We start from the raw sequence: 135,624 nt of genomic DNA, 5'->3' as shown, positions 1-135,624 counted from the left end.
CCTCGACACCAAGCCAGCAACGACAACGCTCGCGGGAGCCAGACCCCTGGCGGGAGGCACCAGCCACCGCAAGGGGGTCAGCCACGACAAGCCAATCATCGACTTCCCCCGGAGGATCTGCGCCAGCACATCAATGAAGGCCGTGATGCGCGGACCGTGATTTCTTCCAGGCGCAAGACCCGCGAAGAAGTCGAAAACGAAGGTACTGACTGTAGCGATCGATTTCCTGCTTTCTCTGCACGTTTCAGCAGCTACAAGTACCCAGAGGGTTTCAAATCCATTGGCATCACCAAGTACGACGGCAAGCAGGCTCCTCAGCAGTGGCTCCGTTGTTACTCCACGGCTATCGAGGTAGCAGGGGGCTCAAACGTTACCAAAGTCGTCTACTTCCCGATGGCTTTGGATCCTGCGCCGCTCACTTGGCTAGAGAGCCTCGGCAGCAACTCCATTGACTCCTGGGAACGACTTAAGAAGGTCTTCATCGCCAATTTCCAGGGAGCGATTGCTCGTGCAGGTACTCGACATGATCTTGCCCAGTGCAAGCAAGAACGCAACGAGCTCCTGCGGTCCTACACGCGTTGCTTCTTCGACGTCCGCGCCACCATCACGAACATCTCGGAGGAGGACATCATCGACTGTTTCTATAACGGCATCACCGACTCGAGCATATACAGAGACTTCAGGCGGAACAGGCCGAAAACTGTTGCGGGCCTTCGTGATATGATGCACGATTGGTCCGAGCAGGAGGAGAAGATGCAGGAGCGGTTCCCACGGCGCCACGATAACAATCTGCGGCGCCCAAACGACAACCGCAGCGATAAAGACCAGCGGGATTTTTCCGGGCCACCCCGGAAATAAAAGCCAGATGATGTCATCGCGGCTATCGATCGTCCTTCACGGGGCAAGAAGTCGACGACGCAGGAGGAGTTCGAGAAACTCCTGCAGAAGAAGTGCCCATGGCATCCGGGCGCTAGCCATGCCGCCATTGACTGCTACCACCTTCCAAGGACGTTCAGTAACACCGGTGGTGGAAAGAAGAATAAGAAGCCCACTGACAAAGAACCCGAGGATGAAGACCACGACGACCAGGGGCGCAATCCGAAGTTCCAGGATGCCTCGAAGGTCGTCAACGTTATCTTCGGAGGAGATGAGGATTTCGGTTCCAGGCGGGACCAGAAGCTGCTTCTTCGGGAGATCTTGTCCATTGAGCTGGCGGTACCACGACCACTCCGTTGGTCGGAGGTCCCCATCTCGTTCTCTCGTGATGACCAGTGGACGAGCTTTTCCGAGCCCGGTAAGTTTCCCTTGGTCCTGGATCCTGTGGTGGCGGAGGTCAAGCTTACCAAGGTCCTGATCGATGGCGGGAGTGGGCTCAATCTCATCTTCGTCAGCACTTTGAAGAAGATGGGTCTGGATTTCAAGGATATGCTGGTTCCCAGCAAGTCCCCCTTCTACGGCATCGTCCCAGGTAACGCGGCGCACCCGCTTGGTACGATGGTCCTCCCAGTCACCTTCGGCACGCGGGAGAATTATCGTACTGAATTCATCAAGTTCGAAGTGGCTACTTTTGACTCTTCTTACCATGCAATACTGGGTCGATCGGCACTTGCCAAGTTCATGGCAGTGCCGCATTATGTCTATCTGCTTCTTAAGATGCCAGGACTCGGTGGAGTGCTCACCCTCCGCGGCGACTTGAAGAAGTCGTACGACTGCAATCAGGAGGCGATCCAGAATGCTTCGACTACTCGCGTGCCAGATGCTTCGGGAGAAGTATTCGCGGCCGCGCAGCAGCTCTCCCAGACCGGGCTGGAGATTCCTTCCAAGAAGGCCAACAAGTCGAGCATCCAGTCGACTGATGATGTGGCCCTCAAGACGATCCAGCTCCAGGAGGGAGATTCATCCAAGACCGCCATCATCGGTGCGGGCTTGGGTGACAAATAGGAACTCACGCTCGTCAGCTTTCTTCGGGCTAACCGAGACATATTCGCATGGAAACCAGCGGATATGCTAGGGGTGCCCAGGGAGTTGATCGAGCATGCTTTGAATGTACACCCGAAGGCTACGCCTAAGAAGCAACGCCTGCGGAGGTTTGCCCACGACAAGCGTGAGGCCATTAAACAGGAGATCGCTAAACTTCTCGCGGCTGGATTCATTAAAGAAGTAATCCATCCAGAGTGGGTAGCGAATTCCGTCCTTATAAAGAAAAAGAACAATGAATGGAGAATGTGTGTCGACTACACCGATCTCAACAAGCATTGCCCAAAAGATCATTTTGGGCTGCCGCGCATTGACCAAGTCGTCGATTCGACGGCTGGATGTGTCCTTCTTTGTTTTCTTGATTGTTACTCAGGGTATCATCAGATTGCGCTCAAGGAGGAGGACCAAATCAAGACTGCATTCATCACCCCGTACGGGACTTACGCCTACAAAACAATGTCCTTCGGGTTGAAGAATGCAGGAGCACCATATCAGCGTGCGATCCAGATGTGTTTCGCGGATCAGCTGCACCGGAATGTTGAGGCCTATGTGGATGACGTGGTCGTCAAGACCAGGGATTCCGATAACTTGATCGTAGATTTGGAGGAAACATTTAGCAGTCTACGCAGATATCGGTGGAAACTCAATCCCACCAAGTGCGTTTTTGGAGTACCTTCAGGGAAATTGCTCGGGTTCATCGTCAGCAACCGGGGCATCGAAGCTAACCCTGTAAAGATCACTGCCATTACTAATATGGAGGCTCCGGCCACAATCAAGGATGTGCAGAAGCTGACAGGTTGTATTGCGGCCCTGAACAGGTTCATCTCCCGACTCGGGGAGAGAGGACTACCTTTCTTCAAGCTCCTAAAATGCCAAGACAAGTTTCAATGGATGGAGAAGGCCGAGCGGGCTCTACAAGACTTGAAAATTCACCTCCAGTCGCCTCCGATCCTTACAGCTCCGCTACCGGAAGAGGATCTACTACTCTACATCGCGGCGACAACCCACGTTGTCAGCAGTGCTGTTGTAGTCGAGCGAGGCGAAGAAGGCCATGCGTTTGGAGTGCAGAGGCCTGTCTACTTCGTCAGCGAGGTCCTCTCCGAATCAAAGGTACGGTATCCAGCTGTTCAAAAGCTCTTATATGCAATTCTAATTACATCAAGAAAGTTGTGCCATTACTTCGACGAGTACAAGATCACGGTGATTACGGATTTTCCGCTGGCGGATATTCTCCATAATCAAGATGCCACGGGACGCATATCTAAGTGGGCAGTGGAACTGGGGGCTTTGTCAATCGACTTCAAGCGAGGCACTGCAATCAAGTCACAGGCTCTAGTCGACTTCATGGCTGAATGGAGGGAGAATCAAGTCCCAACCCCAGTGGACAAGCCAGAGCACTGGACCATGTATTTTGATGGGTCCCTCAAGCTCAACGGCGGGGGCGCTGGTGTTTTGCTTATCTCCCCACATGGCGAACAACTGAAGTACGTCCTTCAGATCCTATGGAAGGTGTCCAATAATGAAGCCGAGTATGAAGCCTTGCTTCACGGGCTTCGTTTGGCTATATCACTAGGGATCAAGCGACAACTCGTATATGGCAATTCTCTTCTTGTTATTCAGCAGGTCAATAAGGAATGGGACTGCAACAAGGAGACAATGGATGCATACGTACAGGAAGTGCGCAAGCTGGAAAGCAAGTTTTCCAGCTTGGAGGTTCACCATGTGCTACGGGAGCACAATGTTGGTGCGGATATCTTGTCCAAGTTGGGGTCAACGCGCGCTCAAGTCCCACCGGGAGTTTTCGTCTAGGAGCTCGATCAGCCATCCATCAAGCCTTCTCCGCAGGTAACCATCGACTCGGGTTCCCAACAACCCGATCGAGAGGTTATGGTGCTGGGGAAGGACTGGCGAGCGGCCTTTATCGACTTCATTCAAGACCAACGGCTACCAGCGGGAATTGACACCAAGAGTGCAGAAGCGGTACGCGTCTTGCGAAGAAGCAAGGCTTCGCCCTGGTCAACGGCAAGCTCTACCGGCGTGGCGCTCGGTCAGGAGTTCTCATGAAGTGCGTCACGAAGGAAGATGGTTACGACATACTGCGGGAGATCCACGAAGGCGTCTGCGGCAACCATGCGGCTTCAAGAACGCTGGTTGGGAAAGCATACAGGGCCGGCTTCTGGTGGCCCACTGCAGTCACCGACGTGGAGGATCTCGTGCGCAGATGCCAAAATTGTCAATTCTTCGGCAAACAGACGCATGTCCCAGCTCATAGCCTCATCACCGTACCGCCATCCTGGCCTTTTGCCTGTTGGAGCCTTGACATGATCGGGCCCTTCACGACGGCACCAGGCGGCTTCACCCATATTCTGGTGGCTATCGACAAGTTTACTAAGTGGATCGAGTACAAGCCGATAGCCAAGCTCACGCCAGACCGGGTCGTCGACTTCATCTCAGATATTATGCATCGCTTCGGCTTCCCCAACTCCATCATCACGGACTTGGGGTCAAACTTCACGGCGAATCAGTTCTGGGAGTTCTGCGAGAATGCTTGCATTGAAGTTAAATATGTCTCGGTTGCACACCCCAGGGCTAACGGACAAGTCGAAAGGGCGAACGGCTTGATCATTGACGGCCTCATGAAGAGACTTTATGATGAAAACAGCAAGAAGGGAGGCAAATGGGTGCATGAGTTGCCACATGTCGTCTGGGGGCTTCGGACTCAGCCGTCCAAAGCCACAGGACAAACACCCTTTTTCCTCGTGTATGGATCCGAAGCTATTCTACCAGCCGATATCATGTGGAAGTCTCCAAAGGTCGAAATGTACAGTGAAGGCGAGGCGGACGAGGCGCGGCAGCTAGAGCTCGATTCTGTGGAAGAAGCTCGTTGTACCGCCCTTGTTCTGTCAGCCCGGTACCTGCAGGGGATCCGGCGATACCATGATCGCAACATCAGGGAGCGGTCATTCAGCGTCGGTGATTTGGTCTTGCGCCGTATTCAGGACGAGTCCGGCCTCCACAAGCTCAATTCAAGGTGGGAGGGCCCATTCGTCGTCAAGCAGGTCACAAGGCCAGGGTCTTATCGACTACAATTCCCCGAGGGTCGTGAAGTCCCGAACTCCTGGAACGTTCAGAACCTGCGCAAGTTCTACCCTTAAGTCGAGGCGCGGTGATCGCTAATTCCCCGGGGGCTCAGAAGATCTCCTTTTCCCGAATCACTTTGGAGGCCATGAGCCACACGACTCGGGTTGTACATTCCTTCTTACTTCCACGATGGCCAGTGTCACGTGCAAGCATATATATATATATATATCGACTTCTTGTCGCGCATGACGCGGGGGCTACGGCCACGGTCATCCCCCTTCGACTTTCGTTTCTGACAGAGCCCTCGGCTCCGGCTAACTCCTCGGCATATCGAGTTCCGCCGCGACCTTCGATGGTCGCACGCGACAGCAGTCGCACTTTTTCCAACACAGTCGATCCGCTCGACTGGCTTACACATAGTACGTTGGAAAGGCTCGCATAAAAAGCCACATCGACTACATCCTGAGTGGCTGCACTCAGAACAGTCTTGTTTTTGCCAAAAGGAATGGCAAGCTCGCGGCGCTGCCCGCACTCGCTCCTTGCAAGCTTGATCCGTCCGTCCGGGTCTTCTCCAGCTTACGGAGCACACTCACAGCAGGAGCGACCTTCAACTACACCCCGGCCGCCGCACTCGGGACAGTCTTATTTTTAAGCCCTACGCACGGCAACCCCGCGACGATGCTCGCATTCTTTCCTAACAAGTTTAGACCCGCTCGATCGAGTTGTGGCTATTCTATTAGACGAATACTAGCTGCCCTTCGGGTCGTTGCACCCAGGGAGGCGTCTACTACTTGAGTCTCGTAAGCCTGGATCCCAATTCAGTTAAGACACGCAAACAAGTAGAGATGTCGAGTAAAGCATTTACATAAGAGAATGATTAATTGTTTCATACACCCTAATCCTGCAGTACATTGTGTACAATTTGCTCCGCTACAGGTTGGGCCTCTTGCAAGTACTCTTCGAATCGCTCGTCTGTGCAGTCCGCCGCCATCCCTTGCGCAAAGATGCTCAGCTGCGCATTTGGCACGAAGGACTTTACATAGGCGAGGGCATTACTCACGCACGCAACTGGAGCTTCGGATAGGAACTTCAGCATTTTCTTCGGGGCCTCGCGGAGTCGCTCTAGTAGGGGCCGCGGGCCTGCTTCGCCTTCTTTCGGCGGATCCACCATGTCCACCAGCTCCTGGGCGGCTCCCCGGAGGTCCTCCAGCTCCTGGTGCTGCTGCTCGTTCTTGGTGCACGCACTCGGTGGACTCGCTGCTGCCTTAAACCGCAGCAAGGCGAGCCGTCTTGGTGGCAACGACGGCAGCAGGGCGTGTTCCTCCTTCGGTTTCTTCCCCCGCCTGCGAGTCCACGCATTCGGCGGACTCGTTGCAGCTTTGAGCCGCAGCAAGGCGAGCCTTCTTGGCTGCCGTGGCTGCAGAAGGGAGGAGGTGATACGCTCGGGGGAGGTCCGGCTGCGGGGGGTAGCTGCAGTACAGCTCCGAGTGTCCCTGCAGACAGTTCTTCAGTTCAGTACCGGTGCAGTAGCAGATTTCTTCAGTGAAAGAAGTCGAATACTTACCGGCGGGGGCGGATTTTGCGCGGAGAACAAGGTGGGCACGTACGGCACGGCGTTCACGTCCAGCAGCACCCGCTGAACTCGCTGGAGCGCAACTTCGTCTGGCACCTCCTCTGTGCACATGCGAGAAGGGTCAGCGGGGCCGGTGTACTCGAAGCCCAGGCAACAGCGTTGTTGGATGGGTTGGACGCGGCGCTTGTAAAATGAGAACATGACGGAGGCGCCGGTCACTCCCTCCTTCTTCTATGCCTCGATGGCCTCCAGCAGTTCTCTGACCTGTATCATCTCCATGCCGGAGGGTTCAAGGTTCCATTCCCCCCTCACCACTGGCGGTCTGCTCGACTTCGTCGGCAGGTGGGGAGCATGGTTTTCGATGTAAAACCATAGGTTTTTCCATCCAAGAAGGTTTGAGGGGAATTTATATGAAAGGTATTTTTCGCCGGCCTGCTGTCGCAGTTGGATGCCTGCGCCGCCCACCACGGCAAGTTTCTTTGTGGTCGGCTGGGGTTTGACGCGGAAGAGGAAGCGGAACAGATCCCAGTGGGGTTCGATTCCGAGAAATGCTTCGCAGAAGTGAATGAAAATGGAAATATGGCAAATGGAATTCGGGTTGAGGTGATGGAGCTCAAGCCCGTAGTAGTAAAGAAGGCCACGAAAGAAGGAACAAGTGGGGATAGCCAATCCCCGTTCGGCAAAATGGAAGAATGTGACGATTTCGTCAACATTCTCCATAGGGAAGGGCTCACGGAACGAGGGGCACCAGTTGACAAGGTTTTTCTCTTGCAGCAACCCGTCGGAAACCAGTTTTTTCAAATTGTTGAGGGAGCACTTACTGTGTGTCCACTCCGCGATCGACGGCCCCGCATCCTTCTTCATTTCCTCGATCTCTAATTTCTTGGACGCCATCTCCGACGCGCCGGCCACGAGATGCTCGGGGGCTGCGGGGAGAGGGGCGGGGAGGTCAGAATGGGAGGTTTTCTTGGGGGGAAGGAGGCGGTGCTTGGCTCGGATTGGGGAATTCGTGGGCTTTTGATGGAATGCAGATTGAAAGCGTGGTTTTTTCCTACAGTTATCGCGGGGTTAAATAACCAGCGGGGTGGGGAAAAATTACTGTTCTGAAGTTCAAGAGTCACTTCCGAGAATATTCCGAATCTGAGGGGTCGTTTGATGGGTTATTTGGATTGGATATTCGATTAATCATTTTTTCAGGGTTCGTTTGCCTGAAAAAAGCGTTTTTTTCGAATTATTCATCTAACATCCATCATCTGTACCATTGGTTTGGTAATTTGGCGAGTTGTCATTTTTAGCCTGCATGCCACGGTTGTTGGATCTTTATCTCCAAATTTTGTGGATTTGGATTCAAGGCTCGGGGCTGCGGGGTACGTGGCATCGACTACTTATTTTTCAAATTTCTTTGAAAGATAAGGAGGATTATAGACTAATGGGACCCTCAGCCTGATTCTCCGATTCAACCTAAGGCTCGGGGGCTACTCCATATGAAGTGCGATTTTTAAATCGCACACCATAACAAAAATTCGGGGCATGAGCACCTCATAGCTTCGATGCAGCCAGGCAAGTACTCGAAGAAGGACTTCAAGACGAAGCTTCAGAAGAAGTCGAAGACTGCTTCGAAAGTACTCGAAAAGCCTGCAGTACTCAGCTACGAAAAGCTTGGGGGCTTGTCAGACCCGGGGCCACCGGGCTGGGCGCGTTAGGAAGTTTAGGAGATTAAGCCCGTCTTATCTCTTATTCATTTTGTTTATCTCTTATTTATCCCGTTTAAATAGGAGATAGAGCTAACCAACACGGAGAGGATCTACTCGAGATGTGCTCTGGTGTGATCCCTCGACGGGAGTTGGTTGGCATCTTTGTAACTCTGACCTCTCGGATATATAAGGGAGGTCAGGGACCCCTCTAAAAACAGAAGATCATTAGGTCATTCTACATCAAAGGCAATACAAACCATACAGGACGTAGGGTGTTACGCTCCATGCGGCCCGAACCTGTCTAAGTCTTGTGTTCCTTGCACCTTCGAGCTCCTGATCTTGGCGTCTCCTCACCCAAAACTTACCACCTTGGGCATATCCCTCGGTGGGCAGCCGGGTAAACACCGACAGGGCGGCCGGAGGAGGCCGCAGAGGAGGTCACGGAGGGGCGGCCAGAGGAGGGCGCCGGCGGCCGCACGGCTGGCGCGGAAGAGCGAGAGAATGAGGGTGCGGGGGGGGAGAGAGAGAGAGGAAGAGATCGCGACGTGTAGATAAGGGCTCGGCGCCGTGATCTGTAGCGCCGAGCTCGGCGCCATGGCTCGTGGCGTCGAGATCTCGTCAGCGCCAACTCAGCGGCTACATTAGGGATCTCGGCGCCATGGCTCATGGCGCCGAGACGTGTTACCTCGGTGCTGTGAGTCACGGTGCCGAGATGTGTTACCTTGGCGCCGTGAGTCATGACGCCAACCCCAGGATCAAAATTCGGAAATATGGAAGTTCAAATGTGATTTAAAAAAAAGCTAAAATGCAAAAAGTACGGGTCATCCGAACCCGTTTGGATCGAATTGACTGAACCATTGCCAGCCGGCCTCTCCTCTCTCGCTCGCTTCTTCTTCTCAATCGCCGGCCTCCTCCGCGCGCTAGCCCCTTTCTCCTGCTGACCTCCTCGCATGGCGCGGCGCGGCGGGAGCGTGGGGAATGGGAGCGTTGAACGGAACTCTGGCTCCATTACTGTCCTTCTCTGACAGGATTGTTAGATTAATCTTGTTGGTTTTGCATTAGCAGCATGTTTAGTCTTGTGCATGTGAATTTAGAATGTAATAGGCTAGTCCATGTGAGAGGAGTGCGTGCTGCATGGCAAGGCAAATTAGAAGTGATTAGTGAGCTAATTGCGGCCAGGAGATGAGTGCATGCAGGTATTCATGGGTAGCCATGTAGGGAGTTGCGGCCAGGAGTTTGATCAAGTCATGGAGCATATCGAGGAGGAAGAAGTGGTCCGACCATGCAGATGTGCGTGGCGTGCGTTCCTGAAGAGATGGCGATGTGGCTGGTCGCGTTAGTTATGAGTCATGCATGTAGTTAATTAGTGGACGAGTTTAAGCAGTTGTGATCCGACTCTTGCGGCTAGTTGAGCACGCGCAAGAGACGGCATGCCACCGGTGTGAGTCTTTAAATATGAGTACGTGTAATCAGATCGATATAAGAGAAATAAGAGGAAAGGCATAGTTGTGTGTGCTGCCGGAAGAGCTCTTGTGTGTCTCTCTTCCTTTGTAAATATCAGCTAGCTTTCTTCCCTGCATCTCCATCTCGCGTAAGTATTTACAACAAGGATCGGTAGAGGCCCGGTGAGATTGATGCTGGAGAGGTCGAGAACGCGGAGACCAGGAATTGATAGCAGCGGCGCCGGAATCGGGCCGGAGAGGCTGGGTGCGTTTGGATTTTTGACGGAGCTTGCCTTGCCCAGCTAGGCAAGGAGAGCGAACCGTGCTCTACATTTGGATGGTACGCTGGCTACCTCGATGTCCACGAAAGCAAGTTTTTTTTCTTGCTTCTTGAGGCAAGCCAGATTGGCTCTCGTCCCCGGGCAAAGCTTGCCTTGCCGCACGAGGCTAGGACGCAAAGTCAGCAAGACGCGGGCGAAGCGGAGGACGACGACTGGCGAAGCTTCGCGACGCAGCCGGCTACGGCAGGTGACGCCGGACCAGAAGACGCAGAGGTCGGCCTTGACGGGCAAATCGTGGGAACGCACGGTGCAGGCCGCAGAGCGCGGCGACGTCTCGCGGTGCTGCTGCCCCTGCGCGGCCGCGCGCAGCAGGAGCACGGCGAGGCAGAAGAAGGCACCGGCGGCGAGGCGAAGCCAAGAGGAAGAGGAGTTAGCACCGGGGAGACGAGTGAACGGGAGAGAGCAAAAGGATAAGGTAAGGGGTAAAGTCGTCCGTTCGCAGGTGCTGTAAAATGAAAAGAAAGAAGAAAATAAGAGAAATAGAGGAAATAAGATGGAATCCTCTGAATCAAAAGAATTGGCACGTGGAGTGTTATATATATATAAAGAAAACTTGCGAATTAAGAGTTAAAAGACGTAAGGCGTGCGAATTGGATGTTAAATATCAAAATTTCTGATGTGTGCAGGGGTAGGAAGGAGGCAGAGGCACAACACGTCTCCCCTGTCCTTCCCTGACTTCTCTTCTCTTGGATGCCATACTTGGCTCCAGTTTAGCTATAAGTTTTGCTGCAGCCTGAAACTTCACGTCTCTAGTATATTGTTATATTTGTTAACTTTTGGGACAGTCCTGTAAATTTTTGATAAGTGCCCATGACGGCGAACAACAATCCCAATATCAGGTTCACCGGCAGTTAAATGGGCTCGGGCAACCCAAAAGTCACCATCGATCGAGAGTTAACTATGCATTTAACTGTCCAAGACGGAGCCACGGCTTGATGAAGGGCACCCACGTCTTTTCTCCTCCATACAAACCTACTTGAGGTTTCCTAAAGATGAACACTTTGTCGGATGGAGGGGGAGGGAGTACTAATTTTAGTTGTTGCTACTGCTAACGATTTGTCAAGGGGAAGAGAGGGATGCTTGCTTGACCTTTACAGTGCCTTATGTTCATGCCAGATTTAGCCATTTTTTACCGACTCATAACCAGGCTCGCTGTGTTTTTCTAGGAAAAAAATTCATAATGCAAAGCTCTTTGATTTTAGGCTTGCTAAGCATGGACAAATTGGAAGCAGCTAGCACACCAAGACCAAATAGGACTGCTAGCAGGCATAAACATGCAGCTCAGTGCCAAGGCTGTTGTTCGCCACCCAGCTCTTCTTGTGTTGCTCCCTCACTTTTCTCTCAAGGCTGTCGATTACCTGGTCATGCGGCGGCTAGCGGTGCTCCCCGGGGCAGGCCTGCCTTGGGGTGAAGGCCTCAAGACTTAAGAGTTGGAGCTCTGAGCTGTAGCGGCTGTACCCTGAACTTTGTACTCTGATCAGTGTATCAGCTAGGGAAGTCAGTCGAGCTCTCTATGCAGCTATTGCTCGGAGCGCAAGTTGCCCATCACGTGCTTGATGGACCTGACCCAGTATGTTAGATGTAGATCTCCATTAAAACGTTTTCATTCAATTTCATTCATCGTTGTGACTGTGTTAACTGCTCTCGCTGGAGATGGTGGTGAGGATGCAGTGATGTTTAAGATTTAACATGATTTTTGCAAAAAAAAACTTTATTAATCTAAAAAATAATTTGTGCATGAATGAAATTTTTTATACTTTTATATATTAATGTTATGATATATATAATTTGGGGTATGTCTAGAGCACTTATGGCGTTGTCTTGCGTATCTGCTTTCTTTGGCTTATGTCTTGTTACTGCATTTTTTATCTTATTATGTTTCTTCCTCCGCCGGGTTTAATTACAAGTCGGTGGTAATATTGCTGGAGATGTTCTCTAGCAATGAATGCGTAAGTGTAGCTCCATGCTTATATCATTAAAGCCAGGAATATCGATGAACATATCAAAAGATACACATGCCTCTAGAGCAAAAGGAAAAGGAAATTAGATGCATTAATTTTAAAAATAAAGCTCATGATGTGGCTAAATTGATAGAAAAAAGTAAGAAGCCCAAAAAAGCTTAAAATTATTTAAAAGGGAATATAATCTATTATAAAACTGTCTAGTCACCAAAAACATGTGTTTCCTGACATAAAAATGTCAAAACAAACATACATGAGAAATTAGCAAGCTAAAATGAGAAGTCTAGAAAAATGACTAGTTAACCAATACATCTATGGATAGAAGAAAGCTAACTTGTTTACTATTCTACCGTATAATTATTTGGACAATACTTATGACAATGGATTGGAACACAAGAGGCCATCTTAAGTTCTGTTTGAGATGACTAATTTTTGCACAAATAGCAAATACACACAGAGTGGAATGCATTTGATTGACATTCATATCCTTTTACATATGAACCATCAGAGAATTTGCCTTCCAAGTAACAAGTTGCCTTGCACATAGCATTAAAACAGAATGGATATGGTTTAACAAACAGCCTACAAGTTTCTGCAAGAAATATATTCGTACATTAGTAGATTATAACCACACTTGATTTTGATAGCAATAAAATAGTCATCAAATATGCATCAGTATCCAATACTCGGTTTGTAAGGAAAAAACAAGTGCTGAAAAAAATAAAATTCAGTTGATGTCTTATGTATCAATAGGTTACCAGATATACGTGAATATGGTGAAAAAGACAAAAATTCATGGACACAAACCTGCTAATGTAGGATCTCCATGTAAAAATAAACACAGAGCAACATATCTCACACCCATAGCATACTTCGTTGGATGTGAGCAGCCTATGATGATTTACATTTGTAAGTTATAAGCATAAATAGAAGCACAATATATCATAACCGCACAATTGCATATTGAACTGTTTCAACTTGACTAACAATTAGTTACTAGTAGACTTAAACTCTGCAGAGGCTGATATTAGATAAGCCACATGCAACTATATCCATCTAGATCCAAATAGATCGGCATTCCTAACACCACCAGATCTGACATGCACAACCCGTTTGTGAGTGGAGATCTTGGAATCATGCATGTCCTTTTCCATCTTTTATATTTTGAATGAGCCATTGGTTGCATGCAGCCACACATACACCAAACAAGTGACTACATTTTTTTTGCTTTGATATTCTTTTTGTCTCGGTTTACAAATGTGTGGCAATAGCGAGAATGCTTTTTGCTGACATTTTTTATTAGAAGCAAACCCATATTAATCACATGCATTATCATCTGGTTTTATTATGTTTAATTTTTTTTTCTTTCCTTGTGCTCTGCCTAGCTACACATGGATATATGTACTTATTTCTGTGATATATCCATAAACTAGCTACTCTAGAAGATATTAAGATCTCACTATTGTAGGTAAATTCATAAAGAAAATTAATATAAGAATAAATATTCATATAGCAAGAACTAAGGTTTAAATTTATGGACATAGTGTTGATCTCATGAGCTGAAACTTGCAACTTCACTAAAATAATTCTGAATATTGGTAATATAGGTATCACAAATGTCCACGGTAACACCACTTGAACTCAATACTCATTTTTCATCTAATAAGTAGCAGAATACCGGGCACGGTGAAAATGGCATCAAAAAGAGTTTGGGTAACTTCTAAATCATTTTTCACTTAGCCATTTAGCATTTTTTGTCTTCTTTTGACACATTTTCACCAGACAACACATTCATAACAGAAACAAGAGAACACGTCGGGCGAGGGCAGCGCCGGAGATGGAGAGGTTGGGCAGCGGGGCGTCGCCGAGGGCCATCGGAACGATCGATCTGTCGTGGTCTGCTTTTGCTCCTCCGCGTGCAGTCCTGTCTGCACTCTGCAGTGGGAACACCACGCAGGTAGAGGCAGACACCAGCGTCTCCCCTGAACCCTGCACTGCCAAAAACAGAAGAAAAAAAAAAGGAATGCATTTCTAGTACCATTTGATGATGAGCGAAACATTGGATTTAGGAAGAACCAAAAGAAACAACATTTGAGATCATGAATTGTTCTTGTTCCTCAAAGCAAAGAACCCAACCCGCACAAATCATCAGGCTGTTGCTGCTTTAGTAAACATACATACATACATCTCTATATTTATTGGTCTGCTTGATTGGTGCAGAACCAGCATATCACGTAATCAGGGAGTACACACATGGATTCTTCTTGTTCCTCGAAGCAAAGGCAGCCATATTTAGATCAAAAGGATGCAGAACTTGTTCCTCTCCATGGACTTGAGCAGTTAGTTCAGCTGTTGCTTATTCATGTAAAGAGTTTAAATCACCACTTTGTTGTATGGAGGGATCGGAGTACTAATTTTGGCTGCTGCTGCTAACGACTTGTACTAGTTGATCTTGCAGAAATAAAATAAAGAATATTGGGATCATGTAAAAATTGGGATCTTGCAAAATAAAATAAACATTGATCCATTCATACAGAAGTACGTATGTGCATGTGTAGCTAGGATGATAAGAAGCAAAGGAAAAATATATCAAATGCCATAGCAACATGCTTATTATGCATGCTATTGATAAGGGCATTCTTTTTTTGACCCAGATCAAAGTCTGGCAAAATAATCTTATGTTTAGCACCGCACATGCATGCGAAGAAAATAAGAGAAAAAAAATATAGTCCTTTTCTGTGTACCACGCATGCATGCAAACATGACTTTTTCAGAAGATTCGATGGTCTTCCCCTATATATGGGAGTTTGCATGTTAGTTCTGGTGGTGTTAGGGATGCCAATCTTTTTAGATCTAGATCGAGATCTATCTTCAGATCTTGGAAGACTTAGATCCTTCACCGAATACATATATAGGTGCATGTGGTTAATTCAAGATCATTTTTTGCTAGTTTCAATCTACAAGTAACTAATTATTAGTTCAAGTTGAAATAGTCCGAGCACTTGTGCGGCTGTGTCATGCTATATTTCTATTATTAGTACTTCCACCCTCTATAAATGCAAATAGTCATTTGTCACTTACTTGCAACAAAGTATATCCTACGCAATCTAAGTTCAATTATGGATGCAAGATATGTTGCTCTGTGCTTCTTCTTAGTCCTTGTCTTACATGGAAATCCAACATTGGCTGCAGGTTTGTGTTCCTTGGATCTTTATCTTTACTTTTTCATCATATTCATGTATATTTGATAATACATTGATGCATGATAGACTTCCATCGATTGGGTTCTTTCATATAGCTTGTGTTCAGTCATTTATTCTTTGTTTAAAACTTGGTGTTGAATACTGCTGCGTATTTAATTGCTACTTTTTTTTATCAAAATCAAGTATGATTATCAACTAACGTGTAGATATATTTCTTCCAGAAACTTGCAGGCAATTTGTTAAAGTGCATCCATTCTGCTTTAAGGCTTATTGCAAGGCAAATTGTTTTATCCAGGGCAAATACACTGATGGTTCCTATGTAAAGGGATACAGATGTGAAGGAAACATATTTCAGTCTGTTTGTGTTTGCCTTTTGTGCAAACATTAGTTATCTCAAAATAGAATTGAAGACATCATCTCGTATTCTAGTCTTGATCTTCAAGTAGTGTTGTCAAAATAATTATATGGTAGCATATAGGTAACTAGTTAGCTTTCTTCTAGCAATAGATAGTACAAGTTAACTAGTTGTTATTTTTCTAAATTTGTCATCCCTGTTTGGTTTGATGGTTCTGTGTTAAGAAACACATATGTTTTAGTGGCCAGACATTGTAATAATAGATTGTGTTCTCTCTCTTTTTTATTTTTTTTGATAACTTTTTGGTGGTTAGTTCTCACTTCTTTTATTCTTGTCACCTCAGCCAAATGATGAGTCACATTGACCTTAATTTATGTGAAATTCATCCATGTAGTTTCCTTCATATAACCTAGAGCCATATGTATAAAATACCATTAATTGGCTTCGCTGATATATATAAGCCTACAACTACGCCCATGGGCTCATCACTACCCAAATTCTCTTTACTTTGACCCCTTCCTTTAATTTATTGCTGATTAAAGCACGCCTTGATCCTATTAAAGGCTATATTTATATTTTCCCCAATTTGTAATGAAACCGGTAGTCAGGTAGAGCAAGAAACCGGATAAGATGAAAGATAAAAAAAAAGTAAGACAGTTCTCAATGGGAATTTCGCTCCCATTAAATTGAGGGTCATACCAGCGTTTTCAAGATAGTTTGGTGTCTTGCATGTAGTTTAGGAAACAACAAAGAATGAAACAATACATTGTATGAAACTATTTGAACAACTATGAATTAATGGTCCCTTATTTATGTGGCATTTTGGAAACATTGAGAATGGCCTAACAAAGACATAAGCTAAACATTGGCGGCTATGCTGTACAGCGTAGGGCTATCAACTTATTAACTCTGTTATGAAGAAATAATTAGCTAAATGATGAAGAATAATCAACTAGTAGTTAAAATATGCGGGGCAACAACGCAAAGACAAGGGCAAGAAAGCGAAAGCGCTATGTATTTTAGAACAAGAGTGCTTTTATGAGAAGGTTTGGTTTGTACATATGCCTAGCTATAGCTGTAGCTGTATTCCATCTTAATTTTATTTTAAAATTTAACCGTATTTCGATATAACCAACTTACTGAACCTAATCATATTAAGAAATATGGATTGATCTCATATGTAACATGTACATCTGTACTCACTGTTTAGACCTCTGAAAATGCAATAATACTGTCCACCGAAACTAACCTTCATCAGGAAATCACTAAATGTGGCTCTGGGCGCTAGCTGCTGCACCTTCCAGAGAGTAAAAAGAAGGGGTGGGTACGTTCAAGGTATCTGCACAACCTATCGATCATACTACGCACGCTAGCATCGGGAGATGGCACTGTGAAGTAAAAGTAGCGAAATAAATATAATTTGTATAAGCTCATGGAGTGGCGCAATATATACATACTAGTAATATAATAGCATAGACATGACACGACCTCACACATACCTACACGCCGGCTTTTACCCTACAAGAGTTTAATCTTTTCTGACAGTTATATGAGCGGCCAACAAATGGTTGGCACTTTTAATTCTTCTTTTGTCTTTCCCTAGCTATATGTAGTTTTGTCAACTTTTAAACATCATAACCAATAATAGAGTTGCATGCATGCACCAACTAACGAGCTAGAATTTTAAACTGATAGAAAAATGTATGTGCACGCGCAAGTTCGGAGGCTTTATTACGTACGAAGGTGCTTGCTTGCCCTCCTCGGTCGTCGTCGGGTTGGACTGGTCATGGTGCCGGAGAAGGAAGAGCGATCGAAAGCGGCAGACAGCAGATCGAGTCTGCTAGCTAGGATAGGTCGGATCGGAATACGAACGCAGCATCTCCATGCATGAGCTACCCTCAGGCACGCAGTCAGGCCGTGAACACAGCTAGCGTGGCCGGCCGGCCTTGTCAAGTCGATCGCGCGCGTCATCACAAAACAGAAAGCAAGGTATGCATGCGATCGATGCGACGACGTCCAGTATGTACGTACGTGGGGATTGATTCGATTCGATTCCATTCCATTCATGCGCTCCACGTTAGATGCATGCATGTCTTCCACCAGTCAGGCCTCGCATTGCTTCTTCTATATATAAGCTTGCTCAGTGCAGTCGTGCACCGGCGTCAGTCACAAGCTAGGCACTTGCATATATAGTGTTGCCTTGTCACTTCCCAGCAGCTAGCTTCGTTCACTGCTTCACAACAAACCAACCAACCAACCAACCATTGATACACCCAAAATCATCAACCAAACTAGTGATCTGATCGAGGTAGGAGTCAAAATCAAGCACCACTGTTGATCCATCGATCCAGCATGTCTACCTCTTCTCAAGTAAGTATATCATCAACCATTTTATTTGTTCTTCGTCATCCTCACATGCATGCGTTTTGTTATTAGATTGTAGCAGAGACAGGCGTGATGATGAGGACCGAGAGCAGGGACGACGACAACCCTCGCATCCTCCATCGTTTTTGTTGGCAACCAAACCCTATGGTTGTGCGATACATTTACGCAGTGCTCTTCCTTCTCGCTAACATCTTTGCATGGGTGGTACGTCAAAGCCACGTAGCATTTTTTGAGGGACAGCGCCATACTGGCTGTCACGGCGACCGTGATTGCCTTGCCGCTGAGGGTGTCTTGATGATAAGTCTCACCAGCTTCGTATCCTCAGAAAATAAATTAAAACTACTTTCACCTAATAATAGAAACTTTAATTTCCATTTCCACTCCTTTTATTTGTGTTAGCCTTAACAAAATTTCCATCAGCTCTTTTTCTTGGTCATGTTCCTCTCCACCGTGTGCACGAGGAAGGTACATGACCGAAGAAACTCATGGCACTGCCAGTGGTGGCTCGCCAAGATTGTCCTCTTGGCGGGCTCTATCATGATCTCCACATTCGCGCCTTCCGAACTGATTCAACTATACGGTCAGTTCTTGTGCCGACATATCTTACAACTTTTTATAACAATAATTTTGAAATTTCACCACTTGCTGCCGCCACTGATCGACGACGTTTCTATCTAAATTATTTTTAGGAAAAGTCGTTGCACCTTTTGGAGCAGGGTACCTCAAATAACTCTTTCAAGCATTTACTAGCTCTTATCCTTCCCTTTCACTCACTAACACAAGATTATCTTGTATCCCGAAATTGAACAGGGTATTTCTTTCTACTCAGCTCCTAAGTGTGATCAGATACATCACACGGTGGAACAACAAATGGTGCATTAGAGATTCTGAAAATCAGTAGGTTTGCTTTGCCTTGGTTTTTGGACTATTTGTCTAGCATTATCTGTAAGTGTAAACAGTTGTTTCCATCTGGTGATCATTTGCAGCTACCTTGAGGTGATCGCGGTCTCTATCATAATGTATAGCGGCTCTACGGTAGGGATCATACTGATGTCCCTGTGGTACACGAGCTGCTGGCTGAACATCGCGTTCATTGGCACCACAGCATTGTTGGTGTGCCTCATGCCTCTAATCGCACTAAAGACTAAGGTAGTTAAGCACACACTTATAAAACGCCAAAATTTAGGAAATGGTCGAAATATTGGATCTGAACCATGAATGAATTTATGACCCGCTGTCTAAATTAGGCCAATGGATTTTATATGGAGCCAGGGCTAGTGGGGGCGTACGGTGTATTCCTATGCTATTCCGCAATTAAAAGGTAAAAAGTAAAATATTTAAATTAAACTATGGTTGATGTGACTATCTAGCTAATAATACATAATATAATCCTTCTGTGTCACTTTGTCTATGATATTTTGCCTCAACAGTGAGCCAGAGACGAGCTGCTACAAGAAAGAAAAAGCCGGTGCGGGTGCAGATTGGAAAACCATAATAGTAAGTTTGCTCTTTGTTCTGTCAAGATTTCTATCTATATATAATCAAATATTTCATTGATGTTTCAACATTGGCAGAGTTTTCTGGGTGAACTGATGAGCACCGCCGCATCCGCTTTTTCAACGGGCAAGGACTACAAAACTATACAGGTAGGTTGTATGTTGTTCATTCAAATTCAACGAACCATCAAATCAATAAAAGTTAGAAATGAGTTGTAGCAGTTAAATAAAAGAATTTCTCAAATATTTGCAGCTCAGGAACGGCATAGTAATAAGATTGGAAGATGACGTACCATATGGTTACGGGTTTTTCCATTTTATCTTCACTATGGGCTCCATGTATTTTGGCATGTTGTTTCTCGGCTGGGACACACATCATATAATGGAAAAGTAAGTTCACACTGAACCCTGGTTGCAATGAAAAAGATTCAAAATAAAGTGTTGGTTTATTCTTGGGTGGATGTTTGATATAATATATATATTTTGCACGCATTTCACCTCAGGTTTAGTGTGGATGTGGGTTGGATGAGTGCGTGGGTGCATATTGTTAACGAGGGTCTTGCAGTAATATCCTTTGGTAAGTCTTACTTTGATTTCTATTTTTTACTTTATCTTTTTTCCCTGCAAAGGAACACATTATATTGCATTGAGAGATGCATATGTATAATGTTTGCATTTGCAGTTGCCATACTAGTTGCTCGAATATATGGAATAGGCTGGCTCCGGCAGCTACTTGCACGGATCTTTGGAATAGGTGGCCAGCAGCAGCAGCCGCCGCCGTCGTCGGAGATGAACATCCTGAGAAGTAGTAATAACGACGACGGCACCGGGGCGGCGCCACGTTCGCCGCCGCCATTGCCGCAGGCCACAGAGGAGTTCCAGGAAGTCGTGAGCAGTAACGACGACATAGCTGGGCCGCCACCTTTGCCGGTGAACATCGGCAGCAGGAACGATGATGTGCATGCAGCAGGATCATCATCATCAAGGCCTGCGGCCTGCGTTACTGCCGGACGACGACGCGTACCAGGCGGCAACTGGTGGACTACGATAATGAGGCGGCTTACAACAAGGAAGCTCATGTTATTTTTTCTGTGCGTGCATGTAACCTTCATCCTTTCTTTGGCTTTCTTGTATATGATGTACACTCACCGATCGACCCAGTGAATGAAATCAGCATATATTCTGGGTGCACTATACATACATACATACATACATATATATATATATATGCAAGTATGTAGAGACCAACTCTTAATTTATGACATAGAAAGAAGGTAAGCAGAGAAGGACAAGATGCAGATGCAGATGCAGTGAAGCCGCCGCTGCTTCTCAGCAGAAAGAGTCAATAAGATCACCATTACAGAATACCAAATATCCATCCATTGATTTTAGTACCAATTCAGATTCGCATCCCGTGTCATGTTGCTGCATCATCCATCCAGATAACACAAACAACTCAAAAGTTTTACAACACATCTCCGATTCAGGAACAAGAGCAGGAAGAGTTTCACATTGTCTACAGCTGTCAGTTCAGCCTAAGGAAGAGACTTCTAAGTCTTAACTAATATCTGTTTCCTGGTCACTTGATTGTCATAAGCTACGTCAGTTCATCATGTCAATATACTTCTAGACGGTCAGAGAACAATGGCGGAGCAGTAGCATCTCCTGCCAATGGACTTCAGATCAGTAGTCAACCAGCCACAACCTTCCTTGTAGCGCTCCACCTGACCACAAATCGCCCAACAACAAACGCTCTACTGTTAGTCACAACACAATTGAACAGGGGAAAAAAATTGTGTTTAAGGATCCCCAGAATCCATGTTCCAATGAAATGCAGTAGACATTTTCACGTTAGACTGAGATGGTAACAAATGATTTACGCAGTAGAGACAGGAAAGCAAAGATAATGAAACTAAGTGCTTAAGGAACCTAAGAATCTATGTTCATCTGAAGTGCAACACATGCTTTCATGCAAGACCGATATGATAACAAACGATATATGCAGCCGATGCAGGTAAACCCTTGACAAGTACTAATTCAGTGACTGTTCACTATCAAACACTTGAAATCAAATGTAAGCAATTATATTTTTGAGTCTTGGTGCCAGATTAGTTGAGTAATTAATGCATCGTCAACAGCCTAATGGACATGATAAGAAATTGGTCTCTAAGTGTAGGTACCTACCACATCCAAGATTGTATCTCCTTCACCTTTCACCCCGCCAAATGTGAATATCGAGCCACCAAGCACAGCTGAAGAATGGTATCCTCTGGTGTAGCTCATGGGTTCAACCATCACCCATAAAGGCATCCTTGGCTCGTACACCTCAACGGTAGCTACCATTGCTTTAGCCCCAGTATCATAACCACCAATCGAGAATCTGCAAGAAAATACAAGACCAAATTACATCAAGAAAAGACATTATACACCCTGATGCACACCTACCTTTGATTTGCTGGGTACAAGTTCTACAATAATTTTTTTTGAAAGGGAACATTCTACGTATCTTCAGTTCATTGTTTTAACATACTATAAAGAAAGAGCTACAAACTTACATCTTCTCATTAAGCACTGCAAGCGTATGACAGCCCCTTCCTGCACTCATCATTGGGAGCATTTTCCAGTTAGGTTCTCGAGGATCAAGCCTCTCAGCAGAGCTGGAAACACACATCACAATGTTAGTAGAAAAGTTTTCTTGCGTTCCTCTCACTTCAAAGAAATAATAATTTCGATGCCATGATAGCAATAGAGAATAAGCTAATGCATATTTGTGAAATGATTCACTTTATTCGGATTTACACTAAGCCATATAAGCCACCGCAAGGGGTTTAAAATTGCTGGAAGGTTTTATGAGTTGTATGTCTACCAGATCAAAACTGAACCAATCAAGTACTAAGTACAGGCAGGAAAAGGACAGTACCTCAGATATTGAGCACCGTTGAAGCCACCAACTGCATAAATGACACCATTAAGTGCTACACCAGCTAGAGCAAAGCGCTGAAAAACAAGGTGACAAAAGTCAAGAAAATTAAAGAATTCATCATATTATGCAGAGCTTTATGTGTCGTAAGCAAATATTTTTTCCAAAAAAAGAAAGAGAGTACAGGAAACTGAAATGGAATCAGGAATAGTTTTGCATCATCATAGAATTACACACTTTTCCATGAGTAGATGCTTATTATATCCCCTAGTTATTTATGTCTTAGGCTAATATCTGCACATTCCACTAAATGCTTCAGCAGTGCACTAATGTATCAGGAAAAAGCATTACGAGTTTAGACCAAATGAACACCAGGAAAGTGATGCCGATACCTTTTCCAGCATAGGCTGATTCTTTATCCACTTTCCATGAGTAGGATCAAATATCTCAACGTCAGAGAAACATTGACTTCCATCTCCACCACCAAAAGCATAGATTCTCCCATTAACACTAACCCCAGCAAGGCTCCCCTTGTCATGAGTCAATGATGGGCATGTGGTCCAATCATCACGGCTTCGGTCATAACAGTCAACTTCATGCAAAAGATAAATGCAGAATCAGGACAGAAATTGCAAAATGAGAGCTCAAGATGGAATTAAACTTAAAAACCAATTACTAACCTGTATCAAACCAGCAAGCACCATCACCACCACCAAGAACAAATATCTTGCCGTCTAATGCAACAGTTGAAGCATATGACTTCCCAATAGGCATTGGTTTGAGAGGTGTTAGTATATCCAAAGAAGGGGAAAAGGAGTCTAGTGACGGCAGAAATGAGAGGCCATCAAAACCACCAACTAGATAAATGACATCTTCTGAGCCCAAACATTGTTCAACAAACTGGTTAAGTGAATCATCTAGGGTTAAAGGGTCTATTTTTGAATTCAATGTCTTCACTGTGCCCTTTAGTTCAACAATTCTTTTCAGTAACCTCTCATTCATCCCTTGTAAGTATTTGACTTCTTTGTTGGACCAAGCCTGCATTTTGAACACAAATTAGATCCAACCCCTTGTAAGAATTTTCTAGGACTTCCACGCTTTAGTCAAGAACATATGATATTCCTCACCAGAATTAACAAACTTCAGTTTAAAGTATAATCATCAGGTAATAATTAGCTAGATGTAAGACCAATTTATGACTGCCGTGCCTCTGTTTATACAGAACCAGCTTCTAACAACATAATAATTGTCCTAACAAACCAACTAACTGATCTAATATCTTTCCTAATCCTTATTTCTTGACTTAAAGTATAGATGGGCTGGTCCTCCGGCCACCCATAACAGAAGAACAATTAAAAAAAAATCATTTAATTCGGTCCTGCCTTACTTCTTTGATTTCTAGTAAGCAAGTAGGTGTGATGCTACTTTCTTTATTCACTTGGTCCCTACTTTTAGTGCCTATTCATGCTAAGGTATATCAAATAACAATTCATAATTTAAGCTTGCATGGCTCGGTATAACAAATGTAAGGCACTTCAATAGGTTATAGCCTATCAGAAGAGACCTGCTTCTTCTCCATCAGCTCTATGCGCCCAGATAACTCCTTAACTACATCTATCATCTGCACAAACAAAATTAGTGTGAGAAATTTGGAAAATATAGACAAGTAAGCATTTTAGCAAGACTAAATGAATTTACGCAAAAAACAAGGACAAGGACGGTGACATGGGATGCAGCTATCAGCTAAGTACAGAGTTCTAACCTTGGCTTCTGTACATGATTCAGACTCTAATAGTTGCACCAGCAAATTAGAATGCCCCATGGAGAGCTGATTAGCTTCAACATCTAAGGTTTCTGGCAAATTAGAGTGTCCATCCAGAATTGCGCATTTGACCTCCTGGGCATACTTGCAGCTATATGCATCATTGCCTTCAGTCTCAGTAGCATTGGCATACAAATAAGGACTCCACTGCTGCACAGGCAAAGCTGCATGCCCTTCTAACACATGGTTGAAGCTAAGCACTTTTGTCTTCTTATCAGAGTGTTGTTGCTTTTTAATTTCACCCGCCTGATCTGACAGTGCAAACTCTTCTCTCTCCGTTGGTGTCTCTCCACAATCCAGATCGTCAAAACCATTAGAAGATTCATTATCTGAGCTCGCATGTTCCTCGTCCACATCTCCTTTCACAACTTCCTCAAATTTGTTCTTCTTTACCATGTCTGCATATGACTTTACAACCTTTTCTGGTTTGACCTTCCCTTCATGCTTTGGTGTCCGTACAGGTGCCTTTTCTGGTTTGACCTTCCCTTCATGCTTTGGTGTCCGTACAGGTGACGATACTAACTCTCTCACATGCTCATCAGCTGGTGCTGCAACAAGGGGCATCCAGAAATTGTTGGGAGGAGGTGATGGAGTAAACATATCTATCAAAACACGTGTCTGAGCATGATCCAATTCAAACTGAAAAAAATGAAGCTTCTGGCCAGGGACACTGGGCGTGTTCTGATAGTAGTTGGCTACAATAGCATTTCTGAACTGATTCTCTGCTAGCGGAAAACACCACACGCTTACCCGCATCGCAACCTAAATAAACAAAAGGGCATTGACATGCACAGAGGTTTTCAGTGAGAGTCAGTAAGAAGATGGCATTCATAGATACAAAAAACAAGGGATTGTACCTGGGCAGGAAAGCTTGTCTTTCCCTGGCCATCATTTGACCATGCATTTGATTCAGGACAGAACTTACCACTGCCTGCAGCTTCATATATACCATACAATTTGCGATCATCATAATTGAATAGGAAGAGAGGTAGTCCTTCCTTAATGTTTCGTACATAGGAGATATGTGCTCTTGGCAAGCCTGAAACACCACACGAATGGTTACTAGGTCAGTGGATTACCTAACAAATTGCTATTCTTTGGGAGGCATCGCATATATTCCCCTCGGAGGAAAAGAAAACAAATGCATTAAAGGAGTAGCTCAGTTTTGTAAATACATAACTTAAGAGAATAGTCGTGGTTAAGATAAATACCGAAAAGTTGCCGTGAGTGACACTCTGCAATGGTATTGTTTGTGCAACCAAATATGACAGCTCCAAGATCTTTTGGTTGGAGGTTTCTTGCAGAAATGGACAGGTTTGTGGGCCTGGTACTTTTCACAACCTGGCTCCACAAGGATTTGCTCTTCACCATTGTACCGATACTAGCGAGATGAGAAACAGAAGGAAACAAATAATGTTAATAATGTCTGGCTGAAGCTTAACCATGTGAAACATGCCGGCTGCATTACATAGTCAGGGCAGTAATGAAGTGCAAGAAATGCAATTGTCCCTCTTTCCTGACTGTTGATATGTACTAGCACATGGAGATGCAGCAAGAAACAAAGGTGGGGTCAAGAAATGGGTACAGTTGCATTTGTTGAAGATGGAATGGAGTACCAAAATCAGTTGAATGAATGCCTCAGTTGAGTAGATGGAATCGTTACAATTTCCCAGTCCAACCACAAGATAATATTTTTCACGTGGGGCTGCGGGGCAAAATCAATGAAGGAAGCAAACAAGTTGTACATGAAGTCACTAATAATTGGGCTAGGACTAGACATGCTGAATTCATGAACAATCAGAATTAGGGGGGGGGGGGGGGGATCCTAGACGGCCAGTTGATGAACAAGTAACCGCAATTAGGGGGAGGGAAAAAACCTACATACATACACTAGGTATGGCTGACGGGTACATTGCATTATCGGAGAGGAGAAGCAGCGAAATCGCACCCAGAATCATGAGCGCAAGCAAACGAAGCAACAATCGTCAGGAAGGAAGGAGCTCGGCCATGATCGATGAATCGAAACCACTACAGTAAGAGAAGAGTAGGCCACCCAGATAAGATTAAACCCGAGCAGCCGCAGCAGCGTATGCATAACCACAACAGAGAAGGATTTGGTAGCCAGTTGCCTATGGGGTTTTGGGTGGTGAGCGGAGCAAAAAGCAAGACGTGGGGGAAATGCGGTTGGAGGTAGCGGTGGTACCTTGATTGAAATCGTCGTCGTCGGAAGAGGAGGAACAGGGGGGCGATCACACTGCAGTGCACTGAAATCTGAGCCAGGCGCGTGATTCCTCCCTGCCTCCTCCTCCGCTTGGTGTAGCGAGCAGTACAGTACAGGGGAGGAGGCTTGCCTTGCCGTGGTGAAGAGGAAGGGGAAGGAAGGATGGCAGGCAGTGGTGGGTGCCCGTTTTTACTGCTCCGTCCTGTCCTGTCCTCTTCGTATGCCTGGTAGATGGAGAAGGGCTGGCCCATCCGGCAGTGGCACGTGGTGGGCTGGGCCGATTACACCACCACTGCTGGCGCTCCGATCACAGCAACTTTGCTTAGCTCCATCATCAGATTAATCACCTGTTGGGGTTTCTTTTGCATTGCATTGTTCAGGTCTCCTCTGATCACTCATTCAGGTGCATTGTGTTCAAGAACGACGAGTACAAACAAAAGTTAGACAGATCAGACAGCTGTAATATACATAATAGTATGTACTAGTTCTTTGTTTCGATATTTCTGAATTAAATTGACAATGTTTCTTGATGAATCCGATGTAGACAGACAGCAGCTAGGCTTTTTTGAGGATAAAAAATCATGTGAGTTGGTACATAATAATCAGCAACTAATTCAGCATCAGGTAATAATAAGCAGATGAGATGAATGGCCAAAACTAGCTTGGAGTCTGCATGCAACTGTTATTCAGCAGAGTGGGAGGTCCGGTGGAGGTGCCTCGAGAGACTGCAGCTCCCCAACGCCGTCCTCCACCAGGAACGCCATGGCGAGTCCCCAGCTGATGTGCACGTCCAGGTGGCAGTGCATCAGCCACACCCCAGGGTTGTCGGCCACGAACCGGATCACCGCCCACCCGTTCACCGGCACGCCCACCGTGTTCCTCATCGGCGGGTCGTCCAGGTTCAACTTGCCCGTGTCCCTGCCGGCGTCGAAGTTGCCCGAGCCCTCGCCCAGGATGTAGAAGTCGTAGCCGTGGAGGTGGATGGGGTGGTTCTCGGCCGCGAAGATGTTGGTGCCCTGGAGCACCACCTGCACGACGGCGCCGTAACTGAGCCTGTACACCTTGGTTCCCGGCACCGGCTGCCACAGCGCGCGGCTCACGTTCTGCGCCGTGTAGTCGAACTGCACTGGCGGGTTGCCGGGGAAGTCGGCGGTGAACACGCCCGCCGCCGCCGCGCCACCGTAGTGCGCCTGCAGTATGGACAAGGTGGACGGCAGCACGAAGGAGACGTTGTTGATGCTCGCCGCGAACCGCGTGTTGTTGGGCCCGCCGCAGTTCTGGCCCGTCGAGCAGTTGAAGAGCCCGACGCCGACGGTGAAGAAGAGGCTCTCGTCGACGCGCGAGGGGAGCTCCGCCTTGCGCAGGCCGCGCAGGCTTGTCGTGAACGCCGTGGCCGTGGCCGTGTCGTTGTAGGCCGGGAGCGTCGGCATCGCGGGGCGGCTGCTGCTGGTGCCGTAGTCGAAGATGGCGGTGGTGGTGGTGTTGTCGAAGGGGACGCCCTGGGCGCTGGAGTAAGCGCGGGCGGCGAGGTAGTACCGGGCGGGCGGCTGGTCGAAGGTGACGAGGACGTCGGTGGTCTGGCCGGGGGCGATCATGAGCACCGACGTGGCGTAGGGCTTGGTGTAGGAGGCGTCGGCGCCGACGATGGTCATGGTGTGTCCGGCGAGGGAGACGAAGAGCTCCGTGTTGAGTGCGGCGTTGATGAAGCGCAGCAGGTTGGTCTCGCCGGACTTGACGGGGAACGTCGTGGTGTCTTTGGAGGAGCACTTGTAGAGGTCGCCGGGCTGGCCGTTGACGGTGAGGGCGTCGGAGATGTTGGGCGCGGCGCCGGTGCGGGTGGCGGTGCGGACCACGTCGATGGGGTTCATGTCCCACCATTCCCCTGCATGCACATTCGATTCGATTCCCATGGCACAGTAAGTAAGCAAGACATTTGGTGAATTCTTTGTCAAAGTTGCAATGCGCAATCGATCAGCGTGCATTACCCCGGAAGGAACTTTAATTATTTGCTACACAGATTTTATTAAGGATTTTAAACATCACGCTTAGCTTTTCGTTGTGGAGATATAATTAATGAAGATTGAGTCAGTATGTGCTTATTAGCTCATGTTAGGCCTATTTGTTCCTAAGATTAAGCAGGGAAGGAAGGGATAGAAAAAGGTAAGTATGCAACTAAGAGTCAAGGAAATTAAATTAAATGATTTTCTTTAATACTTACCCAAAAGTCTTAGGATGCCTTATATTTGGGTACAAATTTTGAATCTTGTAATGCCTTACATTTCAGGACGGAGGGAGTAGATATATAGATTAATTTAGTACACAAAGTTCTTTTGGAGGGAAGGGAAATTATTCGAGGCAAATGAAGCTGTTCCATCTGGTTCCACGGGAGACAACTCTGAAACCAGTTGTTTGGCTTTTGGAATGCTTCAGAGGCAAGCTGGCATAAACCTTTCTGCGTTGACAGCTGATGAACTTATTGTTGATTAAGAAATAGTACACTAACATTAGCACAGTATACATTGATCTAGTGACCCATCATGTTATAGTTTTCCGTTCAGGGAACAGGATTTTGGTGTAAGAGAGTTGTTGGACTCGCATGATGTCAGTGGCATGGCTCTGACTCTTGAGTATGTAACAAAAGAAGGATATATATCTCACATGGAAATCTTTTTGGACGCCCGTCAATCACGATTGTTTTCCCTTTTTGTAGGAAGAGCGAGCATCAGCGTGTTGATGACGCTTGATGTGTATGTAAAGGTTTGTGATCCAACATGATGACGATGCGTGCAGTGTCTGACTCTCATGCTTGCAGCAGCGAGCTTAGGTAAGCTAATGATCGAGCAAGCTGGTATCAACCAACAACAACTAGCAGCAGAATGATAACACTGACTAACATGCGGGAAAAGCGACAAAGAAATGGCCGCTAATCATGCATGCATCTCTCATTATTCATATTCTCTCTGGCCCACACCACACTTAGCTTGCATTGCAGAACCTGGCCAATCAAATGCCTGCTTCCACAAGCTTAGAATTGTACTATAGCTAGTAAGCTTAGGTCAGTTGGTGGGAGATGCCAGATGTGGGTGTACACTTTCAGCTCCTAGGTTGAAGCCTAATTTTCAACTCGAAACTTCAGAGTGTATATACTACTTTTCCTGAATCTAGAAAAAAAAAACTTGTCATTTGTCATCAGTATCGAAGTTATAAACCTAGCTGTTAATCCAAGTTTTTACTTGTTAATTTGTGGAATATAGGAGAGTCAGGTCTCAGGATACATTATTTGTGCAAGAATTTTTGACCCGTATGCCACTACTATTGGACGTACATGAGCATTGAGAAATCATAAAAATGCATGAGTACCGAGCAGGATGGGGATCTCCCTGACGGGCGGCTTGCCGCCGTTGAAGGGGTAGGGGACGCCGGCGCGTGGGCGGATGATGAGGGCGCCATGGACGGTGGCCCTGAGCCAGGAGCTGTGGGCGTGCCACCACAGGGTGCCCTCCTGCCCGGCGACGGTGAAGCGGTAGGTGTAGCTCTGGCCAGGGCGGATGGGGCACTGCGTCACGTACTCGGGCCCGTCCGACCATCCCGTCCGCATCTGCCGGACGCCGTGCCAGTGCACAGTCACGTTGTAGCTGCCCCGGTTGATGACCCGGACGATGAGCGAGTCGCCCTCGCTCACCTCCAACGCCGGCCCCGGGAACTGCCCGTTCACCGTCATGATGCTGTGCTTCCGGCACAGCCGAGTCACCGCCGCCTCCTGGACCTGCATGCAGCCGCATGCATGTCATTCAGATCGATCATGTACTATATGCTCAGAACAGATGGATCACCAGTGCAGCAGCAGTAATAATGAATGAATGAAACAATTACAAACTCCTATATATGATCTACTATATTGGTAGGGTAATTACCACGAACTCATGGTACTGCTCCTTGGCAACGGTCAGCTGAATAAGCAGGGAGCAATGGAGCAGAGCAGCAAGCAGGGTGATCAAGAGTAGCAGTGATGAGGACGACACGCTGCTGCTTGACCTTGACATGCCGGATGCTAGCAGCATCTCTCTTCTGCTTCAGCCTTGGATCGGATTGCTTATATCTAGTATGCAAGCGACCAATGCAAGCTTAAGGGTGTCTTCTTTATATAGGAGCAGCAGCAGGAGCAGGTAGAGGTGCACAGCAGACAGCAGGGGCCAACACAGAGATCACGCACGTACAAAGGAAAAATATCCTGCATTCCTGCTAGCTAGCTAGCTACAAAGTCATAGACAGCGGTGGTTTTGTGGCTGGCATTATTATTTAGGTCCTGAATGAATTCATTCATCCTGCTGCTGGTGAACGAATGCATGGATGATGGCCTCATCTTTTGACACTCACATTTGCTTTCTGTTTCTCATACTTTTCTGCTTCTAGCCTTGTAGGAGTACAGTACAGCAGCATTCCTTCACTTGTTGCTTCATGGTCATGCATGCATGCCCGTTATTCAATTCAACGTGCATGCCAATGACAGTAACAACCACGCACACTCCAGTTGGTAGGTAACAAAGAAGGGCAACAGACTTCTCCTAGTGGTTAACTCCCCTGCTTTTCGGCCAGCTACTAACTAGCTACAAGTCTATTGCATTTTCCTCCGCATCGCATATCAAGATGAAGCTCCTCAGAGGACAGTTGATAACAGAGCTTTCCAAAGATTAACTAATGCCTGTGGCTTTGTATTAGTCGGCAGGTCCTTTCCGAAAAGGAAACAGATTAGAAGGATATACATATCTTATCATCTATGGTTGGATACTTTCATCAGACGACATACTGTTTTGGCCAGGTGACTCCTGTGATCATGCTTCCATCACTAGCTTAGCTTTCCTCCCCTCTCCTCGGGACATCCTCAAGGACTGACTGAAACATCATCATAATAAGATATATAGAGAGAGCCTAGCTTCCAAGATCAACGAGACTATGGCATCGGTGGTCAGCAGATCTTATCCTACAAAGGACATAATCCCCTACATCCAAATTACATATTTGTGTATCGCATCAACTTCACCATTTGGAATTTCATCGAATATCTCAAATCAAATATAATAGGCTAAGTACTGAAATGTTTCAAAACAAAACAGAGAAAGAGGCCTAGTGTCCATTTGTTAATCAGGCAGAGCTCTAAAAGCCAAATGTTTAGGCAGACTCCAAAAGCAGACTCATGGTCAGCATTGCAAGAATTCATCAGCAAAATAAATGTATATCCTAACCAAGGATCACATAGAGCTGTCTGCACCTTGCATTTTAGCATCACGGTTTCGCATCACGTGCTTCTTTACACAAATTATGCTGAGCATGAATAATTATGCATAAATTAAGGAATCATAGCCTGTGGGGCCACTAGTCCCACAAATGTTTCCACTTGCAACAAAGCTTTCCTTAGTTTTTGTTTCATTTTGTTAGAACCAAACACTTCATTCCTAATTCTTTTCCTGCATCAACCTTTTTCGCGTCCGAAATCCCATGAAGACAGTGAGATCACTACTCAGTAGCAACTTTCTTTCGTCCTTTTGACTGCCAAATCTCTTTGTATCCATTTTTTCCGAACATGATGACTAACTGAATCTTTACTTTGGCACTGCCAATTTCAAATGGAAGTTTAACTACACTGTTTGACCATAACGACATGCCTTTGTTGCCAGGATCAAAAGCGCATCGCTACATCTAGATTGTCTCCTTTTTGTTGCTTGCACCACAGAACCAAGTAACCAATATGTGACGTATACTAACATGACCTTGTTATGTGATATAGGGATCAAACGTGTTGATAATAGTAATTTGCTTCATTGATTATACACCCGTACTACTATATGTTTACTATAGAGGAATTTTCAGTACAATTTTAGACTAGTGCGAATCAGAACCAAACTTAATTTCAACAGTAAAACAGTGTTAATATATTTTTTTTGCAGACTCTGAAACTGTAAGGTTGCCAAATACTTGTTCTGTCAAATGATTCACGCCCACGAGCTGTGGTTGGCAAAAGTACAACAAGAAGCGTGCTGTTTGCTAACCACCAAATACTGTTCATGGATCCAGTAGGCAAGTACCCAATCTGTTCTAGCTTCAGATGGTTTCTTGCAATTCAAGGCAGTCTAAAGTCAAACAGAAAGAACAGCAAGAATCTTGAGGAAGAAGGAAGAAATGCAATTTGGCATAAAAGGGAGAGATTTGCTTGGTGGCAAAGGGCTCAAAGAAATATTTTAATCCAAGGCTGGGATGTAGCACTGTGCTAATTTGTAGGCAACTAACAACTCTTGTGCTCCACTACATGTCCTTCAAACACTGAAAAGATGTTTCACATGCTGGTGTGCCAGCATACGAGGCCGCATGGTGGAAAAGTTGTACTCCAGCTGTTGTTCCTGGGATCCATTTACCTTACATTTACAGCAGTGTGCTTGGTATAGGGATCACTATGAACTCGGTACACTGCTGCATGCACAATCTGTGCTATTTGACAAAACGGATCTAGATGCCGCGTATCAGAGTTTCTTCTGTCAGTTTCGGCCTGAAGACGGCACCTGAAGAAAAGCTTGCTGCACTGCTTTATTTCTTTGCTTTCGTCTGGCAATGTCATTCTGCGACGAAAGCCTGTTTGCATTGGTATGATCACAAAAATGGTGTAGCTTTAGAGTCGTGCGAACTGGCTGGTGTAAGCTGATTGACATTACTGAACTGACGATGTCTTATCTTCAGTATATGCGTCTGTTTTGCTACCTTTGGTAGAATGTGAACGCAGTAACTCAGTGACTGTTAGATTCCCAGAGTTGTTGATGTTGGGTCTCCCTCTGGTTGAACCAAAGGTGTGGTTGGATAGTCTTGTCGTTTTGTGGCATGCAGGTTGGTCTGCTCAGCTCAGGCTGGGGCATGGTGACTAGCAGTTAGCAGGTGCTTTTTGTTTGTTGCACCCCAAAGTACGCCCTCCACGTTTACAGGGATCACTTGAACTCGTTAACACTGCTGCATCGTCTGCACAATCTGCTGTGACCTGTAATACTAGCACAGCTCGAAACAAAGACAGTATGACAAATTCAGTATCTATTCACTACCATCCTCAAGATTGATGGACAAGTAACTCAAATAGAAAAATGCATTATTATACTAGTGGTAGTATTTCTCCTCTTTTCCATCCTTGTTCCTAGGCTGCTACATACTTGCAGCCATTTGATTCTAGTGTGCAAAAATAATATCTGCCTATACAAACTGAAAATTACCTAGCAACGCCAGTGGTAGAAGTAGAAGTAATACTTCGCGATCAAACGAATCAAAGAATTCCTAGATATATCTAACATTACAACTGGTGGTGCATGCGGCGCTACTCATCGTCTCCTGCGGGTGCCGCCGGCACATGCGCGCCAGCACCTTCCTCGCTCGGCCCGGCGCCGCCATCCGACCCCGGCCTGATCTGCTCGAGCTGCCGCAGCACCTCCCGGGCCTCGGGCCGCACCGACGGCGCCGGGTCCACGCAGTGCAGCGCCAGCTTCAGCGTGTCCATCAGCTCGTCCCCGACGGGCCCCGCCGCGGCGTCGCGCATCAGCTCCAGGTCGAACACCTCGCTGGTCCACTCCTCCTTCACGATGGACGCCACCCACTGCGGCAGGTCCATGCCGTTGGTGCTCTCGGCGGGGGTCTTGCCCGTCAGCAGCTCCAGGATGATCACGCCCAGGCTGTACACGTCCGTCTTCGCGTTCGCCTTCTTCAGCTTCGACAGCTCCGGCGCGCGGTACCCCAGGGCGCCCGCCGCAGCCAGCACGTTCGAGTTCGCCGCCGTCGTCATCAGACGGGACAGCCCGAAGTCGGAGATCTTGGGGTTGCATTGCTCGTCGAGGAGGACGTTGCTGGCGGTCAGATTGCCGTGCACGATGCTCATGTCGTCGTGGAGGTAGGCCACGCCACGGGCTGTGCCCTTGGCGATTGTCATCCGCGTCGCCCAGTCCACCGGCGTGTTCGGAGCGCGAGCTGCATCAACGCCATTCATCAGGGAACATCAAGTTTCAGTACACAAGTTCAGCGTTTCAGTTTCACAAGTGTCAGAGTGTAGCTTTCAGAAATGAAAAACAATGTCGAGTAGGGAGCAATTTATCAAGAGATTTCATAAAAGATGATGAAGCAGTACTGTTGAAACAAGAATTTGCCCTTTACTTGGACAAAGAATGTCTAATTCATCAACTGTTAGCAAACACAGTGTTATGACAACTTCAGAGTTTCAGTTCAACAATTGTTGAGAGTTTCAGTTCAGAAGGTACTGAACTCTGCAAAATGCTGAGTTGGGGACAAAATTATCAACATATTTCAAGTATCAAAGTTTAATAATGCTGTTAAGTAGCACCGTTTGAGACAAGAAATTCCAATCCTTTACTTGGACAACACATCCTCCTAATTGTTCCACCAAAAATTGCACAAGGTGCTAGTTTGTTTTCACTGTCACTGAAACTAACACGAGCACTTCCTGCATGCTACTGAACTTGTCTGCATTCGCCATGATTCATGAACATGAGATGCTATGACTGACAGGATTTTGACATGTTAAGGTCCGAACCGAGTTCATTCTTATATCTAACTAATCAAAAGCAACTGCAATGCAAAGTTTGCAACTCCAAGTTGAACCTGCTAACAGAATTACAGTTGTATCAATCTTTGCAATGTCTGAATGTGTAAATGTTCAGACCATGCCTTTGCTGAAACATACTCCTAGCAAGCAATTAGCAAGCTGCAGGAGGCTCACCACATGCCAATTAACTAATACTTAAACTCCTTGTCAATTGGCAGTGTTCCTAGCAAGCATTTCTCGTACTAATATGTTTAAAAGAAGTTTTAAGTAGGATTTGTCAACCATATATCAGAGTTCAGAAATTGATAATGCAGAACAGAACAAAACGGAAGAACATAGCAGGGATAAGAAGTCTGACCGTGCAAGAATGAGGTGAGGCTTCCCTTGGGCATGTAATCGAAGACGAGCAGCTTCTCCCCCTTTGGCCCCAGGTAGTATGCCCTGAGCGCTAGCAGGTTGGGGTGGCGGATCCTGCCGAGCACCGCCGCCTCGGCCTCGAAATCCTTGTGGCCCTTGGTGATCTTCTCCCTGAGGCGCTTGACGGCCACCAGGCTGCCGTCCTCGAGCGTGGCCTTGTACACCGTGCCGTAGGTGCTCTTCCCCATGATTTCCGCGGTGGCGCACAGCAGGTCGTCCGCCGTGAAGGCGAGCGGCCCGTCGAAGTGCACCAGCTTGCCGCCCACGTCGCCGCCGGACTCGACCTCCGCCGCGCCGGAGCCTGGCTTCTCGCCCCGTCCGGCCGCCGCGGCGCCGGCGCCAGCGGCGTCCTTTGCCGCCTGCTGCTTCCCGCTCCTTGCTCCTGCTGCGGTGCCGGAAGAAGACCTCTTCCGTGTGAGGAAGCAGAGCAGGAGGCAGCAGAGGAGCAGCAGGATGAGGACGCCGACGACGATCCCGGCAATGATGAGAGTGAGCTCCTTGGTGCTGAACTTGCGGCGGCCGCGGGACTCCTCGGCGGGTGAGGCCGGCGCGGACGGCGCCGGGGATGGGGAGGCCGGGCAGGGCGTGGAAGCAGAGTAGCCGCAGAGGAGGATGTTCCCGGTGAAGGCGGGCTCCCGGAACTTCCGGGCGAGCGAGGGCGGCACCGCGCCGGAGAGGTTGTTGTAGGAGACGTTGAAGGAGTGGAGCGTGGCGGTGAGGTTGCCGAGCTCGGCGGGGATGGTGCCGTTGAGGTTGTTCCCGGAGAGGTCGAGGTCCTGGAGCTTGGTGAGCTTTGCGAGCGACTCCGGAATGGGCCCGTCGAGGGAGTTGTGCGCGAGGCTGAGGAAGACGAGCTGGTAGGTCCCGGTGATGGACTCCTTGTTGAGGAGCTTGGAAGGCGACTTGGTGGAGGGCGCGAATGCGTCGGGGATGGGTCCTGAGAGGTTGTTGTAGGAGAGGTCGAGGACGAGGAGCGAGGCGGAGGCTACGACCTCGGCGGGGATCTCATCGGACAATGCGTTGCGGCTGAGGTTGAGACGGATGAGCTTGGTGGAGTTGGCGACGGCGGGCGGGATGGCGCCGATGAGGCGGTTGTTGCTGGCGTCGAACGACTGGAGCGCGAGGCATCCGCCGATGGATGCGGGGACGGCGCCGGAGAAGCGGTTGTTGAAGAGGTAGACTCCGCGGAGGTCGGGGAGGAAGCCGAGCGAGGCGGGGATGGGTCCCGCGATGGCGTTGTCGTGGAGGCTGAGCCTGCGGAGTCGGGTGAGCTGGCCGAGGCCGCGCTGGGAGAGCGTGCCCCCGAGTCCCCGCCAGGGGAGCGTGATGGCGACGACGCTGCCCAGGACGCACTTGATGCCGGCCCAGGCGCCGGAGCATGCGGTGAGGCCGGAGTCGTTCCAGGAGCGGAGGAAGCCGTAGGGGTCGGCGAGGTCGTGGCGGATGGCCTGGAGGCCCTGGTAGTCGGCCTGGGAGATGACGACGCCGTCGCCGGCGGGGTGGTGGGCTGCTTTGGCGGTGGCCGGCGGAGCGAGGAGGAGGAGGAGGAGGAGGAGGGGCCTGCTGCGGCGCATGGTGGTGGATTTGGATTGGAAATGGAAGCAGGGGAGCGGTGTTTGTTTAGGTGGAGAAGAGGAGAGGAGCGAGGGCGGCGATCAATGCAATGCCTCTCTCTGTCCCCGTGTTGATGAAAGTGAGTGGCTGGCTGGAGCAGAGGGGAGGGGAGGAATGGGCGGCGCAACGGCTAGTCGGAGAGCAGCAGGCGGCGTGGGTGGTGCACGGAGAGAGACAGAGGCGGCGGCGGCAGCAGCAGTCACGAGGGCCGGACCGGGCCAAGGCCTGCCGGTTTAATTGTTTATTTTCTGTAACGGCTAGTTCGTTCCCCTTCCACTGCTTCCAGGCCAGGCCGACAACGCAACAACAACGTTGCTCCCCGACGGCCTCTTGTTTTTGTTTGGGTTCCTTCCTTCTCCTGGGGTGGCCCAGCTGGGCCGACCAGACAGACAGATAGATATTGTAGGCCCAGCCCAACAGAGGCCCATGCCTAGCCAATCCATCACGAGATCATCGAGCCCGTTTGGCAGGGCTCCGGCTCCAGCTCCGGCTTTTCCGGTGGAGCGGCTTCTCTGGTAGAACTGAAGCTATTTTGAAAAACGTTTGGCAAAACGACTTCACCCTATTTTTTTGAATGGATTGAATATGTCAAATATCCAATATGCCCTAATCATAATCATAATATAAAATAAATAAATAAATATTGGTTAACATTTTTAATTAATATAAAATAAATAAATAAATAAATAAATAGAAATATTGGTTACCTAATAATCATAATCATTGTCTTGTTATCCTAATAGAGTAATTCTGAAAAAAAATTCTTACATAAACCATATAACCATTGATACATGCTCATGATGATCTAGAAAGAAAGATTGACCATGCAAGATCATCATGAAATCTGTCCATGGTGGATGTCGAAGCCAGCGCCGTTTTGTGCTGCTAGCACGCTAGCTAGCCACTCCGTCGCGCCTAGCCCTGCCGCGATGCCTTGCTCGGCCGGCACGTCCAGCCATGCCAACGCGCCAAGCCCGACAGCCACGCCCCGCCCCGCCGCGCCCCGTGCCGGTGCGCCCTGCCGCACCCCGTGCCGGTGCGCCCCGCCGTGTCCTGACCCGTTGCCGCGCCCTAACCCGCCTCCAACGCCTGCATAAGCCTCCTCTTGAGTGGATCCGTCGATTTCCCCGATCGGAGTGGCCTCCCTGCGCGTTAAAGCCGCCGTTCACTAGAGGGGATTCATGCCGCCGCCACTGCTAGGTTTTGGCGAGAGAGAACTACCGTGGCCACTACCCCGCCCCGCCCCGGCACTATGACCCTCCGCACCCGCCCTCCGGCCCGCCTTGGCCGCGTGCTCCGGCCCGCACCGCCGGCCGCTTGCGCCCCACTCTAGCCGCCGCCCTCCTCTTGCTGCAATGCCGCGGGCACCGGGGGGCATGGTTGGCAAAGGGTGAGACGGAGCCGGACAGAGCCACGTTTTCTGGCTCCGCCTCCCCAAAGTGCCCTGCCAAAGGAGCCTTCATTTCAATGGGATATGTGATGCAAACTGCAACAGCTAGCTGAGACATGAATGAATGAATGAATGAATCGACTCCCTCATCACCAAACACCAAAATTCACTCCATTGCCGAATCTTCTTCTTCTTACATTATACGCTGTATATATTCTTTCGTAATAAAGTACTCAGCAGCTCGTCCAGCTGCCAAAACAATACTAGTACGAATCAATCGATTCAAGCAAAGCAAAGCATAGCATAGCAGCCCTCACACGACGCGTCCTCCTCCTCCTGTGCCTGCTGTGGCGCTGGCGATGAACGACATCAGCGGGTTGCCGCTGCCACCCGCCTGGTCGCCCTCGTCCAGGAACAGCAGCTCCTCCGGCACGCGGAGCGCGCCGTGCGCGCACACCACGCCCGCGCCCAGAGCCAGCGCCGAGAAGATGAGCGATCCCACCGAGGTCAGGAACACCGCGAACGCCGAGCAGGCGATCAGGCCCCCGAGCACCTCCTTGTCCGAGAAGGTGCGTCCGAAGGCGGCGACCGGCGCCGCGTCGGCGGGGCGGAGGATGTACAGGAGGCACCAGGCGGCGAGCAGCGCGAGGAGCGCCGCCAGCGAGAACGGGTGCGCGAGGAGCGACGCGCCCAGGGAGAGCGCCACCACCGCGGCGTAGTTCACGCGGAAGTAGGCCAGGTTCTTGCGCAGGCGGGAGGTGGCGTCGGACAGGGAGTCCGGACGGGAGAGCGCCGACCAGTCCACGAGCTCGGACCAGGGGCGGGCACCCGACAGCGCGCGCCGGCCGGACTCCAGGAGCCGGGACAGGAAGGCGCGCACCGCCGCGGGGTTGGCGTCGTCGGCGCTGGGGATGGGGGATGGCGTGGCGGCGGCCGGGACAACGACGGTGGTGGGGAGGAGAGGAGGGGAGGCCGCGGCCATGGTGGATTGGTGGCGAGGCGATCTGCCCGGGTCTGGCGGATCTGAGATGAGGAGAGGAGGGGCGCGAATTGAATAGGAGGCCGTGACACCCACACACTGACTGGTCAACGCTCCAGTGTGGAGTATACTAGGCTGCACGTCTCCTTTTATTTATTTATTTATTTATTTTCCTGTGCACAAACAAAAAACATTAGTGTATATATATTTCTTTCAAGCCTCTTTATAGGAGCACATTCATCCATCCCAAATGGTCTACTAGAAGCCAATGGATTGTGCAAAATTCGTTGTCTATATATATATATATATTTGCGAGTTTATAGAGTTTCAAAAATGCATAAAATCTTATTTATCTCCCTTATAAAAGGAAATGCCATGTTATAAGGGTTGCTAACAAAAGCAGTGAAGTGTTTGCTGCAACCAAAAATAATGGTTAGGTAAACACGCAATACGACTTGGTGTGAAGGAATTCAACAAAAGGGTCGGGCAGCAGAGGACCTCTCCATTCCAGGTCAGGCACCCGACACAGTTTGGTCAAACATCACTGCCTACAACTGCAATGCATCTTCTCCATTTTTCCTAGTATCAAACAAGTACTATATTATGCACTTGGTTCTGGAAGAAACTGGCAACACACCAGCAAAGTTCTTCCCACCATACCTGAGGATCAAACCTCCATCCCCTTGCATTATTCCTTCCTTTATATGACTTTTTTTTTTTGTTACCTGGCACCAACAATATACCGTACTGAGCCAACAAATCACAACAGCAAAGAGTGCCCTTGGAAAGTTACCATCCACTGTCCCCTATCAAACCAAACAATATAGGCGGAATCATTTCAAGCTTACTATTACCCAAAGGAAAGGAACAGCCAAGATAGCCAGGTTTGCTAGGTTGCATTCAAACAAGCCTGCCCCAGTTCCACATAACAGTTTTCACTCCTCAGTTCACCACAGACGAACTGTACCTTCCAATTTTGTCCTTACTAGGCCATCATGCAAATGGACATGACATTAGCTAGCACATTTCCCTTCACCGAAGCCACGCCCACGGACCTCAAATCTAGAAGGTGGAGCCATTCCAACCAAAGTCTGAGCGCTGCATGATCAACATAAATCTCACAATTATCATGATGCCAAGATATCACTGGAGCTAACACCATCTACGTAAGCAAGTGGAAAGGAAACATATGCAAAACTAGGAAGTTGTCATCAAACAACAGATGGTTATTTACATGATCTATTCTTGATGCAAAGCATGCAAACATTGAGCATGTTCTTGTGCAGGATAAGCCTAACAAAGAACAAAACTGAAATGAGAACTTGGTGATGGTTAAAACGACCCCCCAAAGCTTGAGTAAACAAGAAATAGTGGCTGCTTGCCTTTGAATCGTGGAACTTGAGGTAGAAGCGGGACTTGGGAACGGACAGCTTTGATTCCAGAATAGAAGCAATGCCAGCACTCAGCTTCTTGTTGACATCAGGGTTCAGCCCTCCAATGGAAACCAGCTCGCCATACGCTGCGGGCTCCTGGGTACCTCCAAATGCCATAGGCACTGAACCCTTGACAACAACCATCACATACTGTGGAAGGATAAGCATTCCAGTTAATTCCTCAAGATGATAGTACCCAAGAGAAATGGCTTTGACTATAAATCAAGCACAGACAAACAAATAAAATCTAAATTTCAGCAATCTGAGCCTATCACCACAGGAACACTCACCAGGAACCCAAAGGAGGACAGTATGAGAATAAGGCTAACGTGGTCAGGTTTTGAATCCGAAGTATCCAGAAAGGTCATCTTTGTCCATGATAATAGCAAAGCAGCTGCCTGACTATTACTAACACTGATATGAATTGCTGATAGACATGAATTTTCAAACTTAATATAGATAAAATTGATGTCTGTAGTATTAGGGATAACGTAAAGGAAAAGCACATGCAGCCCATGGTCTACAAATTTAACAGCACATCAGATTAGTGCTGGAGAATGAAATGGTACACTAGGGGTTGCTGGGAATCCGGTCTAGAAAAATTGTGAGCATAGACTTTCATCAGTTAGTTTGTTTTAATAGATACTACATCTGTTCTCGGTGGATTGATGTTGCACTGCTATTCAAATGTCAGATTGGCAGGGTAGTGATTCGTGAAATTGCTAGACGAAAGGCTTGACATTTCTTGTACTGAGTGATCACAGTGGTCACAATATCAATCCTAGATAGAAACTGGGGATGCTGTCTCAGACTATTCAGTTATCTGATTTTCTTCCTCAATGCTGAAACTGCCAAAATTACAGGTTCAATTATATATGAACTCAATTTAAGAAGGATGGCAGTGATATGCAAGAGATTGCAGTCCCGTTCTAGTTGTTTAGATTGTTTCATGTAATATTATCAAAGTTTTCGAGTTCAGTGAGTACCAACATCGCAGTGTCCATGACAAACCTAGGTAATATTACCCCCAAAATAATAGCCATAGAGCTCAAAATCCCCATCGTAGCATTTATCAAAGGGGAATAGTGGTGGGAAATCGTGCTGATTCACATAAGTTCTCTTTAAACTACCATCCGTAAACGGACAGATTAATGGACTGATAGCCTACAGAAAGGTGCCATACAGCGATGCACATCCTCCTCAAAACCCTAACAGGTCCAATCACGAAATGGAAGCATATCCTACATATCACAAAACAACCAGATGCAAGGGGAGAGATATCCCTCCAGGAACAGCAGATAAAAAGGGAACGAGAGGGGGAAAGGGAGAGGCGATGCTTACGGCCTCTGGCTTGCCGATGATGTTGGCGACGGCCTTGGAGGCCTCGGCGAGGATGGCGGAGGTGTCCACCCCCTCTAGGTTGACGTTGGTGGACACGTTGAGGCACGGCATCCTCGGCCCTCGCCGCTTCTTCCTTCTGCTTGTGGCTTTCTGCTCCGGCCCGGCCGCCCTCTTCCTCCGCCTCTGCTTGGCTGCTGGCCTCCTGCCTCTCTCTATCTCTATCCTGCCTGCTGTCTCCGGACTGAGAGTAACGGAAGGAAAGGAATCTCAACCAGGGTGGGCTAAACTTTGGAAGCCTGGGCCCTCAAGTCTTTCCTGCACCATGGGCTTGGCCCATCGGCTTTCTAGTATAGCCTCCACACAATAAAAAAAAATAAATAAAGAACGAACATCAGCCCTTGCCTGGAACTGGGTTCAACTTCAAATCTTAGCAAATTTGAAATGTCCCATGATGCTGCACTTGCACAATACTGGAACAAGCAACTAAGATAATTCTATTTCAAGCATCCACTGAGTTACACAAATGCCAAAAATGTTTACAAGATGCACAGATCCGAATGTTAGACAATTCATTTTATCATTTACATGCAGGATTTTCCAGAAGCAAAATTTACAGGAAGGGCCTTCTATGGGAACGCAGCTTTCTTGTACATACATGGTAAACACTCGAAAGCTGTAAAGCCGCCTCCTCCTAGAGCAGGCATAACAAGAGAGCTCAGCTAGCTAAAACCAAATACAAGTATACTGTCTACATACTTCAGCTACCTTGTTATCTGCCCACACAGGCCTTCTGTTACCCACGGCTATATGGCCTGCAACCATATGCATTTCCACCTTAATGTTGACAGTTGGAGATCACTTGAATATACATGGTCACATCTGTGCTTTACTCACTCTCTGACAAGATAGTTTCCCAAGGTCCACCTTTGCTCCCTAACCTGGAAATAACTCTTAAGTCATTCTGCTACGTATATTCCAGTATAAGAAGCAATAGACTGATACAAAATGAATCATCAATTACTACCTACAGAAACCAGCAATTGCTCGCAAACTCATAAATAGAGTAAGGCCAGCCCAGATACCACCAGGACCAAACTTAGGAGCAGCGATAAGTAGGAATACTGATGAGACGGCCCCTGCAAAAAACTGAAACAACCAGATTCTATATGGTTAGCATGACAAAGCTGTGCTAAGTGATAACTAATGGCATGACAAGGTGATTGTGTTGGAGACAAAATAATGTGATAAAGTAAGAGTATAAATCAGAACCGTAGAGTATGCAGCGTAGGCAAAGTCAGAAACACCATAGTAGAGCCCATCGGCCACAAATGCAATAGCATTTACCGGCTGAGAAATAGTGACAAACTGCATCAATCCAACATTCACAACGTTAACATAAACTCCCTGTGCACACCACTTGAGAAACTAAGCATCAATTTCTCAAAATTAACAGTACCCAAACTCCAGATTGGGCAATGTCCAAAACTGCAGGATCATCTGTAAACAGCAAGGACAAAGATCCAAAGCCAATAAGTAGGGTAGCAGCAAGTGCAACGCCAGTCACACCTCCAACCTACACCAAAAAGAGGAACAGTATCAGCTCCTTGAGGAAAAGGAGAAACTTGGTGTCTTTTCTGAACTTTTCCAAGAAATAACTTCTTAACCTGCAGGATTTTGTATAAAACCATGCGGGCTTGCTTGTAATTCCCTTTTGCGTACTCGCTTGCAAGTAGAGCCTGCACAAATTAGGTATACCTCACAAATAAACACACAGGTAAGAGATTTGATGAAAGACACTTAAGTAATTTTGCACACCTGACCAGCAATGGCTAGAGCATCATTCAGCAGAGAAATCGTTAACCACACTTGCAAGCATATCTCATAGCCAGCCATTGGAAACAGGCCCTTCCCTTGCAGCCAGGGACGTAGATAGTGTCAATGTCAGGAGTACTGCAATTGTTCTGCCAATTAGCAGTCCACCTGAAAATCGTTCAAGTTCAAGTGGTTTTCATAAAGGTCTATTGCACTAAGATGTAACACAGGGAGCTAAATAAAACAATTATCAAACAGAAATGAATCATGGATAGTTTTCTGTCTGTTTGAATCAGTGCTTGCTTACAATAAAGCAAAATCATGACATGTAACATCCTTGGATATGACCATGACAGGATATTGACCAACCAGATTTCAGGTAGCGGATTACTCCATTTCCAATGATATTCCATGAGAACAGGTCTACTTTGTTATTCAGCTTCCAAAGAAGGATCAATGCTATAAAGTACCTGAATACATGTTGACAATTGATCCAAATTGTTTAGCGGCTCATAATTATATAAGCATAGATGATAATAAGAGGAAGCAAAGATACTCCAAATGAGGAAAATTAATTTTATTGCTAAAAATATCACAATGCGACCAACATACTCAGAGGTCACTGTAGCCAAGGCAGCGCCGCTTACTCCTAGACCAAGTGGAAAAATAAGTACAGCATCCAGTATTGCATTTAATAGATTGCCAGCACCTGTATGCATCACGACATTAGTTGCCTGCTTAACCATTTTAAATGAACTACACAGAACATCTTAAATAAGAAAAAAAACTGTTACAACAAAAATCACGCATACCAAGGTCCAAGAAATTTCCAGATGGACAAAAAGTTATGTGTTACATAATTTGTCAAAATGAGCTGGCATACACATACCCACAGCATACAGTGGTGTCTTCGTATCCAGCAATCCACGAAATGCACCCTGAGCTGCAAGTGCCACTATAATTGGCGGAGCACCATATGCCCTCAATGTAAGAAATTGTTCTGCTGGTGCTCGCATTGGTGAATCCTAAAGTACACCAAGTGCTGACATCAAGTTACAGAGAAGAACTAGATCCTATGAATCTGAGTATGCCAGTAAATTAGTCTTACGTACAACGGGTATACCAATGATGTTCATCAGCGTCCCAGATCCAACAATCAGTGCCACCATCTCCAACAATCCAATGCCGGCAGCTAGAGCCAAGGGCGTTGAACTGCCGGAAGAACCTTCTTTTGTTGGCTTGCCTTCTTTTGTGGAGTAAAAAAATCATCTCCTAGGCGAGAACTAAACACTAATCAGTGTAATGCAAACGACAGGGATGGTTTTTCAGACAGAAAAATAGAAGTCTTCATTTGCTTACTTTGTCCTGTGGTATTAGAACTACTATTGTCATTGACTGCCTGCTGCTCCGCAACAAATGATGTGGTGACATTAAGCAATGGCACATTGAACAGCTTGGATACCAAATTGAAGACGGAAGCAGACGCACCAACAGCCGCGAGTTCAGCCGAGCCTGACAACATAGATGCACATCAAGTGATTAATCGATCCCCTCAAACTCAAAGCAGTCGTAAATTTTGAAGTTTAGTGCACTAGATTACATGGTTGTTCAGCCTAGCAAGAATTACCGATATGGCCGACGAAGGCGGTGTCGACGAGCGCCGTGATTGGGTCGGCGGCGAGGGCGAGCACGGCGGGCGCGGCGATGCTGATGATATCCGCCGCAACCCCATCAATCCTGAGCCACCCCAGCACCCCACGAAGCGCACCGGCCTCCGGCTCTTCGTCATCCTTCCTCTCAGTCTCTGGTCCCCTCGGTGCCGCCGCCTCCACGACGTCTGTGACGGCCGGCTTCCCTTTACGGCTGCATCGCGGGGGTCTCCACCGAGGAGTAGCGCGGCGGGGGAGGCGGCGGCAGCAGGCAAGGAGACGCGATTCGGCCCTGGGCATAGGGCTCGTATAGGTGCGGTCGACGGCGAGGTCGCCGCCATGGTCACTGTGGTGTGGGGAAGCGGAGACGCCAGTGTGATTGGATTGGATTGAATTCGATGCGGGCCTGCCTTTTGGGCTCGATGGGCCGGGCCCCCATTTTGTTGGAATGGGAAGGACAACGACCCAATTATATCTAAACGCGTCGGTTAGTCAGCTTCAACGGCCACGATTCGTCTGCCTCTGCCCGGCGGAAAGCACCCGCATCGCCGGCGACCTCAAAGCCGCCGCCGCCGCCGCAGTTCGCTCCGGCCACCCCTGCCCTCGAGGATTCACTGCGAGCGAACCATATCATGAGGTTCGCGGGCTGGTACCTGAAGATCTCGGCGGTCGGGGCCTCCATAGGTGGCGCCATGGAGCTCTTCATGATCCACACCAGCTTCTGTACGCTTCTCGCTCCCCTCAATCCCCCCCTCTGCACCTCAGCATCCAACCCTCCCTCTTCTAATTTCTTGAAGCTTTTAATGCATCATCAGACTTTCATGAATGAATTATCTACAGTCCAGTCCCCAATTTTGGCTGTTGGTAGCTTTTTGGCGGATTGAAAAATTTCCAAGTCCAGCTTTTCTGCTCTCCTAGATCCTACCGGCATTTGAAATTTGCTATCATCCAAACTCAGGCTAGTAGATGGTTTACAACGAAACCATTGGGCTTCTTTAAATCACCGAGAAGTGGCCAAAGGTTCCCAAAATTACCACAAATAACTAACAGCTATCTAAACTGGACGGTTCAGTGCTCCCTCCTACTAACAACAATCTAAAGATTGGATATTTTAGCGGCTGGTTCAGGTTACCTGGCACCATTCATTCTGTCAAGTTCATTTGGTTTCTCTATTGTTCACTGCTACACAGGAATGCCACTTATATTTTTTTTCCCGTATCCTACAGATGAGAAGGTGACTGTCTTGGAGACAGAAAAACGAGCTTGGAAAAGCAGTCCAGAGGCCCAAGCTATGAGAGAAGCCCTGAATCCATGGTGCAAGCATGATGAACAACACAAGAAATAGTCATGAGTTATGAGTCATGTCAACTGTTTGCGTCCTCCATTTATAGACCCCTTGAATGAGGTAACATGCATATGAATTGTTTGCGCTTGTCGAATTATTTGTCCTAGATTTCACAACTGAGCTAAACTGTGCACGTTCAGACTGGATTTCACTTGTTATATTTTGTTTTAACAGCATATCAGTGAAGTTATAGGTTTAGAAAATGGTGAAAATTGTTTGTTTCTTTGTATGATAATTGTATGCTACGTGGATCACTAATTGAAGTATAGTTCCTTGTAGTTACTGCTCGCTGGAATAGTCCATCTAGACCATTCTTGCAAAATTTAAAGATGTTGCGTGTCATTTTGTGCTATTTGAAGAACTCATTTGACCCCTTGTTTGCTGTATCAGCATCACCTTGACAAAGATTGAAAAAAAGTTTTTTGATTATCATTTTTGGCACAAAGCTGACATGCTAGTCAGATTCGGTCTCCAAAGTTCTGCATACTTTATGTCATTAAGTATTATATAAAAAGAGTATATATGGAGGATTTTGCACACAAATCCACTCAACCAGCAACAACAGTCCAAACTGATGCAATTCCATCTTGGGCCGACTTGTTAGTGTTAATGCCCTGTAAATTGAGCGCCGGTCTTGTAATTTACATACCAGCTGTTAATTTCTGATCATTTTGGTCTCTCCTACTTCCCTGAAATTGCTGGATGGTAGCTTCCAGGAATGTTTATAGGCATGTGCCAACTTGTACACGTCCACACTGGATTTTGCTTTATACTATATTATTTTAATAATATAATAGCAAAATTATATGTTAAAAAAAGGTGGCGGAGGTCCATTTGTTTGCATGATAATCGAATGCTCCAAGGGTTGCTTAGTGAAGTACAGTTCTTTTCTTATTACAGCTCACTGGAGGGGTCCATCTAGGCATCCTTCCAAAATTAAAAACTGTGTTTCATTTTCTGCTATTTAGAAAACTCATTGCCCTCCTTATTTAATGTAAACAGTGTCACCCTGGCAAAGATTGAAAGATAAGTTATTTTCTCTGAGCTCTAGCATGTGTTGAATCATCATATATTACTACCTTGATACAAAATACGTATCATTCTAGGATTCCTGTCGTTAACTGTTTTTTTTACTTTGACCATCAATATATAAAAGACAATATAGATTGAAAATGTAAGATAGATGTTACTAGATTAACCATGAGAAGTACTTTCAAAATATTTAGTTACCTTCCTTTGAAATGTCATATTTTCATTGGTCAAAGGGTCAACTTTTAGGCCTTGTCGATGTCGTAAACAGCATGTATTTTGAATCGGAGAGAGTACATAACAACAGTAAATATGTAGAATTTTACACATCTCAATTCAACCAGCAACAAACGTTCCAAGCTGATTTCATGAAATCTTGGGCCTACTTGTTAGTATTAATGCCCAGTAAATGGAATACTGGTTCTGTACATACCAGCTGCTAAGCTAGTAATTTCCTATCTTCTTGATGTGTCTTGTGGTGGTACTCATTTCGTGTACCTATATGTAACAATTTCAGCTAAAACTAAACCATAATTTTGTACAAGCTAACAATGATTTCAAAGCAGCAAGGCACTGGTCAAGGAGTTTCTCTGTTCAACTGGAAACTTGGTGCTTACAACTTGATCGACTAGCAGTAGCAGCATAAGCTGGTTTTGTTCTTTTGAATAGGACTATGCTCGATGCTAACCCCAGCAATGTGATGCAACCCCACACAAAGAAGGTGGTTGAGTAGCACTTCACCCCCATGCACATAATCATGGTGTCAATTGTGCCAGTGCGGTTATCCATTACTGACATCCTTTGGCCATTTGCGTCATATACCATGGCAGCAATCTGGCCATAGAGGAATGAGCCCAGTGGGATATTGGTGATTAGGATGTTGTGATTCACACCGACGCTCTTTGGTCCAAAGAGCTCGGAGGTCACCGACACTGCTGCAGCGAAGATGAACCCTGAGCTTAGGCCAACTAGTGCTGTTCCTACTATCAGAGTACTTCCATCTTGTTGTTTCCACATAAGGAAAAAGGCCATTGGCATGGGCACCAAGGCAGCAGCAAGCCACCCTGTCCGAGCAAGTGACACCTTCCTGTATACAAATTGTATATGTAGTTAGTTAGGAGGCCATGTGATGATGATTGATGAGATATAGAGCAAGATAGAAGGACCTGTGAAGGACATCGGGGAGTGCAGAGAGAAGACGACCGAAGAAGGAGAAGGATGAGTAGACAGCAAGTAGCATGGTGAGCTGTGACTGCTGGTGCAGTGATTGTGCAATCTGCCCCAAGTTGTTGCTGTATACCAGCCCAACAGTGGCTCCACAGAAGTAGGCTGTGTAGTAGAGCCAGAAGTCCACACACCCAATGAGCCTCTTTGCACTATGTTCTTCACCAAGCACCACTAGGCGGCCCTTGTGTAGTAATGTTCCACAACTGCCCTGCGGCTGGTGCTCCATTGTTTTTTCCATCACGGCATTGGACTCTGCCTGATGATTGTTACTGATTAGTAGCGGTTTATGTGGGTCATCATGGCCATGTGTATCCACATACGAGCAACTGGAGCAGGCAGGGATGATGAGAGGAAGGGCGAGGAGGACCATGGCGCCTGTGAGGATGACCCATGCAGCAGACCTGGTTGCGGTGGAAGATCCAAATACCACCAGATATGAGCCGGTGACGAATGCGAGGATGTAGAGGCCAAGGAAGACACGCCTGTCATGGTTGGGCGTGCTGTGGTGTTGGCTTTCTTGCTTGTGGCAGAGAAGTATAGCTGGGAGCGCAAGAATAGAAACGGCAAAAGGGAGCATGGCATTGAGGAGGAGGTAGACAGATGGGGACAAAGGGGATAGGGCATTTGCAAAGAGAGTGTAGAAGGCGGCGCTGAGGCCATTGAAGCTTATTGAGAGGGAGAGGGCCAGGGGGCGGTTGCTTGCGGAGAAGCTGCGTATGCAGAGAACAAAGCAGACTGTGTTGAACCAGCAGATGCTGCACCCTGCTATCAAGCAGACCAAGAACACCTGCAGTGCAACATATGAATCAGAATTCGATCGAGTAATTAAATTCACCATAAATTGCATGTCGTGGCATCTTGACAGTTTAAAATGTGCTGTGTCTACATCTTGGCTTCATACATTTGAGCAAAGTGTTTGCAACCAGTTCCTGTAAAGACAATTTGTGGGCTAATATAGGTTATTCTCTGAATACTGCAGGAGTGATTTGTATACTGGGGACCCTATTGAAGATTTAGTGGTAAATACTTTAAAAATGTGTTTGGAAGGGAACATGTAATATCAGTTTCAACAACAATTCCCAGTAGCCTGAAATATGGTAAGCATTGAGGTACTGAATGGATGAGGCAACAGTGAGATGGCTGAGTGTGGTGGGCAGGGAAGTGAGCACTGCCATTCAACAACTTTCTTTGATTCTGCATCAGGGGCTTGGGACTGTGAAAGTTTGTGACGGCACCGTGGCAATGTGACCTTAAACTTTGTGGTTCCATCTGTGTTGGCGTGACATGTCATTTTGGTGCTGCTCCTGAGTATATTGAAGGAAGGAAGGAAGTTGTGGAGTAGGTGGATGACGATGATGTGAGAATGGCATGCCGCAGGCGTGTGTGATATTTTGCGGGTATGTATCTAGGTGATGTGACTGCATGCGATGTTCTCATAATAGCCTGTTTCCATGGCGATACATGCTTTTTAGGTTGGGCACACCCATGACCTATCTATCAATCAACAAGATGTACACCCATGAAAAATATTGGTAAACAGTTTGGACTGTGTGGTATATGGTCTCTTGAGGGTAGCTGCAGGAGAAGTGTAGGTGGCTCATCTACCAGTCAAAGCAGAACTAACATGGTTTTGGTTGGACGCAACTGATAGTTGGGAAGCAGAGCTGAGGCCTTGTTTAGATTGCAACAAAGTTGCAATAGTGACACTGTAGCGTTTTCGTTTGTATTTGACAAATTTTATCTAATTATGAACTAATTAGGCTCAAAAGATTCGTCTCATGATGTACAATTAAACTGTGCAATTAGTTATTTCTTTTTCATACATTTACTGCTTCATGCATGTGTCCCAAAATTGATGTGATGGAGAGAGAGTATAAAAATTTGGAATTTGGAGTGCATCTAAACGGGGCCTGAGTTAGTTGGAAATGAATTGAGGGAGATGACATGTGGCTCAGACGGTGGGCCCTGAGACTGATGATACTACTGAAATACTACAGACTACAGGGGGGGTGGATGATTGATGATGATCCAAGCCGAGTCCCATCAGATCGTCGGAGTAAGAGTTGGCTGGATGGAAGTTTATCGATTAGTCTGGGACTCTTTAGCTCGGTCGGTCCTCTGATCCCATCTCCTATTCTCATGCATGCCATTCTTCTCTATATAAAAGTTGCAATGTCAGAGTAAGTCATAACCTATAAGTGGCAAATAAGGAAATTGCTTTTTTATGAAAACTGTAGTAATAACTAGCTAAAATGGCGAATAGATGAACAAAAGGTGAGAATCGGATCGGACTGGATAACAAACATAAGGAAGGAGCTGACAGGTCTTGTTCCATCCAAGAAAACGAAAGGTACTCGTCGTGTCTGGCTTAAAATTAGTACGAGGGGGAATGCTGTTCTGCTTGGTGGGGGGCTGCCACACGAAGCCTCTGTGCGGTGCGGTCTCCGGTCTCCTCCTATTCCTGTCGAAGGGTTCCTCTTCCCTCCCTCCCTCCCTTTCAGCTCCGCGCATGGAAGTAATGCATGGAGCAAATATCATGGGTCGCCATCCCTAACATTTATCTCACAATTTGATTCTTCCTTCGTTCTAACGATGCGATTTCTACCACCATACCACGGGGCTCACGCTTGAACAGTAAAGCCTGCTCGAGCTAGCTAGCGGATTGCTGCTATTGCTTGTCAGACGATATTTCAGAAGAGAGTACTGATGAGTACATGTACATACCATCGGGTATGGGATTGCGGCGAGGTTGCCGGAGACCAGGCATCCGTACTGCAGGGCGTATGCGGCGAGCCCCAGCACGGCGGCGACGAGCAGGACGGCGTGGAGGGGGATGTAGAGCAGGGCGAGGCCGGAGGACCAGCCGAAGGCCTTGCCGAGGTCGGAGGCGGTGGCCAGGTAGTTGAGCGCCTCCTGGGAGATGCCCAGCGACGACTTGAGCGCCGACGAGTAGGCCGAGAAGTCGAAGTTGGTCCCCGTCAGAGCCTGGATCCACACCGTCGCAACCAGAACAGCCCAACGCCGCCACGCCTCCTCCTCCCCTTCCATCGTCCTCTGCTCGCCGCCGCCGCCGCCGCTCCGCCGACGACCCTCCTCCTCCTCCTCCTCCTCCTCCATTGGCATAGCAGCCTTGCCTTGCCTCCCAACCTGCCACCTCCTATATAGTATGCTGCTATATATACACATCCATACCAGCGCATAATTTCCATCTCCAGACTCTCGCATGCATCTTCCCTCCTTTTTTTCTTTTTGCAAAACACAGTACAAACGCACACAACCTGTTTGATCTGCTGGCCGGTTCATCAATCAGTACAATGGAGGCATGCCATGCATGCGGCAGAATATTAATTAATCTATATATTTATTGTTTTGTGAGCGGTGGACGCTTTAGGGGGGTCTGCTAGCGGCATGATGTCAGCAAATTTAGTCCTATTGTCTAAAGTCACACATCAACATCTATCCACCTGCTTGCATTTGGCTACTACTTGTCAGTCTGCAATAATAATAATAATAGATCTCAATAAGAAGTATATAAAAAGAATGTCTGTTATATATAGCAATTTAAAGCGTCAAAAAATAATCATCATCTCATCATCTATGAACTGAGCGAGATTGATATCTGGATATATACCTGCGGATCGGATTGTCGTGGGCTCATAATATGTGGAGATTGTTTGGTTAGGCCTTGTATTATGGCATGGGTTAGCCCACTGGGCCTCCTTCCCTCCCATGGGCCACGGCCTGTCTCCTCTGCCATGTCGTCTCTCCTCTCGGCGCTCCGTCGACCCATCAACGGCGGCGGCGGCGGCGATGAAGCCGAAGGCTCGATCTACCTCCGCCGCCGCTGCTGCTCGCGGCGACCAAACCTTACTGCATGCTCAGGTTCCATGGTGGCGGTCGCAGTCGCTAGGCGGCGGCGCCGTGGTGGCGGTCGGCGGCGAGGGTGAGGAGGCGGTGGCGGATGGAAATGAGGAACTGGCAGAGCGTCTAGCTGCCAGCTGTGCAAATCCCCAGCCTCGCTGTCGCCCAGGCCCCACCTGCCAGCCAGAGCCGCAACTCGAGTCACTCGACAGTCTGGCTTGGTTGGGCCTTGGGCCGAACCAGGTAGGCCGGCCGGGGGGTAGCAGCAGAATCAGAGATCGGGCCTTCACTGCTCGGCCCAGAGAGAGCCCGCAAATAGTAGAAGCCCAGCCCAAATAAGACTCGCCGCCGCCGCCGCCGCCGCTCGTCTCCTCCAACCAATCGCACTCTAGGCGGAAAGGCCCTCAAGATCAGCCAGCTGATCCGCGCGCTATTCAGTCCCTGCAATCTCTGAGGCCATCTAAAATCCGTATCTTTTTCCCCATTTTCTTTCGTTCTTGCAAGGTAGAGCATTCAAGTGCTGTATGGGGGGTATGGGGAGGATGATCCGGCGGTTCGTGAACATGGTGGCGGAGAGGGGAAGCAGCGGCATGTACACGCTGCACCGCCTGGACGTCTGGAAGCATCTCTTCTACCCGTCAAGGGCGGCGGCTGAAGCAGCGAACAAGACGAACGTCAAGGTACCCATCCTGCCGTGGCTTCCTGCGCCGGTCATGCGGTTCGAGTCTTCGCCCACCGCATTCTGGGATGCCGGGAGGCTGGAGATGTTCGCGCTGGTGAGCCCCCGCAGCGGCGACGACAGGATACTCTGCTGCAACACGGCGGGCCACACCATGCTCTACCACGCGGACTCCAACTGCATCCAAGCCATGCCCGATCTCAACTGTGGCAAGGGGTTCATGCCAATGGCCATCTCCATTGCCCGGCCTGGTGCCCTCGAAGAAGACCTCTACGTCATGAACACCGCCACTAATCTGGGAGATGGCAGTTCCTGCTTCGAGGTGCTCAAATTTGGCAGCCCTGGCAGCGACTTGGGCCCAATGGGTCTCAGTGGCTGGCGCTGGGACCCTCTCCCACCGCCGCCCATTGCTGCCAACATCTGCTCCCACACGGTGGTAGGCGGCGGCAGCACCATCTGCGTGTCTGCCGTCACAAGCCCAAGCTCTAGCGCTGTCACCTTCTGCTTTGACACAATGAAGGGTGAATGGACGCAAGCCGGCGACGGCTGGGTGCTGCCATTTGATGGCGCAGCAGAGTATGTTCCTGACCTCAAGCTGTGGATGGGCTTCTCCACTGACAGCCAGCAACTGTGTGCTTGGGACCTCTCTGTCATGGACAAACCACCGACATTGCAGCATTCCTGGATGGATCTCAAGACACCCGAGGAGTGGTCTGCATCAAGGCTCAGCCTCCTCAACCTTGGCGGGGGCAGGTTTTGCATTGCTAAGACCTTCCGAGTTATGAGCGGCACATGGGCGGATTCGGTTGAGGATAAGTTTGCTGTGCTCACTGGAATTGAGATGGTTACCAGTCGCGGCGATAATGATCCAGAAGAAGGGCTCAAGATGGTCAGGCACAAGTCCATACGTTACATGTTCACCAATGAGATGATCCGCTGGGTTCTGTAAATCAGCATTTGGTTGGCCTTGTCGTTCTAAACCTTTTGCATTTCCTTTCTACCAGTAAGATGCATTCTGTAAACTTAGCTTGTGATGAGAGACTGCTCTTTAGCTCTTTAGCTTGTGACGAGAGGCTCCAGTCCTTTTACTGGATGGAGCCTGACGCTTGGTTTAGATGTCTAAATAAAGTAGAAACCTTGTTTCTTGGTTTAATTCCCTGTCTTCTTTGGTTTGTTTTGTTTTGTTTTTTCACACGATGCTATTGCGTTCCTGTTGACTTCATGCTTTTCTCCACGAGGTGTGGAACACATTGCATATGGATACAATACAAGTGGAACGATGGAGCATAAGCAGGTTATATGGAGGTGAAGCTGAAGCCCTACCATCATCAAGTCTTTTAGAATAACTATTTCAGAGGGTGAGAGGAAGGCATCTTTTTCAACATGGTGGTGCCACCATTGTCTGCAGTCCTTTCTAAACTGAACATCAATTATTTGCCGTGGCTTCTGTTTTTTTTTAAAAAAAATCAGTTGTACCAACATGATTATTCAGTACGATGCATGTACCTCGTCTGGTTAAATGGAAGGTCATAAATCACGAAAATATTGTAGCATGCATCAATTTGGTTTCGTGGTGAGTCTTCAGATGGTGAACTCTACTTGGTGCTAATAGTGAGTAGTCTCTTTTGCCTTGTGCAGCTTCAGCGTATGATACAACTAATTGAGTGCCTCCGAAGACCAAATACAGGGTTAGGTGAAATTGTGGTCTGCTTTTTGCAGTGTTTGGTTTTGGTACCATGTTCTAACCATTGAGGTCTATTCTAATGACAGTGCTTGGGCTTGGCTGTTAAGTTGCACATGATGTTAGATTGCTGATCATGTGTGGCCATTTTCTCAGCAAAAATTGTTTCTTTCTGGCAGGTACGATATCTCTTTAAACTTTAAAGCATGGAGGGTGAGGAGAAGCATTCAGGAAAACATCTGCAAGCAACCCTGGAGAATGGTAAAATCGTTACTGATTTGTAGCACATGAGATGAGGGGGCCTTACAAAGCTTAAGATGAGCTGGGTACACACACAGTAGCAGTAGTGAGCTGCCAACATGGGATTCCTTTACCTAATGCTTGCTACTCCACATGGTTCCCTCAGGGATCAGACTGGGTACTTACTGAAAGTCCAAGGAGAGTCAGTACAACTGCTATGGACATCAGCAAGTGTGCTCTTGTCATATTGTTCTGGATAGAGAGCCATGTAGAAGGCAACAATTAAGTGGGCTTCAGCTAGCTGCAAAGGCAGGTAGTAGCTGAATGCTTTCCGTCCCATGATGCCCAATACAATATATGCAAATGAATACATCTACCATCCTGGACCATAACGTAATTCGTTTTAGTTTATTCTCTGAATGTAAGTTTTTTACAGGACTTGGAGAAATTTGTTCCCCTTTTTTTTTCTCATACATGTGCCCTTTCTAAGTAAATAATAGTCCATCTTTATCATGAATAAATGAGGCAGCTTGCAATTCCTCCGGGGGAAAATGGCTTGCATTCGTAGGGGGTCCTATATGGCTTCCGGAAGATGGATAAGCCATACACCTATAAAGTCATAAAGTCCATTAAGATCCAGTAACAATAAAAACATTGCACGGATTCAACAATTTAAACAATTGAATTCAACATTTTATGAAAAATCGATAGTAGATCCAACATTTTTCAGAAACACATACCCTACCTTCAATATTTTTTACAAACTATTTCAACATATTAAGAGAATAGATTCAACATTTATCAAAATCTAGATCAACAGTTATCTTAGCGTTTTGGATGGAGAAGATCCAATGGATATAGATTTTCGTAGGAATCTCAAAATTTCCGGAAGACGTATAGGATTCCCGGCATTTGCAATCCCCGAAATTGATTTTAGTACACGGGTAATCTCTGAATCAGCAGGCCCAACAAGATAGACAGCCGCACGCCTGCCAATTATTCGTGTGTGGCTGCTTATTGGGCCCTCTAGCCTGTAGCCCGTAAGCCCATGGCCTGGATATGCGGCGGCAGCAAACCCAAGCTTCCACCGTTGACCATTCCACGGCGGCGTAGGCCGGCCGCCGGCAGCTTTTCCGAGTTGCAGAGCGAATCCAGTATTCCAGTAGCCATGGCGGTGCGCTTGGTGGTGAGCCTGCGCGCGATGATGGCGTCGTGTCCCCCTCCGCGGTGCCGTATGCTGCTGCGCGGCGGCGAGCCGGCGACTGCAGCTGGTTTAGTGACGGCAGCCCTTATTGTTCAGGTCGCTCTTCTCTTGTTGATCCACCTCTCAAATATGTAGCTTTTTCTTGCTTGCCTGCCTGACGGTCTGATTGAATTGAATTTTAGGGACATCTAGGACAGTTTTCCATCCTTATGTTGTTCTTTCTGATGGTAAATTTATTTAAAATTTGTTGCTCTGTCAGATGAAAACGAATAGCACACTGTTATACACTGTTCACTTTGAGTGTCTCCTTCAGTGATTTAGTGAGATGGTACACAGACAGATCCTTTTATCTGTCTCTGCATGTAAATGTGATGGGGCCACTCCAGCCATTCTCTGCACAAAACAAAGCAGCCTAATCTAAATGCAGTATGTCATTTGTACATTATATATGTTGGGGGGACAAAATCTGGCATGGTGCATCATTTGTACATGAGGTAGCCGTATAAAAACTCGTTCCAGACATCAGGAACGCCGGGGAGGCACCAATGCGTGCAATCCGCGTAGCTGGCTGGGTTCGCAATCTGCTCTTTTGTCAGAGGAACAAACTGTCTCCTGAACACAGTAGGATGCCCGTCCTTGCGGTAGTCAGACAGCTCTGTGATGTTCAGTATCTGAACATGTATACCTTTCGGCTCCAATGTTTTAAAATATGACTTAGCCTTGTCCATCAGACTGTAATCTGTAGTTGCAGCTTTGTATCCGATTTTGTAGATCGGCTCCGTTTCGTTGAGGCACTTGTTGCTGTCTTCTCCACCCCAGTTACTAGCCCTGGAAAATACACATATATCTTTCATCACTTCCACCAAGAAACACCACCTGATATCATGGAGATGTAGCTAATGTACTAGTACATGTTGACGAATGATGCAGGGGTATATCTCTCACCAGGAATGTGTAGGTGATGATCCTGCGAAAAAGATTCTAGTCTTGTTCTTGTCAATATGCTCTCCGAGCCATTCAGTAAGTTTCTTGAGAGCAATCTCGAAACCATCAATCATTTCCATTTCGTCTAACCTTGCATCGCCATCTTCGAATGAGCCATACCTGTACATACAAATGATGTTACCAAATTCATTTCGCCTTAAACTTTGTTAGTTTTTATTAGTTCTCACAACTATTCTGAGATGCGACACTGAGTCACTGACAATGTGATCCCTGTTGAGTAGGAAGGAAAGAATTGTACTTACATGACCTTCATCCTCATGTCATCCTTCTGCTTCCTCCACCATAGGTAAGAATTGAAGACAATGATGTCAGCATCCCTCCAGACACTGGCATGCTTCTCAATTCTGTCTGCCCTTATGATCCGGTACTCCACACGGTGGATAATTGGGTTGTCGCTGTTGGACTCCACAAGCAGTGGCGACCAGTAGAAATCTATTGTTGCATTGTATTCCTGAAATGATTATGTGTTTATATTGGTTAACTGACATTGTTGTTTCTGTAGCCTGTAGAATTGTGAAGGAAAACATACCAGTGCCTTGAAGGAGATGAGAGAGCCATTGAAGATGCGCGTCTTGAGCCTGTCATCAGGTATTGAGGCCTCCACCATGCACACCAGAGAAACCCATTGGTTCCTGTTGACTGAATCGCCCACAAACACTAATCTCTTGTTCCTCAGCTTTTCAAGCAGCTTGGTGGCATCGAATCTGTTTTGACATGGCAAATCCTGACATCAGTCATCATGTCTTCCTACCATGCAGAGTAAGTTATTCGAGATATGATCTCCTTTCTACCCTTACAGGATGGTACAGATAATAAAATAAGAAGCAGGTAGAAGTTTTTCTCAGTTCTGATCTTTCACTGTCAGTTAGTTCTCTTGCAAATTTGGTTTGTTGTTTGCTCTGGCTAACAACCGTAATTAGATCAGTTTTTCAATCTTAAAATAAGTTGATTTTTTTTCTTCTGTGCTGTACTATTCTTTCTTTTATTTCAGTCAGATCAATTGAGTGTTTTACTGCTTCCATAAAACAAACGAAAAAATATCCTTGCAAATTCTTGACTGCGATACTGAAAGTGCTTCTTATTCTAGAACTGCACCTTCAGATATTCCGGAACTTTTGGGTTGACAACAACAAAATTGAGCTAAAAGTACTTGGGAGCATGTAATCATCAACAACCATACCTTGGAAGGTCGCATCCATGAGGCTGCCATCTCCAGTGCTGATACATGACATCCTTCCTTCCATATTTGTCGCAAGCCACCTCAGGAAAGATGAAAGAACACTTGAGCCCGGAGTACAATGGCCTGGACATGTTGTCGTACACCCACCGTCCCCTCGACCAGTTGCACTCCTCGGCATCGCCTGCATCAGTAGTCCCTCTCATCGCTGGTTCTTGGAGTCCAGCCTCCACCTTCACCTGCATTTCTTGGCGTCCATGCTCGACTGCCATTTGCACTTGCGCTTCCTGGCCTCGGTCAAGCAAGAAGGTGACGGAGCTGGCGACGATGAAGAAGGCCAAAAGGGAGCTAATGATGCTCCTCACTCCAACAGGAGCATGGAGCACCGTCATCTTGGGAATGGCTTCTGTCTTCGTTCTTTCTTCAGAAAAGTGTGGTGCTTAGCTTGGCTCCCCTCTTTTATGGTGCACCTCTCTTCTCTGCGATGGTGGTATTAGACTTGCACATGGTTAAGTGGCCCAGGTCTGGTAATCAAACAAACTGACCAGTGACCCCTGAGCTAACCACATAACAGGAGGTAGTGTCCACCTGTTCTGAATCATCGAGCCATTTGGTAACTACGAAAGAGCAGGCTCAGTTAGTCTTTTTCAGTGCTGAAACTTAGACAAATTGAATATCAGTTTACAGTTTGATGTATAGTTAGTCTGAATTTGCAAATCAGCAACTAAATTGATCCCATACTTTTTTTCAAATGAGCAGCATGCTCTAACTTTGTTTAACCAAAAAGCAAAAGGGAATAAAACATGTGAGGAGGTCCAAGTGCTGGTTTCTGGTGCCGACAATCCTTTCAATCCACCACAGTATCACACCAAACATGATAGAAAGGAGGCAAATAAAAAATGAAGTGAAACACTTGGGCTTCTCACTTTAAAAAGACAGAGTTTGTAAATTAAGCAACAAAAAGCTGATTGCCAGGAAAAAAATAACAGTTTTTGCATGTTTCTTTGACAATCAATAAACTAAACTTGAAGTCATTAAGTCACTAATGCAAAGCAAAGTCCACCAATGTTCCAGATGACTACCCCAGCTCAAAGTAGCAATCATAATTTCTCTTGATGTTTGGTTGTAATCTATTGTAACAATATCTGCACTATTCTAAAAAGATATATGTGTATATGTATTTTTGTCTTAGCATCATAATATAAATGTTATTCCTCATAGACCAATTGATCTGTTCTATCCGGCAGTAGCAAAATGATGTACATTTGCAATCGTCAACTTGGCTATCAGTGAGTCAATCGGAGTCAATTTAGCCACCTACCATATTTTATTTCATTTTTTTGTCATCCATGACATGGGTTACTTTTTTAGGAATGTATCACATGCTTTTTTTTTTCTTTAATGAGTGTGCAGATAGCATGCTTTTTAGCATGATTCATTTTAAAGAAATGTGCCTGTCTTTTTAGCATGGTGGCACTGGGATCATTATTTTACGAAACATGAAGATCTAAATTTGATTTTGATAGACCAGATGGATGATCATTGGTGCCGCAGCAGCACCTGCAATCTCTTTTGAAGTAATTATTGGCTACACCTTCTATTTGCCTTCCTTTTCAATCTTTCTTCAGCCAAAAGGCACGTTCAGATTTAATGATACTGAAAGGCAATTGGTGGTGGCACCACGATTATTTAATGGTACTCTGGTACCTAGAGGCAAATAAATGCCACATCACGATCCTCATAACAATCTTTCATCAATTTGGTTTGTTGCTGAATACTAAATTGGCCCTACTCGGTGCTAAATATATAGTAGGCATCTTGTGCGTTATCTTGTTTGAGCAAAGGACTAAATGAGTGCATCCAGAGACCAAATAAAGGGTTAGGTGAAATTGTGTGGTGATAGTTGCTTTGTTTGGTACCCTGTCCTAACCAATGGGGTCTAGTCTCTAATGAAAAGGGTCGGGTGTGTTGAGCTTTGCATTATATATACTGCTTTCAGTCATTCTGCTGCTTCCATCCGGCCATTTACAGAAAAATTCCTTGTGGCAGGTGCAGTAGATCTGAAAAGCGTGGATGATGAGCAGCAGCATTCAGCGGAGCATCTGCAGGTTGCAAGGTTGGAGATGGGTGGTACAATGATTGATTGCTGATTTGCAGTAGATGTGGTGAGCGAGGCTATCTCCAACCGTCGTTCTCTATATCTTTCTCTATATACTTCATTTACAGAATTCTCTACAAGATTCTCTCCTCTGTATCTCATTTCTCTCCAACAACGTTCTCTAAATCTCGTTCTCTATACATTAAACCCTATATTAGAAACGTATTTTGTTCCAAATTTTTGTACGTACGTATTTATCATACCTCAAATGCTATACCTCAAATGCTATGGACATATTTTATTTTTATTTAATTCAGTGTTTAAAACGTAAAGAAAAAATAGAGAAGAGGAGAGAGAATCTCTATATATATAGAGGAAACCTGTAGCGTTCTCTATTTTAGAGGACCATTTAGAGAACGCTGCTGGAGCATATAGAGAACGGAATTTTCTCTATATATAGGGTAGAGAACGGTTTAGAGGGCACCGTTGGAGACAGCCCTAGAAGGCTACTAACATCAGAGCTGTACACACACAGTAGCAGCTAGCCTAGCTGTTGTGCCCTGGCATTCCTGCTAGTTGCTGGGCACATATGGTTATTCTCTGAGGAATCACGCGGAGTTGCTCCATGCACAACCCCAAGAAGAGGGCATATGAAGACGTCGTTGCCCTTGCAGCTACGCTCATGAGGCATGGAAAGATTCAGTACATGTAGTTAAGAGTGAGATTATATATGATGCTGTCATTGCCCTTGCAGGTACGTACGTTCCTGTACATCCTGGAAGAAAAGAACAGCATCTGGTCCACACACAGCAAACACTGAACATCAACATCGGTGCTCGATCTCAAGTCAAAAAGTTTGAGAATCAAGGTAGTCGACCATGCACACGGGACCTAGCTAGTACCTCTACAAGCTAGCAGGTTACAAGGAGTCAAGGACAAGCAAAAAAGGTACAGCTGTCTAGCTAGTGCCCTGATCCCGGCCTCAACAACCTCACCAAACCTGCTAGCGTTGGTGGCACCGCACGGCCCGACCGACAATAATAATAATTCAGATGATGATTGAATCCACAGATGATGGAGCGAGCGTTTCCAATATAACTCTCAGCTGCAAATTAAAGCGATCGATCAGGTGGTGCTAATTGCCGTTTTAGACAGGCTGATGGTTGCATATATAATCAGTTTCCAGCAATTAATGTTAAGTCACAGCACAGCAACATGCACGTACGCACGGTGGCATTCAATCCTTCCCACCGACGGCATGTTGCTAATTACTAAGATTAATTAATTAATGATGTCCCAACCATCATTAGTTGGGTTTATCCTCACACAACTTGTGCAACACGTTCCTCTACCTTTTTATTCCAAAATTTTTTAAAAAAACTTGTCCAAAACAAGTGCATGCATTAATCTAGTGTACCGATACTATCTATGTTGCGAGCTGGAAATCTATCTACCTAGATTCGAGTCCTCGACTCGGTACGGGTGTTCGTATTTTTCTAAATTTATTCTAGGATTTAACCGGTGGCGCTATTCTTTCGGTGGCAGGCGATGTGCCCGTCGGCAACTTGTTCGGAAACTACTCGATCTAGATGCAGTATGTCATTTGTACATTATATTATATATTAGGGGTGCATCGATCATCTGTACATGAGGTAGCTGTATAAAAACTCGTTCCACGCATCAGGAACGCCGGGGAGGCACCAATGCGTGCAATCCGCGTAGCTGGCTGGCTTCGCAATTTGCTCTTTCGTCAGAGGAACATACTGTTTCCTGAATACCGTCGGATGCCCGTCCTTGCGGTAGTCAGACAGCTCTGTGATGTTCAGTATCTCAACATGTATACCTTTTGGCTCTAATAATGTTTGAAAATACGACTTCGCCGTGGCCATCAATCTGTAATCTGCGGATTTGTATCCCACTTTGTAGATGGGTTCTGTTTCATTCGGACACTTGTTGCTGTCTTCCCCACCCCACTTGCTAGCCTAGAAATGTGTTGGTGATGATCCCGCGAAAAAGATTCTAGTCTTTTTCTTGTCAATATTCTCACCGAGCCATTCCGTTAGTTTCTTAAGAGCTATCTCGAATCCATCCATCATTTCCATTTCATCTAACCTGGCATCACCATCTTCGAATGAACCATACCTGCATGCACATAAAAAAATCTTAACCATTTCATGGCATCTCGAGACTTAGTATTTGCTGGTTCATATTTTATTTTTATGATCCTAATAAGATTTTTATCCTGGTATATTTAATAGGAAGGAAATTAAAGAGAGAAATACACTTACATGACCTTCATCCTCATGTCATCATTCTGCTTCCTCCACCACAGGTAAGAATTGAAGACAATGATGTCAGCATCCCTCCAGAGACTGGCATGCTTCTCGATCCTGTCAGCCCTTATCATCCGTTTGTCCACCCGTTGGATAATGGGGTTGTCGCTGTTGGACTCCAACAGCAGCGGTGACCAGTAGAAATCTATCGTTGCATTGTATTCCTAAAAACAAATAATTATGTGTTCATATCGGCTAACCAAAATTGTTGGTTTGTGTAGCCTGTAGATTTGTGAAGGATCGGAATGCACACCAATGCCTTGAAGGAGATGAGCGAGCCATTGAAGATGCGCGTCTTGAGCCTGTCATCAGGTATTGAGGCCTCCACCATGCATACCAAGGAAACCCATTGGTTCCTGTTCACCGAGTCACCCACAAACACTAATCTCTTGTTCCTCAGCATTTCAAGCAGCTTGATGGCATCGAATCTGTTCCGGAAAGGTCGGTAAAATTCAAACATCATGTCATGAATACCATGTAGCGTAAGTTATGCAATACAGTAAAAGGTAGGTAGAAGTTTTCCTCGCGTCTGATATTTCACTGTCAATTAGTTCTCTTACATGTTTTGTTTCTTGTTGGCCTCTAGCTAACAACCGTAATCAGATCAGTTTTGCAACCTCAAAGTAATATTTTCTTCTCTCTGCATTACTATCCTCTGTCTTAATGTCTTATATTCAGTTACAGATTAATTATGTATTTTTCTGCTTCCATGAAACAAAAAACATTTACTACCCTTGGAAAATTCTTAAACTGCACCTTCACATATACAGGAACTTTTGGACTGACAAGAACAAAGTTGATCTAAAAGTACCTGGAAAATCTGTATGTAATCCTATCCTACCTTGGAAGGTCGCATCCATGAGGCTGCCATCTCCAGTGCTGGTACATGACATCCTTCCTGCCATATTTATCACAAGCCACCTCAGGGAAGATGAAGGTGCACTTGAGCCCGGAGTACAATGGCCGGGACACATTGTCGTAAACCCACTGCCCCCTCGACCAGTTGCACTCCTCCTTGCTGGTGTCCCCGGCCTCAGTTGTCCCTCCAATCCATGGTTCTTGGCGTCCATGCTCGACCGCCATTTGCACCTGCGCTTCCTGGCCTCTGTCGAAGAGGAAGACGATGGAGCTGGCGACGACAAAGAAGGCCACTAGGAAGCTCACGATGCTCCTTACTCCAACCGGAGCATGGAGCACCATCATCTTGGGAGTGGCTTGTGTCTTCATTCTTTCTTCAGAAAAGTGTGGTGCATAGCTTGGCTCCCCTCTTTTATGATCTAACTGTGCATCAATACGAATAATTAAGTGATGTCGGAATGCGTCTCTTCTCCACATAGGTGCAGCGTGAATTTCTTTAAAGGGTACGGTGCTGAAAAACGAAACTTGCCTTTTATTTGCCTTCCTTTTTATATTTTTCCTCCCAAAATGAGTAGGGCAGATCATCACTATTGCATTTGTTTGGAAGCACTATGATTATTTAATCTGATGCAAGTACCTAGAGGTAAATTGCATATCACGAATCAACACATTCTCGCTTAAGTTTTGTTTCGTGCTGAATCTTAAAATGATCCCACTGGTGCTAAGTAATAGGCCGTTTTGCAGGTCTTCTTTCGGCATAGGAAGAAATGGGTGGTTCAAAATACCAAAAAAGGGTTAGGTGGCATCCTGTGGTCACGTTTGCTTTATGGAGTATCTTGTCCTATCCAGGTGGGGTATGAGAAATGCATGGCTGATGAGCGATAATATACGTGTGGTGTCAATCTGATATGCTTTTGCATTTTCCAAAATAAAATCGATACATGGAATTTTATTAATTTTCAATAGATACTGCTATCCTACGAGGTACCTAGCTACAGGTAAGAAAAGCATGAACAATGAGCAGCAGCATTCTGCAAAAAGGTTTTGGGGGCAAAAGCATGCTTTTCAGGGTTGCAGGATGGTACAATTAGTACTGCATTGTACACACCAGCTGACTGAGCCTTGGAAGGCTAGTAAGATCTTTAGTAGTCGTAGTTGCTGCAACCGAATGCTGGTCCACATGATTCCCTGAAGGATCAGGCACAAGTTGCTTCCTGCTGCACAAGTCCAAGAAGAAGCCGTGCAACCAGTATTTGGACGCCTGCAGCTGTGCTCTTGTTCCTGAATAACAGTCCACGGTGAAAGTGCAATAAGATTGAAGCATGGATGAGGGAGCAGTTTAAGGCACGTATTATATTAGTTGGAGCATTTGCATTATTATTATTGCCATCATATCAACGAAACATGCACTGAAATCCTAGCGTAAAGATATAGAAGGAAGCTTTGCTTTGATTTTGACCCTCCACCAAATACACTGAGATCTGGAAGGTTGCTACAATTTGCAACGACTATGCGTCTTGTGCAGTCGGCAGGGTACAAGGACGACGGAACTGTAGCATTTTGGTGGCGCTGTCTGCAGTTCATCAGCAAGGGGGAATGAAGCTGCCAATGCAAGCTGGAAGAAAGACAACAGTGTACAAGGACGACGCTATTTCTGTCAGCTTCCTACATTTTACTAGGCGCGGCTGCAGCGCATGCAGTGACAATAATCTAAAGAGGACGTATCAACCTCAACCACATCAGTCACCATCCATGTCATTTTGTCCTAATAACAAACAGATCAATTTGTGGGACTCAGAAACTTTATTCAGCATCTAATCCTTTTATTAATCCACCGACGATATGCATGGATGTGGGGACAACATAGTTAATGTGCTTCAAACATTGATTAATGCGGTTCCCACTAACATTCTGAGCATTCTGATCAAACTGAGTAGTCTTTTCTTTCGAGACCTTCATTCAAATTGAGTGTCTTTACTATATATATGGTCAGATAGATTGACCTTCAGTGTAACTGTACCTCCTCCAATAGTTCCATATAAGCTGGCTCATATAATATTTTCTCATATTTTAATAGAGGAGAGAGAAGAGCAATCTCTTGATCAAGAGATAGTCTTATACACGCACTTCAAGATTACGTGGAGATGGCGTACGGGATCATTTATATTATAAACTATATTGTAAACTATGTTCTAATATAAGAGCCAGTTCGTTAGAAGGGTTGTCTCCTAGAGTTCTTAAAATTAGAGAAGGGCCTAAGCTGCTGAGTGCTTCAGTTGTCAGCCGACCATTACTGATTATAGATCAATTCTGCCAGAAAGCTATATATGCATACCAACCGACTAATCTGCAACAACCAGGCGTTAATTGCAGTGTACCAATCTATATACGCATGGCATGGCTTCAAAGAGCTGCAGCTGGAATTCCTATATAGTTTTATTGCACAGTTAGAATTTGATAACTGCACTTGAGGAGTGTCGTGAAGACGAAACTCCTCTTGCATCCCATGAAACTCCCACTCCTCTCTCCTCTTAATGACCATGCCATGTCAGCAAATTTGCTGATATAACATGACATTTAATATTCATAAAATTTCTCATAAAACTCCACTGAGACTGCTGGTAATACAGCCCTACTGCAGTCTAGCTACTTGTGTGAAGTTACGAAAATCATCCGTGGTAGTCTGGAAGATGACATGTAGCTAGTTGTTCAGAAACAGTGCCATATACCTAGGGAGTTTTTTTAAAAAAAGGATAAAAAATTAAAATTCGAAAAAGAGGATCCGGATGGGAAAAATTGGGAAATTGGGTACCCCCGCCCTTTGATCGGGCGGGATGCGTGGGGCCGGGGACCTCCCGCCCACCCATCGGGCGGGAGGTTCCAAAAAAATTTCCAGGGGTCTCTTCGCGAATAAGAAAAGTTTCTTATTCGCGAAAAGGCTCCTGCAGCAGGCATTCCGCCCGTCCAGCGGCATCCCGCCCTTCCAGTGGGCGGGAGGTCCCCTGGTTATGATTTTTGTTATACTTTCTTAGAATTTATGTTTCACAAATAATTTGAAATTCAGACTTTTTTCGAATATAAGATTTATTCGCCTTACTCTTATGTATGCATATAAAAATTTAATTCAATATTACGAAGAAGATTACGGTATCTAAAACTCGTACGAAGATGGTTAAACGATACCGTTTTGCAACGTAAAATCAAAATATTACGATAGTACAATACATGAAGCCATTAAAAATAAAATAATATGATAACAAACATTACAAATATTACATATGATAACAAACATTACAAATATTACAAATATTACTAATACATGAATCCAAATATTCTGTCTTTAGTCAATGCGGCAAATATAACAAATACACATTCAGGTCTGATACAATCTCAACGCGGCAAATATTACATATGAGCAAACAACGTTCAAATAAAATTATAACTAAATAATGCCTGATGACGTACTAGCACTCGATCGGCGACGTCTCCCACTCCTTGATGCAACCGGAGGTCTTCCATCTGTAGCATCACCTGTAGGGCCAGCTTCAGCAGAACTGGGGGCCAGCATCATTGTTTGGACAACGTTTATAAGTGTGTCCAATCTGATTACATGCACTGCAGCGCTGTATCCTCGGACGGAGCTCTGACTCATCCATATCATTACGAATACGCCGTGTCTGACGGCACCCTTTCTTAACCCGTGATGATCTTGGATCTGGAATATATATAACAGGATTCGCTGTCTCAGTGAATGATCCAACCAAACGGAACCCATAGATCTCATACTGCCAGGTGCTGGTAATTGTCTCCTTTCTGAAGTAATGGGAAATATAGATATCGACAGGATGTCGAATATCCGCACAAGCAGCCATTACATGAGAACAAGGTAAGTGCAGCAACTTTGGCCTCATGCATGAGCAACAACAAGTTCCATCAAACTTGAGAATGCACTCCTTTACAGGAGTTTGACGTCTCATGCCACGTCGCGCTCTGTCTTTAGGAGATACCTCAAACTTGAGCTCCTGTGTACCACATTGCCGTACGTGGTGTAGCCGGACGCTTTCTACCTTCTTAGTCATATATTCTGTTATCATTTTCCCAAAATATCTATCAGAATCTCGCATGAATACCTGATTTTTAGTGAACCGCTCCCTAAAGTAATCGGTACACCCGCGGACGATGAATTCCACAATTGCAACCAGTGGAAGCGCACGAACACCTCGCAGCACCCAATTGTAAACCTCGGCGAAGTTGGTAGTCATTATGCCGTACCTTGCACCATCGGTATCATAAAGTAACGCCCACTTCTCCTTGGGTTCATTCTCAATCCATTCAGAAAAGGTTTTCACCGCTGACCCAGACCTTCTACGAGTACGTGCGGTATCTGTTGTCAAAGGACACAAAGCCTCTGCTTCATCATGTGCAGTTCTGTTTTTTGATGCGTCCTCGGCTCTTTTCTTCCCGATCAGTTCATCAAGTTTCTACCACTGCTTGTTAAATTTTTGCTGATTCGTTTCCTTGCATAGCCTCTTGAACCAGTTCATCAAGTTTCTACCACTGCTTGTTAAATTTTTGCTGATTCGTTTCCTTGCATAGCCTCTTGAACATATCCATAAGGTGCTTGTTTTTGAATTGCCTGAAAAAGTTTACACCGATATGTCTTATGCACCACCTACTGCGAACATCACGCCAATTGGGCGGCTCTTCGGTCTCCACACACCCCTGCTGCAAATCTAGTATTGCCCTCAGTATGCCGGCGTGACGATCATGAATCAGGCAGACATCTTCCCTATCCCGAACGACTGCAAGCTTAACCCGTTCCAGGAACCAGTACCAACTGTCTGTGTTCTCACTCTCAACAATAGCAAAAGCAACAGAAAGCAATTGATTGTTTCCATTCACTCCAATAGCTGTCAGCATTTGCAATCTATACTTTCCTGTGAGAAAGGTCCCGTCGATGCACAGGAGAGGCCGGCAGTGATGGAATACGTTAATGCATGGACCCAAGCTGAAAAAGACCCGCTGCAATGTGTAGGGCGGATCTTCTCCTCTATCTAGAGTTTTCAGGTCATAATAGCTTTCAGGATTTCTCTGACATAGGACGGCCAGCAATCGAAGAACATTATCATATGCAGCCTCAAACGTACCAAACCTCATCTCCAACACCTTTTGTTTTGCACTCCACACCTTGTTGTACGAGATGGTATACTTGTATTTTTCCTGAATATACCTGATAATAGACTTTGATTCATATGACAAGTTCTCTACTATTATCCCGTACATCTCATTTACGATGTATTGCGACGTGAGGTTGCGATGGGTCTTCTGCACCCCAGGCAAATGACAAGTGTGATGAGTGACAATGGAGCATTCCCAGTAATCTTTCCATTTACCCTTATAGACATGCACCCGCCACGGACAGCCCTCCTTCATACATACCACATCGTACTTACGAGATTTGCACTCGACTGTTTTAAACTCTAGCATAAGAGAGAGACCAGCACTTAACAGCTTCCTTCACCTCTTCAATTGAGTGGTACCTCGCACCCTGGACAATTTCATTCTCCCTGCAATCAGAAGGCCAGCTACATCCATCATTTACGACAAGATGACTGAATTGGCTGCTTACCCAATCTTCAGGCACATCATCGTCAGCATCAGACGAATCGGCATTCATTGCTTCGTCGAATTCACGTTCTTCGTCTTGCTGCTGTTCAACAATGAAGGGTATGTTCTCCCCCTCATCAGCCACGTATTGAGGTGCTGCGGTGCCACCTGCCTCAATGTTTGCCTCCTCAACTTCTTCATCAATATTTTCATCCCCAGAGCAGCTTCAATGTTTATCAAAGGATTCTAGTGCACACTGACAGGAGTACCAGTGGCCATTGCCAATAACTTACATTTTGCAGATAAGTTAACCAGTCCTCGTTGCTTGCAAGTGGCATCAGCTCCCAGATTAAAGCGTGAGTGGTACGATTTATAACGCATTGAACACTCACAGTGTGTGTCTCCTGATCAATCCTTAATCCCCTCATTAACCAGTTGCATAGGGATTCAAATGTCCTCTCGTGCGGTCTGATAATTCCTCTGACCGTACAGTTGAATTCACTTGAATCTAACCCATTTGGCCCATAAATCACATTTCCTTCTCCGTAATATATACTGAAAATAACCTTATCGGAAAACATATCTGAAAATACCGCACAGTTGAATAAACTAGTTATACTACATATTAATACACGACGACGACCCTAAGTTTCAGCGATTCTCAGATTATATTTTACAAAATCTAAACTATTCAGAATATAAATTATACTAAAAACAAATGAAAATACTAAAAACTATTCAAAACATAACTACTCTAAGAAATATTTCCTAGATTATAGTTATTTTCAAGTAATTATACGGCTAGAATGAGAATATACCTCCAAATCGACGTGTGAACACGGCTTCGCCGCTTCCTTTTCTCTCTTCCTCTCCTCTCTTTCTTTTTTTTCTTCTGATTTTTGCTGGATAAAATGAAATTTTGGGGCAGACTGGGGCTTATATAGCCGGAGGGGACCTCCCGCCCGATCAAAGGGCGGGATGCCCCTCAGGACAACATCCCGCCCTTTGGGTGGGCGGGATGCCCTCGCAGGCCCCCGCAGGGACCTCTTCGCAAATAAGAAATTCGCGAAGAGGCCCTCGGGGAACCTCTCGCCCGCTGATCGGGCGGGAGGTACCCATTTTTCAAAATATTCCCCACCGGCACCCCTTTTCCCAATTTTATTTTTTTATCCCTTTCTTTTAAAAAAATCTATACCTAGGTCTTGCAGGGCCTATATTCAGAGCCCAAAACGACCCACAAGGATGCATGCATACATGCTCTCAGCCGGCCCGCTTCTTTATAAGCAAGCCAGCGTGTCATTTGAAGGCAGGCCCAGTCTTATTTGGTACTGTAAACAATGAAGAATGCATGTTAAAAGGCTCGGGGGTAATGTGCACCATAAAAATGCAGTAGAAAGGACAAGGGTTGAGTTTATCAGTTGACTGACGTTTTGTTCCCCTTGTGTTTTGATTTTAACCCGTCATCAATCATTGGTCTAAATTACCCACCTATACTATTACAAAAATAAGTTATAATAACCCCTAAATTTGCATCTAAATGAGTCGGATATGTCATTATTAACCTCTAGATCTGAATTTAAAGTACTTACATGTGTCATTATAAAAAATCACAAAATACACCAATATTGATTCTAAAATACGAATTCTTGTCATTGTTAATATGGAGAATACTATATATATATATATGCATGATGTATGTCAAGACGTAGACCGTGTATGTATGGAGGAAGCGATTGGGAACACCGACTTTTATGTTAAACATAAATTAAAGCTCAAACTATGGTTGTTTACAGCTGATTCTTACATGTTTGTCCTAGATTCACCTCCCCATGCATGCACCTTAGCTTGCAACTTTGACAATATCAAAACCGAGCCAATCATTGCCAATATATATATAAATAGTAAAAGCACCTAGCCTCCAAGTACGAATCATTTATAGCATATCCATCAGAGCTACTTGCAACTCACTTCCTTAGTTATTTTTAGCAAATTAAGAAACAAATTAGGTTTTGTTTTGATGATTTCTTGATGACTCGGAGCACCCCCAAGTATTTTAAGATCTCCAGTAGTTATTCTACAGCCTTGGCATATATTTATCAAGTACAATTGTACAGGTAGAATACTTGTGAAGCCAGGTCAGCCCTTGTGCAACCCAGCAGATGAAGGGACACACGTCTTATGCAGAAGCTTAGGAATCTAGTAGGTATGCAGCAGTCATACAGTTTCGGCCTTGTTTGAAAAAGGCTTTGCGATGCTTAGGGTCCAAACAATCCTAGCTACATACTGACTACTGAGCGTACCATGTGAATCCAAACACGCGCATTCACATCGCTGACTCTCAACAATAGCATCTGCAAAATTCAGGCACATTATTAATTCATGCCCATAGGGACTCTTTCTTGAGGCATGCCTCCTGCAGCATCAGTGCAGTGTTCCCAGCAGAGCCCAACATCTGCTGCTGATGAGCTCCGGTGCTGTTCATCAGGCCATTTTGCATGAGCAGGCTACCATACGCCTCGCTTTCCATGAGCTGTTGCTGCCGCCGCTGAAGTGACGGTGGTGAAGCTGAAGCAGAAGCAGTTGCATGGCCATCGTGTTGCATCTGGACGCAGAGGAGGATCTCGGCCTTGGCGAGGGCGAGCTGCATCTGGAGCTGGGAGACCTGCTGCTGGAGGTAGGAGATGGCGCCGACGCAGCCGTAGACGGGATCCCTCATCCGTGCGTTGGCCTCGTACACCAGGCTGCTCACCGCATCCGCCCTCTGCTGAGCAGGCAGCTCCTGATGATCGAAGTCATGAAAAATTGAGGGGGATGCATGCGTCAGTTCAATTTGCCTGCCGCGCTAGCTTTGAGATGCAAGCAGACGGTACCTGGAGCATCTTGCTGACATTGCTGGCGCCAAAGACCTTGTGGACGATGGCGAACTTGTGAGGATCCTCAGGAGGGAAGTAGGGCGCGAACACGCACTCCTGGGTGCACCGCCGCCGCAGCAGCTTGCACGATGCGCAGGGCGCCGAGCTGCTCCCGCTGCTTCCGCTCCCGGCCATGGATGCCAACCTCACAGGAGGACCAGCTCTAGAGCGAGCAGTGAAGAGAGAGGATGGATGAGGATTATATTGCAAAGGGAAGGAAGGAAGGAAGAGGGGGAGACTGCCGGGTGCAGAGCCTCCTCTTTTATAGAGCCAGCAGAGAGCTGAGGAACAATGGGCTGTAGTGGTAGAGCATGCAGCAGTGTGTATGGTTTCATGGCTTCTTTGTCTTGTCTGTATTGTGTAAAGCAGCTAGCAACGATGAGATTGATTGGTCGACTCGACAGCAGGCATAATATTATAAACAACCGATCGAGCAAGCTAGTAGTCTGCTTTATCTCTCCTCAATTAACTAACATGGAGGCACTCACTACCTTGCTTCACCTTTCAGTCCACGCAGCAGCTGCCTCTAATGCATACTTCAAATTAACTCTGCCACGCAGGACAGATTGTATGGCTTGCATTTGACAATTAATGTAACCACATGTAATTGTAAATTTCTTGAGAACTGCGTTGACCATTGAGATGGACCAACTAACAGTGGTGCTGCCCTACACCTAAAGGCTCTAGAGCAGGTTTATTTTACCATTAATTTGTACTGGACTTTTAGCCCCCATGCACGTTGGGAGTTGACCTTATATTAGCAGGGATGAAAGACTAGTCAGATCACTCTTTAGAGTTTAGACTTTGCGCTGCTAAATCTAGCTCTAATTAACGCCACAGTTAATAGCCCTAATATGGCTAGCAACCTGCACTAGCATATGCATTGTTTTCTAGACATTCACGTGGTCCCAATCTCATCTCGAGCAAGAGAAGACGACAAGTAAACGGAGATGAGGAGGAAAGCTGACACGTATGTCGGCAGTAGGTCAGGAGTGGCACAAGGCCAGGACAAGAGCAAGATTAGGGATTTGTCGTGCATTGCAACAGTAGGCCGGTTGTGGGATGGCATCTACAACCAACGGCCTTGTGTATATTTTACCAGCATCTGTTCCCAGTTCGCATGACACAACAAATTCGCGTCGGAGGCTTATATGATCAGCTAGCTAGCACCAAGTCCTGAGTCCTGACAATGATTATAAGCATGCACAATGATTGATTTCTGATCTTCATGCATGGCGTGCCTTGCATACAAGCTGCAGCTAGTCTCCCCACCAGGATGAGGCAGGACTTCTAAGGAAGGGTGCTGCGATGCGTGCGTGCACATGCGGTTGCTATCAAAAGCTACTACCCTTCCAAAGGTGTGATTGAGGCCTAAAATGGATGGATGCCATGCCAGTCAAGTACGATCGCGGCTGCCCAGGCCCCTACCACTAAACTATGCTTGCCGACAGAGCTGTTTTCACAGGCAAACTACTACTCAAAGTCTTCGCCTGACATTTAAAGTCAAATTTGATCCATCACTGAGAGCTCACCCACATGGCCCACCTCTGCATATATCCTTACTGCTCGTGGTTATGTTCTAAACTCTTTTACCTAGCACTCCAACAAATATCCTTTCTAGAATATGTATGCAACAGACATGTCCTTTCCTCGAAACACGACCACTTGTTCCCATCTAAGCAATTCCGGTTCAAGAGACTCCAGGATTAATTCTACCGGGGTGGACCAGGGCAAGTATACTACCAACAAATTTCCAGCTACAAAAACCTTCTAGATTTTCAAGGTAAGTTTCCAACAGCATATATCCCAAGTTTTTGCTCAACTGCATTATGTCATGACAGAATTTTCTATTGTGCATTTGTGCCAAATAGCACATTTCTAAATCAGACCATAGACCCTGCCCATTTCGGGAAAAAAAAAAAGATGGTGGAGCATTTCCCAAGCAATAGCACCAAAAGAAAATGCTTCACACGCACTGTTTTTCCAACACTTAGCATACTCATCCGTCACGATTCACGAACAGATTTCGATAAATATAATAATAAGGCAACATGTTAAGCATGACACAATTGCTATTTATCATTGTCCTGCACATGAACAACGGTCTGCAGATATTGAAAGTGGCAACTTACTTGCAGAGTGGATATGCTACTCAAGGGCGCAGGTATGTAATCTTTGACAGCTTCGTTTTAATATTTGAATCAAAGACTCATACATGAACTCGCTTCATGTCTCCATTGCAAAAATTCTCACCTAATTGAGGTGCACATAAAAAACCAAGTTTAACATTTCTGAAATATATACTAAGCAAAAACTGTACATATATATAGCAACACTTCCACTCATCACTGATCAGATGGGGCAGTAATCAACCAGCAAGAAAATGATGGTTGAAAATTTAGTCAAAGATTGCAGTAATGTAATCACCAAACCTTTTATAGCGAATATGCCACTGGTATTATACCTCTATGTGAGCGGCTTATTTTCGATGCAATTGACTTGTCATTAAACTTTTGAGCTCAAATAAGATATGATGGTCTAGCCACCGTTTTTTTTTAAAAGAAAATCTAGGATCCAATGTTATAAAAATAAGCTAAAAAATACTGTACTTTTAATTTGGGGAACTGATGAACAGGGGTTCCACATGAACTAGATGATGTGGATTACTAAAGAAATGAGGACGGCTGGCATGCACATGCTACCAGTGCATCCCCTCATACTTCAATAATCAGATGAACGTAATGATGTAGTTATCTGACAACAAGGCTTCAATGTGGCCTTATGTTCTAATCAAGGATTGCATATAGAAAGGAATAACTGAATTCGTAAGAGACTTGACGTGGTCGTCTACATTGTTCCTATGAGCTGGTACTGGTACAGCAGATGCTCAACTAGGCATAAGAGATTGAAGTGCATATGCGCTGTTAGGAGGAAAGAAGTTAAAAAGAATAGAGTTCCAGAAATATGTAAAAGTAAGGGATTAAAGTCACCTTTTACAAAATGGCTCCTATTGCAGATCATGCTCATTCTTGTCAGTCATGCGGAAGATGCCATACTAAGATTGCTTCAAATCTCGCCCAAATTCCTTGCACGACTATGAAGCAGTTTCTTTATGTTCCTTGTTTTGATCCCTAACATATACATTGAACTTCCTGGTAACTTTGGTTTTCCTGATTGCAAATTATACTTCTCACGAGCACATGAATTTCTCCTTTTCATGTATTCAGCTGACTCTGTCTGAACTGTCATGGCAGAAAGAGTAGTATTGGTTAGCTACTCAGAAAATTATTCAAACATTTCACTGGTATGTAAGAGAAGATTCAGCGTCCTGAGTTGTGAATTGATCAGACTGGCTCCTAATAGCCCTGTAACTGTCGTAGATAACAGGTCTTTGATAAAGCAAGCGATCAGATATTTTATTCCTGTTGATTGTATGCATGTATCACTCTTTCATTTACTCAATTTGTAGAAATAAAGCAAGTTCAGTTTCTCACATTTACTTTTCGTCAAAAGTTAAAGCGAGCTCAGTTTCTCTGCATGTAACTAAAACAGTTCATGGCACTGCAAAACTCACCAGAATGCTTTGCAGATAATGACTTGGCCAGGTTTCGAAGTCCAGTTATATCATTGATCTTGTCCTTCTCAATGGAATTAGTGGAGTCCAACTGCCTTGGGTGGCTGGGGTGAATGTGCGCAGTAGCATATGCAAATGCCTAAAAAAGTTACAATGCAGGCCAGTGTCAGTCTACAGGAACACTTTCTTCAGACATTGTAAGAGATGATGCTTGTCCATTTGAATCATAAAATTGGCTGGTGCCTGGAGGAGCTGGCATCCGGATTAGCGAAAATATCAATATAGAATCACTATTTCCTGATAGAGTTATTTGGATAATTACTGAGACATTGCTGGGCAGTGTTCCTCGCACTACTGAACCTTATCGCCTTAACCAGCAAAACACCAATCAACGAGGACTGTAATGGGGAATTGAACTACCTTGGAAGCAATGGTGTAGAAGCCATTTTGAAGAGCATCCTTCGCGAAAGTTAACCACTCCTCGCGTGACACTTGTAGATGGTGGTTGTCAGAGTATTTAGCGTCTCGCAGGAGCAGGGCCTCATATCTCATGGCAAGGCAGCTCTGTCAGTGTACATGGACAGAGTGAGTTAAGGATTAGCAGTGACTAGTGAGTGGTCAATCTTATTTACTACTCCGTATGTTATATTGAACTGATGCTGCGGTTGCACCCATTAAAACCCTAGGACGAGCAAGAGCAGGTGCATAATGGAAGTGTGACGGCCGCCGTTAGGGCGAAGCGAACCAGTAATCCAATCCAATTGGTGGTGACCTGACCCGGACATCGGCGACGAGGGCGAAGGCCCGGGCGAAGAAGTCGGCGACGACGAGGATCCTCGCATGATCCAGGGGAGGAGCCTGCGCGGCGGCGAATGCCTCCTTGGCGCGGTCCTGAAGCAGGCGGCGGGCGGCGGAGCGCGTGTGTAGCAGAGCGGGGACGTCGGGCCCAGCGGAGAGCGCGGCCTGGAGCAGGCGGAGTTCGGGGTCCCCGAAGCTGGTGCAGCGGTGGGAGAGGAGGCGGGAGGCGAAGCGGGAGAGGGCGTCGTACTCGACCGCCACCGCCGGCATTTTTTTTTTTTTTGCTTTGTTTGGATTTGGATTTTGAAAGGATGGCTATGGCTTGGGCGGAGGAGCGGAGCGGAGGGGGAGGGGGATGCTTGGTGACCGGCCCACCAGCAGAGGCGGATTGGAAAAATATCCCATCGCTCGAGGGAGCGTGGAGAGCGCTCGCCCGCCACGCGCTCCTCCCAACCTGAGCCGTCCACGTGGCACCGATCTGCCAGGCCCACGCGCCTATATCTATCTATCTATCTATCCCTTTCCTCAGCCGCCCATTCCGCAGCCCAGACCAGACCTCACGAGACACTTCGATCCACATGGCGATGCTTAGGGTTTCCCCGTCCCCGGCCGCCGCGGCCAACCATGTCTCCGGACCTGCCGCGAACCCCGCCTCCGTCAGGGTGCCGGCGCCGCGCGTCTCGCCGTCCGCGTGCAGGGCGGCGGGCAAGGGCAAGGAGGTGCTCAGCGGGGTCGTCTTCCAGCCCTTCGAGGAGATCAAGGGGGAGCTCTCCCTCGTGCCCCAGGCCACCGACAAGTCCCTCGCGCGCCAAAAGTTCGTCGACGAATGCGAGGCCGCCATCAACGAGCAGATCAAGTACGTCTCGCTGCTCTGCTCACACATCCGATTCTGTTGTATGGTTTGATTCTAGACTAATCTGTTCCTCCGGCAATTTCTGATGCACACCTGATTACAAATGTGTTCCGTCTGCTGATAAATTGTGCAACGCTTCGTAATTGTTGCCTTGTTGAAGTCCAGCGGATGCAATTTTTTTGGTAGATAAAGGCTTAATAATAATAATAATAATAATAATAATAATAATAATAAGCTATTTTTAGTGTTACTTACCGGCCATTCCAGCTGTATATGCAGTTCGATTTGGATTCAGTTTGACTCTGTCGCTCTTATCATGCAGTGTGGAGTACAATGCCTCCTATGCGTACCACTCCCTCTTCGCCTACTTCGACCGCGACAACGTGGCTCTCAAAGGATTTGCCAAGTAAGTCATCATTTCTCCAGCTTCAGTGACCGATAATACATCATGGCATAATTATTTCCCCCTACAATTAGAAAACTTTCCTTCCATACCTACAGGTTCTTTAAGGAATCAAGTGATGAGGAGAGGGAGCATGCTGAAAAGCTCATGAAGTACCAGGTATTATTAGTACTTCCATCGACTCTCTAATTGCTACGGTCATCTGGTCCGTTCCCCCTATCGTACTGTTATATGATACTGATGTTGTGCATGTTCTTGTGTGCCGCCGTCAGAACACACGTGGAGGCAGGGTCAGGCTCCAGTCCATTGTCACTCCCTTAACAGAGTTTGACCACCCTGAGAAAGGCGATGCTTTGTACGGTGAGTTGCCATGCATGCCTATTCGGTGATTATGGTGTGATCTCAAATAGTAGGTGCCTTAGAGGAGGCTGCACACTGGGGTAGAGCAGGAAAACTTACAAAAGTTCCATGTTTTTCTGAAAAAGGAATGAGTTTTATTCTGCAACTGGATGTAGCTGTAGGAACTGCAACTCTCAGCATACAGATAATACGTTGAAAGACTGATAGTGATAAACATGACATATGCTATAATTGAAGGCTGACTATTTATATATAGCAAATGTTTAGTTGGGTATAAGCTATGCGGTTGGTCTTCTGTTCATGTCTGACCAATTTGGAAGCTAATCATCAAGCTTTGTTTTGACCGTGCCTTTGGTCTGATTTCAGCCATGGAGCTGGCTCTGGCTTTGGAAAAGCTGGTTAACGAGAAGCTGCACAACCTGCACGCTGTAAGTTGCTTTGACATTGCTTATTTACCGAGAAATGTTGTGTGGTTAGGCTTAAGAAATGCTACTAGTTAGAAAATTTATTTAAGTGAACAAAAATGATTAACTTATTAGAGTCAATACACAAAAATGATTAACCTATTAGAGTCAATATAAATGCAACGCTTATGCCACATACAGTTTGTAATGAACTTTTGGCTATAATTAACAGGTGGCGACAAGGTGCAATGATCCTCAGCTGACAGACTTTATCGAGAGTGAATTCCTCTCGGAGCAGGTAAGAGCAATCAGGCATTTCTTTACTACGGAACAAATCATGCAGAACAATATTTGTTTTTGGACACGGATTTCCTGTACTTGTGTAATTCTGACTGTAAAAGATTTGTACTTTTATCAAAGGTTGAAGCCATCAAGAAGGTCTCCGAGTATGTTGCCCAGTTGAGGAGAGTGGGCAAGGGACACGGTTAGTTAATCTGTCGTTGAACAAGAGTGTTTCATCTGCTACTATGCCTTTGCAGATAGAGTAATCCCTCGTTGATATGCATATGGACATATGGTTTGGGTGCAGGGGTGTGGCACTTTGATCAGAAGCTGCTCGAGGAAGAGGCCTGAAGGAAGGAGGGAAGGAAACATCCGTGGAGTAGTAAGGGTGGGAAGCTGCTCAAGGATCAGATTATGCGGCTGGAGCAACCAAACGCTGGGTGTGGATGTTTAGAGGGTCCTTTGCATTAGGTCTCTGGGGTTGTGTAGTAGCAGTAGGACCGTGTGGCATAGACGCACTGAGAAGCAGTAGAACTTGTGATGTTATTGCTGTGGCTTGGGGTGCTCGTTCCCGCCCCATTGCTATTATTATGGGAAATAAAAATCACACAGATTGCGAGCACCGTACCTTATTGCGAGCACCGTGAATGGATTTTCTTCTTGAATCTCCCTCAGTCCTTTTGTCAGGACTGATGCTGTTACTTGTAAAGAATCCACAGGTACTCTAAGGGTGCGTTTGGCGGTGCTCGTCGCTGCCGCAACCCTTCCCTTCTTCCTCACAGCCGGCAACCTTTCGCTTCCTCCTCACGGGCCGGCGGCCCGATTCCCCTTCTGTTCTTCCTCGCGGCAGGCCCTTCCCTTCTTCCTCACAGCCGGTGCCGGCACCCAGCCACCCCCTCCCTTCTTCTTCGCGGTGGGCTCCTTCCATTCTTCCTTGCAGCCGGCGGCATGGCACCTCTCTTCCCTTCTTCCTCGCGGCACCTCCTTCCCTTCTACCATGGACGGCAGTTGCTCGAAGGGATGGGGTGCCGTTCCCGCCCCTGCGAGGAAGGGGTGCGGCATTGAATTGCTTCCTAGAATTTCAAAGATTAATATCATAGACTCCCAAACAATAGAATTCGAATTATACCATTTCAATATCATGGCTGTTTTGGTATTGAAATCAATTTCAATGTCGTGCCCTCCAATATTGATATCCAAACGGAGCCTAAGAGGTTGGGAGCTGGAAAAAGTAGTTTCTTGAAGTGATCCTCTATCCTAATTTTAAGAGTTTATACTAAGAACTAAGAAGAATCACTTTGAGCCATAACATAATTTCTCTCATATTATTGTGACAATGTTGCTTGCAAATTCAAACTTGCATTCTTCAATCGTCCTTTTATTACCTTATCATCATCTGCCACTGTGGTCTGTGCAAACGCTACTAACGAATTTTTTTTCTTTCGACGAACGGCAACAGACACGGGCCCGCCACAGCCAGGAATAATTGGACCCACTTGTCATGGCACAATACAAGAGCCTCTTTGGCAGGGCTTCTTGAACGGCTCCAAAACCGGCTTCTTAAGAAGCCCTGCCAAACGGTGGAATAGGAATAGCTATAGCCGGTGAAGCCCCGTAAAACATGGTGATTGGAGCAGTTTAGGGGTGTCCAAACCACAAAACGTGGCTCCGTCAAGCTCTAGCCGCAGCTCCACACTCGCCTGCAAGCTTTGCCCCGGCAGCCTCTTTGCGCGCTCGACCTTCACATCCTCCTATTGCTTCTCCTAGACGGTGACGGGAAGTTATAGCCGCGGCGGAGGTCATGACGGTGGCGGGAGCCCGAGCGGCGGCGGGAGCACGAGCGGCAGTGGGCGCAGGCACTGCGGGAGGCCCGCAGCGTGGTGGTGGGCGGGGCCTGCTGCGCGAGGTAGGGCAGCAGCCGGCGGCGGGAGCACAAGGTAGTGAAGGCCGGCGGTGGAAGAAGAGGATAAGAGGAAAACGAGCGCTAGAGGATAAGGAGGAAAGAGAAGATGGAAAGAAAAGAAAATAGAGAGAAAGGATAAAAGAAAAATAAGAAGGAAAATAAATAAGAAGAAAAGATAAAAAATAGAAAAAACATAAGGGCATTATAGACATTTCCTTCTTCAATCTATTCATAAAAAATAATCTATCTATAAATATAAGTGAAGCTATTTTATCAAACATTTTCTAAAATAGGTTGAGCGCTCCAAGCCAGTCACTAAAGACACGAAAGTCTCGGTTCTCGACGACGTTCTCTCTCGGCCGCCTCCTGCAGTCCTGCACCTGCAGCTGCAAGGAAAGCACAAATTCGCAGCAGAGACTTCCAAGTGGGCCCATGGCCCCCTGTCAATACCTTAGGTCACTGACTGCCGGGCCGCCTCCAAACTTTTACAATCTAGCCCTCCTAGTCCTACCTCTCTCGCACCGCCCTTCTCAAAACCCTAGAGCAGAGCAGAGGTGAAGCTGGGCGTCCGGCATCGAATCCAAGGTGAGAGAGAGAGAGAGATTGAGATCTCCCCCAACCCCGACCCAATCCGCCCTGGGTCACCTCACCCCCACCTGATCCGTGCAGGTTCCCGCCGCTCTCCCGCACCTCGCGCGACCTGGATCTGACGCGCCTCCCCTTCCCGCCCCAAGCCCTCGCGGCGGCCGCCGTACTCGGGCTCCTCGGCGGCCTCCTACTCTATATGCTTCCCCGGAAGCGGGGGGTCGACGCCGGCGAGGTCCAGGACTTGCACAACAAGGCCCCCCGACCCGCCGCCCCCGCACCCGCCCAACACCAGGACAAGGACGACCGACCAGACATGGCCGCCAGGGCGCCCGAGATCGATGAGGACCTCCACAGCCGCCAGCTCGCCGTCTACGGACGCGAGACCATGAAGCGCCTATTCGGCTCCAACGTCCTTGTCTCTGGACTACAGGGACTCGGCGCTGAGATTGGTATGTCCTGCCTGATTAACCTTGTTTATTACTCCTCCTGCTCATTAATTTCGAGCTTAGATATATGCACAGTAATAAACTGATAGGGCGGGCTGGTTACCTTAATTGTGCTCTTTTTACACCTTGCCCGATCTGATCTTGCAAATCAAACTGTTAATGTTGTGGTTACCATCCAAAAAGTTGATCCTTTCCTTCCCCAGTTAGTTACCTCAAGAACCTTACTGATTATTTCCACGATTGTTTAAATATTTCAATAGCAACTTGTAGAAACAGTAAGCTTCAATAGGAGGGGCAATTATCTTAAAAATTTTCGATTCTCTTACAAGAACTCTAATGAACGTGTTCGATCTTCAACCCATAAATGTATAATTTATTTTCCCTCATTTTTCTTGTACTAGTGCTTTTCGTCGTTAGGCATGAATATGATGGCATGATGCAGATCAGTTACTTGAGCTGGAATCTTTATCCGTGTCAACTGAATCTGTGTCAGTGCAGCGTCGCCCCTAACTTTCAGAATGTTGGTCTCTAAGCAACCTATGATTTCAAAGCTTTCTGCAGTGCACATGTGCATTAAGCCAATCATTAGATTTGACATACATTTCTTATTGTCATCCTGAAGCTGCACTAACGTGATGGTCGCTGGTCAGTTAGATCTGATGTGTTACTTGACTGATTGAGATTTTTTTTAATCAGCAAACTGTAGCTAACCTTGTTGCGTTTTTGAATTTTTGATGCAATGCTGGTAGTCACAGGCACAATTTGGGAGCTTCAGATGTGAAAGCAAAATATGTCTGCAATTTATCTTGTTTAGCTTGTGAATTTTTGAAGTGGTTTTGAGAATTCAGATTGCTAAAGTTTATGAGGCCTTTGGGTTATCTTTTGTTCATTCTATTTTTGATACACTACTTACTTAATGCCACTTGATTCCTGCAGCAAAGAACCTTGTCCTTGCGGGTGTCAAATCCGTAACCTTGCATGATGATGGCAAAGTTGACCTATGGGACTTATCAAGCAACTTCTTCCTCTCTGAGAAGGATGTTGGTCAAAACCGTGCTCAAGCGTGTGTTCCAAAGCTTCAAGAGCTTAACAATGCTGTTATCATCTCTACCATAACTGGTGATTTGACCAAGGAGCAGCTTTCTAACTTCCAGGTACACGAGCATGAAATGAGCTGTTGTGTGCATATATGTGTATTGTAAAAAAACATGTTTAGGCTTTGTAAATTGACCAACAATCAGGATAAATATTTTAGTTCGGTGATACAAAAGTACAAATTCTTATGGTTATAATACTGTAACTATAACTATTCACAATATGTTGAAAGAGAAATTTATGTTGAGAATACAACTTAGAAAAACAGTGGCATGGCCAACACGCGTTGTGAAAATAGACTCAAACAGCCCTATTGTATCGTGCCAACTACACAGTAGAAAAGTCACGTAGAAAACTACAAAATGGTTTATCAGCATCTGTTCTGTTGACACATATTATCAACTTAGTGCATCTTTTATTGCATATATATTCTGCCATATGCCAGCATTGTTGCAAAGAGTTTTATTTCAGAGCCATGTTCCTGTTTCAAGTGATGGCAACTATTTTTGCATGATAACTTAAGTATGTTTGGGAGAGCTCCAGTGTATTTTGGTGTCTCTAGTTCTATGAATTATTTTACATGGTGGCTCATCTACAGTATTTTAGACTAGACTAAAAGTAAATGCTTAAACCACTTTATTTGAGCCTATAAGCTCCATAGTGTGACAAATTTGGAGCTGGATCTCTCCCAAACCGGTCTTTAGCTGTAAACCTAGTTGATTTATTTTATGGTGCTCTATGGAATATATTAATATATGCTTTTTGATTTAGACTTAGTAATATTTGTCTGCTCTTTATTCTCAAAGACTGAAGCTGATAACTTCGTGACCAACTTGCAGGCTGTGGTATTTACTGATATCAGCATAGAAAAAGCAGTTGAGTTTGATGATTACTGTCATAGCCATCAACCACCAATTGCTTTCATTAAGTCGGAAGTTCGTGGTCTTTTCGGCAGTGTTTTCTGTGACTTTGGTCCTGAGTTTACTGTTTTGGATGTTGATGGTGAGGAGCCACATACAGGAATCGTGGCATCAATCAGCAATGACAACCCAGCACTTGTTTCTTGTGTGGATGATGAGCGTCTGGAGTTCCAGGATGGTGATCTAGTTATTTTCTCTGAAGTGCATGGAATGACTGAGCTCAACGATGGAAAACCAAGAAAGATTAAGAGTGCTAGGCCTTATTCTTTTACTCTAGAAGAAGACACCACCTCATATGGCACTTACATTAGAGGTGGTATTGTCACACAAGTGAAGCCACCCAAGGTTCTTAAGTTCAGAACCTTGAAGGAGGCAATCAAGGAGCCAGGAGAATTTCTCATGAGCGATTTCTCCAAGTTTGACCGCCCACCTCTTTTGCATTTGGCCTTCCAAGCTCTGGACAAGTTTAGGACTGAGTTGCTGCGATTCCCAATTGCTGGTTCAGCTGACGATGCTCAAAAGCTTATAGATTTTGCTATTAGTATTAATGAAAGTCTTGGTGAAAGTAAGCTTGAAGAAATTGACAAAAAGCTCCTGCAGCATTTTGCAAGTGGTTCCAGGGCTGTTTTGAATCCTATGGCTGCAATGTTTGGTGGTATTGTAGGTCAGGAAGTTGTTAAAGCATGCTCAGGGAAATTCCACCCACTTTACCAGGTTAGAATCTGCTGTTGCTTTCTTGAATATAATATTCTACGCCCTGCTAGCACAAATGCTTGATATTTTATACAAGATCAGGCGAAACATTTGAAACTTCGACTGTCTACAACTTTAACATATTTAGTTTGGAACATGAAGGTCATATGTTGATCTGCCTTAACTTTCATAATACATAAGTTTATAAGATTACTCTAGTAGAAAATAGTTGCCAAAGTCACACCTTGGAGACCGTTATAAGTAAAAAGTGTCAAATATTTTGATCAGAGAGAATATATGTTTGCAGAAAATTTGTAATATTAATGTACTTTCTTGATTTTTGCAGTTCTTCTACTTTGATTCTGTTGAATCACTACCAGTTGAACCGTTGGAGGCCAGTGATTTGAAGCCGGAGAACAGTAGATACGATGCACAAATTAGTGTATTTGGGGTTAAGCTTCAAAAGAAACTGGAGCAGTCAAAAATCTTCATGGTTGGTTCTGGGGCTCTTGGATGTGAATTTTTGAAGAACCTTGCATTAATGGGCATTTCTTGCTGTGAGAATGGGAAGCTGACTGTGACAGATGATGATGTTATAGAAAAGAGCAATCTCAGTCGCCAGTTCCTCTTCCGTGACTGGAACATTGGGCAGCCCAAGTCCACAGTTGCTGCTACTGCTGCTATGGCAATTAATCCTAAGCTTCATGTTGAGGCCCTTCAGAACAGGGCAAGTCCTGAGACTGAAAATGTGTTTAATGATGCCTTTTGGGAGAGCTTGGATGCTGTTATCAATGCCTTGGACAATGTGACTGCAAGAATGTACATTGACTCCAGATGTGTGTATTTCCAGAAGCCACTTCTTGAATCTGGGACTCTGGGTGCTAAGTGCAACACGCAGATGGTCATTCCACACCTAACAGAAAACTATGGGGCATCCAGAGATCCACCAGAAAAGCAGGCGCCTATGTGCACTGTACATTCATTTCCTCATAATATTGATCACTGCCTAACGTGGGCAAGGTCTGAGTTTGAGGGTCTGCTAGAGAAGACTCCCACTGAAGTAAACGCGTTCCTGTCAAATCCTAGTGGATATGCTACTGCTGCAAGAACTGCTGGTGATGCACAGGCTAGGGATCAACTTGAGCGAGTTATTGAATGCCTTGACAGAGACAAGTGTGAGACATTCCAAGATTGTATTACCTGGGCTCGGCTTAAGTAAGTTTTGTCTATCTCTTTTGCACAATTTGTTATGGTCCATTTCGGAGCTTCATACACCTGCTTAGTTTCACGTTTATATGTTGTATTATAATGTGCATGCAAGTTCTTAAATGTGGAAATACGGCTGCAAAAGTTTTTGATTATGCTATCTGGCATCTATTTCACAGTGCTCCTGTTGAATTATAGATCTAATGTTTCTTGCTCTGTTTTCTGTTGATGGCTTATTTTAGGTTTGAGGATTATTTCGCCAACCGTGTGAAGCAGCTGACGTTCACCTTCCCTGAAGACGCAATGACAAGCTCTGGTGCTCCTTTCTGGTCTGCTCCTAAGCGGTTCCCACGACCTCTGGAGTTCTCATCTGCTGACCCCAGCCACCTCAACTTTCTGTTGGCTGCCTCGATACTAAGGGCAGAGACATTTGGAATACCCATACCTGATTGGGCCAAAAACCCAAAGAAACTGGCTGAAGCTGTTGACAAGGTCATCGTACCTGATTTCCAACCAAAACAGGGGGTTAAAATAGAGACAGATGAGAAGGCTACTAATCTATCCTCTGCATCTGTTGATGATGCTGCCGTCATTGAAGAGCTTATTGCAAAGTTGGAAGCAATTTCCAAAACATTGGCACCAGGATTCCACATGAACCCAATACAGTTTGAGAAGGTCAGTATGTCCAATTGGTCACATCTAACCCCATGTACTGTAGCTTTTAGCTGTCTGTTGGGTATCGACATGTCTCTAGAATTAACACTCATGTGTTAGGTATTTAGAAATCAGTGAATTGTCTTGAGATTTAGAGTGCTGAGATATTCTTTTATATGCAGGATGATGACACCAATTTCCATATGGACTTGATAGCTGGCTTTGCTAACATGCGGGCAAGGAACTACAGCATCCCTGAAGTTGACAAGCTGAAGGCAAAGTTCATAGCTGGAAGGATCATCCCAGCCATCGCCACCTCGACCGCAATGGCCACCGGCCTCGTCTGCCTGGAGCTTTACAAAGTCCTCGCTGGGGGGCACAAGGTTGAAGACTACCGGAACACATTTGCAAACCTTGCAATCCCCCTCTTCTCCATGGCGGAGCCTGTGCCACCCAAGACAATCAAGCACCAGGACATGTCCTGGACTGTGTGGGACCGCTGGACCATAACTGGCAACATCACGCTGAGGGAGCTCCTGGAGTGGCTCAAGGAGAAGGGCTTGAACGCTTACAGCATATCCTGTGGCACCTCGCTGCTGTACAACTCGATGTTCCCCAGGCACAAGGAGCGGCTGGACAAGAAGGTAGTGGATGTGGCAAGGGAGGTGGCCAAGGTGGAGGTGCCCTCTTACCGCCGCCATCTGGATGTCGTGGTGGCCTGTGAGGATGACGATGACAATGATGTGGACATTCCTCTTGTGTCGATTTACTTCCGTTGAAGAGCTTACATGATCCCGTGCGATGTTTGCCAGAAGGGTCAGTGTTACAAGTTGTTGCGTGAGCGACTTTTAAGCCACATACTCTGCTGATTCCCGTGCTACCATCCGGGTAGAGTTGGTTGAGATTTCTCACGGAGATTGGTGTCACCAATATGAAATTTTAAAGCATAACATCGTGATAGTGAATGCATGGTATTGCCATCTTGGTACTTGAATGCATGTACTAATATCTGTGTTTCTGGGAGTCTAATCTCTCTCTCTCTCTCTCTCTCTCTCTCTGTGTGGCATCTTGTGCGCTTTTTGGCGTAGAAATTGTAGTTTGTGTTTTGCGACATCGAACCCCAGGGAATCGTTGTCTGAACTGAATGCCGGCCTTGATGATCCATGCCACGAACAAGGATGAATGTATAAAAAAATAAAAACTGCAGACATGCAGAAGCATAATCGAAAGCAAAAGGAAGGGGACCAGAGTGTAAATTGAGGGGTGTTGCGAGAATCGAACTCGCGACCTCTCGCACCCGAAGCGAGAATCATACCACTAGACCAAACACCCAGTTTGGTTGTGACTGGTATCGTGCAAGTTGTGTGTGACCCACGCCGACCTCATCTTTCTTTTCTTTAAATACTATAGATGAGGTGAACAACCTACCATTCATGACTGACACATCATGAAAGGTACACCAGGAAGCTTTCCTCGTAACTTGTAAAAATAATTACACTAGCTATATAGTATGTGAGAAGATTGTTTAAATGTCATTTGACTACAACGATAACAACAACTTAGCCTTTTGTCCCAAGCAAGTTGGGGTAGGCTTAATATTATTTGACTAAAAACAAATAATTTATTATAGAATTTTGCCGCAAGCACGTTTGGTCTAACCGAGAGGAGAGGAGAGGAGATAATTAGTAATAAAACAATAAAAAAGATCATCGTCTGAAAAGAAAAGAAAAGAAAAGATCATCATACCTTGCTGGCTACAAACGGACAGACATCCTTCAAGTCCAGTCCACCAAGGCACCGAATTGCACTTGGATAGATATTGGTTCTGCATCCTGCCAATTGCTTCAAGCCTTTCTTTACAGGTACGCTCCTCTTTTCCTCAATCTCTCTGCAGGTAAGGTAGGTCCTAGCTAGCTGTTGGTTTTCGATCGTTGGCTTAATTATCGAGCTCCTTTGATTCCCAGCAAGGCACTGGCTGTTGCCTCCTGCTCTGAGGTGGAAGACATCGGCTGCTTGCTTGCTTGCTTGCTCTGTCCCGAGTGTTTCTTTACTCTGCCGTCGGTTTGAGTTCGACTTGTGTCAGTCCATGTCCATCCTCCTGTGCCTGTTCTAACTGTGACGAGGTGTGTCACAAGAACAAGGTGTGCCACAACAACTTCATTCATGGATTACGACGAATTAAACTGGTTGGTTGCTAGCTTCCTGTCTAAACATTTCTGTCCAAAGTGAACCATAAGAACTTGATGAACCTACTTGGTTACTGCACATGCGACGAGCCGTTCACAAGAATGATGGTCTTCGAGTATGCTCCGTGCGGATCCCTCTTTGAGCATTTGCATAGTGAGTGATCCAACTCCGTCCGTCTCTGTATCTTACGCTTGGAAAAAAAATAATGATTGTTCACTGAATAATTTCTTGTCATGTTTTGCAGTTCGAGAAGCGGAAGATTTAGACTGGCCTACACGGCTGCGCATCATCATTTGAGTAGCATACTGCTTGGAGCACATGAGCCAGCTCGACCCACCTGTGATGCCAGCCGCCCTGAGCTCCTCATCCATCTACCTCACCGAGGACTACGCGGCCAAGATCCCGGACATCGAGTTCTGGAAGGACGACAAAGATGCAGCGCCGCGAGATGAAGAGAGCATCGTGTACAAGTTGGGCATCCTGCTGCTGGAGGTGATCTCCGGTCGGCTGCCCTTCTCCGAGGACCACGGCCTGCTCGTCCTGTGGGCGTCCAGCTACCTCGACGGCAAGAGGCCGCTGAATGGCATGGCTGATCCGATGCTGAGGTCGTCCGTGCCTGACGAAGATTTGGCGGCGCTGTGTGATGTTGTGAGGCTGTGCATCCACTCCGACGAGGAGAAGAGACCGAGGGGTATGGGTGAGGTTGCGAGGCTGATGAGAGGCGTCACCGCCTTGTCGCCGGAGCAGGCGAGCCCGAGGGACAGCCTGCTGTGGTGGGCCGAGCTTGAGATTGCCTCCACGGTGGAGTGAGTCCGGGTGAAATTCAGAACCAAAAGCCCGGCCCCAAATGATAACTACTATACTGAATGTTCCTCTCTCTTTTTTTGTTCTTTTGACATCACTTCCTTTTGCTGCTGATCACTGTGAATGTGCAAATTTGTACAAATGGAGAACAGGAAATGGCATTTGTAACTAGAATGCGCTGTCTGGTATTATACTACTCTTCAAGACTGTGATATATGTTTGCTAGAATGCTGGGCATATCAAGTTTGCAGATGTACTTACCATGCAAACCAAGTAAAGAAAAAATCACAAATCTCATCTAAGCTGAGATTCTTTCTTTTCTCGTCACAGATACTTTCACCATTTGCCAAGTCTTGTTTTGGCCCTTTGTTCTACAGCAAACATTACCCAATGTTTGGAAAGGCGTTGGTTGATCCATTTCATTCGTCAGACGAAAGCAAAGCAAGTCTTAGCTCTCAGCTGACAAGTGCTGCCACGCCCGCTTCAACACTTCCAATAGTACTCCGATGGCAACCGCATCCGCTAGCACCCACCCGCCTCCTTCCACCCCCAACGACCACGACGAGGACGAGGATGACGAATTCGACGACGACGACGACCTCGATGACGAAGCCGACGACGAGCCCTCGGCGTCCCCGTCCGAGGAGGCGCGCCTCGAGGCCGTGCTCCGGCGGCTCACCGCGGATGAGGTCCGGATCCGGGTGTACCAGGTCACGATACGGGGCTGCGCCCGCACGCGCCGCGCCGCGGTCGAGGCCGCGGTGGGCCCGGACCTCGCGCGCGCCGCCACCGTGCGAGACCTCGTGCGCGCCGCCGCCGCGGCCGGCGACCGCGTCCGTCGCCTCGGCGCCTTCGATACTGTCTCCATCACGCTCGACGCGGCTCCGCCAGGGATCCCCGGCAGCGCCGTCGTCGTACTCGTTGACGTCGCAGAGGCCCGCGGCCGCGCTGCTGCCGAATTCGGCGTCTTCGCCAACACACAGGTGCACATCCAGCAAAAAAGTGTCTCCTTTTTTTTTTTTGTTTTACAGAATTGATGACTTGTCTTGCGTGATCCAATGGTCATAAGGTATTCAAGTGCACTCAGTTCACTGCTTTGCTTCACCTATTTACATTAGGCTTTGCATTCTTTAACCCTTGCATCGGTTCAGAGACCTCACGCCACAATCTAAGCTAATTTGAACTAAAAGATGGTGCTTCCATTGGACAGTGCGATCTTATGGACTGCTGCTCAATACAATTAAGCGGATTTTACTGATCTGCTTGCTTTCAGAATGATTAGACAAGGCCCATGCTACATAATTTTGATATTAGCTGGTGTTATGCTAGTATCTGCACAATGTCTTGGATGATTGGAAGAACTACTAGGACAATTGAGTAGTACCTGTTTACCTTAGTTTGACTTATTTCAGAAAAAGATGGGACATGTAGTTCTTGCATTTAGTTGGGTGTGGATCGGGCTATCTTCAGGAGCATTGTGGAATGGACATGTTTTGGTTCTTGATTCCCAGTGCTCTGGTTCTGGAGCAAAGTCAACTAGTTTCCTTCACTTTCTAGTACAGAATTGCAGTGTTTCTAATATTCTGCATTAGTAGACTTTTGCATGTCCTGTTATATCCCTATATATATGCCAAAGTCATATGTGTTCCGCAAAATAGCTTGGATGAAAATCATTCCAGGATATGTCTCATGGATTATCCATCACTTAGCATGATCAGTCTGCAGAACCTACTCTGTAGCCGTAGGATGCCATGATGGCTGATAATTTAGTATCACTATATCAGATGGATGACCCCAATTGGTTCCCAAATTCACTTTCTCAAGTCTCACCAATTTTTTTTTGGGTCATGTAAACATTTTTGCAGACTAGATCATGTTCACTGGAAGGTTCACTGAAGTTGAAGAACCTATTTGGATACTGTGAGGCCTGGGATGCAGCAGGTGCTCTTGAATTAGATCAGACAACAGAACTAAGTGCTGGAGTGGAAATGCCTAGAATCGGAGTGATACCAACTCCGCTGGTGGCTAGAATATCATTTCTGTCTGAGGACTGGTTAAAGTCCTCACTCAAAGAACACCTGATGGGCGTTTCTGTTGGTTTGCTCTCAACCATGAACCACAACCTTGCTTACAATTTGACATGGCGAAAATTAACTGATCCAGCACGCATGTCATCCAATTCTGTACAAGAACAGTTAGGACATAGCCTTTTGTCCTCTGTTAAGTATGCATACACGGTTGACCAAAGGGACTCAAGCATAAGGCCTACACGTGGATATGCTTTTCTGTCATCTTCTCAAGTAGGAGGTCTTGCACCAGGTAGCAAATATTCACGGTTTCTTAGACAGGTATATCTTGACTTCCTTTGTGCTATATCCTTTGCCTTGCTTGAAAATTAGAGTTTACACACTACACCTTTTAATTGAATCCTGAACGACCCTTATTATTGCCTTTTTCTTCGATATTCTGTATTGTATTTGTACCTCCGGTTCTGCCAACTTCATTATCGATACAGACAATGCAAACTATACTTAGTCTACATTTCTCCCTTTTAGATATACATTTTGTTGTCTGACCACTGGCCAAGGTCCAAACAAAAACTTTCAAATTTCTATGCTCTGTTAAAGCACCCAAATGGTAGATTCCTTTTGTCCAGTCCTTTCTCATTGCACAAAAAACAACTAGTTCAAATTTCGGTGAGAATAATTTCATCTCTTTTATTTCCTAGAATCTAATGCACTGTACATCAGTACTTTTCTTTATTAATAACTGAACTGATTTGACATGAAACATATTCATTCTTTTCATTGTTCCCTGTTAGGAATTTGATCTTCGAGTGGCTTTGCCTCTGGGTGTGCTGAATGGTGCTCTCAATGCCGGAGTTGCGGCAGGAATCATCCATCCATTGGAAAGGGGATCCACTGTCTCACCGCTTTCAGAAAGGTTTTACTTGGGAGGTAACAGGTCTCTTGTATGCCGCTTGGGTGGACCATCATCACTCTTAGGCTTCAAAACAAGAGGACTAGGAGCAATGGAATTCAGAACCTGTGACCCCAATAATTCTGAAAATGGTACTTCCAGTTGTCCTGAGCTAATTGGTCTTGGTGGTGACATAGCAGTGGCAGCATTTGCGGACCTCTCCTTTGATATACCTCTGAAGCCAATCAGGGATCTAGGAATTCATGGCCATGCATTTGTCTGTGCTGGAAATCTTGGTAAATTAACTGAGTGTGATCTACGGAAATTCCCCCTTACCAACTTCCTACAAACGTTCAGGAGTTCTGCAGGATTTGGTGTAGTCCTGCCAACCAGATTGTTTCGCATAGAGGTTTGCCCTTGACATTCTACAGCTGTGCCACTGAAGTTATGAGTGAAGTACGTTATTTTGTTTTCTTACTTGCTCTAAACAAGTGTTTCTCCTCTTGTCCAGATAAATTACTGCCACATCCTGAAACAGTTTGACCATGACAAGGGAAAGACAGGCATACAGTTTAACTTCGCTTCACCCTAATTTCATTGGCAAGATGTTCACATGAAGATGAATTGTTGTATTTTTTTCTCACTATTCTGATTTATTTATTTATTTTTCCTTTTGACAAGAGCTTACCTTGCACACTCTTAAGTGATAAATTGCTTGTTCTGGGCTGCGGATTTGATGTTATGACTTGTAAGTGAAATAGCCTCTAGCCTAGTGGGCAGAGCACCTAGGTAGCACCCAACAGGCTAGGGTTCGAATCCTCGCGAGAGTGAATTTATATGGCTGGTTTTTTTTTAAAAAAAAAATCCCCTCGACGGCTACACCTGATTGAGACCTGATTGGCATGTTTTTCAGAATTTGACAGAGGCTAGAAAACTAACACTAAACCCTTGATTGGCGTGTTTTTGAAAAATTTGACAGAGGCAAGAAAACTAACACTAAATCCTTGCTGGGTTACACTACACGGCTACACCTGAAAAATTATAAGCTGGAGTAGAAACGAGAGCACGGCCCCACACGTCTCCCGCCATGGAAAAAACTCCGAACCCTAGCTTTTGTATGCCCCGCTTGGTTGGACCATTGTCACAACAGAATTGAGAATTTGTGGCCCCAATAACTCTGAAAATGGTCTTGGAGGTGACATAGCAGTGACAGGTGACAGCATTTGCTGATACCTTTGATATACCTCTAAAGCCGCTCAACGATCTAGGAGTTCAGCCATGCTTTTTTGTTGCTGGAAATCCTGATAACTAACTGAGTGATCTTTGGAAATTTCGGAGTTCTGCAGTATCTGGTGGTGTAGTTGTGCCAACCAAATTGTTACACATAGAGGTTTTCCCTTGTCTTTTTTCCTAGAGTCGCTGAAGTTACCAATGAAACACATTATTTTGCTGCCACGTCTTGAAATAGTTTGATCATGATAAGGGAATGTAATTTGCCCTAATTTCATTGGCAATACGTTCTCATCAAGACGAATACTCGTGGCAAGAGCTTATCTAGCAATCTGTCTCTGCCTCCCTCTCAAAAGGGCCCTCGGACACTGTAAGTGAGAGATTGTTTGTACTGTGTTCAGGATTTAATGTTTTGACTTGCAAAGCACAAAAAGCAAAATCAAAAGAGATAGGGAGCTTTAGTTTTCAATGCTGACCTGAATGTTCTGGACAAGAATTGATGGAATTGTGTTGTACAAAGATCTGTGTCTATAAACCAGTAGTAATCGGAAACTACAGATAGCAAATGCAGACGCGGAAAAGTAGGAATGTCAAATGCGGATGCTAAATGCTCATCTGCAGGCAGTGCAGTTTAGGTCGTGAGTATGGCTGGGACTGCCAACCCCCAAGTTGGGTATGAATCTGTTGCGTATATGCTGGATGGATGTCTAGCTAGCCTTACTGATGTGAACTCCAAAGTAGACCCTTCTTGTCCCATATATTTGTTGGACAAGAGAACTCCATCTTGTTTGGAGACAGACTGACAGTAGATCCGTCGTTTTCATCCATTAATACTATATATATTCTGGAGTATTTGTGTTGCTAACAGATTAATATTCTGGATGATATATTCTGGAACATTTGTATTGCTGATTTTTCAAACTGAAATTGTGATAAAAATTTCTATATATATGCTGGAGCCTGGATTAATTGGACTGCATGGGTAGTGGACAATGTATCATCCAGAGCAGCACCTTCCAATTTCAAAGGAGATGATGGGGACATTTCTATCCAGGTTCTATGTACAGATAGATCGATCGCAGACGACTGGCATTTTTTTTCAGCAGGTGCAGGTGAGGCAGCCACCAAGCTTTGACGCAGGCAACACACATAGGTCAGGTCAGGTAGGGTTGATGAATTTAACTTTGCTGCAAAAATGGATCACACATAGCCAGAATTGAAGAAAATTAAGGTAAAGAAGAAGGAAAGAAAACAAACTCATGAGGTACGTATGATGAGCAATAGTAGTAGCAGGCAACAACTAACATTTACACTGCTAAAAGGTAGTACTAGATGCATGCATGCGGTAGAGATAGATGTCGCTCTCTTAAGAATGAATTTTGGAAATAGAAACAAGAGTGAGTCAAAAGAGGAATTAATTAATTGTGTACAAGACGTACCGAAAAGATAAAGTGGCATGAGATTATTAATTTACATGCATCGTCGTGCAACCAGAGTTTAGTTAAGGTGTCCCGTGTGCCATAAGTAGTGCTAGTACATAGGAGACACGCTGCTAGTCACTGTACATTTATATATATATGATTAATTGGCGATCTACTGGCTAGCTAGTGACATCTTTCAAGTACGTACTGCTTCAATATATCTGTTGTCTGGTCATGCGTATATCTATCCACAATAATTGACATGAAATTTTTGTTTGAATCAAAGCTAGGTAGCAAAATTACCACTGAAACAAAAATAGTCTTTTTTTTAACGAACCAGGCAGGAGATGCCTGCCGATTATATTAGAAAGAAGATGGAAGCTCAGATTGAACCTAACCACCCAAGCTAGATAGAAAGCTAGAAAGAAGAATGTGATATATTGTGCGGACTGGAAAAGGCACTCAACTTTTCTGAAACCACCTACCGTCCATCTGCTGATATGATCGAGATGAGCTAAACTTTCTGGTCATGCATGCATCCTTCAATCAGTTATTCCCCCGCGCGACCCGAATTATATTTCTTCATTCCCCCGGCCTCTCTTCTAGTCAGTCGTTTGTTACCAGCTGATCGATGGAGACAGAGATATACAAAGCTGCCTACTACAGACAAAAATATTAGTTACCACTGGTCATGACCAATAATATTATTCATCTATATCTATATATAAGAAGCCAAAGACTTTAGGGCAACTGCTGATTATAGTCCACACAGTACTATTTTTTTCTATAAGGTTGTCAGTTAGTAGGATGGATTAATTGTAGTCACCTTTTCCCAACCTCTTTTCTTGATGGGCTAGCTAGCTAGATAGCTTCTTTTTCAGAAACCCATATATATAAAAGATATGGATCACTTGTCATATATGTATCTGCTAGTTACATAAGTCATCAGATAGATCGATAGATAGAATGATCCATGACCTCCTCACGCACTTCTACTTTCTCTTCTCTGATTAGCTTCTTCTGAGAGTTAGTTAGATCCATCGGCGTGACGAACGCTATGATGCAATATAATATATAGCAACAAGCTAAGATATCTGCAGTCAGCTCAGCTCATGGAGGGAAGTACCAAAGAATTATTGGAGTACTCCAGCTCTACTACGGATCATCAGCTGCAGTCGTCGTCTGCCGAGGCGGAGGATGCTGCTGCTGCCGCCGCCGATGTGCCTCACGACGGGAGCTCCAGCAATAATAGCAGCACGGTGGAGCTGGATGAAGCCGGTGGCGGCGGGGACAGCAGCAGGAAGACCGCCGCCTCCCCGTCGTCGGTGCGCCCCTACGTCCGCTCAAAGAACCTCGCCTCCGCTGGACGCCGGAGCTGCACCACTGCTTCCTCCGCGCCGTCGACAGGCTCGGCGGCCAAGTTCGTAAGCGATCACCTCCGATCCAAATTATTATCTAGCTACCTAGGTTCATGCCAGTCCTTTAGTAATCATATCTTTATGATCTTAATAATTCACATCTGTTTCATGCATGCTTGTGTATGATCTGGTCGTAGGTGCAACTCCCAAGCTCGTTCTTCAACTGATGAACGTTAAAGGCCTCAGCATAGGCCATGTCAAGAGCCACCTCCAAGTAATCTAGCAGCTTCACCCTTCTCTTCTTTATTATTGTTATGTACTCCAATAATAGATAGACTTGATTGATTTGCACCTAATTTTACTACTTCTAATTTCGATCATATCCCTAGCTTCCATGGTTATGAGAGATCGATCTTAATTTCACCATGTGGGTTTTTGGTGGTTTTCAGATGTATAGGAGCAAGAAGATTGACGACTCGGGACAGGGTAATAAGACTAATTCATGCATGGATAAACATCTCGGTTTTTTTTTATTTCACTCTGTTAATACTTACTAATAATATATGTATATACTGCTGACCTGGTAGATTTTTACTACTCGTTTGCAGTGATAGGTGGTTATTCATGGAGAGATGATCATCATCCGTTGCAACAAGAGGGGGGGCAAGTGTACAACCTCGGCCATCTTTCCGCTTGCATCACGGCCAGACTACTGGTGCTGCTAGTACGACTACCCTATTGTCAGCAAGGTAGTTGGATGGATCCTTGGCTGCTCATGGAACGTATAGGAGTACGCTTGCAAACAAAATCCATTAAATTCCTATGCCTTTTTGTTAGCTCGCACATGATCGAGTTGGTTCAATTCAATCCAGACCTTAGCTTGTTCTGACTAATTAATAATCTCATTATTGAGTTGTAACGATGAACTAGGTTTGGTGCATGGCCCCATCATCAACCATACTGGCTTCATGGTCACCATGTTCTTGGATCCAAACCCTACTACTCATCAGCAGCTGAAGCCGACCCACCATTCCTTAGAACACGAGCTCATTATGTACTGGAGCTTCGATTCTTCAAGGGTGTTCATCATATCAAAATGACCGATCCATGAACAATCAAATACGACTGTCGCGCGAGGAGGATAAAAACCACCATGATCCTCTTGATCTCGAACTCACATTGGACATTGGGCCACGGCAGGATAATAATAAGAGAATAAAGAGATCAGGTTCTAGCTGGGGCAGAGAAGACGGTGAGAGAATGCGAGGGATCCACAAGTGGAGAGTGCTACTGATACTGGGCTCTCTCTTTCTTTCTTCTCATCTCATCCTCCTGCGAGGACCAGTAGTGGCAGCATTGTCCTAGGTGCCAGTATGGATAAAGAAAAAGCTCATCCAACAAGGACAAGTACTCTTGATCTCACCATATGATCAAGTGCGGTGTGGTGGTATCTTGTGGTACTTGTCCATGTATGTAGGGACACGTATCATAAATACATATCTCAGAGCTATCAATTATTTATACATATATTGATCTTTTGAGTTTACCTATGTTTGTAAGTGGTACGTCTGAATTTATTTTGATGCTTTTTACATATGATTTTTATGTTCAGCATGTGTAGTAGTTTTCTTTAAAAAAATTAAAATAATATTATTTTATAAAACTATGAAAATAGGTGAGGAAATTAGAAAAAATATAGCTCTGAGTAGTATATCGGTCAACCAACAACTGACTAGAGAGAGATAAGCAAAGCGAAAGCCAAGATGCAGTTATCGGCTACGAAATAACTGATGCACGCCTTGCCAAGTTTCCAGTAGGCCATCGGGTGCAGGTAGCATTTATCAAATAAATAGATTTGCAATTTCCCAAATCGGCACTCAATTTTTTCAATTAAATTTATATCATTTAAAAAAACAGAACCAAATGCTCCATTTTACTAAGTTTTTGTTTTTTTTGTTGTTTCTTACAGGCTTCCAAATCTAGTATTTTTGTTGTTCATGAACTTAAAATATTCTATCCCTGAGTATATGGACCCTAGAATTACGGTTTTTTTCTTACAAAAAAATAAAGGAACAGAAACACAAAAAAAAAGGTGTAATCCTAGCATATCCCATGAAAATGTAGGTCGGAAGAAAAATCCATGAGAAAGATGTAACTAGAAAAGAATTGAAAATTGTAAAAGAATATAAATTGGTGCCATTTTTCTTGAAGGAAGCTGTATGTTTGCCTTGTTTAACCAATTGAGCAAGAGATTATTACTTTAAAAGAGTAGAAAAAGAGCTCCGGGACACCACACCATAACAACGGAGAGAGATTTGTTTGCAACACTGCTGGCTGGCTCAGTTCAGCTCATGATGGAGCACCAAGTAAAGCAGTAATAATATGATGTAACTTGATCAACATTATTTATGCAATAAATAAAAATAACGAAAGGGAGATCGAGGAAGGAGAAGAGACCCTCAAGTGTGGAGTTGGACTGCATCTGAGCTGCAGCGCCCTCCTATTTTAAAGTCATCACAATTCACAAGTCTTGTTGGACGACTGCAGGTGCAGGCAGGCGAGGAACAGATCCAACCAGTCCAGCAGAAACAAACAGCAACAGCTGATTGGGCACCCCGGGAACATGTGGACGGAGAACCCGCTGGTCCGGGACGCCGGCGCCGCCGTGCTCACCGGACTCGCCGCGGCTGTCGTGCTCCGCTTATGGGAGGAGGTCGCCAGCCGCGCGCTGCTGGAGCAGGTCATGCTGCATGCCTTTCCTCTTCTTCTTCCTCCTCGCACAACAACTACTAGACTTTTCATGTCGGAGATTGACTTGTGTTTGTCCCACGACCGAATCAGCTCTGTCCTCTGCAATTTGCTTTCCACTGCTTGTGCTAGCAACAGGTTCGAGTTGTGGACTTGTGGTTCCAATTCGTTTGAAGCTGCCCAGAGTGAACCCCGCACCCACACCACACAACCACCAAACTCTAGTACTGCATCTTTACTAGTCTATATTCTGAACCATGAAAACTCGAAAACTTATACGCAATTATTACTATGTTCTAAGCTTATCAAAAAAATTCAAAAAAGAAGATGAATTTATTGATTATTTTTTTTGCCGTGCATTCTAGAAACTTTGCAGGAAACTGGTGCACATAACTGTTGGATTAGTGTATTTCCTCATGTGGCCTTTGTTCAGGTAATTCATCAGGTAGGCCGGCCTTTGTTGTTGGAGCCGTAGCCCCCATCTGCCTTTCTGAAAACAATTTCCTGCCCAATGCAGTTCAGATGATGTGTATGCCCCGTTTCTTGCTCCGCTTATTATCGTAATCAACATCATAAAGGTGACAGTGATTGGGGTTGGTGTGGTTAAAGATGAAGGCGTGGTTAACTCGATGACCAGGCATGGGGACTACAGGGAACTACTCAAGGGTCCCTTGTATTATGCCTGTGCTATAACTCTGACAACAATAGTGTTCTGGAGGACATCACCCATCTCAATCGCCGTGATCTGCAATTTGTGTGCGGGAGATGGTATTAGCTCTGCTTCTTCTTCTTGCTGCCATTAAAATTTGTTCCTGTTTGTGTAGTTAGTAACAGAAGAAGAGGTTGCTCGATCTGACTCTAGCAGAGTCCCCTCTTTGATTCTTGTGGCTTCCTTTGATCAGGTGTTGCTGACATAGCTGGGAGACGATTTGGGCAAGTGAAGCTCCCTCACAACCCTGAAAAATCGTATGCTGGCAGCATTGCGATGTTCATGGCTGGTTTCATCGCGTCAGTGCTGTAAGTAACAGGCTATATGACAATATCTACTACATTTTTAGTGAAACCTGAAACTAATGTGGTGTGATGTGCATACGGATCCAGGTACATGTGCTACTTCAACATTTTCGGGTTTGTTGAGAAGAGCTGGACTATGGTTGGTGCCTTTGGTGCCATATCCCTTGCTGCAGCAGTTGTGGAGTCGCTGCCGATCAGCACACGCCTTGACGACAACCTGACGGTTCCTCTGGCATCTGTGCTGGTCGGTGCCCTGGTTTTGTACTTCATTGGAGCCACAAACCTGTGCTGCATGAGCACTGATGACAGCAGCAGCAGCAGCAGCCTTTCAGCAGTCGCTGAGATGGTGTTTGCAGGCAGCAGGAGCAGCAAGTAGCCGCAGCCCAGAAGCAGCTGCACCTGCAGAGAGAGGAATGCTATGCTAATCCTGATATGTGTCGGTACCCTCGTCTTTTGTTAACCATGTTCTTCAAATCTATTATGTAACAAAGGAAACATAGGAAGGGGAATGAGTTCTAACTTGTTTGAGAGAAGATGAAAGCTCGATGGTAAGCAGCAGAGTCTGCAATGCGTTTGTGAAAATGCAATGCTTCGTTAACAGCTCAACTAGACAGCAGAGAAAAAAAATAAGAGAAGAAAATGATTTGGCACATGTAGGTATCGAACCTGCGACCTTCACGTTATTAGCACGACGCTCTAACCAACTGAGCTAATAGGCCTGTTCAATTTTCGTTAAAAACGTCACTTTATTCTGCGGGGAACCAGACAACAAGACATGGACGGTTAGCTTGGGCCTGATCTGGGCTGTTGCAGTTTTCTCTGGTGATCTGGAGGATAATGGGCCACCAAGCCCACTTCAGCTCCCTCTTCAACCAGCTGCTGCTCCTCATTCTTCTTCTCTCGTCGGACAAGAACGCAAGCCAAGTCCTACTCATAAAACCCTAGAGGAGGAGGCGCCGCCGCCGCATCAGCAAAGGAGCCGACGCGTGATGCCGAAATCTAAGCGCAACCGCCCAGGTTGGCATCTCTCTTCCTCGATTCTTGGCCTCGTGTGCTGCTTCCATTGAAGTAGAGAGGGTATTCCCTAGTCTAGTTCACAATTCACATCCATCTCCAGCAATTGCTTGTTTGCCTCACCAATTCTTTCTTGTTTACCCACCCAATGAAAGTTTCTGTGAGAATATTTGCTACGACCTCTTGTTTTTCAAGAGCACAAGAAGTTGTTGTCAAATGTGCTAATTTCTATGCTGGGTGGACGCAGTGACCTTATCAAAGACCAAGAAGAAGCCAGGTTTAGAGCGCAAGGGCAAAGTAGTAGCCGAGATAAAAGATGCCGTCGACCAATACAGCAGCGCCTATGTTTTTACCTACGATAACATGAGGAATCAGAAGCTCAAGGATCTCAGGGAGCAGCTCAAATCATCTAGCAGGTACCCACCACTCGCCTCTTGCCGGATCTTTCTGTCCAAATGCTATAGTGGACCCTGGACACCAACTAATTTTTCTTCTGGTTTGGATATCATCCATTTTACGGTTTTACATTTCCAAGCAGTATTCAATGTTGCACAGCTTATACATATCAACAAGCTTTGTTATGCTACTACATAGTGCCCCTTGAAACCCTGGAACACATTGCTCCTGATACAAGGGTGCCGTGCTTGTTAAACCCTTTAAAACGCTAAGGTTTAGCTCGCACATGTTTTATAGCTGCCGCATTTTTCTGTTCCAGGATATTTCTTGCTGGAAAGAAGGTTATGCAGATAGCGTTGGGGCGGTCACCTGCTGATGAAGCTAAAACAGGCCTCCACAAACTTTCCAAGGTGCGCTTCTCTTTTTCAGAATTCAGTAGACACTGCTTTCATACCACTAATTATGATGTTTTGATCAATTTAACTTCGCTGTGTTTAGTTCCTTCAAGGTGACTCGGGTCTGTTCTTTACCAATCTTCCAAGGGATGAAGTTGAGAGGTGCAATCCATATCTCATCACCATTGCCTACGTTTTTTATAATACACATGTTGTGGCTTACATAAAGTTTGATTATGATCCTTATCATACTTGCAGGCTGTTTCGAGAATTTGAGGAGCATGATTTTGCAAGGACAGGAAGCACTGCCACAGAAACGGTATTCTAGTTTTTGCTTTTGATGTATCTTTAATTGCTTCAGACAGACTAGGAAGACAATGTTTAACCAGACATTCCCCGTGATGAACGATGGCGAGTCTGGGCACTTGGTGTTAATTTATTATTAACATACTAATAGTATCACTCACACCCAGAGTATCATTACTTTGATACTGAAATTTATTTGCAGTAGCTCCTTAGCCTGCCTCAGGTGTTATTCTTCGTGGTGTCAATATCTTTTTTTTTTAGTTTCTTGTATAGTGTTTAACCAAATTTACAACATTGTTTAACAAAGTTTACAATGCCTCAGGTGGAGCTTAAGGAAGGCCCTCTGGAACAGTTTACACATGAAATGGAACCTTTTCTACGCAAGCAAGGACTACCAGTTCGCTTGAACAGAGGTTTGTAGTCTCCCCTGCATTTACACATATACTTAAACGTGCGAAGCAAAATTATTAAAAGGTTCGCCATTGTTGGTGCAGGCGTTGTAGAGTTAGTTGCAGATCATGTAGTTTGCGAGGAAGGAAAACCCCTTTCACCAGAAGCAGCGCAGACTCTGGTAAGAACAGCATATAACACACTATGCAGTCTTTCCTCGATAATTGATTTAAATATGAGGCTGATCGAACTAAGAGGACCATCTTTTAATTTCACTATAGTTACGCTTTGCACACATTTCTCAAAGTCAAATACCTTGGCTGGTGAGTGTCCATAAAAACAGCGTTGGCACCTCAGTTCTTACTGAAATGCTCTTTGTTAGGGTGCTCCAGTAGTCCAGTACTATCTCAATTGTAACTGTGGAAGTGCATCTGTCCATTTTACTCTGAAACCAACATTTACCCCCCTTTTCTTTATGCTTGTCTCTCTGTTTGTACTGAGCCCCTTTTGTTTCCTCTCTCGCAGCGCTTGCTCGGGATCCAGATGGCAACATTCCAGCTATACCTTGTGTGTCGCTGGTCCTGTGATGACTTTGAAGTGTACAAAGAAGGCTTGGCGCACCTAGGAGCTAATGATGATTCTGCTTAAGATCCTTACGTTCCCCGCTGTAAGGACGCACTTGCTGTCTTGTGTTGGGACAGTTTTTGGTATTGTGTGTGCGGCCTTCCCCGGAGTGTTGGAAATTTGAAATTCTGCTTGTGTGTTTCTTTCAGTCCCATCTACTGTAGTGTTGGAGGGTGTAAGCTGATTGGTATATCACTGACCATGCAGTTATTTTTGAGAATCAACGAGTATTTCAATGTCTGAAGATCACCTTTGTTTGGTTCGGTTTGTGGCTTGGGTTTTTGGGTTTTTGTGCAGTGCATGGCTTTGCGTGATTGCTTTAGTGAGGCGATCGATCAGTAGTATAGTCGCCTCACAGAGATGCAGACAATCAAATTTTGTCGCCACAGCAGACTGAATATATTGCCAACACAAGTTCGTCCAGAGAAACTGCCATCATCATCATCGGCTACAAACTTGTTGAGTTCGTGAAAGCAGATAGCTAACAGCTTGCTATGTGAAATAACAACTGTGGAGCTGGATGGCGTTGGTGCCGCTGTGGACGACGGCTGCGCCACCACGAGCATGCTCCAATGTGACTGACGACCCGTGTTCCACAAGAAGCCAAAATGTAGGGCATCAAAGGTCTCCGTTATTCAAAAATAAAGAATACAAGCAGTAGCACTAGGTAGGGCGTAAAAGTTGTAAATAACATACATTGTTTGTCTGCCACGAGGCCATCAGGTATACAACCAAAATGTCTACAGATCGATATTTATCACACTATACAAAATGGTACCAGCTTCCATCAGAATCAACCTAATCATCCTCATCCTATCCGATTACAAGGTATAGCATTTCTCAAACTCTGGCTAGAGATTTCACTCGCCAAAATTTCCTGGCACCATAAAGAATATTAATTCCAAACTGTCATCATCTACAACTCCAAAAAAGTTCTTCTTCTGCTTACACTGGAAAAATCCCAACCATCATCTATGCGCTCTGCAAAACCAATCTAGTAGCTTCCCATTGGCGGCATTCCAAATGCTGGCATCGGACCAGGACCCATTGGAGGCATACCCATTCCACCCATTGGAGGCATGCCCATTCCACCCATCGGAGGTGGACCACCCATGCCAGGCATCGGCGGAGCGGGTAAAGCAAGAGGAAGCAGCTGGGCATACATGTTCTGCACAATGGAATGTTGTCATGCCAACTGCCACAGCTTGAATTATTGATTACACAAACAAGGTGAGCGACGTTTTACATTACCTGCTGAGCAACAAGATCTTTCTCCTCCTTCTCTTTGGCTCTTTCCTCATTTTGTGACTCAATTTTGTCCTTGACTAAATCATCAACCTTGCTGGTGTATTCACGAATGAACTGCATGCACAGCAGGGGGATGTTACTCACAGAAAACTGCACATAAATAAACATCACCAAGGATATGGGCAGAAATAAGGTACCTGCAGGAGATATGGGAAGGCAAAGTCCACCATGTTGTTCATCCATGCAAGCTCAAGGGCAACATCAGGCCGGATCAAGTCATAACAAATGAAGAGGCAAGATGCAAAGCATTCTTTCTTTCCCTGCATTACATAATTGGATATGTATGCTAATCAGAATGCAATGCCGAGCAGATAAAAGACTAGGATTTTTGCTGTAGGCTTATCATTAGATCCAGCAGTCAATAGAGCGTGTTTAAAAGCAAACCTGCTCGATGAAATAGACAAGCAAGTCCTCTGATAGTTCACGGTCACCAGACTGCGAGCATGTCTCCATGCAATCCTTATACATGTTGTCTTTCTTTGATAAAGCAATGGATTGCTTCCATCTGCCAGCCTTCTTGTAGATGTAGGCAGCAATCCTCCTCATCTCAAGCAATTCATGCTTCTCAAGCTGCTCATGAAATGAACTCAAAAGTTATTAAATTAAAAGCAAAAATAAGAAGGATTGCACACTTATCTGGTTCCTTTTTACCTTCTGAGCAAGACCTATCTGATCAAAGTTATCGTGCATGTCAACTGATTCCCGGAGTCTCTCGTAGTCTTCCTCTTCAACATAAAGCTCATTCAACGCTTCATTCACAGCAGAGACATTGTTGCTCTGAACTGCAACCATATAAGGCTTCACAAGATGCAGCTGACCAGCCTGTCCAAAGAACAATAAGACAGTTAGATTTTTTAGATGGAATTTGAAACAGAATTTCCATGTGCACAAAGCAAATTAATATTCATTCAGATGCCAACCTTGCGCATTATGTCTACAACTCTGGTATGATCCAAACGGAGCGCAAGCACATTTAGCATATCGTTGATGAGATCAGGGTGCTCTTGCAAATAGAAGTGAACTGCCTTGTAATATAGTTCAACATTTGCAACTTTAACACAAACATCCTTGAACTGCATATGATCCCAGGCATCTGGAGAGTGGTTCATGATAGTGGTGGCAGCATTGTCAAATTCATCGTACTGTATGTACAGGTAGGTAAGTTCTTTCCAGTGTTGCTGTTCATCGCAAGCCCGGATAAGCTTAGGAATGTTGAGACGGGTGGAGAAAAGTTTGATGTGCTCCATAAGCTTCTCAGAGCGGTATCTAGCATACAGAACTCCCAGTTCTGTGAAGATGCCCATGTGTGCACGTTCAAGACCAAGACCACTCTCCATGAGAGCAATAAGTTCATTGAAGCATCCTCTATTCTGGTAGTATTCACTCACTTCTTCTAAGTCATCAACCTAAAAAAAAGTATGTCAGAAAGGAATAGTTTATAGAATATTTGTAATATAACCTGTCATAGACAAGAAATAATATGAAGTACGTTCTCCTTACCTGGACAATAATATTTAGACCACATATCTGTGCAAGACGGAACTCCTCTGCATCAACACAAGCAAAGCAGACCTCCTTCCATGTTTTCGTGCTGTTAGCCTTACGAGCAGCATCCACAGCACCTTGGAACTGCTTCAGCTTAACCAGGGTAACAGCCAGCTTAGCCCAGTTTGAGATGAAGGCATAGATGATCTTTGCAGCTTCATATAGCTCTTCATCATACAAACGATCACCAACATTTTGGAGGTTGGCAACATTTGGCATAAGAATGAACTCTTCAATATCACTGAGTCTATCAATCTTAGCATATGCAAAGATGAGTTCTCCATCAACTTTGGGCTCCCTTGCCTTTTGTCTTACCATCAGAAGATACTTAACCAAATCATTGTACACATTGGCCTCCTCAGCAGCACGGATGACATCAAGGAAATGTGCCGCATCATCTGCGCGGATGAAGGACTCGATTGCTTCACTGACTAAACCTTCACGTAACTGGGCCTTGGCAACCTGGCTCCAAACAGCATCTTCTTCAACACGGAAAGCAAACTCCTCAGCTCTTTCTATGCTTCGGATGTTGTCCAAGAGAACATTGACAGCCTGCACATTTAAGTTGAACTTCTTGAATATAGCAAAAGCCTCTTCATACAATTGTGCTTCAACAGCAACTTCCCCAACAGCAGGCCCATCAAAGTTGTCAAGTCTGTTCACATAGTCCATGACTCTCGATGGGTCCGCCTTGATCGCAGTCAAGATGAGCAGGTTCTGCAGATTGAAATTTCCACTGAACGCAGAATTCTGAAGAACAATCTTTTCAAGAAGCTCAATCAATTCATGAGGGAGGTCAGCAGTCATGAAAGCCTTAACAGCAGCAGACACTTGCTCCGGGCTCTTGCTCTCAGGTAATGCGGTCGAAACCACCTGGTCAATGAGCTGCCTTCTATATTCATTCTCAGGCTGAAGAACTTTATCCCACAGATCACCATCCATTCTCTCAACCACATATCTGACATAAATGAACATGCAAAATCATCATACAATGGGTATAAAGGTTTCGAACAAACACAAGGTGTCACAACAAGAATAATTACATACCTGGCTTGCAGCTTGAACAATGAGTTTTTGTTAGTGACGTTAATAAGTTCATCGTCACACTGCCCACGCCTGTAAGCAACAACAGCAAGTGTAGGATCCCGCTTTTCACAGTATTTACCCACAACGCGCGAGTCATAAAATGGGTTGGTAGTAAGGAAATGCTCAGGATTATTGTTGCTGTCAATGATTATTTTCCCAAGAGCATTGTGGACATGAACATCTTGGCTACCTTCGCTCACTAAGTGCTCCAAGAATTGAGTGAGCAAACGTAGGCGGTTCCTGGTTCACATATTATCCAGCAAATAAGAACAGTATAAAAGTGGGGTAAAGAGGGAGGGTGTGTATCATTTGAATATGCAGATGGAGGAATATGAGAAACTAACCTCTTCTCGCATTCATCAACCAGTGGCTCAACAGGAAGGAGGGAACGAACAGAGAGAATCAAACCCTTAATAAAATCTTCAGGGCACTCATCGTCGAGTAGTTGGCCCACTACCAAGGGAGCATTCCCAGGATTCACCTAAAAACCAGAGAAAAGAAATAGTCATTCTCATGTTCAACATATTGTGAGGAATGACACCCAAATAACACTTAGTTCAAAGAGGTGCGTACTTTCTGTACATAGCCTTCAATATACCGAAGCATGTTGTTCGTGTACAGATAGTGAGTGAGATCTGGCACAAAACCAAAGCGGTCACAAACATTAATCAGTGGGCGGGCATCAGGTAGTTTTGCTTCCATCAAGAAGTTCTTTGTCTTCTCAGCATCATAGAAGTTAGACTCTCTGGTTACACGTTCCACTTCTTTGATCTGTCCAGTCCTGGCAGCTGCTTCAATGTATTTGAAATGGATTTCTGGGTCCTCACTGTTGCATGATGCAGATATCAGGCATGTCGCGTTTTGAGAAATATGTTCAAATGTCAAACATCAGGATTCAGGAGTAACTACCTGGAGCTCAAATAGGATCCTAAGAAAAAGTAAAGGCCCTCGTAAGATTTGAATTGCTCAAATAGTTTTATGCAAGCATCAACTCCTAGCTGCTCGGAGTATTCTTTTGCAGCCTGCAAGTGTGCCAAAGGTTTCACAATAATTAGAATCATTAGGAAAAAGAGATGTCAGTAGGGCAAGGGGATAGGTCACAGGAAATTAAACAGGATTACCTGCACAACGATTTGAAGATTCCCCCTCAGATTGACCAGTAGAAGGTCCTTCATGCACTCCAAGGCCCACTCTCTTGACAGGGTGCCAAAGAACTCAACAAGAGCCTGTGCAAGAAAGTTGTTAGTGGACAAAACAATAAAAGAACATGTTCAAACATAACTGAACGCTACAAACCTGTGGCTCAATGGCATGGGTATTGACGATGACACGCTTGATATCAGGTAACTCTGAGTAATGCTGCATCACAAAAATATACGATTAGTTAAACAGAAGCGAAGAGAAGAAATCAGCTGCACCAATGCAGAATATCTGACCTGGAGAGCACGCAAGTACAAGCCCGCCTTTTCACACAGCTGAGCAATACGAGGGCGGTCGTAATGACTGAACATACCATTAGCAAGAATGGCATCAGCAACATTTGGGTATGTCACCAAGTTTATCTCCAAAACCTACAGTGCATTCAGACAGAAGCTGCTGAGTAACGAACAATGTCCACATCCAGGGGCAACCATTCATATCCAAAGGGGAAAAAACAACTGCTAACCTTGGTTTGAAGAAAAGCATGCTCTGGCAAGTTTGGTTTCAGAACATCCAACAAAAAAGCTGTTGCCTCCCGTATCATATTCCTCTGTGAACAGAAAGAGTTAGGCATGCAACCAAATTCCATAGTAAATACTAAAAAGGCCAAAAGGAACATTACTAGCCAACAAAACAGATAAATATGAATACAGAGGATACCTGAAGGAAAAGATCAGTAATAGTATTATAATCTACTGGACAACCACCTTCCATTTGTGACATCATGAGAGCAAAGTTCACAGCTCCCTGGTTAATAGAACACAGACCGTGAGACGAGGATTCATAAGGATAATGAAGCCCACAACCAAATATCAAATGTCTAATAAATGGTCAATTTTGTTTAAACAAATCAGTCACCTGTGGATCTGTACGCAAAATGGTCTGGAGAAGGAAGAGATAATCTGGAGTGTACCCAACCTGGAACCAAGTTGTAGGCCAACAACAAAATTCAAAGCTCAACTCAGGTATAGCAGGTAACTGAAAATAAGACTTCAATAAAACTAAAAAAAACAAACCTGCTTTGAGTATATAAGAATCTTGTCAAACTCCCTCCTTTCAGCAAAAGCTGCAACAACTTTAGGGGTTGCCCTAGCCTTTATGTATATTTTTAGGGCAAGATCATTGTCCACAGTCTACATCAAAGGGTACAAGAAATAATTAGCAAACAATCCAGACACAAGGCAGTGGGTGCAACTTGGTAAGGCATGGTAAAACCCATGCAATCAATAAAAACAGCACAACTCACGTCTTACCTTGACAAGATCTCCAAGTTCTTCACTGCACTCTAGCTTGTCTTCCGCCAACCAATTTTCCAGAAGGTTCTTTTTGTTCTGATTGACAACAAGTCGAGATAGCTCAAGAGACTCAAAGGCGTTGAGCTTCCCTCGAGTTAGCAATGTACCAAAGTACTGTAACAGTGGGGGTGTTTGCCCAGCTTGCACAGGAACACTCTGCAGAGCATGTCAACAACAATGCGGTTAAGCAAAGGAACCTCCGCGGTAAGCTGATTAATTGTACATGTGTAAATTAGTCCTGACAGAAGGAGAGCACATGAGATAAACTTAATTGTAGTACTTTTTGGTTTTATATTTCGTTTTATATCAAATAATACTTCAGACGATGAGCAACAACCACAGTTTCTCTTTCGCAGTACACAAGGCTCAACAATTTTAACAGACAAAGCCCCACGATTTTATCAACTTTCTAGCGCAGTCCTCATGTTACTATGCTCTAAGAGAGAAAATTCTACTACTAGCATATCATGCACGGTACCATCACACGTTGACAATGTACAAAGGTGGAACCAGAGAAAAAGAGGCACTAAACAATGATAGCTCTAGGGGCAAACGAATTAGAAATTGACCTGAAACTTTGCAACAGTCTCAGGTGTTCTCAGGAGGCCTTGAGGAGATTCTGCGGCCAGCTCAGCTGCTTCCTTGTATTTCGTCTGTGCAAACAGTTCCTGGAATCTTTGCACAACCTGCAAATACAAATTCAGAGCATCAATAAAACTCATGCAATCTTTTGACACATCAAATGAAATGTGGAAATGTAAATTTAACTACAGAGTCTGTAACTTCAACAACCAGTATAGAGCAGCAATATTTGCATGACAGCAAGAATAATGGTTTTGCAAAACTCTGAAGTACAAGCAATAGACATTGATGTGGCAGGGCACCCTATCAAAACAAGCTGGGTGAAAAACAGCCGATGCATATTAGCCTACGGTAAAGAATGTGACATTTCTATGTATGAATTAACATGCGAATGAAAGGTGTGCTAAGAAGTGACCAAGTAAGCATTTCAACAAAGATACCTCAAGTTAATAAACTAGGGTGAGATAGTTTGTGATCTAGCAAGTAACAGTAGTTTACAGGAGAAATAGATATCTACTCACTAGCCAGTATAAAACTTGTACAAGTTATAAAAAAAATGAGCACAGATAACAGCCAAGAAAGTACTGCTAGCATCCATATCAATCATAGAGGTGGTCGAGCTTACCAAGTTCTCTGCACCAGGAAGATTGGCTCTCTTGGCAAGATTCACAGCTAGCTCAAGGTTGTTTAACTGCATGCCAAAATTGTGTCAAGAGAATTCTATAACATATGCATCAGGAAAAGAAAACAAGTCCAGAAGTGTTGATGTACATACCTGACCACTGACAAAAGGCACAACGGTTGCATCATTAACTGTGGCATGTAAAACCTGCCCTCTTCTGTTGATGGCATAAAATCCACCAGTCGAGGAAGATTCTGCTGTCAAGAATATAGGGTCTGGACTAATTCTATTTCTGTAAACTGCTGCAGCAGTTTCCAAATCATATACAAACAAAAGGCCAAGCTTCGTAATTACATAGATAAGCCCATACTTTTGTGAAACCTGCAGCAAAAAAATGGAATAAAAACATTTTAGATCCATCATGGGATGTTCTAAAAAGTGCACATTGTTACAGCATGATGCTCACCTGCATAGCTACAGGAAAATCATCCTGGAAATCTGGTGGGAAGAAGAGGTCGGCTTGTTTCTTAGAAAAGCCAGGTTTCCCTATAACCAAACAATCAATAAGAACAACAGTGATAAGGGCTCAAATGTCTTTCAGATGAAAAAATAAGCAATGCGAGAGAAAGAATTAGGCAACTCTAAAAGTGTTCACACTGCTAGATAATTTAATCTAGCACTAAACAGAATGAAAAAAAAATCAGTTTGAAAACTTTTCTTAAAATACAAACCTGGCTGGGCGCCCAATTCAATAACATGCAACTTTGAAGTGATTTGTCCAGCATTAGTTGTCTTCGAGGCGAAACAAATAAGGGTTGATGGGTTCTCATTACCAACAACCTAGAAAGGTTAGATAAAATAGAGGTTGGTAAATTACTAATACTAGAAATAAATAAACAAGAATAGAAGACTATAGTCACCACAGGGTAACTGAAAGGTACCTTAAATGATGCAAAAGATGCTGCATGGGCTTCAAGTGCCTGGCTACGCTGCTGATCAACAGAAAAAAGTTGCATATTTCCCTTCACCAGCTGTGGCCTCTGATTGCATGACAAGGAGGCGCGCCAATATGAGAAGCACAGAAAACAAAGTATTATGTAATTACTAATTACTATCTACAGAAGCTTCTCATAGTTCAAAAGGACTCAGTTTTACAGACATAATGTTTTGAATAATAAGAAGATTGGAACGAACGTTAGCAGGCAAGAGGGCAACAGTGATATTAGTTTGTTTAACCTCATTTGACACGTGAACTGTCTAATGATGTCACTAGCAACAAATTTCCGTAATAGCCTACCTCCGGGGCACCAGGTGCAATCCCAATAAGCACAAGCCACTTCTCAGCTGGGTCGCATCGGTAGTTGATGATCTGGTTGTTTGCCAGATTAGCTGTCCTATCAAACATCTTGGTGGGCTCAGAATCACCTTCAATTGACCAGTGATAAACTGATGTTTGTGTTACTAAACCCAACAACTTGGGAGTGATCCATTTCCAAAACACAACCTGCAGTTCAAAAGTAATGGTACATGACGCATTACCTCAAGTGCATCTCATTGAACATCTAGGGGGGGGGAAGATAGATGTAACATTATTAGAAAGGCTTCTGCACCTGCTCCGGCATCTGATGAGACTTTATCTTAGTCTTAGCCTCAATATTGAATATTTGAAGGTGATCCTGTGTTGTCCCAGGTATTTGGGCTGAAAAATTCAGTAAATATTTACTGTTATTACAAACTACAAAGTAATCAAACTAAACAGCCAGCAACTATAGCAACTGAAATACTAGATGTCTAAAATCCAAATTCATCGTGTTGGAACTAATAACAGAACCAACGGCACACTTCATTCAACAAAATATTTTTCAGATAATTTAAACAAGCAATACCAAGTAAGCCAGCAGACAAGTCATCGATCCAATGTGAGCAGCAACTCCGAAACCTCAAACAGACTTGAGTGTTAGAACCCTAATGCTTCTCCAACCTATTTCTACACTATGTTGAACTACAGGAAATTTGACGTCACAGTAATAATATTTATATGAATTGCTTATATGGCAGGCTAGAATTATAGCAGCCTAGCATAATGTTAACAGGGCCTTGTTCATTCTACATGACTTGTGCAAGATCAGGCTAAACAGCAAGGTAACGTTTTAGGTAGTTATTATGCAGATCACACTAGATTGCAAGATCCTAAGCGAGTCACAAATGCAGATTCAGATGCTGCGTTAAAAGGAACTAGGAAGTAGTAGAAGCTGAGATCGCTGCCCAATTCTTAGAGATCCCATGAGGCGACTATTCAACAAGGACTTGACTAGGATGATAAGATGAGATCCCGCGCGGTGGAGTGAAGCGAATGGGCAGATCTAAGAGAGCGGTAGGTAGAGGAAGGAGGTACCAACCTTTGAGCGCGAGGATTCTGGTGTTGGGGTTCATGAGCGCAGAGTCGGCGGTGATAGGCCGTCGGAGCGGCTGCATGGGCATGGCCATGTCGATGATGACGACGCTGTTCTGCGGCGAGGTCTCGCGGACGCAGATGTATTTCTCCGACTCCATGGTGACATGGGTGAAGGTGACGAACTGCGGGGCGATGCCCAGGCTGGTGAGCTGCGGGCAAGCACGAGGCCATTGTCAGTGGATCAGCGAAGGCAACGAAGCGGGGAGATCTGCGAGGGAGGGGGGGATGGGTTGTTACCGTGAGGGCCTCGCGCATGGCGATGGGGGCGTTGGCCGCCGCCATGGCGACGGGCGGCGGTGCCGAGATCTCTCTCTCTCTGGAGTCGGCAGCGGAGGCGGCGGCGACGGGTGGAGCCTCCACTCGGATCTGATCTGAGCTTCCCGAAGACGGGAAGACGGGAACCAGCGGGGCAGAGAAAAAGAGACCAACAACAGCAAGGGGAATTTAGCCTCCCATGTGGTGGTGCTCGTCACTTTCGCTCATTACACCCTCACCTTTCCTCTATTTCCCTCCTCTCTTTGTACCAACCCACCCCTCCTTCCTTCACTACCAAGGCATTTCATCTTTTTTCCTTTAAGCTAAAAAGGTCTCAAAATATAATTCACTTGTATTTCCTTCCAATTTTACAATTATGTGGAACTCATGTTCATATATGGGCATGAGAGTTCAATAAAATACAAAAAAAAGTTAGGATAAAGTCATCTTATTGCCTATACCACTAGTTGATAATATTCGCAATGCTATAACAATTTGATTTTGACTTGGGATAGGGTAAATATAAGGCATGACCTTTTAATCACAGTTTTAACTGGGACCATGCATTTAATCCATCAAATTTGTTTATGAGCTTCTCGTGCAAGTAATCTATACTTGAGCTTTTGGTCCCATGTTAAATTTTGACAATCGCATGTCATTCTAGGCAAAGGTAAAACGTTGTAGGAATTTTATTTCTTTTACATCTAACCTAAAGGAGTTTGTCCAAACTAGATGGATAGAAGTGGTGAAATATGTCCGCAGGGATATATTGTGTGTTTACATACTACAATGTAAAAAGAGAAACACATAATGTTTATTTGTTCATTCTTTTCATCTTGGGTTGTTGGGTTCTTAGTCAATAGTATTTATCATTATATTATATCATGCAACTATATGTTGACGCGTGCATTGGCAAAGGAAAAAAAATGACATGAAAACCTAGATAGAGATTATGGTTATTAGTTTTTTCTAATCTTTTATAGTAATTAACTGTATAATCCATGTACTGTAGGGTTATGGATGAATAAATAATTATAATAACCTTCTTCGCTAATAGGAGTACAATATTCATTAATAGCCAAGACACAGCAGATTATGTTATCATAATGCAAGTCTTAGATAGCATGGATAAGATTAGGAGCAATGTTTGATAAGGAAAACACAAAATTTGTTTTTTCTTTCCAAAAACATGAGTCATCGTAATACCTATCTCACTTTTATTGAAAATTAAAAGGTACCCACGAGAAAGTTATAAAGAGTATATTGATACTTTTTTAATCTGTAGCATTATCAATAATTTACTATTGAGATAATTATCAATATTTTTATAGAAAAAGAGATTTATGGTCCAAATCTAAATAATTTAGTTCAAAAACTAGCTAATCATTATTCTTTACAGCGTTGTTTTCATTTGATGCAAAACATTAGTCTGTTGAGATGAGAATTATTTTAATGACATGTTGGATTCTGAACTGTTTTGTAACAACCGTTAGAAGTGTATTTGGAATACCTAACTTAAGTAGGGTGTATTTGGAAAACTACACCAAGAAAACATGGCCATAGTCTCAACTAACTGCTGAGGCCAGCTGGGCTACTGAAGAAACGGGCCTGATCTGGGCTGTAGCCCACGGATTAGTGTGTACAATAATGCACACGAGTTGCATAGGGCCCAACAACACATTGAGGCCTTTATGATTTTATTTAAAGTTGCGTTTGCGTAGCATCATCACAACAGTTTTCTTTCAGAACGTAACAACTCTTTGGCAATGCAAAATCAACGAGATTTCTGTAGCATCCGTTGTTACAGGGACAACCAAGATGAAACTTCTAATCATAAATGCGCCTAAAACACGCTCAGAAAAAAGTCAAAAAACTCAACATTATTTTACATGATTCTCCTCCTGTATAGATGCTTCTCAAGCATTAGAAGCACTGCGTATATATATGCACCTTGTGTGTAATCCAACAGGAAACAGGCTACATGTGGCTAATTTCTGTCTGGAAACTAGTATATATATATTCAGAAGGCAACTTCTACATGAGCGCTGCTGTTCGCTCAATTGGCTAACTCACAACCCATTTACACTTCAACCGAACCATCTTACATGCCATGCCATCAGTGATCAGCCCATCCATTTCCTTTTTGCTCTAACGCTTACTCAATCTACCCAAAAAGAAAGAAAAAAGAATGAATAATCATACATTTTTCCTATGCCATGGTAAAAACCACAAGCCCCTGCTAAGATTCTCATTGGGGAGGAGGCAGTGACTGCAAGGGAGGAGGCGCAAAATTAGAATGCCAAGATGATTTCGAAAGGATCCTCGTGTAAAGTATCTGGTTCCACACATCTGGCACGCCGGGAAGGCACCAATGGATGCAGTCTGCGAACTTCTCCGGGTCCGCCTTCTGCTTTGGCGTCAGCAGCTTACCTTGCCGGATGGAATACAGCGATGTGTGGGCGTCCTTCCGATAATCTGACATCCTCGTGATGTTGATCACTGTGACTGGAACCTTCTCCATGGAGCTAGCCACCTTTACTACCAGATCAAACATCCGCATGTCATGGTACAGGTCCAGGGGTTGGCTGTAGTTCTGATACGGAAGCGTCTCCTTTACGCATCTGATCCCCTCAGGGTTTCCCCAGTTCTTTGGGCTGTTTTCACAAAAAGGAAGCAAGTTTTAGCAAGACCAACGCATAAAGAAATGTCTGAAATATCATGATGATTCGCAAGTAAAAAACAACAGAAATTTGAAGCTAGTTTTATGCTGACACCATCTAACCACAATTGCTTTTATTTTGTTCCTTTTCTATATTTTTTCCAACTGGTACAAGAGTACATCAGAATAAAATCAAACAACACTCCAAGAATTCAATATGATTCAGCGCCAAAGAATCCTATAGTCATACAAGGCGTAAAAACAAAGTCAAAGTGCATCATACAAGATGCAACAAATGGTGCCTGCTTTCTCTATTATGCTGTCCAGGACATGCCCATGTGGAAGCATGTGGTGTAAGAGTCCTATGAAACATTAGTATTGTAGACACCAACACTGACTTTTGCAAAATACTTGCTACAAGGCGCTCAAGGCTCACATGATGCCTATATTTTACTCTGCTCCAGAGACGCTCACTATTATAATAATAAGTTAGTTTGAGTCTAACAATGCACAAGAGTTGAAACCTGATGATAGAGCCGGCCAATAAAATTTAACTGCAACCAGTAATAGAGCAATTCTATGCTATTTAAATATGCCATTGATCCTTGATTAAGATAACAACTGATTAGCCTCATTGTAGCTGACACTCACATGGGAGATGCAAGTATGTAACAAACGTGAAGAGTAAAAAATTCTAAGAGAGGATAAACATTCAGGCATTTTGGCAAAATGGCTGGATAATTGAGTAACAACAAGAAAGAAATCGGTATGCGTATGTAACTCACTGCAGGCTACATATATAGGGGGTGTTTGGTTCCAGAGGGCTAAACTTTAGCCCTGCCACATCAAAGAGAATCTTGTCATTTAGAAGTATTAAATAAAGTCTAATTACAAAACTAATTGCAGAACCCTAGGGCTAATTCGCGAGACGAATCTAATGAGGTATATTAGCCCATGATTAGCGGATGATTACTGTAGCATCACTGTAGCAGATTATGGATTAATTAGGCTCATTAAATTTGTCTCGCGAATTAGCACCCATCTGTGCAAAAAGTTTTATAAACAGATTTTATTTAATACTTCTAAATAGCAAGATTCTCGTTTGATGAGACGGGGCTCAACTTTAGCCCCTAGGAACCAAACAGGGCCATAATATTGCATTCATATTTAACTGGTGATGGCAGCACCGATGATAAGTCAAAGGCCACCTCTATTGACTTACTATTCTAACCACTATGTCTCAGCTTAGTGCGAACATGATAGAGAATTGGGAGTCCCGTGAATAATATAATTTCATTTCCGCCAAATGTATTACTATATTTTATTTTTCTTTCAGCCCAACTAGGAGGCAACATTCAAGTAGATATTCTCATAGTAAAAGTAGAGCTCTTTAAGACTGTAATTATATCAAACTAAATTCAAATACTCCAAGGTCACAAGTTGAACTTACAATGGTGTAATTGCCCAACTGTTTTACTAGGATAAGCATCCCCTTCTTTCTCAAGCGGAACAGCAACTTTAATAGTCATGTCATGGCATTACAAATAACAAAAAAAAAGCCTTCATCGTGACTTCAAAACATTTTTTTTCCCGGGAAGGGGGGGGGGGGTGGTCCTTGGTAATCATCCATGTATCTATCTTTTTTAACCACTAAAACACGCCAGCATATCACCACAAGTAGTCACAGTCTAAATCTCTATCAGGAAGCAGGACAAATAGAGAAGCCAATTCCAAAACAGTGGGACTCCTTTTTTTTTCTGTATAGAGGTTGTTTACATGTCAGATCCCAGTTTTCATGTTGCTTGTGATGCAAAAATGACACAGAAATATCAGCTAACCCACATCACACCACATGTGAAACAGTCCTCTTTTTGCTGTTGGACCAAATGGTGCCTTTTCCCTACCTAACTGTAAGCCAGACCCACATAGAAGTTTGTTGAGATCCTAACAGTCTCCCTGCCATCCCTACATACTAATTTTGGTGTACTTCAGTCTACACATACTTATGAACCTAAGATTCCATATATCATGTGAATCACACTACGCCTGAAATATAGTGATACACATATTAACTTAGGATTCCATCAGTCTTTAATTTTGCAAACACTCAGTTGTCAAGATTATTGACATGTATATATCATGGATTCATGGTACCAAGTCTACAGTACCCTCCCTTTCTGATTGCGTGTACGATGAATCTGAGAGATATCTTCTTGAGAGTAGTGAATGAAGTCTAGGAAACTGAAATAAATCTGGATTTTGACATCCATGCAAAAATGTGGACTATAAGACCAATAAGTTAGGCCATCATTTTCCTTAGTGGGTCATGGACTAACCAAACAGCTGAATTCCAAACATTGACCACAGAGTTTGGTAGAGTGGACAATGACATTGTGCCCTGCAGACTAGAAAAGAGGAACATTGCTTCTGTAGAAGGCAACTTGGGCTTAACAAACCACTTCAATCAAGCCTATGTATGGAGTCCAATTGGTCTGACAGTGGTCCAAAAAGCTCAAGGTTGCATTGCAAATCACTCCTAAAGGAACTAATCAAAGTCCACAGCAAACCACCATTGTTTGTACCGTATAAGGAAAAAGAAAGGAAATATAAATGCAGCTTTTGTTCACCTGATGTGAAGAGGAGAAATTGTCATGAAGAAGACGGACGTGCGGGCAGGGTCAATGTTGTTATTTAACCATTCAGACCACGTCTTGAACACTCGTCCATATGCCTCAATCCTGGGAACCTCGTCGTGCTGTGACCAATACCTTGAATTTGGTCTCCTGTAAAAATTCAACACCCTTAGAACACAATCACAATGCTTGATTGCAGATAGCTGCAGCGAAGCTATGCATCTCCAGTCCGGAATCAGATGGGAATTGATCCAGCAGAAAGGAGTGAATGATGGAGACTGACCTGACTTTCATGTCGGCGGTGTTCATCCACCAGATGTAGGTATTGAAGATGAGGTAGTCGACGTCCTTCCAGTACTTGGCGTGTCCCTCGATCCGCTCGGGCCTGATGATCCGGTGCTCGATGCTATGGATCTTGGGGTTGTCGGAGTTGGACTCGACGAGAAAGGGCGCCCAGTAGAACTCGAGGGTGGCGCGGTACTCCTTGGCGTGGAAGATGGTGAGGGAGCCCCGCTTGACGATCTTCTTCCTGCCCTTGGATAGAATGGGCTGCACCAGGCACACGAGCGACTCCCACTGGTTCCGATTGAGCGAGTCCCCCACGAACATGAGCCGCTTCCCGCGCATGGTCTCCATGAATCTCCGGGCGTCGAACCTGCTTTGATCCCCAAATTAGAGCTACTACTATTGGATTGGAGAGCAAAGATGCAATCTTTATCGCAATTAGTAGGCAAGAAAAACGCCAGATCTGGATCGGAGCAGAATGGAAATGAAGGGAAGAAAGTACGTTGGGAGGGAGCAATGGTTGGGCTGCCATTTCCAGTACTGCCATGTATCGTCGGGTCTGCCGTTGGCGAGGCAGGTGACCTGCTTGGTGAGGAAGGTGCACTCCTTCTCCCTGTAGGCCGGGAGCGAGACGTTGTCGAAGACCCAGCGACCGTCGGAGAGGTCGCAGGTGGGCGGGGGGAGCACAAGCGGGGGCAGCCCCGAGACGTTGTACAAGTCGGCGTCGGGGTAGAGGTAGTCGTCGATGGAGAGCTCGGCGATGGTGCGCACGTCCTCGCCGTACATGAATAGGGCGAGTAGGAAGAAGGCGACGACGAGCGTGGTGACGGGGGAGCGGCGCGCCGCGGCGAGGAGGGAGCGCGCGGAGGAGGAGAGGAGGCCCAAAGGGCGGGGCTTGGGAGGCGGGGGATCGGAGGGGGAGCTGGTGGCAGTGGGAGGCGGTGCCTTGGCCATGGCGGCGATGGAGCTGGTGCTGGTGCTGGTGCTGCCGGGGAAGGACGGGGATGCCACGCCCACGCCCCCCAAGTCAAGGCCGCCGATCCCGCGGCTTCAGATTCATTTTGTATAGGAGTAGGCTTGCTTCTTCCCTTCCCTCTTCCATTGGGGCGGGCAGTTGGGCCGGCAAGCGCCAAGGAGAAGTGTCGGCGTCGGTCCGCGGTGGGTAGAGGGTGGTGGTCTCTGTCTGGTGGCCATTCTCACTCACAACTCACCGCACTGCCTGAAACGAACTTCAACGTCTACTGGAGTGTCCAGTAGCCCCTCAATCAGGAGGGAGAAAAAGCTAGTAGAGCAGAAGAGGAACAAAACACCATTGGTCTAGTGTGGTGATACAACCTTTGCTACCTTCCTTTCATTTTGGTGCATTTTATTCCAGGGCGCTAGCTTGGAGGGGCACCTAGGCAAAAATGATAGCATTAGGGCAGCCTCTCTAATTTGGGATCAATAAATGATGACAGTTAAATTTCATACAGACCCACCCGGGTGCCTTGCTTGGCAATTGGCACGAGTGGATTAAACAATACTAGCATGCATTCACGCAAGGACACATGAGCTTGTAGTTAGGATGGAGTTGATAGGTGGTCCAAGGATTTTGACCTATATCGTGTTTGCTTGCAGCAGCCGTAACCTTTTCAAATTCAAATCTCCATCAAATTTTGGGACCGGGGTAACCTTTTCAAATTTTGCTTGAGATCTCCCCATTCATTAATTATTTATTAATCAGAGTGCTCTCCTTGTGCTAGCTGCGGCTACGGAGAGCCAGCAAGCAAAAGCGAAAACGCATATTTTACTTGTTTCCCTTCCATGATCCATCAGCCTGTCTCTTCCATGGATGATGTCTGTAACGACTCGGCTTATTTTATTTTAGAAAAAAAAGAATTTAATACTTTTAGCAACAACTTATTTAAAAAACTTTGAAAGAACAACGCATTTTTTTCCTCAAAAAGAAAAGAAGAACGGCTTAGGGCGTTTATTTTAGGTCTGCAGTGTATCGAAGGTGGGGGGCATCTGGGCAAGAATGCAGCCCGACAAGAAGTACGCAGGCGACCATGGCCCATCCGTGTATGACTGGTGCGGGTGGAGCAGGAGGCGCACCAAACAGCCCTTACTATTACCACTGGGCTCACACAAGTCGGCATCTTCCTCTTTTTCTCCTATTGGAATTAAATGGGCTGAGTGATTAGAAGAATATTTGCACACTAACTGATCAGAGATCTAGATGACACCTTTGAGTAAGGTTAGAGACCTCTTAGATATAAGTAATAATGTTTTCAGAGGAACGTAATTTCACATTGTTTTTGTTGTCGTTGTTGTTGTAAGCGTTAATTACTTCTTTTGATCTGTGCGCATGGAGGTATGGACAAATATATAGTAAAGTGAAACCAAGGGATCAGTAACCAGGAGAGGAACGCTATTGATGTTCTGGCTATCCACACCATGCGCATGCATATAATTAGGCTATCTTGCTATTCTCCGATCACAATATCTATTACTAATAAGGTTATCTCCCATGATATGATTGAGATAGTGCAAGTGCACTAGCTCTTGAACAAGAGATTGCACGCTTCCTCTTCTTATTATCTTCCGTCTTCCGTGTAAGTAAAATGGTAAGTTAATCTTTTATAAACTATCTAAGGTGTTATTATTGGAGGAGGCCTTAATAACTGTTCGCTGCTCTTTCATGTTTTTTTTCTCACCTTTGCATTTACTAGCACCTGCTTCAATCGATCCTTATCCACTATACTGTACTTATCTGGCAGGTACCACTAGCTCTTAGCTTGATCATCAGTTAGATCTCAGGAAGTTCTTATATCCTCCTCATAATGTGAATCTACTAGATTACAAGTGTTATGATTCAGAGCAATAATTAGTTAGCAGATAAGTTATGATCGAACTGAAGCAAAGTTGACATGAGCGCGCGCTACTAGTACAGAAGCCGGCGATCCTGACGGTGCCCGGAGGGCTAAGCGTGGCGTGCAGCACGGCCAAGGCTGTCGAGCGGGATTCATCTCCATTTTTTGTTAAAAAAAATGGATTTATCACCATCAGTTGTATCACTGTAGAAGGTTTTATGAATTTTAGAGGTGATTTGGAGGTCGTTTTAGTTAAGAAAAGAGGGGTGAAAACCACAAATTACTATTAACTGACAAAGTTGCCAGTAGGACGAATGAAGGGATAGAAATTAAAAATAGAGTCAAATAAGGAAGATTCAACTTTTGAAGGTCATAGAAGGAAGTTGTATTATTTCTAGGACCATAGAGGGAATTTACTCATAAAAAGATTTTTTACAATTATTAGAGTATAATATCAGCATAAGGACGAGTTTGACTCCAAAACAAAAGTTAAGGGACTATATTGGTCAATTTAAAAGTCGAGGGACGAAAATATCTATTTTGCCATATATATTCTAGCCTACACAATTCTAATCAAACAAATAACATGAACATGTTGCGATTTTCTTTTCAAAATTGTATACATAAAAAACATGAATCCTAGCATGTTTTCAGATGAAGGAAAGTTTATTTCAAAATTAAATAACACTCCGGCCTCTACACACAACACTTTATTAAGATGATGAACCCAGTCATTACGATAGGTAAGAAAAATAAAAAAATGAATAAGACAAATAAAGCAGTTCCCTGTGCACCGATCTATTCCAAGGAGCTCGGAGAAGACAACCAAACCAAACAAATAAGGAAACATCCGATTCTTGATGGACTTGCTCTTGGAGAAGAGCCGATGGAGGAGATGCACGGCTGTACCTGATCGAGTTGCTTGCTCGTGTGCTGCCGCTCGGCTCGGTCGTCTGCTCAAATGGACGTGTCACCTCTCGTGGAGCCAAAGCTTGGCTTGCTACCCGCCAATCTGCAGCTGCTGCTCACGTGCCGTGCCTTGATGGGCCACTCCAGCCTTTTCTCTTAGCAGGACCTTAGGCTGGTACCAATGGGGGGGCGGTACTGCCCCCCTGTCGGCCCAACTCAGGCGGGAGCGAGGCGGGAGGCGGGCGGGAGGGAGAGAGAAGACGGGAGCAATCCCGCTCGCCCACGTTGGCAGGCGTGCGGGGGCGGGAGGCGCGCGGTAGCGAGGTAGTGCACTGGCGTCGGCGTGCGCGGGGCAGAGGATGTGACGTGGCGCGTTTCGATTGGTCCACGCGGACTATCCGTTGAACTAGCCGTTATTTGACCGTTTGAACTCCAAAAAATTCGAAAAAAATTGCAAAAAATTCCAAATTTCATCTCCAACCCCCTATAAATACCCCACCCGATTTTCACTCCTTCCACACCCCATTTGAGCTCATTTCTCTCCTCTACAATCCGAAATCTCTTCCACCATGACCGGTTGATCTTCAGATTTCCATACCTTCACTGATCTCTTGCAGTCCGATGGGTCACAAGCATCTCCCCAAGATGACCCTTCTCCGTTGCATCGCCGCTCCGATGTCAATTCTTCGTCGCAACCCCGGGCATTATTCCCCCCTGCTGCACCTCCGGCTCCGGGGGCACCTCCACCGCCATATCATTACCTGGTCCGTACTCATACCTACCACCTCCATATGCTCCACCTCCAGGCATAAGGAGCGGGACTGAAGGTCCGTACCCACCACCTTCGTACGCTCCACCTCCATATGCTCCACCTCCGTACGCTCCACCTCCATATGCTCCACCTCCATACGCTACACCTCCATATGGTCCATACCCACCACCTCCGCACGCGGCACCCACGGTTCCAAGCTCCGTCTCCGTTGAGTCTCAAAATGAAGGAGCGGGAGCGACCGAACCAAAGCGTCCAAAGAGACTTGACTGGACGATTGTGGAGGAGGAAAAACTGGTAATTTAATTAGTGTTCATGTATTTAAATATCGTGTTTTTTTCAAATAACTAACAATATGTTCGGGCTAGGTACATGCTTGGGTTTATCACTCGAATGACTCTATCACCGGCAACAACCAGACCGGTTTGAGTTTTTAGGGCCAATCAACTCTACCGTGGAGCCGTCCCGTCGTCGCACCGTGAAGCAACTGAAGGATCATTGGAACGTGTGCAACCGCGAGGTGGCCCTGTTTAATGGATACTACATCCAAGAAGAAAGAGTACGTCAGAGTGGAGCAGACGATGCAATGGTCATGGAGGGGGCAATGGCGAGGTACGAGAACGACCCGAAAGTGACGTTAGCATTCAAGTGCCATCATTGGTGGAGAGCTATTCGCCACGAACCCAAGTGGGCAGCGAAACATGGTCCTGGCAGTGGATCTGATGTGAGTAGCAAGAGAACCCGCTTCGGAGTTTCGGGTAAGTATAGCTCCGGCGGAACAGAAGACACCGAGCAGGATAATGAGACTCGTCCAATAGGCCGTGATAGGGCTAAGGCGGCTAAGCGGAAGGAGAAGGCTAAGGGGAAGGAATCCTCATCAAGCAGTGCGGTAGCAAGTAAAGCATTTGCAATGAAGAACATGTGGGGTGGCTTAGTGAAGGCTAAACTATTCAAGCAATGGAACATAATGAAGTCCCGATCAACCGCGGATATGGACGAAGCAAAAAAACGTACTCATTTCAAGGCCGTCAAGATGGTGGAAAAAGAGCTTGGACTAGACGAGGATTCGGAGGAGGATTAGAATTTTCTTTTAATTATTATGTATTTTTGCTATTTTTAATTGTGATGTAATTTCCTTTTTTAATTATGATGTAATCGGTAATTTTTTAGTTGAATAAAATTAGTTTATTGAATTATTTTGCGTACGCGAACAAAAGAGAGTGAAATAATTAAATCTGGAAAAGAAAAGCTGACGTGGAGTAGAGAGAAGTTAGAGCTGGCACTATAGCCTGTGCATTGGAGGGTGAGGTGAGAGTGAGGGCGAGAGCTGACGTGGCGGGGAGATTGTCATGCCCGGGGCACGGGGCTGTGTACATCAAGGAGTCCATATTGGGCCAGAGGATAGGACGTGTCCTATACCTTATTTATGTTGTATTCTACCCGCATGCGGAGTAGAACTAGTCGATACAGAAGGAAACTACTCAAGTTGTACTTGAGTACGATTCCTAAGCTAGTATCAGGCTAGGATTTATGTAACCCTGTCCCCCCGGATATATAAGGGCGGGTAGGGACCCCCTCAAAACTAAGATCACCAGATCAACATCAAGGCAATACAAACCATCATACAGGACGTAGGGCATTACGCATATTGCGGCCTGAACCTGTCTAAATCTTGTGTTGTCCGCACCTTCGAGTTCCTGATCTCGGCGCATCCCAACCCAAAAACTACCACCTTGGGTATACCCCTCGGTGGGCAGCCGGATAAAACCCGACAGCTGGCGCGCTAGGTAGAGGAGCGCATCAGAGATCCCCTGGAGAACTCGATGGTTTTTTTCAAGTTCCTCAGTCCCGTGCTCCCTGAGGGCACGACGTTCGTTTTTGGCTCGTGGGTCTGCGTCGCCAACGGCGCGGACGGTTTTCGTCGGCACGTCGTCGACGACGCCATCAAGCCGAAGACATCCGCCGCAGGACTCGACAATTTCGTCGACAATCTCAGCGAGTTGCCGTTTTTTGATTCTGCTAGGGAAACCGAGGCAGAGTCTGTCACTACTGTTCCTTTCTCCGCGTTGGAGAAGGACTTGGACTGTCTGCTCCAGGCTGGGGGTTCCGATGCCACCGCATGTCGGGGGGCTGAGGATCAACTGGCCACTTGTGGGCTGATGATCACCACCACCTCCGAAGGACGAATCGTCCATTGGAAGGGGATGGATCTGTCCGATCTACTCGGACATGAAGACCGCTTGGTAGCCCACCTTGAACCTTTGCCTTTTCAGGAGGGCAGGGCGTTGGCTACCATCGCCGAGGGCTCGACTGAACTAGTCGAAGCCTCCTCTGAAGAACTCGCAACCCGCCAGGTGCTGATGGCGGAGGAGGGGGACGACGATGCCCTCATCCCCATCGGCGCACTTGACGGGATATCAGAAGACGAAGACATTGCCGATGCTATCGACGAGAACGACGCTGAGCGTGATGCGCGGCGAGCCAGGAACAGAGCTCATGCGGTTCGTAGAAGGCGGGCCAACAAGCGCATACGTTCTGCACAGCGCGAACTCGACGCTGAATTCGCCGCCGCAGATGAACGAGGCTTCAGGACTCCTGTGGCTAACATCGCTCGGGTAACAGCGCTACTCGAGCGAAGTAACGATCCCACCGTTCGACAAGCGCTCCGCTACGCCCAACGGGCATGGATCCAGCTGGACCAGCAGGCCCCGGCATCACTCGTCCGGGACGAGCGCGTCGGAGACAGCCGGAGCCAGGCCCCAAATCGACCAACAGGCGATTGCCCGTGACCCCAACGCAGCAATAACAACGATGGTGCGGGTGGGAGTCAGGTCACCGGAGGGAGGCGGCAGCCACCTCCGGCGAACAACCTGAGGCAGCCCAACCGCCCACGTCAACAACCGGACCTTCGCCAGAAGATCAATGAGGAGCGCGACGTCCGGTCAGTCATCGACTCGAGGCGACGGGAACGCGAGGTAGCTGAGCGGGATGATGCTGACTGCAGCGATCGTTTTCCTGCGTTCACTACGAGATTTAACAGCTACAAGTACCCGGAGGGTTTCAAGCCGATCGGTATCACCAAGTATGACGGTAAGCAGGCCCCCCCCCCAACAATGGCTCCGCTGTTACTCCACTGCCATTGAGGTGGCCGGTGGCTCCGACACTACCAAAGTCGTCTACTTTCCGATGGCTTTGGAGCCTGCACCGCTGACCTGGCTGGAAAGCCTCCCCAACGACTCCATCGACTCCTGGGAGGGCCTCAAGAAGGTTTTCATCGACAACTTCCAGGGGGCGATAACCCGTGCAGGAACCCGGCACGACCTCGCCCAGTGCAAGGAGGAGCGTAACAAACTCCTCCGGTCCTACACCCGCCGTTTCTTCGACGTGCGGGCCACCATCGCCAACATCACGGAGGACGACATCATCGACTGCTTCTACAACGGCCTAACGGACCCAGGTATATATCGTGATTTTGGGCATAACAGGCCGAAGATGGTTGCAGGACTACGTGACATGATGCATGACTGGTCCGAACAAGAAGAAAAGATGCGCGAGAGGTTTCCAAGATGCACCGACCTCAACCAGAAGCGCAACAACGACAACCGGGCTGACAAAGGCCAGCAGGACTTTTCGGGTTCTTCCCGAAAACGCAAGCCAGACGATCTCGTCGCGGCTGTGGAACGTCCTTCGCGGGGCAAGAAGTCGATCACGTAGGAGCAGTTTGAAAAGCTCCTGCAGAAGAAGTGCCCATGGTGCGTCAACTCCAAACACGCAGCGATCGACTGTTTTCAGCTCAAGCGCACCTTTGGCTCCCCTGGAAATGGCAAGAAGAACAAGTCGACGGGCAAAGAGCCCAAAGACGAGGGCCAAGAAGATAAATCTGAGACAGCCAAGTTCCAGGATGCCTCTAAGACTATCAATGTTATCTTTGGTGGTGATGAAGATTTTTGTTCCAAGCGAGAACAGAAGTTGCTGCTACGGGAAATTCTATCCATCGAGCCGGCGGTACCATGACCACTCCGATGGTCGGAGGTCCCCATATCATTTTCCTGTACTGACCAGTGGACCAGCTTTTCCGAGCCTGGGAAGTTTCCATTGGTGCTGGATCCCGTGGTCGCAGAAGTTAAGCTCACTTGGGTTCTCATCGATGGCGGGAGCGGACTTAATCTTATCTTCGCCAGTACACTGAAGAAGATGGGTCTGGACCTAACCAACATGCTTGCACCGAGCAAGGCTCCTTTTTACGGTATTGTCCCTGGCAATGCCGCGCACCCGCTTGGAACAGTCGTTCTCCCAGTCACTTTCGGGACGAGGGAGAATTACCGAACCGAGTTCATCAAGTTCGAGGTGGCCAACTTCGAATCTTCCTACCACGCTATACTGGGGAGGCCGGCGCTCGCTAAGTTCATGGCGGTGCCGCATTATGTCTACTTACTTCTCAAGGTGCCAGGACGCAGCGGCGTGCTCACGCTCCGAGGCGACTTGAAGAAGTCCTATGATTGCAACCAAGAGGCCATCCAGTATGCATCGACTTCCCGCGTGCTAGATGCTTCCGGAGAAGTACTCGCGGCTGCACAGCAACTTTCTCAAGCCGAGCTGGACATCCCGACGAAGAAGGCGAGCCAATCAGGCGTCAAGTCAAAAGGAGATGTGGCTCTCAAGTCGATCCAGCTCCAAGAAGGTGACTCATCCAAGACAGCGATCATCGGCGCGGGCTTGGGTGACAAATAGGAACTCGCGCTCGTCAGTTTCCTGCGGGTTAACCGAGACATATTCGCATGGAAACCATCGGATATGCCAGGGGTGCCCAAGGAGCTGATCGAGCATAGTCTTAATGTGTATCCACAAGCTGTACCAAAGAAGCAACGACTTCATCGTTTTGCCCCTGATAAACGGGAGGCTATCAAACGGGAAATAGCTAAACTCCTCGCGGCTGGATTCATTAAAGAAGTATTCCACCCAGAGTGGGTAGCTAACCCTGTTCTTGTATTGAAAAAGAATAAAGAATGGAGAATGTGTGTCGATTATACTGATCTCAACAAGCATTGCCCGAAGGATCACTTTGGGCTCCCTCGCATCGATCAGGTAGTCGACTCAACCGCAGGTTGCGTACTGCTATGTTTCCTTGATTGTTATTCAGGGTACCATTAGATTGCTCTCAAGGAGGAAGACCAAATCAAGACCGCGTTCATCACCCCGTTTGGGACTTATGCCTATAAGACGATGTCCTTCGGGTTGAAAAACGCAGGCGCTACCTATCAGCGTGCAATCCAGATGTGCTTCCCTGATCAATTACACCGGAATGTGGAAGCCTACGTGGACGACGTGGTCGTGAAGACCAGAAGTCCCGAGGGCCTGATCGCGGATCTGGAGGAAACTTTCGCCAGCCTACGGAAATACCGATGGAAGCTCAATCCGACCAAGTGCGTTTTCGGCGTTCCTTCGAGTAAATTGCTCGGGTTCATCGTGAGTAACTGGGGCATCGAGGCCAACCCGGAAAAGATCACTACCATCACTGATATGGGGGCACCTGCCACAATCAAAGATGTACAAAAACTTACAGGGTGCATGGCAGCCCTTAACACGTTCATCTCCCAACTCGGGGAGAGAGGACTTCCTTTTTTCAAGCTCTTGAAGCGCCAAGATAAATTTGACTGGATAGAGGAAGACGAGCGGGCCCTGCAGGACCTCAAACAGCACCTACAGTCGCCCCCGATCCTCACAGCACCATTGCCGGGTGAGACCCTTTTACTTTACATTGCGGCAACTACCCATATTATCAGCAGTGCCATTGTTGTCGAGCGCTCTGAGGAAGGCCATGCGTTTGATGTGCAGAGGCCTGTTTACTTCGTCAGTGAAGTACTCTCAGAATCTAAGGTGCGGTACCCGGCAGTCCAGAAGCTTCTTTATGGCATACTGATTACTTCACGGAAATTACGCCACTACTTCGAAGACTACCGGATCACCGTGATCACAGACTTCACGTTGGCGGATATCCTACACAATCAGGACGCCACGGGCCGTATTTCAAAGTGGGCAGTGGAACTAGGGGCTTTGTCGATCGACTTCAAGCCACGCACTGCGATCAAGTCCCAAGCTCTAGTCGACTTCATGGCAGAGTGGAGGGAAACTCAAGTTCCAATTCCAGTCGACAAGCCAGAGCATTGGACCATATATTTCGATGGTTCTCTCAAGCTCGACGGCGGTGGCGCTGGTGTGTTGTTCATATCCCCAAGAGGCGAACAACTCAAGTACGTCCTCCAAATCCTCTGGGAGGTATCTAACAATGAAGCCGAGTATGAAGCCTTGCTTCACGGGCTTCGTTTGGCGATATCACTAGGGATCAAGCGGCTACTTGTCTATGGTGATTCTCTTTTGGTCATCCAACAAGTCAACAAAGAGTGGGACTACAACAAAGAAACCATGGAGGCCTATGTACAAGAGGTCCGCAAACTAGAGAACAAATTCTCTGGCTTAGAAGTTCATCATGTGCTACGGGAGCACAATGTCGCCGCTGATGCCTTGTCTAAGCTGGGTTCAACCCGAGCACAAGTCCCAGCCGGGGTATTCGTACAAGAGTTGAAGCAATCGTCCATCAGCCCTTCACCACAGGTCTCCACAGGCACTGGCTCTGTACAGCCAGAACGGGAGGTTATGCTGGTTGGTGAGGACTGGAGAGGACCCTTTATCGACTTCATCTGAGATCTCGTATTACCGGCAGGGATGGATCCCAAGAGCGCTGCTGCCGCCCGCGTCATGCGATGGAGCAAGGGTTTCAACTTAGTCGCAGACAGGCTGTATCGACATGGTGCACGGTCTGGCGTGCTTATGAAGTGTGTCACAACAGAGGAGGGCCAGGAAATTTTGCGAGAGATACACGAGGGAGTATGCGGTAACCATGCAGCGTCACGCACGCTAGTCGGCAAAGCGTATCGAGCTGGCTTCTGGTGGCCCACCGCCGTGTCTGACGCTGAGGACCTGGTGCGACGATGTCAGAATTGTCAGTTCTTCGGCAAGCAATCACATGTCCCGGCTCACAACCTTATTACCATACCACCTTCCTGGCCGTTTGCATGCTGGAGCCTTGACATGATTGGGCCCTTTGCAACAGCGCCAGGGGGGTTTACTCATGTCCTTGTGGCTATCGACAAGTTTACCAAGTGGATCGAGTTCAAACCGATCGCCAAGCTAACTCCAGACAGGGTGGTCGACTTCATCTCTGATATCTTGCATCGTTTCGGCTTCCCCAACACTATTATCACTGATTTGGGTTCAAATTTCACGGCCAACCAATTCTGGAAATTCTGTGAAAATTCATCCATTGAGGTCAAGTACGTTTCGGTGGCACACCCAAGGGCAAATGGGCAAGTCGAGCGGGCAAACGGCTTGATCATTGACGGTCTCAAGAAAAGACTTTATGACGCTAATACCAAAAAGGGCGGGAAGTGGATACACGAGTTGCCACACATTATCTGGGGGTCAGGACTCAGCCGTCCAAAGCCACAGGGCAGACTCCGTTCTTTCTGGTTTACGGCTCCGAGGCGATTATCCCAGCGGACATCATGTGGAAATCCCAAAGGGTCGAGATGTATAAAGAAGGCGAGGCGGACAAAGCACGACAGCTGGAGCTGGATTCTGTCAAAGAGGATCGCTGCTCTGCTCTCATTCAGTCAGCCCGTTACCTACAGGGGATCCGGCGATATCATGATCGCAACATTAAGGAATGGTCGTTTAGCATAGGCGACCTCGTCCTTCGTCGCATTCAGGACGAGTCGGGTTTGCACAAGCTTAATTCAAGATGGGAGGGACCGTTCATCGTCAAGAGGGTTACAAGACCATGATCTTATCGACTACAACACCCCGACGGTCCCAATTCATGGAATATACAACACCTGCGATGTTTCTACCCTTAAGGAGACTTGTCCCCAGTTCCTGTACGTGCCACGATTATTTTCCTTTTCTGGGTCCATATGGTAGCTTTTTGTGCCACATGACCCGAAAGGTAATTTCTCGAATACACTGCGGAGGCTATGGCCACGCCCATATTATTCAAATTGACTTCTTGCTACACGCATTTGTGTCGTCGTGATGACAATCATGCCTTTTCCAGACTCGTTGGGCTCGACTTGTTCGGGTTTTATCTAACTTGTTTGGCTTGTCCCTTCGCTGGGCTGTATCGACTACCCCTGACGTCGTTATACTCAGGATAGTTTTTGACTGTTTGCTATGAGGCATCCTAGTCACTGCGCCACATATTGCGCGCTCCGGGCAAGTTGGATCCGCTCGGTCGGACTTCATCTGGCTTACCCGACAAGCTCACGTGCAGAGCTATATCGGCTACCTTCTGAGCCGTTGCACTCTCAGACGAGACAATACTCTCAGAGTTCTCATAAGGCTACATAAAAGATAACTGTGGTCTCTTATATTACAAAAGGCTTAAACACTAAGGGTTCAGTTTTGGACCATGTTTTCTACAATTTTTTCAGCTACTGGCCTGGCTTCTACCAAGTAGTCACGGAACCTCTCATCAGTGCAGTCGGCAGCTACGCCCCCTGCGAGTACTTCAAGTCGAGCCCTCGGCCAGTATGATCTTACTAGCCCTAAGGCGTGACCCACGTAGGTGGCGGCGGCCTTGGTGACGAAGTCCAAGTTTCTTTGTGGCGCTCCACGAAGACGATCTACCGGTGGGGGCTCACCTTCAGAGTTGTCCTCCCGTGGGTCCACCATCTCAACAAGCTCTTGAGCTGCCGCCTTCAGCTCCTCCAGCTCTTTCTGGCGTTTCTCCTTCTCTTCGCCCAGAGTCTTGATCTGCTGGAGGCAGTCGACGAACTGCTTCTCCGTGTCGGCCATCACCTTCTGCAGCCTCTCGACTTCATCTGCGCGGCGATTGAGCATGTTCTTCAAGTCAGTAAGCAGCTCTTCTTTATAATTTATGAGTTTCTTAATTTCTGCGGTGATGAACAGGTTTCAGAATACACAATCTTCGCCAATGATACAAACTCACGCGTAAGATCCGTCATACCTTGATGCGCTTTTCGCTGCTCTTTGAGTTGGCCTCGAAGCTCGACGTTAGCACACTCCAGGCTGGTCCACTCCCGCGTCAGTTCGTCAATGCACCTTGCGGATTCTTCCAGCCTGGTGGCCTGCTCTTGGGTCTTCTTGCTCGTATCCTGCACATTTTTGGTGGATTGAGATGAACGATCCAACCACAGTCAGCATCAATAGGTCATGTGACTCTTACCTGGGCAAACTTGCTAATGGCCTGTCGTATATTTTCGACTTCTTTTCCAAGAGCGGGCTACGCGCTAGTCCCCTCTACAGCTTCCACCACTTCAACGACTGATGGCTGGGCGGCTGTTGCAAGAAAGTAAGTGTTAAACAAGTGACGACTACGGCTGAGGGCAGCCGGATACTTTACCTGCACTCTCGGCGGGCACGTCAATGGTGACCTCGACTTGCTCATCGCCACCGGCTTTGCGTTCTGCGTGCTGGGGCTCGAGCGGCTGTGAGCTAGGCAAGGCTGCAGCCGCTACCTCTGCTGGTTTCGGTGCGCTGGTTAGCTCAGGCGAGGGCTCGGGGGCTGGAGGAGCCAACTCGAGTCCTGGCTCGTCCAGCACCACTGCTGTTGCGGGCCTGTTCCAGACAACATAAAGTTTTGATATTTTGAATCTCATACATGGCTAACGACGGGATCCAGAGCAGTGCTTACACATGAGATCGGGTTATTGCTGGATCCCTGAACGCCAGTCTCAGTGGCTTCTTCACCACTGCGTTTGCAGTTGGAGGTGAAGGCGTACAAGTCGAGGGGGCTGGCAGCGCCGGCGTGATGCTTCTCGCGGTGATAGCCACAACACTCATCATTGGATGCTGGGCAACCCCAGCCGAGGGCGCCAGCAAACCGGGCGTAGCGCCCGTTGTGGCGATGGCCACGGAACCCACCGCTGGCGGCGGAGCTGCCTCAGCCGAGGGCGCGAGCTGCCCCGATACAGCGCCCACCACGGCGTTTGTTACGTCATTTGCGGGAGAAGGCGACGGGTCCGCCCTATCAGCCTCTGTGGATCTGGCTTTTGGTGCATCATTCCCGGTTGGGGGTGTTTCGACTACCCTCTGTCGCTGGGGGCTGGGCAAAGAAGACGAAGGACTACAAAACAGAGTTGTCATCAGTATTCAGCAGAACAACTCGATACCTTTATAGTTTGACAAGCACTTACCCGACGAGGTCGGCGGTGCTGGCTTTGCGTTTCCGCATCTCCCGGCGCCGCCGGGGGATTAGAGGCGCATCGTCCGATAACTCCACGGATGATCCGGAGGAGTTGTTTGCTTGCGCCCTCTCCTCGGTTGCCCAGCTGCCCTCGGCCGACTCGTTGCCAGCGGTTTTTGCTATCTCTGCTTCGGCCGCAGCGCTGGGCAACGAGTGATAGGGTCAAGGCAGATCGGGTTGCAGCGGGTAACTCCGGTACAATGCCGTTTGATCCTATGTCAAGTTAATTAATCAGTCTTAGCTCTCCATATCAAAGAAGAAGTCGAGAAGTCGAACACTTACCGTCGGTGGTCGATTCTGGGCTGTAAATCCCGCTGGAACATAGGGGACGGTTTCCACATCCAGCAGAATTTGCTTGACGCGAACAAGTGCGGCGTCGTCTCCAAGTTCCTCTGCGCACATACGAGATGGGTCTTCAGTACCCATGTACTTGAATCCTAATGTATGGCGCTGTTGAATGGGTTGAATTCGGCGTTTGAAGAATGACAACATCACGGATGCCCCGGTTACCCCCATCTCTTTGTGTGCGGCGATCAACTCTAGTAGCTCATTCACCTGGTCCATCTCTGCTTCAGCGGGTTCCAGTGTCCATTCGGCGCGCTGAACAGGAGATTTGCCTGAACGCACAGGGAGTTGGGGGGCGTGGTTCGCAATGTAGAACCATTGCTGTTTCCACCCGGGGATATTGGAAGGAAATTTGTAAGATATGTATTTATCACTGGCATGTTGCCTAAGTTGGATACCAGCACCCCCTATCACAGATGGATTTTTGGCGGTTGGCTGGGGCTTCATGCGGAAAAGATAGCGGAAAAGAGCCCAATGGGGCTCAATTCCAAGGAAGGCTTCACAGAAGTGGATGAAAATTGAGATGTGGCAAATTGAGTTAGGGTTGAGGTGTTGCAGCTCAATCCCATAGAAATAAAGAAGGCCACGGAAGAACGAACAAGTGGGGAGGGCCAGACCCCGTTCAGAAAAAG

The 135,624-nt window shown here is 45.9% G+C and overlaps 19 protein-coding genes, 1 long non-coding RNA gene, 2 other non-coding genes and 2 pseudogenes across 29 annotated transcripts; 9 read left to right on the top strand and 15 right to left on the bottom strand.

The window, feature by feature from the left end:
• Positions 1-20,883: 20,883 nt before the first annotated feature.
• On the bottom strand, positions 20,884-26,873 carry LOC112901961. Its single transcript, XM_025970839.1, has 11 exons — positions 26,454-26,873; positions 25,462-25,631; positions 25,108-25,289; positions 24,191-25,012; positions 23,993-24,049; positions 23,109-23,466; positions 22,821-23,020; positions 22,429-22,505; positions 22,064-22,165; positions 21,693-21,888; positions 20,884-21,232 (listed from the first exon to the last, which is right to left on the bottom strand). Exons 1-11 carry the CDS (start codon positions 26,720-26,722, stop codon positions 21,143-21,145), a joined length of 2,523 nt encoding a protein of 840 aa, XP_025826624.1. The 5' UTR covers positions 26,723-26,873; the 3' UTR covers positions 20,884-21,142.
• An 83-nt stretch (positions 26,874-26,956) lies between these two features.
• On the bottom strand, positions 26,957-30,569 carry LOC112901962 (putative laccase-17). The gene is made up of 3 exons (XM_025970840.1): positions 30,386-30,569; positions 29,832-30,237; positions 26,957-28,353 (listed from the first exon to the last, which is right to left on the bottom strand). The coding sequence occupies exons 1-3, from the start codon at positions 30,530-30,532 to the stop codon at positions 27,158-27,160; spliced, it is 1,749 nt and encodes a 582-aa protein (XP_025826625.1). The 5' UTR covers positions 30,533-30,569; the 3' UTR covers positions 26,957-27,157.
• Positions 30,570-33,576: 3,007 nt separating this feature from the next.
• Positions 33,577-37,240, bottom strand: LOC112902863 (probable leucine-rich repeat receptor-like protein kinase IMK3). The gene is made up of 2 exons (XM_025972047.1): positions 35,414-37,240; positions 33,577-34,463 (listed from the first exon to the last, which is right to left on the bottom strand). The coding sequence occupies exons 1-2, from the start codon at positions 37,044-37,046 to the stop codon at positions 33,820-33,822; spliced, it is 2,277 nt and encodes a 758-aa protein (XP_025827832.1). The 5' UTR covers positions 37,047-37,240; the 3' UTR covers positions 33,577-33,819.
• A 1,385-nt stretch (positions 37,241-38,625) lies between these two features.
• Positions 38,626-40,154, bottom strand: LOC112903440 (PRA1 family protein B2-like). Its single transcript, XM_025972713.1, has 3 exons — positions 40,116-40,154; positions 39,954-40,034; positions 38,626-39,628 (listed from the first exon to the last, which is right to left on the bottom strand). The coding sequence occupies exon 3, from the start codon at positions 39,456-39,458 to the stop codon at positions 38,790-38,792; it is 669 nt and encodes a 222-aa protein (XP_025828498.1). The 5' UTR covers positions 39,459-39,628; positions 39,954-40,034; positions 40,116-40,154; the 3' UTR covers positions 38,626-38,789.
• Positions 40,155-40,217: 63 nt separating this feature from the next.
• On the bottom strand, positions 40,218-42,418 carry LOC112903441 (macrophage migration inhibitory factor homolog). 2 transcript variants are annotated; one of them, XM_025972714.1, is made up of 4 exons: positions 42,230-42,418; positions 40,838-41,038; positions 40,690-40,748; positions 40,218-40,553 (listed from the first exon to the last, which is right to left on the bottom strand). In XM_025972714.1, the coding sequence occupies exons 1-3, from the start codon at positions 42,338-42,340 to the stop codon at positions 40,695-40,697; spliced, it is 366 nt and encodes a 121-aa protein (XP_025828499.1). In that variant the 5' UTR covers positions 42,341-42,418; the 3' UTR covers positions 40,218-40,553; positions 40,690-40,694. The 2 variants fall into 2 exon arrangements, with proteins under 2 accessions (XP_025828499.1, XP_025828500.1); XM_025972715.1 differs by lacking the exon at positions 40,690-40,748 and having other exon boundaries at positions 40,316-40,553; positions 42,230-42,402.
• Positions 42,419-42,703: 285 nt separating this feature from the next.
• LOC112903439 (protein DETOXIFICATION 44, chloroplastic-like) lies at positions 42,704-46,112 on the bottom strand. Its single transcript, XM_025972712.1, is given in 16 exon segments — positions 42,704-42,920; positions 42,995-43,041; positions 43,124-43,167; positions 43,254-43,375; positions 43,499-43,594; positions 43,686-43,802; positions 43,894-43,965; positions 44,045-44,125; positions 44,127-44,209; positions 44,411-44,511; positions 44,654-44,750; positions 44,931-45,066; positions 45,154-45,254; positions 45,257-45,313; positions 45,401-45,553; positions 45,669-46,112. Coding segments are annotated over 16 exon segments (1,710 nt in total). The 5' UTR covers positions 45,991-46,112; the 3' UTR covers positions 42,704-42,839.
• A 923-nt stretch (positions 46,113-47,035) lies between these two features.
• LOC112903438 (protein NUCLEAR FUSION DEFECTIVE 4-like) lies at positions 47,036-52,444 on the bottom strand. The gene is made up of 3 exons (XM_025972711.1): positions 52,016-52,444; positions 49,231-50,078; positions 47,036-49,151 (listed from the first exon to the last, which is right to left on the bottom strand). The coding sequence occupies exons 1-3, from the start codon at positions 52,412-52,414 to the stop codon at positions 48,659-48,661; spliced, it is 1,740 nt and encodes a 579-aa protein (XP_025828496.1). The 5' UTR covers positions 52,415-52,444; the 3' UTR covers positions 47,036-48,658.
• A 1,241-nt stretch (positions 52,445-53,685) lies between these two features.
• On the top strand, positions 53,686-54,872 carry LOC112902514. The gene has a single exon (XM_025971639.1). The coding sequence runs from the start codon at positions 53,686-53,688 to the stop codon at positions 54,778-54,780; it is 1,095 nt and encodes a 364-aa protein (XP_025827424.1). The 3' UTR covers positions 54,781-54,872.
• Positions 54,873-56,747: 1,875 nt separating this feature from the next.
• Positions 56,748-66,251, top strand: LOC112902834. 2 transcript variants are annotated; one of them, XR_003230677.1, is made up of 12 exons: positions 56,748-57,052; positions 57,887-57,976; positions 58,183-58,247; positions 58,464-58,549; positions 58,638-58,720; positions 61,188-61,303; positions 61,991-62,184; positions 63,495-63,568; positions 63,791-63,881; positions 63,970-64,930; positions 65,172-65,276; positions 65,953-66,251. It is a non-coding gene; the product is annotated as an uncharacterized LOC112902834 (long non-coding RNA). The 2 variants fall into 2 exon arrangements; XR_003230678.1 differs by lacking the exons at positions 65,172-65,276; positions 65,953-66,251 and having other exon boundaries at positions 63,970-64,391; positions 64,487-64,616.
• LOC112902833 (protein trichome birefringence-like 34) lies at positions 57,215-60,534 on the bottom strand. The gene is made up of 5 exons (XM_025972018.1): positions 59,142-60,534; positions 58,491-58,665; positions 58,204-58,412; positions 57,902-58,060; positions 57,215-57,784 (listed from the first exon to the last, which is right to left on the bottom strand). The coding sequence occupies exons 1-5, from the start codon at positions 59,528-59,530 to the stop codon at positions 57,436-57,438; spliced, it is 1,281 nt and encodes a 426-aa protein (XP_025827803.1). The 5' UTR covers positions 59,531-60,534; the 3' UTR covers positions 57,215-57,435.
• LOC112902832 lies at positions 62,087-65,028 on the bottom strand (annotated as a pseudogene).
• A 6,160-nt stretch (positions 66,252-72,411) lies between the features above and the next one.
• On the bottom strand, positions 72,412-73,081 carry LOC112902513 (LOB domain-containing protein 12-like). The gene is made up of 2 exons (XM_025971637.1): positions 72,905-73,081; positions 72,412-72,813 (listed from the first exon to the last, which is right to left on the bottom strand). The coding sequence occupies exons 1-2, from the start codon at positions 73,079-73,081 to the stop codon at positions 72,412-72,414; spliced, it is 579 nt and encodes a 192-aa protein (XP_025827422.1).
• Positions 73,082-77,629, bottom strand: LOC112902354. Of its 4 annotated transcripts, none has more exons than XM_025971392.1 (6): positions 77,298-77,629; positions 76,941-77,084; positions 76,521-76,659; positions 75,937-76,188; positions 75,079-75,199; positions 73,082-73,109 (listed from the first exon to the last, which is right to left on the bottom strand). In XM_025971392.1, the coding sequence occupies exons 1-4, from the start codon at positions 77,586-77,588 to the stop codon at positions 76,013-76,015; spliced, it is 750 nt and encodes a 249-aa protein (XP_025827177.1). In that variant the 5' UTR covers positions 77,589-77,629; the 3' UTR covers positions 73,082-73,109; positions 75,079-75,199; positions 75,937-76,012. The 4 variants fall into 4 exon arrangements, with proteins under 4 accessions (XP_025827177.1, XP_025827178.1, XP_025827176.1 ...); XM_025971393.1 differs by lacking the exon at positions 73,082-73,109 and adding an exon at positions 73,163-73,297; XM_025971391.1 differs by lacking the exon at positions 73,082-73,109 and adding an exon at positions 73,311-73,472.
• A 206-nt stretch (positions 77,630-77,835) lies between these two features.
• Positions 77,836-80,242, top strand: LOC112902356 (ferritin-1, chloroplastic). The gene is made up of 8 exons (XM_025971394.1): positions 77,836-78,174; positions 78,494-78,577; positions 78,673-78,733; positions 78,847-78,934; positions 79,301-79,362; positions 79,571-79,636; positions 79,759-79,822; positions 79,928-80,242. The coding sequence occupies exons 1-8, from the start codon at positions 77,897-77,899 to the stop codon at positions 79,969-79,971; spliced, it is 747 nt and encodes a 248-aa protein (XP_025827179.1). The 5' UTR covers positions 77,836-77,896; the 3' UTR covers positions 79,972-80,242.
• Positions 80,243-81,970: 1,728 nt separating this feature from the next.
• On the top strand, positions 81,971-88,154 carry LOC112902353 (ubiquitin-activating enzyme E1 2). 2 transcript variants are annotated; one of them, XM_025971388.1, is made up of 7 exons: positions 81,971-82,108; positions 82,193-82,560; positions 83,494-83,711; positions 84,492-85,286; positions 85,612-86,480; positions 86,714-87,146; positions 87,308-88,154. In XM_025971388.1, the coding sequence occupies exons 2-7, from the start codon at positions 82,308-82,310 to the stop codon at positions 87,902-87,904; spliced, it is 3,165 nt and encodes a 1,054-aa protein (XP_025827173.1). In that variant the 5' UTR covers positions 81,971-82,108; positions 82,193-82,307; the 3' UTR covers positions 87,905-88,154. The 2 variants fall into 2 exon arrangements, with proteins under 2 accessions (XP_025827173.1, XP_025827174.1); XM_025971389.1 differs by having other exon boundaries at positions 82,065-82,560.
• Positions 88,155-88,385: 231 nt separating this feature from the next.
• On the bottom strand, positions 88,386-88,457 carry TRNAP-CGG. The gene has a single exon. It is a non-coding gene; the product is annotated as a tRNA-Pro (tRNA).
• Positions 88,458-88,850: 393 nt separating this feature from the next.
• Positions 88,851-90,287, top strand: LOC112902357 (protein MALE DISCOVERER 1-like). 2 transcript variants are annotated; one of them, XM_025971397.1, is made up of 4 exons: positions 88,851-88,987; positions 89,090-89,311; positions 89,413-89,465; positions 89,557-90,287. In XM_025971397.1, exon 4 carries the CDS (start codon positions 89,631-89,633, stop codon positions 90,120-90,122), a length of 492 nt encoding a protein of 163 aa, XP_025827182.1. In that variant the 5' UTR covers positions 88,851-88,987; positions 89,090-89,311; positions 89,413-89,465; positions 89,557-89,630; the 3' UTR covers positions 90,123-90,287. The 2 variants fall into 2 exon arrangements, with proteins under 2 accessions (XP_025827182.1, XP_025827181.1); XM_025971396.1 differs by having other exon boundaries at positions 89,402-89,465.
• Positions 90,288-90,582: 295 nt separating this feature from the next.
• LOC112901909 (SAM50-like protein SPAC17C9.06) lies at positions 90,583-93,777 on the top strand. The gene is made up of 4 exons (XM_025970774.1): positions 90,583-91,099; positions 91,982-92,464; positions 92,938-93,444; positions 93,547-93,777. Exons 1-4 carry the CDS (start codon positions 90,623-90,625, stop codon positions 93,625-93,627), a joined length of 1,548 nt encoding a protein of 515 aa, XP_025826559.1. The 5' UTR covers positions 90,583-90,622; the 3' UTR covers positions 93,628-93,777.
• A 2,821-nt stretch (positions 93,778-96,598) lies between these two features.
• On the top strand, positions 96,599-97,735 carry LOC112903477 (annotated as a pseudogene).
• A 1,766-nt stretch (positions 97,736-99,501) lies between these two features.
• Positions 99,502-101,339, top strand: LOC112902701 (probable phytol kinase 2, chloroplastic). Its single transcript, XM_025971868.1, has 5 exons — positions 99,502-99,784; positions 100,158-100,225; positions 100,310-100,560; positions 100,695-100,809; positions 100,894-101,339. Exons 1-5 carry the CDS (start codon positions 99,668-99,670, stop codon positions 101,180-101,182), a joined length of 840 nt encoding a protein of 279 aa, XP_025827653.1. The 5' UTR covers positions 99,502-99,667; the 3' UTR covers positions 101,183-101,339.
• A 112-nt stretch (positions 101,340-101,451) lies between these two features.
• TRNAI-AAU lies at positions 101,452-101,525 on the bottom strand. The gene has a single exon. It is a non-coding gene; the product is annotated as a tRNA-Ile (tRNA).
• Positions 101,526-101,666: 141 nt separating this feature from the next.
• On the top strand, positions 101,667-104,177 carry LOC112903488 (mRNA turnover protein 4 homolog). Its single transcript, XM_025972757.1, has 8 exons — positions 101,667-101,823; positions 102,068-102,236; positions 102,536-102,626; positions 102,715-102,773; positions 102,870-102,930; positions 103,240-103,330; positions 103,412-103,488; positions 103,833-104,177. The coding sequence occupies exons 1-8, from the start codon at positions 101,796-101,798 to the stop codon at positions 103,953-103,955; spliced, it is 699 nt and encodes a 232-aa protein (XP_025828542.1). The 5' UTR covers positions 101,667-101,795; the 3' UTR covers positions 103,956-104,177.
• A 365-nt stretch (positions 104,178-104,542) lies between these two features.
• LOC112903487 (clathrin heavy chain 1) lies at positions 104,543-114,438 on the bottom strand. Its single transcript, XM_025972755.1, has 29 exons — positions 114,262-114,438; positions 113,969-114,173; positions 113,180-113,268; positions 112,867-113,073; positions 112,511-112,609; positions 112,301-112,409; positions 112,036-112,115; positions 111,723-111,950; positions 111,573-111,638; positions 110,935-111,051; positions 110,324-110,521; positions 110,087-110,203; positions 109,929-109,988; positions 109,731-109,817; positions 109,537-109,620; positions 109,307-109,441; positions 109,167-109,229; positions 108,992-109,096; positions 108,780-108,892; positions 108,444-108,696; positions 108,215-108,351; positions 107,832-108,110; positions 106,740-107,742; positions 106,160-106,645; positions 105,891-106,061; positions 105,624-105,809; positions 105,377-105,499; positions 105,183-105,293; positions 104,543-105,099 (listed from the first exon to the last, which is right to left on the bottom strand). The coding sequence occupies exons 1-29, from the start codon at positions 114,304-114,306 to the stop codon at positions 104,926-104,928; spliced, it is 5,130 nt and encodes a 1,709-aa protein (XP_025828540.1). The 5' UTR covers positions 114,307-114,438; the 3' UTR covers positions 104,543-104,925.
• A 1,825-nt stretch (positions 114,439-116,263) lies between these two features.
• LOC112903034 (protein trichome birefringence-like 28) lies at positions 116,264-120,810 on the bottom strand. The gene is made up of 4 exons (XM_025972239.1): positions 120,359-120,810; positions 119,855-120,226; positions 119,566-119,721; positions 116,264-116,933 (listed from the first exon to the last, which is right to left on the bottom strand). The coding sequence occupies exons 1-4, from the start codon at positions 120,808-120,810 to the stop codon at positions 116,528-116,530; spliced, it is 1,386 nt and encodes a 461-aa protein (XP_025828024.1). The 3' UTR covers positions 116,264-116,527.
• Positions 120,811-135,624: the final 14,814 nt, after the last annotated feature.

This window comes from Panicum hallii, chromosome 8, assembly GCF_002211085.1.
Source record: "Panicum hallii strain FIL2 chromosome 8, PHallii_v3.1, whole genome shotgun sequence".
NCBI lineage: Eukaryota > Viridiplantae > Streptophyta > Magnoliopsida > Poales > Poaceae > Panicum > Panicum hallii.
The sequence above is the reverse complement of the archived record's forward strand: the minus strand, read 5'-3'. Positions and strand labels throughout refer to the sequence as shown.

Coding starts and splice junctions, on each gene's coding strand:
- LOC112901961 (XM_025970839.1), bottom strand. CDS start 26,722: ATGGGCCAGCCCTTCTCCATCTACCAGGCATACGAAGAGGACAGGACA. Junction 24,050..24,190: donor AATCATGTACAGAAGCCAAG/GTTAGAACTCTG, acceptor TTGTTTGTGCAG/ATGATAGATGTAGTTAAGGA. Junction 23,021..23,108: donor TGCTTGCTGGTTTGATACAG/GTTAGTAATTGG, acceptor TTTTGCATGAAG/TTGACTGTTATGACCGAAGC.
- LOC112901962 (XM_025970840.1), bottom strand. CDS start 30,532: ATGCTGCTAGCATCCGGCATGTCAAGGTCAAGCAGCAGCGTGTCGTCC. Junction 30,238..30,385: donor AGCAGTACCATGAGTTCGTG/GTAATTACCCTA, acceptor GGCTGCATGCAG/GTCCAGGAGGCGGCGGTGAC. Junction 28,354..29,831: donor GGAGATCCCCATCCTGCTCG/GTACTCATGCAT, acceptor ATGTGCATGCAG/GGGAATGGTGGGACATGAAC.
- LOC112902863 (XM_025972047.1), bottom strand. CDS start 37,046: ATGCGCCGCAGCAGGCCCCTCCTCCTCCTCCTCCTCCTCCTCGCTCCG. Junction 34,464..35,413: donor CCTCACCTCATTCTTGCACG/GTCAGACTTCTT, acceptor GCGTTGATGCAG/CTCGCGCTCCGAACACGCCG.
- LOC112903440 (XM_025972713.1), bottom strand. CDS start 39,458: ATGGCCGCGGCCTCCCCTCCTCTCCTCCCCACCACCGTCGTTGTCCCG.
- LOC112903441 (XM_025972714.1), bottom strand. CDS start 42,340: ATGCCGTGCCTCAACGTGTCCACCAACGTCAACCTAGAGGGGGTGGAC. Junction 41,039..42,229: donor TCATCGGCAAGCCAGAGGCC/GTAAGCATCGCC, acceptor ATCCTTCCACAG/TATGTGATGGTTGTTGTCAA. Junction 40,749..40,837: donor TCAAGTTCCACGATTCAAAG/GCAAGCAGCCAC, acceptor GTTCTTTGTTAG/GCTTATCCTGCACAAGAACA.
- LOC112903438 (XM_025972711.1), bottom strand. CDS start 52,414: ATGCCAATGGAGGAGGAGGAGGAGGAGGAGGAGGGTCGTCGGCGGAGC. Junction 50,079..52,015: donor CCGCAATCCCATACCCGATG/GTATGTACATGT, acceptor GTTGCACTGCAG/GTGTTCTTGGTCTGCTTGAT. Junction 49,152..49,230: donor CTCCCCGATGTCCTTCACAG/GTCCTTCTATCT, acceptor ATTTGTATACAG/GAAGGTGTCACTTGCTCGGA.
- LOC112902514 (XM_025971639.1), top strand. CDS start 53,686: ATGGGGAGGATGATCCGGCGGTTCGTGAACATGGTGGCGGAGAGGGGA.
- LOC112902833 (XM_025972018.1), bottom strand. CDS start 59,530: ATGACGGTGCTCCATGCTCCTGTTGGAGTGAGGAGCATCATTAGCTCC. Junction 58,666..59,141: donor CATGGATGCGACCTTCCAAG/GTATGGTTGTTG, acceptor ATGTCAAAACAG/ATTCGATGCCACCAAGCTGC. Junction 58,061..58,203: donor GACATGAGGATGAAGGTCAT/GTAAGTACAATT, acceptor TTGTATGTACAG/GTATGGCTCATTCGAAGATG.
- LOC112902513 (XM_025971637.1), bottom strand. CDS start 73,081: ATGGCCGGGAGCGGAAGCAGCGGGAGCAGCTCGGCGCCCTGCGCATCG. Junction 72,814..72,904: donor ATGTCAGCAAGATGCTCCAG/GTACCGTCTGCT, acceptor TTCGATCATCAG/GAGCTGCCTGCTCAGCAGAG.
- LOC112902354 (XM_025971392.1), bottom strand. CDS start 77,588: ATGCCGGCGGTGGCGGTCGAGTACGACGCCCTCTCCCGCTTCGCCTCC. Junction 77,085..77,297: donor CCCTCGTCGCCGATGTCCGG/GTCAGGTCACCA, acceptor GTACACTGACAG/AGCTGCCTTGCCATGAGATA. Junction 76,189..76,520: donor ATTATCTGCAAAGCATTCTG/GTGAGTTTTGCA, acceptor CTGCCATGACAG/TTCAGACAGAGTCAGCTGAA.
- LOC112902356 (XM_025971394.1), top strand. CDS start 77,897: ATGGCGATGCTTAGGGTTTCCCCGTCCCCGGCCGCCGCGGCCAACCAT. Junction 78,175..78,493: donor GCCATCAACGAGCAGATCAA/GTACGTCTCGCT, acceptor CTTATCATGCAG/TGTGGAGTACAATGCCTCCT. Junction 79,637..79,758: donor GTGAATTCCTCTCGGAGCAG/GTAAGAGCAATC, acceptor CTTTTATCAAAG/GTTGAAGCCATCAAGAAGGT.
- LOC112902353 (XM_025971388.1), top strand. CDS start 82,308: ATGCTTCCCCGGAAGCGGGGGGTCGACGCCGGCGAGGTCCAGGACTTG. Junction 83,712..84,491: donor AGCAGCTTTCTAACTTCCAG/GTACACGAGCAT, acceptor ACCAACTTGCAG/GCTGTGGTATTTACTGATAT. Junction 86,481..86,713: donor ATTACCTGGGCTCGGCTTAA/GTAAGTTTTGTC, acceptor GGCTTATTTTAG/GTTTGAGGATTATTTCGCCA.
- LOC112902357 (XM_025971397.1), top strand. CDS start 89,631: ATGAGCCAGCTCGACCCACCTGTGATGCCAGCCGCCCTGAGCTCCTCA.
- LOC112901909 (XM_025970774.1), top strand. CDS start 90,623: ATGGCAACCGCATCCGCTAGCACCCACCCGCCTCCTTCCACCCCCAAC. Junction 92,465..92,937: donor ATTCACGGTTTCTTAGACAG/GTATATCTTGAC, acceptor GTTCCCTGTTAG/GAATTTGATCTTCGAGTGGC. Junction 93,445..93,546: donor CCAGATTGTTTCGCATAGAG/GTTTGCCCTTGA, acceptor CCTCTTGTCCAG/ATAAATTACTGCCACATCCT.
- LOC112902701 (XM_025971868.1), top strand. CDS start 99,668: ATGTGGACGGAGAACCCGCTGGTCCGGGACGCCGGCGCCGCCGTGCTC. Junction 99,785..100,157: donor GCCGCGCGCTGCTGGAGCAG/GTCATGCTGCAT, acceptor CGTGCATTCTAG/AAACTTTGCAGGAAACTGGT. Junction 100,810..100,893: donor GGTTTCATCGCGTCAGTGCT/GTAAGTAACAGG, acceptor ATACGGATCCAG/GTACATGTGCTACTTCAACA.
- LOC112903488 (XM_025972757.1), top strand. CDS start 101,796: ATGCCGAAATCTAAGCGCAACCGCCCAG. Junction 102,774..102,869: donor CCAAGGGATGAAGTTGAGAG/GTGCAATCCATA, acceptor TCATACTTGCAG/GCTGTTTCGAGAATTTGAGG. Junction 102,931..103,239: donor GAAGCACTGCCACAGAAACG/GTATTCTAGTTT, acceptor ACAATGCCTCAG/GTGGAGCTTAAGGAAGGCCC.
- LOC112903487 (XM_025972755.1), bottom strand. CDS start 114,306: ATGGCGGCGGCCAACGCCCCCATCGCCATGCGCGAGGCCCTCACG. Junction 105,810..105,890: donor AGATAGGTCTTGCTCAGAAG/GTAAAAAGGAAC, acceptor TTTCATGAGCAG/CTTGAGAAGCATGAATTGCT. Junction 105,100..105,182: donor AAGATCTTGTTGCTCAGCAG/GTAATGTAAAAC, acceptor TCCATTGTGCAG/AACATGTATGCCCAGCTGCT.
- LOC112903034 (XM_025972239.1), bottom strand. CDS start 120,810: ATGGCCAAGGCACCGCCTCCCACTGCCACCAGCTCCCCCTCCGATCCC. Junction 120,227..120,358: donor AACCATTGCTCCCTCCCAAC/GTACTTTCTTCC, acceptor GGATCAAAGCAG/GTTCGACGCCCGGAGATTCA. Junction 119,722..119,854: donor ACCGCCGACATGAAAGTCAG/GTCAGTCTCCAT, acceptor GAATTTTTACAG/GAGACCAAATTCAAGGTATT.